General features: G+C 43.1%; 3 protein-coding genes and 2 long non-coding RNA genes across 7 annotated transcripts; 2 read left to right on the forward strand and 3 right to left on the reverse strand.

Annotated features, from left to right (window-relative positions):
• Nucleotides 1-17,408: 17,408 nt before the first annotated feature.
• LOC115079590 (LON peptidase N-terminal domain and RING finger protein 1-like) lies at nt 17,409-55,030 on the reverse strand. 2 transcript variants are annotated; one of them, XM_029583258.1, is made up of 12 exons: nt 53,941-55,030; nt 50,568-50,686; nt 47,804-47,926; nt 44,733-44,855; nt 44,027-44,207; nt 40,804-40,900; nt 31,799-31,913; nt 29,952-30,073; nt 27,424-27,582; nt 25,473-25,635; nt 23,445-23,591; nt 17,409-20,065 (listed from the first exon to the last, which is right to left on the reverse strand). In XM_029583258.1, the coding sequence occupies exons 1-12, from the start codon at nt 54,245-54,247 to the stop codon at nt 19,910-19,912; spliced, it is 1,812 nt and encodes a 603-aa protein (XP_029439118.1). In that variant the 5' UTR covers nt 54,248-55,030; the 3' UTR covers nt 17,409-19,909. The 2 variants fall into 2 exon arrangements, with proteins under 2 accessions (XP_029439118.1, XP_029439119.1); XM_029583259.1 differs by lacking the exon at nt 17,409-20,065 and adding an exon at nt 20,093-21,773.
• A 1,257-nt stretch (nt 55,031-56,287) lies between these two features.
• On the forward strand, nt 56,288-95,452 carry LOC115079857. The gene is made up of 3 exons (XR_003853414.1): nt 56,288-56,839; nt 64,667-64,709; nt 95,192-95,452. It is a non-coding gene; the product is annotated as an uncharacterized LOC115079857 (long non-coding RNA).
• Nucleotides 66,914-73,307, reverse strand: LOC115079856. The gene is made up of 5 exons (XR_003853413.1): nt 73,114-73,307; nt 71,089-71,147; nt 69,547-69,650; nt 68,342-68,386; nt 66,914-67,191 (listed from the first exon to the last, which is right to left on the reverse strand). It is a non-coding gene; the product is annotated as an uncharacterized LOC115079856 (long non-coding RNA).
• Nucleotides 78,625-103,679, reverse strand: FAM114A2 (family with sequence similarity 114 member A2). 2 transcript variants are annotated; one of them, XM_029583788.1, is made up of 14 exons: nt 103,378-103,679; nt 99,516-99,748; nt 97,439-97,538; nt 96,097-96,195; nt 95,477-95,586; nt 94,204-94,338; nt 93,440-93,598; nt 89,374-89,497; nt 86,617-86,696; nt 83,147-83,257; nt 82,537-82,676; nt 81,029-81,101; nt 80,048-80,101; nt 78,625-79,016 (listed from the first exon to the last, which is right to left on the reverse strand). In XM_029583788.1, exons 2-14 carry the CDS (start codon nt 99,732-99,734, stop codon nt 78,915-78,917), a joined length of 1,506 nt encoding a protein of 501 aa, XP_029439648.1. In that variant the 5' UTR covers nt 99,735-99,748; nt 103,378-103,679; the 3' UTR covers nt 78,625-78,914. The 2 variants fall into 2 exon arrangements, with proteins under 2 accessions (XP_029439648.1, XP_029439647.1); XM_029583787.1 differs by having other exon boundaries at nt 80,999-81,101.
• Nucleotides 103,680-103,686: 7 nt separating this feature from the next.
• On the forward strand, nt 103,687-111,271 carry MFAP3 (microfibril associated protein 3). The gene is made up of 3 exons (XM_029583789.1): nt 103,687-103,842; nt 104,435-104,885; nt 105,678-111,271. The coding sequence occupies exons 2-3, from the start codon at nt 104,564-104,566 to the stop codon at nt 106,457-106,459; spliced, it is 1,104 nt and encodes a 367-aa protein (XP_029439649.1). The 5' UTR covers nt 103,687-103,842; nt 104,435-104,563; the 3' UTR covers nt 106,460-111,271.
• The last annotated feature ends 32,908 nt before the right edge of the window (nt 111,272-144,179 follow it).

Consider the following 144,179-nt stretch of genomic DNA (forward strand, 5'->3'; position numbering starts at 1 on the left):
TCCGGACCGCTGCCGTTCCGGACCGCCGCTGGACCCGCAGGTTATTTAAGTTATTTGGGGGGGGGGGGTTCGGGAGGGTGGGGGATTTAATTTAAAGGGTCGGGGGTGGGTTTTAGGGGGTTTTAATGTGCCGGTTTTTCAATTTTTCGATTTTTCGATTTTTAACGATTTTTCACGATATTTTACCCCCCCAAACGGCAACAATACGATTCCCTCCCCCTCCCAGCCGAAATCGATCGTTAAGACGATCGAGGACACGATTCACATCCCTAGCAGTTACTACCCCAAACCAAATATCCAAATTACTACCTCCACCTTCCTCTATTCCTGATGCCTTTCAACTAGCTTGATCACTCCATTCTTATACTTCACTTCAATGCATATCCAGCATAGTTCTCTGCTTCAACAGCAGGGGAAAAGAAAAACTGTTACTTCACACATCCAGCAGAGCTCTCTGCTTAAACGGCAGGGGAGAAGAAAAAAGGATTCACACTCACAAAGCGGGGAGTAGCTGGCTTGTTACGGCGGTTACTACCCCAAACCAAATGTGCCTGATACTTCACTTTCAATGCATATCCAGCATAGCTCTCTGCTTCAACGGCAGGGGAGAAGAAAAAAACTGATACCTCACGCATATCCAGCATAGCTCCCTGCTTCAACGGCAGGGGAGAAGATAAACAACCAATAAGGGCTGTATAACATAATCTGGGTAAAAACAAATAAGCATGGGTGTAGCTTGCTTATTGCGGCGGTTACTACCCCTACTACCTCTAACTACTCAAGCTAGATATTTCACTTGGATGCAGCTCCATCACCGCTCTCTACATTAATGGTGGGGGTGGAAGAGAATTAGAACCAAGAGCTAAGAGAAACAGATAAGTATGAGAGAAGAAATGAGGGAAGCTTGCTGGGCAGACTGGATGGGCCATTTGGTCTTCTTCTGCCGTCATTTCATTTCTATTTCTCATTTCTATTTCTATAAGAACATAAGAACCATATCAATGTGTTGTCTCGCACTCTCTCCTTTTGTATGATACTATAATATTTACTTTTCAAGATTGTTTGAGTCTGAAAAATGAATGGTGTTTGTTGGTAATTTTAAGTTTTGTTGGACCGGCAATGCACGTGCTTTTTTTTTTTTTTTTTAAATATAATTTGTGACATTATTGAGGTCAATAGTGAGCAACTTCGAGAGCAGGAATTGAGCCGGGTAAACTTATCCAGCTAACTTTGTCCAGGATAATTCAGTGGGAAATGTAATTCGTTGAATATGCCTGATTAGATTTAAAGTTAAATAACCAAACACCCAAGGAGATGCACCCTTGCTGCTACATCATAGTCCTCTCCTCATCCAGTTTTACAGAGATCCTTTTGCAAGAGGGTTACGCACTGGTTTCCAAACAAAATGAAATAAAACAAAAACAAAAACAAAGCACGGCCAATATTCTGTTTTGGTTGGGTTTTTTTTTTTGTTTTGTTAACTTCCATTTTTGAAAGTCAGCAACATAAAAAAAAAAAATCCTAAGCCTTCATCATAATTTAATTTAACCCATTCGCTCCCGCCCCCCCCCCCCCCCCAATCCTTCTGCCCTCCCACAAGTAGTAGCTTACCCCATCCATGGGGTCATAAAAGTCCAAATGGGGCAGGTGTTTACCCCATTTGCTCCTGGCCCTCCAGGCCCTGCTTGGCACCATTTTGTTTTATTGCCATGTTTTGCATGGCCGTTCAGCTTATAACCATAAAAGAAAGTGATGCCAGACTCAGGGCTGGCCAGGATCATTTTTAAATTGGATCCTGGTGAGAGAGGAGCTCCTGCTTCATTTGTACTACTAGAACCTCATGGATGGGGTAAGCTACACTTGGGAGTAGTTAGGGATAGGGGAAGATCGGGGGGGGGGGATGTTTTATTTCAGTGGTGCTTTTGGTTGGAGGGAGGGAATACGGCATCTTCTTTCTTTTTTTTTTTCACTTTACTATTTGTTTCAGTTCAAAGTAAACCAAAACAAACAACAAAATGAAAAATGAATTTAAAAAAAAAAAAAGACAAAACAAAAATATTTACATGCACACTCCTATATATTAGGGATTTTTTTTCTCTCATTGCTTTCCCTCTTTCTCCTTCTTGGTCTTGGCATTAGTGCACAATTGTTATGGAGGAGGAGAAGAAAAGGTCCTAAAAGCAGTGCTCCTGCAGCTGTGAATAAAAATGAAGTCTGTAATTAGTATAACATAACGTTCATTAAGCCCAGTTTCCTCTTTTTACCAGTGGCCAAGCCAGGTCACAAGTACCTGACAGGATCCCAAAAGGTTGATAGATTCCATGCTGCTTATCCCAGGGATAAGCAAAGGACTTCCAAGTTCACTTTCATAATGGTTTATGGACTTTTCCTCCAGAAACTTGTTCAAACCTTTTTTAAACCCAGCTTCACTAACAGTTTTTATCACATCCTCTGGCAACAAATTCTAGGAGTTAATTATGCATTGAGTAAAAAAATATTTTCTCCTATTTGTTTTAAATGTATTTCTTACTAACTTCATTGCAGGTCCCCTAGTCTTTGTCCGTTTTGAAACAGTAAATACAGCTTTATGTTTACTCGTTCCATTCTTGGAGGAGAAGTCCATTAACTGCTATTAATGAAGTTGACTTAGGGAATAGCCTCTGCTATTACTGGTATCAGTAGCATGGGATCTTCTTTGTGTTTGGGTACTTGCCAGGTTCTTGTAGCCTGGTTTGGCCTCTGTTGGAAACAGAATGCTGGGCTTGATGGACCCTTGGTCTGACCCAGCATGGCAATTTCTTATGTTCTTGTTATTTTATAGAACTCTATCATATCTCCCCTCAGTTGTCTCTTCTCCAAGCTGAAGAGCCCTAATCTCTTTAACCTTTCTTCATAGGGGAATTATTCCATCCCCTTTATCAATTTGGTCATCCTTCTCTGACATTTTCTAATTCTCCTATATCTTCTTTGAGTTGCAGTAACCAGAATTGGAGACAATACTCAAGGTGTGGTCACACCGTGGAGTGATACAGAGGCATTATGATTTTCTCTGTTTTATTCTCCATTCCACATATGAGCAGAGGATTTAAACATATTATCCATGATGATACCTAGAACCTTATCCTGGGTGATGACTTCTAATATAGAACCTTGCAATGTATAGCTATAATTTGTTGCTCTTCCCTGCATTCATCACATTGCATTTGTCCACATTCAATTTCATCTGCCATTTGGATGCTCATTCTCCCAAGATCCTCTTGAAATTTTTTACAATCCTCTTGTGATTTAACAGTTTTGAATAATTTTGTGTCTTCAGCAAATTTGATCACCTCACTCATTGTTCCCATTTCCAGGTCATTTATAAATAATGTTAAAAATCAGTGGTTTCAGTACTTATCCCTGGGGCACTCCACTATTCATCTTTCTCCATTGAGAAAATTACCTATTTAGCCCTACCATCTGTTCTCTGTTTTTTCACCAGTTCCCAGTCAACACTAGAACATTACCTCCTATCCCATGACTTTTTAACTTTCTCAGGAATCTCTCATGAGGGACTTTGTCACATGCTTTCTCAAAATCCAGATACACTGTATCACCTGGCTTACCTTTATCAAAAAAATGAGGCAGATTGGTGAGGCACGACATCCCTTGGCTAAATTCATGTTGGCTTTGTCCCATTAAACTATGACTATATATTCAGTAATTTTGTTTAAAATTCTTTCTATCATTTTGCCTGCAACTGACATCAGGTTCATTGATCTGTAATTTCCTGTATCATCTTTGGAACCCTTTTTAAAAATCGGTGTTACGTTAGCCACCTTCCAATCTTCAGGTATCATAGCTGATTTTAATGACAGTTTTCAAATTGCTAATAGTAATAGGCTGTAATTTCATTTTCAATTCTTTTAGCACTCTGGGATATATACCATCTAGTCCAGATGATTTGCTACTCTTTTGTTTATCAGTTTCACTTGCCAAGCCTATACTGGTGAACAATAGTGGAGGCCTTAGTCTAGGAATCAAGCTCTCATCTCAGTGTTCCCCCTTTTCTGTGTTCAAGATTCATCAGAGAGGTTGAAGAGTAAACACCTTGCTTGTAGTCAACTAATTCACAGCCTATGGATCTGGAGTCATGTTTCTCTCTTCCGGGCCTTCAATCTGGGATCATGATCAAGAAAACTTTACCTGTCCAGTAACTCCTAGAAAATGGGAGGAGCTTTAGATCACAATTTTCCTTTGTCTAGCTTTAGCTACAGGACCCATCTTTATCTGCAAGTCAAGGCTCAACTGGTTAACATGATTGGTTCACCATTCCTTAACCACACTTACAGGTAGATTTTAAATGCCCAGTGCGCGTAAATTCCGGCCTTTACATGCATGGCCGGGCCTTACACACACCGGGCGAATCTTCCAAGAGGCCTGGCCACGTGCGTAAAGGCCGGTTTGCACTCAAGTGCCGGGCCTCTTGGAAGGGGCGGGCCGGAGGGTGTGTTTGGGTTGGTGCAGGGGGCGAGCCAGGACAGCACCATTGTTCACTGTCCCAGAGCCTCACGTGGCTGCCAGCTCGGGAGCTGAAATAAGTTGAGCAACAAAGGTAAAAAAAAAAAAAAAATTAGATTTAGGGGTTAAGGAGGAAAGGGGAAGGGAGGTTAGGGTAGGAAGTTCCCTCCCACTCTGCTCTTTAATTGGAGCGGTCTGGGAGGGAACTGGGGAAGGTCAAAATTGGTTGCTGTGTGAGGTTTGCAAAAATCCTTCCCCCCCCCCCCCCCACTTGCGCATGCCGATTATAAAATCCAGCGCGCATGTGCACGCGGCCCATCGATTTTATAATATGCACGCGCGCACAGCTATTAAAATGTACCCCTTACAGTTTAAACAAGTCCCAGAAATCTAGTTTTAGGCAGCACTCAAAGACCCAACAAAAGTACTCACTTTATAGACACAAACTTTCTATACAATACTATATTTGACAGTCCTTGACAATTTTTCAGTTAGCTTAAAAACACCTTTAGTGGTCATTTTTGTATATTTTTATTATGTTCTTTCTTTATGAAGCTGGTCTTCTTTCTTGAATTTTTGTCCCTCAGCAACTGCTTATCCAGAAACAGATAGCACATTTATTTATTTTTGCACGATTTATATTCCATCTTTCGGATACTTCAAATAATTTATTTGGCCTGGCTGCTTCCATTCTAATCCTTTAAGCTTCCAACTCACGTGGAATCTGCTGCAACCAAGGATAAAGTGCCAAGAGCCTTCACTGCAGCTACCTTAAGGGATTCTCCCATTTTTAAAATTCATTTTACTCTCTTTCCTCTATAACCCAGCTATTGAAATAGCATCTATTGCAGAACGGGGGGGGGGCTGCAGACCACGGTTCTCTTCAAAACACAGTATGCATGCACCATGAATCCCACCCATAGGTGTCGCTGTTGTGAAATGGTTGGGATTTCTTCCTAACTGGGAGCGGTGAAGGCTGCCTCCACAGAATCCTCAGCTCATTTCGACCCGATAAGCAGATGCCAGTCTTGGAATCACACCTAGGGTCCCCGCATGACCGTCCTATAGGTCGCATAAGTAGCTGCATCGTCACTTCGGACCGTCATTTGTTTCAACGACTGTGATCAAATCGCTGGTTGTTTGCAGTGGCAAAATATTCCTTTCAACAACGACAGTTCCCTAACAAGTAAAAGTTTTTGATTGATTGAATGCTACAGCGCAATCCATTTACATAAACAAAGGGGGCTATTTTTCCAGATGGAAGTGGCAGCTAGCTGGGCAGATTCTATTCAATTACCTGGCACTCCAACAGGGGCTTATATATACTGCCTTGTGGGATTTTTTTCTTTAGTTCTCTAATTTATTCTACGAGTGGGTGTGCTCTGAGTACACAAGTATCTAACCTATTTTTCTATTACCTATTCATTTTAAAGGCACAGGTCTAGATAGGAAACAGAAATATTTATATGTAAAACCATGCTGATGCAGCAATGCTTATGTATTTTTTTTTAGAAAACACTTCAGCTCCTTTAGACCTAAATATAGCATGAAACCTATGGTGCACACACATTAGAGGTGTCTTCCTCCTCTGACCTATGACCCTTGAAACCAGCAAGCCTGCAGCTTGGGGGCTGCTGTGAAAACTAGATCCTGATGGGATGGGGTAGGGAAAAGAGAGAGTGAGACCTGGTACAGGACCAGAGAATGATGGACTCCAGTGTTATCTCTTCCATGACTCGATATTGGTGCTTAAAAGTTTTGAAAGTCCCCATTAACTCCTATCTGTCAGCATCTATGAAAATATCTCTGCTATTCTGCCACTCCTCCTTATCAGAAGCCCATTCCGGTGCTTCACTGATACATGTATTTATTTATTTATTTATAAAATTCTTATATACCGTCGTTCAGACAGGCCATCACAACGGCATATAGAGAATAAATGCATGGCTGCTGGGCTGTAATTCATGGCACACAGCACCAATTGCATAAAAAGCATGAAAATATAATAAAGTATTAATGCATAAAGAAAGGAGACCTGGGAAAACGACCGTCAGTGGAAACAGAGTAATACTGCTACCTTAAGTATTTAGAATTTCTAAAAACTCTAGGATCCTGTTCAAAGCTCAGTGTTTGATCAGCAAAACAGAATGAGCACTTCTTCACGAGGAGCCAGTGAGAATGGTACTTGTTTTGATAAATGGCAAAATGGATCCTTATTTCACATCGAACACAATTAGTCATCTCCAAGTTCCCTTCTGCTCTGCTAATATTCCCTGTTACATGCATTTATATTTCAGCTTCCTCTAAAGTGCCTGTCTCTGCAGTTCAGTTCATTTTTTTTTCTTGCAGAAATAGAAATAGTACTATTAATAATGTTTCATACCTGCTCACTCCCTGCATTTAGCCACTTGCATTCTCCTACTTCAGTGAACAGGTGAACTGGGAGAGGAAGGGAACAACCAAACTACCAGTGATTGGTTCTGAGTCATCGATTCCCAGAAATGTACTGAAAAAAAAGAAGAAGATGGAAGAAAAAAAGCAGATCAGGGGAGATATATTTATTCAGTGTACAAGAGAAATATAATAGAGGATCCATGGAGGGATGTGCGGAGGCTGAGGTGTTGGCCAGTGGAATGCAATAGAGAGTGAAGGTCTAGTGCTAACGATAAAAGAAAAACCCCTTCGCAGGCTATAATTATCTGCTTTCTGGATGGAAATAATAATGTGACTATGCAATCAGACTAAAATTGCTTCATCTGGTTTACAAGGTTTAGGCTGCACTTCAATGCCCAGTCCAAATGACGGACATGGAGGCAGACAGTTCTTTGCTGGTGGCTCATGTTGAGGGGAGGCAAGTTTGCGAGTTTTCCATGCAGGTAAACATGTTTACCCTCCATAAAAAAAAAAACAAAAAAACCCCCCCATACTTTTGAAAAATTTCCCTACAGTATGGGTAGAAGTACACGTAGGAAAATGGCGGCACGGTTAGATCAAGGGATTTGAAGTAACTGCGGTTAAAAAATTAGATTAAATATATAAATAATACATTTACATTTCTAGTCCACTTATCATATAAAAAAAAAAAAAAAAAAATACGATCCAAGCGGAGTACAAACCCAAAATATGAAGTGGCCCATCTTCAGTAAACCACAGATTGCACAAGTTATCTGGCTAAAGTTAAACATCCCGCCGAATATACTCATCTAAAGTTATCTGGCTTTATCTGTGGATATTGCCGTTCGATATGCAGGTATATGTACGTACGTAGGTACTGTGTGCACATAAATGTACCTGGCCTGAGAGGAGGTGCTTCCAGGAGTAGGGCTGGGGAGGGATATGCACTTGCACATGGAGACATTAACTTTCAAACAAATGAGTGCGGTGGCATATACACGTGCATGTGCCCGTGCATAGATTTACGATAGCAATTTATAACCTGAGCAAGTGAGCGTATCACATATTCATGTATTTTGAACGAGACGTATATCTACCCTGCAACATACGCACGCATACATGCTTACCTGCGAAATGCATGCAATGCACTGAAAGCAAGTATTTCATTGCACTGAATGTGTGTACCTTTCTTACCTATTTTAAAAATATACACACAAAAATTAAGTAGATCTTACACACATAAATCCCGATTTACGTGTGTAAGTTGGAATATTTTAAAACATGCACATGATTGGAATTACCAGTTTTACCAATTACGCCACTGCCCAGTCCTTCTCCAGGTCACTGAGACCCTTCTGGTTCTTCAGCCTGAACTCCACCCAGCCAATAGCACACAGTAAAAACGTTTAACATCACTTCTGCAAGATAATTAGGCATAAAATTACACGAGCACATTGGCAAATCTATGCGCGCGCTTTTTTTAAAATAGCAACTTACACTTGTAAACGGTGGCCTTGCCCCAGAACAACCCCCAGACTGCCCCCTTTTTACTCGTGAATATATGTGCACAAACACAAAAATATGCGCACGTTTATAAAATAGCATGCACGCGAGATGCCACTTATGCCTGTATATGCTAATTTTTACGCAACTCTTGGAAAATTCACCCTACGTTTTTCCATGTTTTAAAGCATACATATAAAATTACCCCCCAGCAAAATTCTGCACCTATAACAGCACATATAATTGTATGCAGGTAGTTTTTGTGGAATAATTTTCAAAGTAATCTCACATGTGTAAGTTTACTTTGAAAACTGGTGTAATTCACATATGAATTTGTGATTAGATTTATGCAGACTCTTACAAAATTGCCCCATAAGTTACCTTAACTCCCAGTCCCCTGGTCATTCCCCAAGGAGCTACCAAAAAGACGACCCTTAGTTTTATCCCTTTGGGAGCGACCCGGCCACACAGTGAGACTCAGTTAAATGTGGGCCCCACTGGTAACAACAGTGGGCAGGAAGGCCAGGGCATCTTTTGGCTAGGCAGCCAGCAATCCGGGGACTCTGGTGGAAAGGGCCCCTGTTTAGTCCCTTCTTCCTCCTGGCTCCTGAAGTAAAAAAAAGAAACCTACTTTTTTTCTCAATTTATAATTCTGTAAAAGGTCCATTTATTCAATTGCAGTAATTAAAAGGCTACCATCGTGCTCTCAGTTCAGTGGAAAAATAAAAAGATTTTTTTGGATCTGTAACTTCTGTGTTAGAGGCTGGTAGAATCTCCAATGACGTTCTTCCATCAGTTCTCTCCAGGAAAGCCCTATAAAAAAAATTGTGTTTAATCTTTGTGGAGTGACACAATGAAACGGCTGCTGTGTTTGCATATGTTTACATTTTCCAGAGCATTCTGAGTGCTTGTAGCCTCTTTTTGACATCCATGTTTGTTTTCGCACACCAACAAGGCGAAGGACCAATTGTCAACTGGCCATAGCTTCTTGGTAGGATGCATGGCTTACTGATTCCAGAAAGATGCTTCCTGCTTGAGTATAAAGACAGACCCTTCTGTGTGCCACAAAATGCCACATAATGCTGGTGAAAAGAGGCAGGGGTCTTAATATAATTTTGCTGGGGGGCGACTGTAGGAAAATCTGTAAAAATCTGATATTAGGGATTCTACCAATCACTTACAATCAAATGGAGGTCAAATGATCGTTCTTCTGTTGTGCACAGTACAAGCAGCCATTTCGGCCCTGGAATATTTTTTTTGGGAGGCTGTGATGCTTTGTTTAGGACCAATGTAAAAAACGGTACAACCACGCTGTATCACATGAGCTTTTGCCATCACAAAGGTCAAATCTGAAGGAGGGGCCTACATGGTCTTGAAAACTCATAAATACTGGATTATTCTTACACTGGTCCACTAAAGGGTATCGCCAACTACAGAGAACCACAAAAAAGTAAAGCAAAAATAATAACCAAGGCATATGATTCATTTTTAATTACGTCATTATGTTAATTTTTTCCTCTAGCATAACAAGCTTTCCTACTCAGCCTTACTAATGGCAAAAGGTAATGTGCTGCAATTAAAACCAAATGGTGTTCTTAACTCAGCATGGGGAGATCTTTTTTTCTTGCGACCGTCCATCACTTTTCACTCTCTGTCAAGGAACAGGCAGGCCTAATAAGCTAGACCCAGTACTAGTCATTAACAAAGCATGAGGTAGCGTGGAACACCAGTTCTATTATACTCACCTAATTACTTGTCCAGCATCTTACACAAAGAAATAATGGTAGAGATAATAATTGGAATAGCGCTAGCATTAGCAGTATGCGTAATCTGATGTCTGATTAATGTGCCAGTAATTGAATGGCGGGAACCTACATGACAAGGTGTACAGTTCAGATTTTCTGTTCACTCTCCTCTGTCTTCCCTACTAGTCCCCCCCACCCACATGGAAGCCCTATAAGCAGAGTTTCCCCCAACTCTCCTGGAGGCACACATATCCAATTAGGTTTTCAGGATTTTCACAATGAATGAATGAATGAGATAGATTTGCATACACTGGGTTTCCAGTGTATGCAAATATACCTCCTGAATATTCATTATGGATATCCTGAAAATCCGACTGGTTAGATGTGCTTCCAGGAGAGGGTTGGCAAACATTGCCCCATGGGACACCCATCCCTTGATATGTCTCCATCCTGGTGTTTTGTGGGAAGTAGGGCTGAATTGTCAAGTTTTGTCTTTGGCTGCAATAAGGGAATGGATGGGAGATAAATGTGAGGGAGGGGGTTAGTATATGCTTAGTGATGGGGGGTAACTGAGTGGGGAAAGGTATGGAGAGAGAGGGTTTGGGAGGGAGGCAGACTCTGCTCCTTTTGCACTCGCCACTCCCCAGGGTTATCTCCCCACTTTCAACCCTCTCTTTCCCTCCCCCTTTCCAGCTCCCCTTCCCCTTCCATCTTTCCTTCCCCCCCCCCTTTCCTCCCCAGTCTCTACTTCAGTCCCAGCAGCTCATCCACTTCACTGACTGGCAGGGCCTGGGCTCCCACCAACCATGCCAGTCCTTTCTGCCAGCGCTGCATCCTCCCGTCCTGGTGGTGCCTGGGCTTCAGCAGGCTCCAGGTGCAAAATGATGTCCCTCCCCCCCCCCCCCCCCCAATCCCGCAGCTGTGGCTTGCACTGGTAGCACTGTACATAGCGTCGTGCACAGAGTGACAACGAAATCGACAAACATCAGGCAGGCCAACCAACTGTCTTTACTGTACAGTTGGATGGATTTTCTAATGGCTAAGAACCACCTTGATAAAGCCATCAGGTTAGAACCGCAGGTTTCAAACTAAAACTTATATTCTCATAGTAATACGCCATTTATTTTTTATACATGGTGTTCATAACCTGCCCAGAATTTAAGATGGCGCAAGCAATAAATATTTCTAAACGTAATGTTTTGGCACTCGGTACTGTGATATTTCATGCTATGATAATACCATGGATGGATTTAGCCTAATAAAATGTATTCCCATAATAACTCTATAGAGTGGAATTATAATGTGCTTCTCTGGGAGTGTTTGTGAAGCACAACTAGGCAATGTTACAAACTTTTTGGCTAGAAGTAAACTCTGGTTTCCATTCTGCCTTATAAATGCCAATGTTTTTGCTTTAAGAAGAGATCCATTGTTAACTTTAGCTTGCTGATTTGCTATATTTATCCTGATCTGAAGAACTGTCAGTTCATCTCAGTTGGTAGTCCCATTTGTCAATTGTTTGAGCACCTGCAAGCTAATCATTGTAATAAGTAGGGAAAAAAATAAAGCAGGTTGAAGTAAAAATACATAGGTGGGGGAACACCAAGTCTCTCCTCTTGTGCCCTCCAATGTTTCTTCCCTTTCTTCTTCTCTCACCCGTCGACCCCTACATAGCTTTCTGCCATCTTCAACTCAGCCTATCTGGCCCCCCCCCCCCCCCCCCCCCCATTCCAACCCATCTCTCTGGGTTATCTCTGCAACTCAATATGTCTCTTCCCCATCTGTCTCTACAAACCAACCCATCTCCTCTTTCCCCCAAATAGCCTGTCCTCTGCCCTTCTCTCCTCCCAAATCACTCGCCTCTCATCCTGGCCCAACATAGGCTGCATTAGAGAAAGAGATGGGGGTTCAGTCTCTCCTCCCTGAATCCAGTTTCTCTTCATTCTCCCTTGCCAACCCACTTTGTATCTTCCTCTCTCCCTCCCTGGGCTAGGGTCTCTTCTCCCCAGCTTACCCTCACTTCCCTACTCTCTTCTCCTTCTCCCTCCTCAGCCCAGACTGTCTCTCCTCTTTTCACTTTGTATATTTTCCCCTCTCTCTTCCTTATCCAGGCTCTGTCCACTTCTTCCTCCCCCCATCTCGGATCCCTCCTCAACCCTGCTTGTATCTCCGCCTGTCTCCCTTACCTAAGACTTCTCATTTCCTCATGCCGTGAAGGCTATGACAGTCCTGCAAGTCTGAGGGTGAAATAATACATTGATTATTCAGCTTCGTTCTGCATGCACCACCTTCTGTCTCTGACAGATGTGACTAAGCCTCGAAACCTGCATTCGCACAAAACATTGCCATTACACTAAAACCAGGCATAAAACAAACTTCCTTAGAACATCATAATTCAATTAAGATTATAAATGCTACAATATTAAAAAAAAAAAAAACTTCTGTTATCTAATGCTTGAGAAATTAGCCACTTTGAAGAATTTTTCTTTGTTAATTCTTGAAAACCATTCGTTTTAACCTGGTTTTTGCAAGTGATCTGTCAACCTGAGCTCTGTCAATCATGAGGAGGTAGAATGGAACACAGAATGATTGATTTTACCTCGTAAAACGCATCCCTGGAGAAATTTTTAACTGAAAAATAAAAAAAAATATCCAAGAACAGTGCTGTCGTCTAAAAACCTGTCTGTCAGGAAACCATATTCTTGGAACTGCAGAGATCTACATTTCAGAAGAGAAACCAGCGATGTCTGTCAAAATAAGATTGCTATCACATGACGGCAAACCTTCATAGATAATCCCATTCTGGCTATTTACATTTGCATATGGTGAGGCCATTTATCCATAAAGAACCCGAGCTTGCTTGACATCTCACGGCACTTCTGAAGGGATGAGAGTGCCGCTCCCCCTGAGGTGAATGGTGATGCACATTGGCTAATCCATTGCATGGCAGATGCTGAGTAAAGAAACATTGTTTGCGTTTCTATTGGGTTTTTTTAGCCCCCTCTTCTAGAGTTTCCTTAGAAGGCAAGGGAGACCTGGGGCTAAGCCCTTGTTCAGGCAAAAAAAAAACCAAACCCCAGCATGTGGCGTCTCCAATGGGAGAGGGGAGAATAGACCCACCAGGACCTAAGGTGTGTATGGGGGGTGGGGGGGCTTTTCTCTGGGTGTTCTCTACGGTCTGAATGTAGTTGTAACCCAGACCACTTCTCGGATTACTAATAGGTCCTGTAACAGCCTAATGCAGTTAGATGATTAGGGGGAGTATCCAATCATGGACACGGAGCTGTAATGGATACCCCTGGTCCTGAGGTTTTATAGCCAAGCTCTGACATACGCTCTGGGGGCAGTATTATTTGGAAGTCAGAGAAAGAGGTTGTATTTTTCCTACCTGGAGCCTCAGAAACCCTGTGAGACCCCTCCAGGATGAGCCAAAGGGGCTGTGGCGCTGTGCTCTCCTCGCAAGGTGCAGAGTGGCTGCTCCGGGACTATTTGGGGATTTTGAACATTTATTTAGAAACAGAAACATAAAAACATAGAAATGATGGCAGAAAAAGACCAAATGGTCCATCCAGTCTGCCCAGCAAGCTTATGGTAGCACCAGCCGCACCATACAGGTCTCCCCCCATAATACAAGTTACCCCCCATACCTAGTTTCCCAAACCGTTAAAGTCAGGGCCCTTGTTGCTTCCTGTCTGAGTCCAATTCCACATTTCCTCTTGCCGTTTGAAGCAGAGAGCAATAGTATAAAGGCTTGCGGGTTAAGGGTAGCAACCGCCACAGCAGCGAGTTACCCCCGTGCACTCATTTCTTCATTTCCATTCTCTAACCTTTAGGGATGCACAGTGTTTGTCCCATGCCCTTTGAAATCTTTCACCGTTTTCGTCCTCTCCACCTTCTCTGGAAGGGCATTCCAGGTATCCAACACCCTGCTGGAGGCCTGGGGCCTTTCCGGAGCCAGGAAAGGAGAATCCTTGGCGCTTAAGATGCCGAGTGTTTAGGGAAGACCTGCCCAACAAAGGCGACGACCCGCTGCAGCGGATTCCCGCACTTATCTAAGCTGAGCAAAGAAGATTTGTTTCCCCAACATTTGGGAGGAAGGGGTTTTCAGCCCCTCTTCCTGACCATTAAGGGGGGACGACGACTGGCAAGAAGTGCATTCCACCAGGATTCCTACCAGCTGGGATCGCACTAGAAGATTAACCCGCTAACTGTGAGACAAAGATCCACATTACAGGGAGGACCCCTATCCGGCATCCACAAAGAGCCCTGAGGGATAGAGACATTAACTCTGTGCCAAGATAGATTTTTGTGCCATCAGAAGGGGTTTCCTAGCCCATAGGGAGCACTGCACAAGCTAATCCAGATGTGCGGATGGATTCCTGGCCTAATAAAGACTAACGCACAGATAGAGGAGAAAAGGTCTGTAATTAAAAGATAAACTGCAGAGAGACTGTGGTGTGTGATTTACCATATTTAATTGTCCCATTCAACGAAACTGTATCAGTAAAGCATTATTTTGGATACGGCCTATGTGGTCCGAATGTGGTTTGTTTGGCACACAAGGCACAACTCACAGTACAATGAGGGAAAATCAGCTAAATACTAGTCTGAGAAGTGCTATAAACCTACGCCTACAGCATTGTAGCATCATCGCCACAGGGAAGGAAACGGGATTTGAATAATGGGCACATGGTTCTCCACTAAGGCAGTAGCTAACTAAGCTCTTGCTCAGCCAGTGCATGTCTATTTTCAATTTATAATAATTCTTCTTCATCTTTAACAGTACATTTTGCCCAAAGAAAAACTGAATCAAATCATTGCCTTTTAGTTAGCCTTGGTGATCAGTGTGCCAGTTGAATGAATTACAATAGAATCATGAGTGAGATCATCATCAGGGTGCACTAATTCGTTTCAGAATAAACGAGGAGGCACATTTATTAAATGCTTTAAAGAGCCGATGCTATAATGAAACTGATTAAAAGCAAGCATCATTTTGAGATGGTGGAGCTAAAGAAATTATTGCATGGGCAGTGCCTGTATCAAAACATACACATGTATACATATGGATTCGGAGCCACATATTATGTAGATAGACAGATCTGCCCATAACACCAATTTTGGAAACCCTGAGGCACAAAGAATTGTGACCTAGCAGAGGGTTAGATTGTTGAAGAGGAGGGGATACTGCTTGTTTTCCTCGACCCCCCCATTTGCTTTGTGATGCAGCTGAAAATGAATGCAGGGAGAGAGTGCCAGCTGCCCATTTCAAGGCACTGACTGCGTTGCAGGGACGCGAGAGAGCACAGGGGTATGCATGAAAAGGGCGTGGCCGGCCACAGCCTCGGCTTTAGGGAAAGGAACGTGGCACGCCACTTTCTATGCTAACACATTTGTATGGACTGCACAGGATGCTCACAGCGAAATCGCTCAACTGTTTCCAATGCTTTAACGGGATATTATTTATCAGTGCATGTGTCCCCAGAGCAGTAAGATAGAATAAAACCTGCTATAATGTTCAGGTCGGTCATGCAACAACAACAAAAAAAAAGTGGAACTAAATTTAAAGGGCAGCCTATAACTAATCTGAGCAGCACCATCTGATGTACTGGAGAGCTTTCAGCAATGTACCTTTAGTAATAAGAATCCATTTCTGTTTCGCATTTCTTCAGTCTTTCATTTCTGGTCAGTCTCTTGACGACACCCAGTGGAAGCACCGAAGCATTACTGTATATCACACAACTACTGTATACTGTGCCTGTGTCCTTTAAAATAAGATCTAAAGCCATTGTCAAAAAACGGAAGATGTCTTCTGTAGGTAAGCAGAGGGCAATCCATAAAATTAAGGGACAGAGTCAAAGGATTTGTTAGATCTGTTTAGAACTTGGTATTATCAATGCTACTATTCTGTTGCAATAAGAGCAGTACATTTGTTGACCTGTCAGCGACTTGGATGTTACAGTTCGGTTGCGAGAAATAACCGCGCACTTTTGTGCTATTCATTTATAACCAGAGAAACAATGTGGCCGATAGTAAAAAAAAAAAAAAAAAATGTTGAGCCCCAAATTTAAAGCACCTAAGTTAGGTTCCTATTTTCAACTGAAAGGACCTTAAGTTTTGAGCTGAAAGATAAATGTAAATTTGGGATCCTAAGATTTAGGGACCTAAATTTAGACTCTGCTATTCATTTGCCTAGAGTTAGGTGCCTAGTTCTGAAAATCAGTGCTCAGCTGCTACCTTTGTTTCCCTGCCCTAACTTCGCCCCTGTAGCCATCCACTTTTTGGAATCCTAAATTTGGGCTCCTATTGAAACTAGGAGCTTATATTTAGGATTTCAAAAGGGACAATTTAGGAGCCTAAACCTTTTGAAAACTGGCCTCGGTATTTTGCAGTTTTGCTCTATATCTGCTTTTCTGGCTGTCCCTATTCGAATTTTTCCTCCAGTGGATAAAAAAATACTGAGCCCTCTACGTAACCTGCAGTATATTAAGCAAGGGGGGGGGGGGGACTCTGCAACAGAGGGAGGAAAAAAACAAAAGTTATCACATAAGGGACTTTGCTGTGTCTTTCTAAATGCCAAATGAATTTTTTTTTAATTGCTTTGGTGGTGCTTCTGCTTTAAATGGATCATGTTTACAAGAATTTATAAAAAGAGACTAGGAGTGCAGGTAACAACTGCAAGGCCTCCTCTAGTTTACCAGTTTATTGTCTTTCCATTTCAATACCACTGACTCTATTACTGGATTATCCGGTTTTATCCTCACGTTCCATCACTAAGCATCTTCCCGTGCTTTCTTGAATTCTGCTACTACTATTTTTTTTTTTCCATCTGCACCACCCCCACTGGGAGCGTTGCATACCTCCACCATCCTTTTCTGTGAAGAACTCTCTCCAGATCTCTATTCTTGCCCTGGAGCCTCTTATCCAGACTTCTTGTTCTAGGACTTCCTTACTACTGAAATAATGTTTGCATCTTCGTGCATTATTTATACAGTACATTTGAATTATTTAAAAGTATTTAATCTCCCTTCTCTCTGCTCCTCCTCTCCACTAGGGGATACATATTTGAGGCCCTGTATTATAAATGCATAAAACAAATCAAGTGACTTCTTTGCTTTTTCACTCTGTAAAACTCTGGTACACTCTTTATAACTAGAGTTTTCTGGAAGGATCAATTTATATTATCTAAAAAAAAAAAAAAAAAAGAACAAAGGATTCCAATTCAGACTACAATCCTCAGCTGCACAAGTAAACAGATCGGCAATCTCCAACTACTGTTATACCTTTATTCACATATTTAGAAAACATTGCTAGTGCTAGTGTGAAGTCCAAGGTATTTGGCTTGATTCATTACTAATGTCATTTGTGGCTGTGGTCTTCTGTATTTAATGTCCACTCTTCACGGGATATTTAGTTTTATTTTTATGGTTATAATGTTTTTAAGCCAGTGGTCGATTAAGATTTTTCATTGCTTTGAATGTTTTTCCTGGAAAGTAGTATATAATTTTTTCACTAAATAAATAAATAGCTCCTCCTTTTTTTTTTTTTTTTTTATTAAGCACAGGTGCAGATGACAGCCCTGAAACAATTTTACCCTTAACAGAATGCTTGGGGATAACCTGCATGGAGCAACAGTTACTTGCTGGGCAGCAATGCCTGACTACGACAATTCTAAAATGTTCACACATAACTCCTCCTAGTGCAGAATGCCATGCAAATTATTACAAACTCTGCCAATGTTACTGATTACATAGATAGGGAGAGCAATTTTCAAAGCTATTTTCCCAGGCAAATTGGCCTGACTAAAAATTGCCATCCCCTATATGGTTTAAATTTATGTGCAGGCTTCCACAGTGTGCCTAGTTGTAGCCGTGTTAAAAGAAGCATTCCTGGGTAGTTTCTCTTTGTAAATAAGCTATAAAATTTGGGCAGTAAAAGTATTCCACCTGCTTTACAACTCTGAAGACTATTGAAAATTTCCCCCATTATGCATCAGTTGCTAAACTTCAGCAAAATTCCTAGTGGCATGCAGCGTATAGCGATGAATCTACAGACTGAGGATTCATGTGTAAATTGGTTAAAGACCTGAGAGTACATCTGACATTTTTCTAGAAATCACTTTTTTTTCCAGAGAGATTTTTAGAAGCATGACATCTCTACAAGGTACAATATGAAGGTGACAAATGGCAGCTACTTACATTATTGTCACAAGACATGCCATACTGGGTCAAACCAAAGATCCAGGGAGCCCCCAGTATCCTGTCTCCAACAGTGGCAAGTCCCAAAAAATTAGATTCAATTTCTTGTTGTTTCCTCCCAGGAATATGTGGTGGGGTTTCCTGGAGTCACACTAGTTAACTGTTTGTGGACTATTGCTCCAGGAACGTGTCCAAACGTTTTTTAAATCGGCTATGTTATAGGCCGTGACTACATCTTCCAGCAACAAAGTCCACAGCCTGACTGTTCCCTGACTCGAAAAAAATTACTTCCTCCAATTTATTTTAAATCTGCTTTTCATTTCAAGGAGTGTCCCCTAGTCCTGGCACCATTTGAAAGGATAAATAATTGTTCCCTATTTACCAGTTCCACCCCATTCGTGATTTTGTAAACCTCTGTAATATCCCCTCTCAGTAGTCTCTTCTCCAACCTGAAGAGCCCTAACCTGTTTAGCCTTTCTTCATAAGGGAGCCATTTCATACCCTTTACCATTTTTGTTGCCCTGTTCTGTAGCTTTCCTAATTTTACTATATGTTTTTGGAAATGCTTTATCAGTCTCTTTCTTCAGAAAGTAACTGGACAGTGGGATGTACAGACCGAGGAAAATTGGAGTCCAACTTTAGGTTGGGTTTTAGTTCGGCTAACTGGGAAAAGGCAAGCTAGAGAAAATATCCTGACAGTTACGGACAAGATGGTATCTTGCATCTTTCCCTGTTGGTAGCAACAGCAATTCTTCTTTATAGTTCTCCTTTAGCTTTCGCTCACCTTAGTTTGAAATATAGACATTAAAATTCGGAAAAAAATGAATAAATGTGTTTGAAAATGCAAATTCATTTACAATGCACAGGTGAGTATCTTTCAACGGAAAGGAGGCTCGAGAACAAGGGGGTCATGAGAAGATGGTAAAAGGGGGCTAGACTCAGGAGAAATATTAGGAACGATTTATTTACAGAAAGGGAGGTTGATGCCTGGTACGGCATTCCCAGTGGGAAGTGGTAGAGAGAAAAATGGTTTCTGATGTCAAGAAAGCATGGGATAAATACAGGGGGATCTCTGAGGGTGTGATGGGAATTAGACAGATGGGCAGACTTGATGGGCCACATGGTCTTTTTTTGCCATCATGTTTCTATGTTTAAAAGTCAGTTGTAGGAAAGATAAGTGAAGCCTCTACTGTTTGGGTTTACAATATCTGACAAGACCTCTGGGCTTTGCTCGAGGCAAAACTGTATATTTAGGGTCCCTGGATATAAAAGCTCCCAGAGTTCAGAAGATCACCTGAAAACACACATAAATACCGCTGTGAACAGACCAGCATTCCTAGTGGGGTCAGCTGCTTCCAAGACCCTTTTGGTCATTGTAGAGTTTGCACAGTTTCCACTGTCCCTCAGCCAACAATCAGATAAAAAACAAATACAATCATTTACAATAATAGTGAAAATAAGGTTGAGGCTTTCACTCAAAAATGTCCATGCTGAAAGTGCTAAAGTGATGTGCTTTTGCTTTAATTCCTCCATTCTCTCTTCTTTCCATAGAGAGGCCTGATGGCTTGGTTCCTCTTAGGTATGGCTCTGCCGAAAGACAGCTAGGATATTTTTCATGTGTGTAAGACGGTCCTTGAGAGAAGTCATTGAGAGAATCATCATCTTGTAGGTTGGGTCAAGTGGTAAGATGGCTAGAAGCCACCAACACCAGCCGGGTCCATCTGAGGAAGCCTGGCACAGAGAAGAGAGAGCATATTTTATGTATTGACTGCTTTCAACATTTTCAGATCAGAATCCCAAGTTAAAGAAAACCAACAGACCACAACTAGAATGTTAGAAAACACTGTATGTCAAGACCGGGATCTGACAGGAACTTAATATACATCATTCCTGGAACATAACAACCCAAGTGGTAATGGTGCCCAGAATGAGGGGCAGAGGTAGGATTCTGTGAGACGGAAAGACATGATGAAAAATTAGGGTTGCAGTGCAGCTCATACCCGAAATGTATTGATAGAGTTCAGTGAAGACCCAGCCTAGCAGGGAATAATTTTAAGGCTCCCACTCAACAGCAATTAGATCCATTCCAATTTTAACTTTGAACTAATTAAGGACACCAGAGGGATTTAGTTTTTCTTTTACAGGTGTGGTGCATTAAGCTATGCAAGGGGGCATTACAGAAGGGTGTGCAAAAGCTTTCTATCTCAGCTAAACTTACTCTGATTTCACTCTGTTCTATTCGCACTGTAGAATTACTCCAAAAATATGGAATCATTTCCATATGTTGTCTGGCTTAATCTCAGAGTTGACGCCTAAACTTCATTCATATACATTTAAAATTGATATCAGCTATACCAGAGGTCAAATCACCTCTCTAGGTGGGATTTGTAATTTCACATTTAAGGTAGAATTTGCTTGTCAGTCTCCTCCTAGTGTGGACACAAACAGCAGGAAATCCAGTGTGAAGGAATTCAAGAAGGCATAGGAGAAGTATGGAGGATCTCAGGTTCTGAAGACGTGAAGGAAAAACCAGAGATCGAGCGAGGTCAATGATACTGGACCAGGAAGTGAATCAGACAAATTAGATAGAATCTGATTGTAGATTAGGACTATAAAGCTTATGTTTCTCTGCATATGCACTCACTAGTGAACTTGAAGTATATGAGAAAAACAGTGTCTGACATCTCCCTGCACATCTATTATTTTATACAAGTTCAAAAGCATTCTATAATCTTATTTTCATTAAAGAAAACAGATTCAAAAGCTCAGAGGAGAATGTAACATCTAGGACTGGATGTGGAATATTTCTAATGGAATCATCAGGTTACCTATGACACAGGGAAGAATGCTTTTGGGGCCCTGTACAGAGAGGATCTGGCAACTGAGATTGGGTATGCTAGCAGGGCTACCTGGAGCCACAAGACTGGATTGCCAGAGAGTTGATTAAAGTGAGGTGCACTAACAGAGCTGCATGGTAGAGCCGGCTTTACGCCTTCCCACATTATGCCTGGCTCTCATGACTACTGGCAGTTTCTCACATTTATGAGAATCAAAGGACATAAAAGGAACTGAAGTTAGTTCGGCGCTTGTTATTTAGGGACTATAATATCTCTTAAGAGACCTTGACAAGCTATTTTAGTTCACAAGACAATTGCTAGCAGAAGGCCTGTTAAAATACATGGCTGCGAAAATATGAACAATAAAACCAGCAGCTAGAAAATAGCCTTATCTGAAACGACTATGAGAAAAACATATGTAAGGAAGGGGAAAAGCGACTTTGCTTTTTACCTCTGGGACAGCCACTCGAGCCCTAGGCAGAATCAATCTCAGCTCTGTGCACTTGGAAAACCTAACAGATGCTTCAGAATGTAGCAAGGTCATTTGGTGCATAACCCATCAGGGAGGTTACATCCGATCTTCCTTTGAGAGGTAAGTCCTGCTGAATTAGTGTGCAGGTCATTGGTGAAGAAGAGCAAGCTTGAGCTTCAGCAACCTATAGCCTACATCCATTTATTTATTTAAAATCTTTTCTATACCGTCGTTAAGCTAGGTACCATCAGAACGGTTTACAACAAGGCACAGATATTAATGTTGGTTTATGTCTTGATTTATGTCCACTAAACAGGTGCCATCAAGTTATGGTAACATAGTTTCATCATAAATACTAATTGGTGGGTGTGATACATCATGTCCATTCTTATCTGTGACAGCTTTAAAATAGATTAATCATAATATCTTATCATTTGGTGTTGAATGAAAAAAAAAAAAATACAATACACACATGTATAGATTAGGGTAACGTGCGTGGGTGTTGTACAGACTGCATCCTATACTCCTCGGGTTCTACTCTCCATTCTCTCTGTGATACGCTTGTTTAAACAGCCATGTTTTTAAATTTTTTCTGAAGGTTTTGATGTCTCTTTGTAAATGGATTCCTACCGGCGTGGTGTTCCATAGTATAGGTCCTGCTAATGAAAGTGCCCTTTCCCTCACTTGGGTTAGTCTTGCTGTTTTGACACAATTCAAAATGATAGGGCACCCACAGCTTTTTCTGCTTATCATAATATAAGAGAAATGCTGGAATATTTTTATTTATAGATATATATATATATATATATATATATTTGAAAACATCTATGGTTGATGCAACATTGATGTAAACTTGAAATCTATAAAACCAATGGTGGATCACCTTGCAGAACATTTTATTTTTTTTTGAGCAAGAATAAAAATTACTGATCAACTAGTTCATTAAAACTTGTTAGTTGGAGCTCAACTTTCTGCTCTGCTTTGTTCAGAACGGATCAAGCCAATTACTTAACAGACATTCTAATACACTGAGGAAACAAAAAGCATCTAGGCCAAGGTCAATTATGTACCATAAAAGCATGCAAACACAATAATCCATACAATGCCTATGAATAGCTAGGGACAATTACACAAGTAGATGTGATATCGCGGGTCAGATGACATTAAAAACAATACTCATTCTTATAAAAAAAACAAAACATCAATCTTGTAACAAAATGAAAATTTCAACCATATCCACTGATCAAGGGGAGGGCAGTTTTTCAATCAGCCTGCCTAGACTGAAGTTTGCGGGCACTTTACCGTAGATTTTAGCCAGAATTTACAGATGCCCGCAGAACCAGTGCCGACACGCACGCACAGAGTTAACACCTGCTCACACAGGGTCTGATTTTAAACAAGCATTTACAGGCTTAAAAGTGGGATTACACGTGTCAATGCATGGCGAGAGGCGGTGGATGGATAACATGTTAGCACATAAAATCAAATTCTGATGCTGTGTTTTTAAAATTAAGTAGCGATCTTGAGAGCAATAGGTTTTGATTCGGTTGATGAATTAGAAAAGATATACCTCTTGTTAGTAAAATTAAGGTTATAGGGAGGAGGATTCTGCTGTTATTTTGTCTGCAGATATATTAAAGGCACAGCCCCAGGCAAAATGTTCCTGCCAATTTGAAGAGGAACAAATTTCACCCTTCTTTTCTCTAATGAAAGACAAAAAAACATGCCTATAAATGCCATTAGGTCTAGTTCACAATTTCCATAGAAAAGAATGAGCTCACAGCTTCTTTTATGCAGTTACCTGAATATCATCCTCTTTTGCAGGCAGGGGTCCATAAGACAAGAAAATCTGTTGCGAGACGTCTGCTCTATCAGAAAACCACTTCTCTACCTGCTGGTATGTGTGATCATGTAACCTGCACAACTCAGCAAGTTCATCGCCTTCCACCTGAACCAAGGGGTGAAAGTGAGGTGGAAGAGCCAAGGCAAAGAAAAGGAGATAGGCAGGTCAGGAGGGATTGAGAAGGTAGGCATATACAACAAATATAGGCATGGAGGAATAATAACAAGATGGACGTATAAAGAGGTGAAAGAGAGCAAGGATTAATAAATAGAAGATTGGGAGGATAGGACAAATAGATGAAACATTGAAAAGATGAAGAAAGCAGTAAGCAGAACAAAAGTAGGAGAAAAGTAGTAAAGAATAGAGGAAGTGTGGAGAGAAAAGAAAAACATGGACTTTAGGCACTACAAGTTGAGTTCTGTCACCAACATGTCAATGCTACAGACAGTCATTGATGGGAAATGTGCCTTTAACTGGAGATTCTCCCGGCTACATATGCAATGAATTGGCACCTATCATTCTGCTAACTCAGTTCCAATCAACCTATATCAACTGACTTAGAGAGCGACACCTTAAATGAGCAGATCTTGCAGTCTCCAGGGAACATCAATGTGGCCAAGCAAAATGGACTGGGAATTTGAAAAGGATTAGACTATGTTTCACTAACTCAGTGATCTGAAAGACTGGTGTACTTAAAATCTGGAATACCCAGACACAGTAAGAGGTATTTTGTTTTCAGAGATGGCCTGGCCCCAAATTTTAGGGGCTGGGAAACTCAAGTGAAGAGCTTTCCACACCTACTATAATTCAATTTTGCAGGGGATATTTAGGAAAGCGCTCACAGCACCACTCATTATAGACCTTTTCATATTTTTGAAGTCAAGATAATACTAATACATGTTGGAATTCAGCCTGCACAGCTCATTCTTGCAAGATACACACTGAAAACTTCAAAGCGGCAGCACAATCTACAGTCTCCCTTTCAAGTCGACTATGTTGAAATACTGCTTTTGTATTCATATGATTGACAAGACCTTGCTTTTCACATATCAAAAATGCAAATCGGTAGTAGTGCAATGCATCTCAGCATTCTGGTATCTTACAGCCATTAATACTATCTGCAGTATCATAGAGCAACGTTTCCAAAATCTCTTCTGGAGGCACATCTAACCAGTCAGGTTTTGATGATGTCCACAGAGAATATGCATGAGATACATTTGCATACATTGGAGACCCAGTATATGCAAATTTATCTCATGCATATTCATATTGGTAATCCTGAAAACCTGAATAGATAAGTGTGCCTTCAGGAAAGGGTTGGAATACACTGCCTTAGAGGTCTCTCATTTCAAAACCAAAAACTGATAGGGAATAAAGACTTTTGTTGTGATCTGGATTGGCCACTCTTGGAAACAGGATACTGGCCTTGATGGACCCTTGGCCTGACCCAGTATGGCAAGTCTTATGTAACTTATGTTTATGAAACCAAACTTTCAATTGGAGATTACACAAGTTGTTTGAAACTTACAGCTCAGATTACGCTAGTTCGTAAGTGAGGTTCAGCTTCTTAATCCTTCTGCCCTTAACATTTCTCTTTACCATCCCTTCACAGAGGTGGCTGCACTTTTAATAGGTATGTCTATACAGCACTTTTGGATCCCATTGGGGTGGAAGACCTCTACAAATGCACACTGTAACACAACCAGGGTTGATGCTTCCATTAGGCAAACTAGAGTGCCACACCTTTTGAAGGGTGTCAAAATCATGGGAGGAGGCCCAGAACTGCCAGCTGATCCCATTCCCGTCGGCAGCTGAAGAGCACAGGAACTGCTGCCAGTAGATAGGTCTGCGATTTGAAGGGGGGATGAGTGCAAGACCGATGGTTGTCTAAGGCGCCTAATACCCTTGCAACCATCCTGATCAAAATATTGGCTACTAAAAAGCACCTGAGACACCATTAACAAAGAAGAAAATGCATAGACTGACCTTCTCATCTTCCAAGTATTCTATATCAGCAGTGTGGTAGCCATCTTTCTGTCCCCGCCTCAGTACCCGGAAACGCTGCCTTCCTACTGTCTCAATATGGGAACGCCCATCAGCCAAATATGTCATGGTCTGAATCTCCAACATACAGCCAAAGTCTGCAAAGCTGGTGAATAATAAAGACGATGTCAGTTAGCCAACACTGCATTATAGCAGTACTGCTCAAACTGATCCTGGAGCCAGTCCTTTTATTCAGTATATCCTTAATGAATATGCATATGATATATGTGCATGCCCTGCCTCCAATGTATGCAAACATCTCATGCATATTCATTAGGGATATCCTGAAAATACAATTGGCTGGGGAAAGGGGGAGCCGATGAGCTAGTTTGAGCATAGTACTGGGGCTTATGATCCAGCCATATCTGGGCATTCCCACACCACAATGCCATCCAGATCAAAGACATAAAAGAACTAAAATTGTCATTAAAAAATTATCAAGAAGTTATTGTTCAAACCAGAATCTATACATCCTTTCTGCAAAGTGTCCAGCAGCAATTTCATTTTATTTATTTATTTAACTATTTTCTATATCGACATTCATGATACAATTCATATCATATCGGTTCACAAGGAACAGAGGGGCTGTAACAATAATATTGAAGAGGAAGAAAAGTTACAATAAAACAAGGTTATGTGAACGTGGAAGCAGAAATGTGCCGGAGACAGAGGAATAACGTTTTAACTTAACAAGGCTATACTGGAAGTGCATTGGGTCGGAAATAAGGCACTCTAAATATATATATAGAACTTATATACAATCAAGAAACTGGCTAACAATGCGGGGCTGTGACAGTACTGGGGGAGGATTAGCAGGTACAAATTTTAAGTATCTTCAAGGTGGATATTGAAAAGGGTTTGTCTGGGTAACTTTTCAGTTACCGGGAAAAACTTTTCAGTTACCTGCATAAAGCTTAGCACATAAAAGAGGCAGGGTAGGGCATACTCCAGAGGCATGGCTTAAATGTAACCAGGTAATGCGCATATTCAGCACTATCCAGATAAACTGAGGTGGGTATATCTCGTCAGCAAAATCATGGTCTTAAAGTAACCCAAATAAGTCCCACTGAATATCCTGGCTACAATTAGCCAGATAACATCCCGCCTGCTGCACCACTCAGTATGGACCTCTTCAAAACGCTCACCATTACTTGATCAGCACATTTGCTGAAGGTATTACCTTGAAATGATTTCCTTTCTTAGAATGTAAATCCCCTGATGAAGGCATGCATGGTCCATGTTGGGTGATTTTTGAACGCCTGGGTGGATTATTCTGAATACTTGTGAAGCAAAGTACTTTTTATAATTTTGTGCGGGTTAATGATATTGGGTAGGAGATAAAAGAGAAATTTATAATATAAAATAAAGTTTTTTCTTGATGGATATATTATTTAACAAATTAATAAAAAATATTTTTTGAGAGGGAGATGGTAAATTATTACAACTATAGGGCCGGTTGGGCTGATATTGCCTGGGGCCCATTGCGGGCGAGAGACAGTGGATTAAAACTAAGGCACATTGACCTGATACCGTCTTTTCTCTTAATTTTTTTGGCTAAATTTTTTTTTTTTTTTTAGTTATTGTTATTAAAGTTTTGGGAGATATACTGTTCCCTCTGATTTTTTCATTATTGCTAGAGTTTTGAGAGGAGTTGCTCGTTTCTTTTGATTTTGGATCATTTAAGAACTTACAACATTTGACTCTGGTGAAGTTTGTGTACTGCAAAAAGAGTGAGCTTAAATATTGGATTCTTAAAAATCTGGGAAATGTGGGTTTTTTAATTTGCATGACAGTCTTCACCAAAAAGAAACCCAAACACTGTGTCTTCATTTATTTTAAAAGATCAGCTGAGAAACGAATAAACCTGCCAGCCACTGTATTCCTGCTGACTCACCCTTTAGAGGCCTCATACAGACACATGCCAAACATCTTCAGGCCAGTCTCTTGGCAGCGGCGCATCATGAGGCGATAGCGGGGCTCAAAGATATGCAGAGGGCACATGATTCCGGGGAATGCCATGGTGCAGACAAATATCGGGATGTTTACGGTCAAGCTGAAGGTGGGGAGGAATGGAGATGAAAACAGAGAAGAGATGAAACGGGGCCTTCCATGGAGTGGCTGTTGGGACGTTCAACAAGGCACGGGCTCGGTTCACACCTTACGCGGACTCTTGGTTGAGAATTGGCAACCTAAAGGCCTCGTTCACTAAACGTTTTTCCCCATAGACACAGAATGGGAGAAAAGCTTTAGTGAATCAGGCCCTAAGTTTGTATGATCATCTGATCCCCGGCCACGGTAGTAACATAAGAACATAAGAAATTGCCATGCTGGGTCAGACCAAGGCGCATCAAGCCCAGCATCCTGTTTCCAACAGAAGCCAAACCAGGCCACAAGAACCTGGCAATTACCCAAACACTAAGAAGATCCCATGCTACTGATGCAAATAATAGCAGTGGCTATTCCCTAAGTAAACTTGATTAATAGCCGTTAATGGACTTCTCCTCCAAGAACTTATCCAAACCTTTTTTGAACCCAGCTACACTAACTGCACTAACCACATCCTCTGGCAACAAATTCCAGAGCTTTATTGTGCGTTGAGTGAAAAAGAATTTTCTCCGATTAGTCTTAAATGTGCTACTTGCTAACTTCATGGAATGCCCCCTAGTCCTTCTATTATTCGAAAGTGTAAATAACCGATTCACATCTACTCATTCTGCTGCAGACCCAAGCTTTGAGATCTAAGTTAGTGAATTCCAGTTAATCGCAATTTCTGTTTCACATGTTGCCCAAATCAGGGAAGCTGGTTAGATCTCCGTTATTTTCTCGAGTGCTGCCCCAAGCTGTCTAGAGAGGGTCTAAGGCCTGCCGCCACCCATGAAAAAGAAACGTAGAAAACCCTCCCAGGCCTTCTCCACCCAACCTCAGTCCTTCCAATCTCTTACCCCATCTTCCAAGTCTTATTTATTTACTACAATTTGACTAATCGGCTCTACCTTTAACATTCGGATAATAGAAAGACTAGGGGGCACACCATGAAGTTAGCATGGGGCACATTTAAAATTAATCGGAGAAAGTTCTTTTTTACTCAACGCACAATTAAACTCTGGAATTTGTTGCCAGAGGATGTGGTTAGTGCAGTTAGTATAGCTGTATTTAAAAAAGGATTGGATAAGTTCTTGGAGGAGAAGTCCATTACCTGCTATTAATTAAGTTCACTTAGAGAATAGCCACTGTCATTAGCAATGGTAACATGGAATAGACTTAGTTTTTGGGTACTTGCCAGGTTCTTAAGGCCTGGATTGGCCACTGTTGGAAACAGGATGCTGGGCTTGATGGACCCTTGGTCTGACCCAGTATGGCATGTTCTTATGTTCTTATTTATACCACTAAAGGAGGATCATCTAGTAACTTGAGGTGAGGTGTTGGTGGTGGTCTAGGGTTTTGGGGCCAGTTTTACATGCACAGGCAGACATATGAACAGCACAGTACACATCAGTGAAGATTTGATGTGATTGGAATGAGGAAAGATACACAAAGATGAGATTTCTACAATGTCCTCTGGTGATGTTTTGTCACTAAAGAGGCACTTAAAATGCTGGCACATGCACTTCTTTTACAAGGCATCAAGACATGGCTTGCAAGGTACAAGAGCCAGTGCAAAGGGGAAACGGCAGCAGCAATGCAGTGACTGCAAGTTCCGTAGCTGCTGCAGGGTCCGTGCACCAATTCTGCTGGCAGCCTGCGTGTTCCCCAGAGCTCTCCATGGAAAAAAATCTGTGTTTCATTTCATTTCATTTTCCTTTTTTTGTTTTTTTGGCTGTTTTTTTTTTTGGGGGGGGGGGAGTCATTTGTTTTCATTTCATTTTGCATTTCAGTGCAAGCCAAATGGTTTTCATGTTCAGTAAAACCATTCAGCTTGCACTAAAAACACAGAAATGAAACAAAATCACATTTCATTTCTTTTTGTGTCGTTTTGGATACAAAAATGATGCAAACCAAACCAAAGGTTATTTCCCTGTCATTTTAAATGACAGCACATCCCTACTGTTCACAGACAGATTGATAATGATACCCCAGCCCAGTTGCAGTAGTCCAATAAAAGCATTGATGAAAATTAAATCTTGAAAATAAAGATAATTCTAAAATCGTCCTGATTATCATTATTCTAACAGATTACACCACCATGTACTGGTCTATCCCCCCCTTTTTTTAGAGCCTGTTTTGAAATTTTCATCCCTTACTTCTTAAATGCCGATCTATGCTTAAGACAAGACCTTATCCCCCACCGGCAACAATCAGGCCAGCTTTTTTCAATTATGGTGGGCATGACCCACTGCTTGGTTGTGGTTACAGTCAGAAATTCGGCCAGTGGATCACAGTTCCGGTCAGATCCACACTGATGGATGAGAAAAGCTTACTCACTTTGAAAGTTCGGCCATTTCTGTCTCATGAACTTGTCTTCTGTCTGCAAGCTCCAACGGGAAGATCGCAGACATGATGTTCTCCAGTACCATGGTGGCATGGTACTTTCCCACCTTCAGATACTGGTGGAGATAAGAGAAGATAAGCATATTTTTCCAGCCCCCGAATGCTGAAGGCTGCTCCCTTGAAATCAGTCAGTTGCCAAGCCATAGCTACCGACATGATGCTACAGATTGTCAGCTGGTTAAAACGACCATGGCAATACTAGACAGTGGAGTCAGTGGCTAATCCTGGGGGTGGTGTATAATGCTGATTGCTGAACTGTGTCCTGCTAAGCTTGTGTGCCAATATGTGTCAGTACATGTGAGCAGTAAGGACAGCTGCAGGATGCTGGCTGGTCAGCGAAAAGTGAAGGACATGGGATTGGCCCACATGGGATATATGTGTGGCCATTCCCATGCACTACAAAGGAAAGTGCAGATGGTGATAAGAGATGATCAATGTCTTCCTACAAGCCATGGGGAGATAATACAGAAGAAGAACAAACATTTAAACATGAAAGATAGAGAATAAATGTTTGGGTGCAGGTAGTCTAGGGAAAGGAAGCCAGGCCAGAATGACACATTTAGAAAAGATCAATGCTTGGTAAAGGAAAACGTGTATATAAGCCTTGTAAGATTGTGACATAGGCAAGGACTAGCTTAAGCAATTTAGCGACTTGCTGAGCCTGTGCTTCTCCTTCCCAGATACTTATATTGTGATTGGCAATCATTTATTTATCATAATAAACATTTTACTAAATTTCTGAGTTTCATGTCTGGTATATTGGGGATAAAACCATACAATGGGGGAGAGGGTTGAAAGTTGTGTGTTTTAAGTCTCATACCAGATATTTACATCTTAGTCCCTGAAAATGTTCTAAGTTTTAGATTGTGTGTTTATATATGTTCCCACACATGGTTGCTATAGCTACCACTTTTCATAATGAAAGTCAGCATTTTGTAGCAGGTAAAATGTCTTATTTCATAAGCAGCTTAGTAAACAGTAAAGTAATCTAAAGAGATAATTAGGTGATATAGTCCACATCTTAGGAGACAGTGCAAGATGGATAGACCATGCAAGATGGAGAAATAGAAATGACACAAGACAACTTCCCTGGTGAGAGAAGATCCTGGTTAGCAGTAAGACAAATTTGTATTACATTAAGCAATTAAAGAGCAGATTATCTGTTTGTATCTTATCTACTACAGTGGAGCTTGTTCTTGGCTACACCAGCAGACTGCAAAATATATTCTAAAAAGAGAAGAGTAACATAACATTCATTACTTGCTAGGAAAGGTTTGGGATAAGAGTATGGTCAAAGTGAACAGAGGTGTGTGTGTTTATACATAAAGATATATGTATGTATATAAGTATATAAATGCAAACACACCACAGATTAACCTTCTTAGCCTCAACATGTATTTCAAAAGGTTTTTAGACAATACTTTGAATTTGAGGGTATAAAGAGAGGAAGAACAGAGAACCACAGAAAGCGCACAAATAAAACACCATAATAACAAACATGACTTTGGAAGCAAATGTAATCTAGTTACCAGAATCTGAAAACTAGATTTTAGTTAGAATATTTTGACTCTTTATGACCTTGTAGAAGGTCACTTTATTCCCCATTCACCTGTTCACCTAACTCTAACAGTCCAATAATAGTAACATTAATAATTACTTAGATTACAAGATCCTCTAAGTGGTAATTTTAATGCGTTGCTACTGTGCATAGGTCATGTGCGCAGATGGTGCTCATTTATTTTAGCAGCGTTATAATTACTACAAGTCAAGGAGACACTTACTTCCCGCAGACTCTGCTTGCAAAGGGGGCAGCTGGGCTTGTGGTCCAAGCAGCGCTCCAGACACTCCTTGCAGAAGGTATGGCCACAGGGCGTGGTCACAGGCTTGTAGAACATTCTGCAAAATGTTAGGAGGTCAGGAACGGGGAAAGGGAAGCAGATCAATTTGGGAGTGCTCTATATCTCCCCATCCTCTCTGTCCTCACCTTCCATGATGTCTTGACGAGAAAGCATAAGAAAATCAGTAGCATTTGCCATGCTGAGAAAAATAAAGTGTGTGATTGAAACAATAAAGATGTACAGTATATGTAACTAAGAACATAAGAACATAAGAAATTGCCATGCTGGGTCAGACCAAGGGTCCATCAAGCTCAGCATCCTGTTTCCAACAGAGGCCAAACCAGGCCACAAGAACCTGGCAATTATCCAAACACTAAGAAGATCCCATGCTACTGATGCAATTAATAGCAGTGGCTATTCCCCAAGTAAATTTATTAATAGCTGTTAATGGACTTCTCCTCCTCCTGCTCCACAAACCAACAGTAAATAATCAACACAGAGTAAAGTATTTCTGACTGACTCACTAAATCGGGGAGAATGGCAACTCTGGTCCTCGAGTCCCGCTAGTCAGTCGGGTTTTCAGGATATCCCCAATGAATATGCATCTGCATGTAGTGGGGACAGTGCATGCACCTTCAGTGTGAAAACCTGACCGACGTGGCACTCAAGGATCAGAGCTGCCTGCCCTGAACAATATCGTCTATGTGACCGAGACAATCCTAGAAGCCGATTTAACCAGGTTAACTGGCTATCTGAAAATGGCCCAGCCCTTAACCGGCTAAAAGCGTGCGCAAGAATCAACAATGCGCAAACTTCTTCGCCGGAGCAGGAGCCCTGTTTAGGTCGGGCGAGGGGAAAAAACAAAAAAAAAAACAAAAAACTTGCATAGATTTCATTTTCAAACCCACACCCATTACTTTCAAGACAGAAAAAAAAAAATCCACGGAATAAACTGGGTGAAAATCTCCGCGGGTATTTTTTTCACCAGGGCAGTCTTTGAAGGAAAAGTCTGCTCACACTTTCCCATGGAGACCTGGGGCAAAGCCCACAGCTAATAGCACTCCAGGTACAGCAAACCACAACTTTCGTTATGGATTCTCACCCAACTGCGTGCAACTCACTCTCCAAAATTATTTTAGTTTAGTCTTTTACCTATTGGGGGACATTTTGTAATAGCCCACATACGGTTTTAAATCAAATAAGCGCCCAAGTTGCACCAATTTTCAAAGGGAAAGTAGACACGGATGTTCCCTTTGATAATTACCCCCCCCCCCCAAAACTACCCTCACACAATTACACTTGCTACTTTCTATGAACAGGTTTTTTCTTTTTTTCAGGAAATGCAAAAGTATGCACGAAGGTTCAAACCCCTCCCCGACTCTGCGCGTTTTGTCACTGCAGATACATTTCTGCACATACAGGCAATACCCACCAACGTTACCACACACTTTCTCCCGCAGCGTCCTCTGTCGGGGAGCAAACGGGGTGGAGGGGTAAGAAAGATGCGGAGAATGACCAACAGCCCAGGGACCTGCACCAGAAAGTTAAAAGCCCTTCAAATGACAAAATATTACCAAAAAAAATAAAAATAAAAATGCACCTGTGGGAGAGGGAGCAATGATCAAACTGCCTGCACTGGTACAAACTCCACGGGTACTTTATACCCACCGGATTCGTACCAGTAACCAAAGCAAACCTACGCAGTCAGTTTTGCTACGGTTACTGCTGCTGGGAAAAGGTCCCCCGCACCTGCTTATCTGCAGGTACTCTTTCCAGCCAGAACAATACATGCAGTTTTGAAAATTGCCCCTCACAATACCTGCTTCCATTAATTTTTAAGTCATTAAATTTCAAGCCCCATTTTTGGATGAAACGGACGAAAGATGGCAAAAATTTCAGCCTTTTCCCTGCATTTGTAACCGCAAAAAAAATCAAAACTGACAAAAGTTTCACACATATCCTCCCATTAAAGTTTAAGGACAATAGTTTCATGAATCCACAATGTTTGCTGATCAGGCTGAAAATGAATGTGTTTATTTTTCTCAGTACTTGAGAATGAGATCTCTCCAGCAAATTCACATAAACCGGATACATGCGGAAACTAACACACACTACTATACATTAATGAACCAAGATCCAGCTATGCAACGATATACCCCATCTCTCTTCTGTCCCAGATATCTGAATATAGCAATTGCACAGCAACCCATAAATTCTCATCAATAAAAAAAAAGCTTTGCTCGCCATACTATAGAGACTCCCTGACCTATGCAGTTACTACCATCATCTCATTAGGTACATGTTGGCCTGTGAATGTACAAGTTATTATAATTATAAATCAACATAAAAGCTAGATAATCTGCAATATTCCCTGCCTTCTATAGCACTAAAATCTAGTGCTGTATATCCTTGGGAGAATCTAGTTCCTTAGCAGAAAGGGATGTTTTCCCATCTAAAAGTCTACAGAACCTTCAAGAAAGAGTTTAGTCTAGTGCCCCCCTCAGGCTAGAATGAAGAGCTGCACTGAAAAGAAAGGCTCAAGAAATCTCTGCACCATGCTAGTTCATCTGGAGGTTACTTTTCCAGGAGCTGGGTGCCCTTACCTCCTGATTTACAGGATGTACTGCTATTGTAAACGCTGGAGGATAGCAGAAAAACAAAAGGGGAACGAAATTCATCATAACAAGTGTCTGAAGTTAGTGGACAGAATGTCCCCAAGGAGAAGCTTGATGCTAAATAACTTTGCCCTTTTGGGTTCTTGCTAAGAATCTGGTCCGGGCCAAAAATATCCCAAATGTATATCAAAAAGGGGAAATCGCACCTCCACCACAAACGTCCTGTCAAACAAAAAGTAGTGGCTTAAACACTTTCATGTCTTGTTGTAACCCAATCCTTTTACATCTTATTTCAGCGTGTAACAATTGCCTAACACAACGATGTTTCGAAAAACACTTCACAAATGAATTTTTAATTACAAATTTTTGTATAGAAAAAGGCAACAAATGGATCAGTCAAAAATATATTTTAAAGCCTTTGATTGCTTGTCCTGACCACCATCATATGCCCATAGTGTCAATTTATTGTTTCAATTTTTTGTATTTCTAAGTGTTCAAGCTTCTGTGACGACCTTCCAAAAATCACGTATCCAATGTCCCAAAACAACTGAATGAAAAATGCAAAAGCACAATTTGTACTTATCATGCGCTACAGCGCAGCAGAAGGAAGAACTCATCTGAACTTTTCGGCAGCCGCGTCCCCAGAGGGGGTGACCGGGAGCAAGTTGGTCCAGTAAGAGGCCCAGTGGAACGACTCGGTGGATCTGAGGGTCTGGTTCCCAAGTGCATAGATGTCTGCATATTTCATTGCCAGTACAGTTGGCAGTCTCAGGACAGACACCAGGGACTGAATGGATGTGGAGGCTGCATGACTGTATCCTTTCACACTCGGTACGCTTTCCCTGCAGAGAAGCTTTGATTCAGGCTGGCAGAACGGCAGCCAAAGATAACAGCATTCTGCCGATAACCGGACAACAACACTTTCAGCGATGTTAATTCAGACATTTTTCCAAGAGCATGTTAACCTCTAACAGGTAATAGAAATGTTAAAATACTTGCCCTGGATGTAAATGATTTGCCAAATTGCTACAATTTATGCAGACTTTCTCTTTTCTTCTAATGATCATCAGCCTCATTCTCTTTTTTTTTTTTTCTGGTGCCTAAGATTTATAGGAGAGCTGGCCAGCTCTTTCCCTGTTCATTATTCCCTCTCCAGAATTACTCGGTGTGGCCTGGCTGGCTCTTACACGGTGCCATTCCCAGAATGGTCTTCCCCCCTTGCACTGTCCAAACCACAGAACAATTCTTCAGAATCCCATGAGGCGGACCAGGCTCGTCTCCCGAGATCCACACACACACCTTGTGTGTGTGTGTGTGTGGATCTCGTCGTGTATTGTGTCATGACGGCGCTCTGGTGTGTGTCACAGCGCACGTACTGGAGCAAAGCCATTGCCTTGCCCACTAAAAGTACAAATCTCAGAGCAACGCTTATTACCTGCTGGTCAGAAGCCAAAGATGGGTCACAAGATAAAATCCTATTACAAATATCAAGGCTTCCTTGTAAAGCTGGGATACGCCTTCTTGAAGGATGTCAAAGGACTCTGCAACATTAGGAAAACCAAGAGCGATAATGGAAGTCTCCTTAAACAGATTCCAGAACCAACAGAGTTATAAAAATATTTCTTCATTGATCACTTCACTGCCATTTTTCCTGTCATTCGGGACGATGTAAACCATTTCAGGGCTCATTCTCTTCCTCCTTGTGATTTTTACCTTCTTTTCGCAGGAACGGCCTGACCTGTGCGTGCAGAGCCCAGTGATCGGATCCAGAAATGGTCCAGAGAGATGTGTTTTTTTTTTTTAACATGGCTGCGTGCAGGCCACCTGTGACACCGAGTGTACAAAGCAACACCAACAGCAGCTGCTAATTTCCTGCTGCGGAGGGTGTGCATCTGCTTCTGCCGATCGGAACTGTTAAAGCAATTAAGCTAAATGCCGCTAAGTGTTTTTCATGATGGGCAAGTGGCAGCGCTTCAGCTAAGCAGAAGAGCAGGACCTATCCCCAACAACTCCTGCACTAATGGAAAAGAAGTTATCTGGCAAAAAAGTAATTAGAGCAAAAAGACACAGCAGGCCATGGACAGCTGCCGGGGGAGGGTTCCAAGGCACAACAGAACATAAAAAAAACATGCCGGACTGGGTCAGAACAATGATCCATTGAGCCTCTCTCAGCCTGTGGTCAATCCAGATCGCTTGAAAGAAGTACCCAACAGAGCCTAACTGCGAGATCCATGTTATGTTGTTCATTTCCAGCAGTAAGAAATGGTATTGGCCAAGAAGAAGTAGGCACCTTGTCTGTGGGCACCGACCTACTTGGGTTTTCAATACGAGATTGCTTAACTTGCATGAAAATCTATGTCATGCATCTACTCTGTGCATATTCATTGGGGATATCCTGGACATCCAAGTGGATTGATGCACAGGGAAACTGGAGATTGCCTATCCCGGCTGTCCCCAAACCCACCTGGCAAATATTCATTAATGGGCTGTCCCCCTAAAACTCCTTTTCAGCATTTCATTAGATTTCTTATTTTTGATTATCTGCCGTTCATTCATGCACAATATCTTAGCAAATTAAATTTTAAATAAATAAATAAATAAATTTCAAAGCAATATAATACAACAAAGAAGCATAATTAACAACCCAAAATATAGACAATCATGAAAGATACCCATATATAAATAAGACATATCATAGGCAATCTACTGAACACGCACATAAACCAGTTAGCAAAATAATGCTTCTTGAACTATCCTAGATTGCCACACTACTCACAGTAGACTAGCAACCCTTATCTAGCCCTCTCGGAAGGACTCAATGAAGAACCATTCTTTCACTTTTTTCTGAAGCATAAGTAATTTAATTCTTCCCAAATATCTAATGGGTATGCATTCCACAGCTTGGGAGGAAATAAAAACTGAAAGCAGAATACCTAAGTGGACAATATACAATAAGGGGACTTTCAGAAGAGCCTATTGCGAAGACAGTGTCTTAATGTTATGTTCGGCAGTTTACAAGCTGCCCCCATGAACTGTCATGTTCACCTCATTTTTCGGGCCCGCTGTGCCATGTCCTAGTGTGGGGAAACTCCCCTAGCACTCCATTCTGGCTCTCAACACAAGATGCCACCAGCAATGCACTGTGCTTCTCCCTAGGCGCGCACGCATGCTTCTCTTCAGTATTTAAAGGGCCCATGGCAGGTAATCCCCTCATGGCCCCGACTGATGACATCTGCTCAAGGCCCTATAAAAGGGCAACTCTCAAGCCTTAACATGCCTCAGCTACAGGTCCCACTACTGAGTGTAGAGCATGTTGCCACAGCATCTTATCTTCAGCCAGCCTTGTATTCAGCATCTATTCTCACCCCAGCCTGGTTCTCAATGTCTCATTCTCAGGTTCATTGTTGTCTTCCATGTTCCTTGCCTCTGTACTACTTCTCGTCTGTCCTCCTTGCCTATCTGTCCCTTCTTCCCTTCGGATGGATACCGGGATTGACCTAGGCCTGACCTCAGATTACGACTGACGCCTGCCACTGACCACTGCCTGTACCTGGGTACACTAGACCGCTGCCTGTCTCTGACTCCTGCCTGCTACTTGATACATCTGACCTTCACCTACTTCAACCCAGTCATCTCAATGAACCTCTCCACCAACAGCAGAGGCCACCTAAGACCTGCCAGCTCCAGGACCCAAAGGCTCAACCTGAGGGGAACGTGGGCTGGTAAAGACAAAGCTCCAGCTGGGCCTCTGCCTCATCCGGGTCTGCCTGCTGAGGTTGGGGACCTACAGGGCTCCTCTCTGCAGGCTGAGTCAACGCCACCTCAATCTAAGGGTCCATGAAAGCAACACTTAAACTGCAATCTTGCTACTATAGGCAACCAATGTAAGTTATTGAGAGTTGGAGTGATATGATCATATGTTTTGGTATAAGTAAGCAATCTCACAGCTGTAGATGATTAATCTCTCTATTGGGTTCATCCCGATACATGGAGCTGCAGTAATCAAGTTTAGATGTGACCAAAAAGTGAGATAACCAGAACCAAGTCTGATTAATTGAAGTATGAATGCAGCCAATGAATTAACTGCACATGGAAAACTACTGAACGCACCACAATAGAAATTTGAGAATTTAGAGAAAGATGAGCATCTAACTTGACTCCTAGGTTGGTCATTATTGCAGAGGTCTGCAACCTAAAACTTGCAATTTGTGGATAGATTGAGAGAGGATATTCTTCCTAGATATCTACAACATTGTGATTTATCAAGATTTAATTTCAGTTTACATCTTGTTAACCAATTAAAGACTGCATTAAAGCAGTGGTTCAGCTTATTAATAACTGTCTGTTGATCCTTGTCAACACAAGTCAACAGCTAGAAGTCATCTACAAATATAAAAACAGGCGATATTGTGACCTTCAAATTCTCTTGCCAGTGGAGCTAGGTATACATTAGATAAGGTTGAAGAGAAAACTGAGCCTTGAGGAATGCTACACGACAAAGGTAAATTATTTGAGTAGTGACCATCCCAAAAAGTATAATGTATGCGATCAGTTTAAAAGAATATAATCCAAGCCAGCTCAAAAGACAATTCAATAATTTATTATCAGTTGTATCAAAAGCGGCAGATACAGAGAGCGACACAGAGGAAGTGTGTGTCTCACACACATATGCTTCCTCTATCTCTCTTTCTCACACAAACACATACACTCCCTCCATCTCTCATCAAGAAAGTGTGTGTGTGTGTGTGAGAGAGAGAGAGAGGGCACATATTGTGTAGTGTGTGTGCATGCGAGCCCCCAGACTACGACAATCTTAGGATGACAGATATGGAAAGTGGGAGATTTTTAAAAGCCTTATTTTAATTATTGGGTATTATTTGATGTCTGCTGTTTTGAAATATGTTATCAGTTTAGGAAATTTTAAAATTATATATGGCGGGGGGTGGGGGGTGCCAATGGAAGTATCTGCCCTGGGTGGCAAATACTTTAGGTACGCCTCTGCTGGGTTCTAAAGTTTGGTCATGCAGATGGAGAAATGGACCTTAAAACAGCAATGGGATTAGTGGACAACTCCATTCTCCTCTTGTACTGACCGGACAGGGAGGATAACCATCATCTCCCCACCATGAACTCTGAGCCCATGCTTCACCCCAGTGCTGGCTAAACTTTACTTTTCTGGATGAACAAACCAGCAACTATATACAAGGATGTGAAGCAGGTTGCACTGTAAAGAACTGGATTCATCAGAAATGCATGGGCTTCCAGTCAGAATCACATAAAATCCCAATTTACTTCGGAATATAATGGCACATTCCTCCTCTTCAGTACCTTTTCTCACACAACTTTTTTCCATGGACCAAACCAAATGGACGGTCTCCCCTTTCATAGTCTTCTTAAATACTATCAAACCTGTTAGGGACAGGTGTTCACCTTTAGCATGCCCATATCAAATTTCACATCCAATGGAGACCAAATGCAGCTCCCAGTTCCATGAATTACTCACACTTCTTTGGCCTTCGACCTCCCTTGTGATTTTTCACTCCACCTCTCTCCCAGTGCAGATTCCCTGGAGCACTCTGGGGAACTCCTCGTCTCAGACTCAGCCCACTCCTGAACTCCTGGCACACTTCCTCAGAGAGAGGAATGACCTCTTTTTTTTCATTCGCCTCCTCATTATGTCTCTTCTTCATCTCCGAGTTAATTCCTCGGGAGATGGAAGAAACTACTCCACACCACTCCATGGCCACGAGTCTCCCTCCTTGAGGGAAAGAGCCCCCCACAGGATTCTACTCCCACATGGAAGAGTCCCTGCATCCTGCCAGCCCATGGGATGGCTACTCCAGCCAGTCACATACTGGAGATCCCTATTATCTGCCCTTCCTCAATAAGTGCAAGAACCAAAAGGTCACATTCCCACCACGGGACTGCTAAACCGTGATTATCCAATCTTAACAGCACAAAGTCTTTAACGTGTCCCAAATAACTCATCATCCACTAAATAGAATGCTCACACCTCTAAGGTGCCATCTAGTGGTCTTTTAGTAGTACTACACAACAGATCTGTAAAACATTTTTTCAAACACGGTTAACATGATAACCCATGGGTCTTCCCCACCCAGAGCCTCTTGTGCGACTACAAACAAAAAGTGTGCACCATATTTGGGGTCACCCTACAACAGTAAGAGCTACCTAGCATATTAACTTGCAGCCAAAGCAGACCAGCTGACACTTATGTCATTACAAGTAGAAAACCAGCCTTACAAAAAGCAAATGACATAAAGAAATATTGCTCCACACACAACACTTAGTTATCTTCCTCAGTGGTTGACTTACCTTATACAGAGGGAACACTCAAAATCAGATATGCTCAGCAGGTCCTGAAGAGCAGGAGCATAATGGGTGCTGCATGTTTCATCCATTTCTACCGCAACTAACCGCAAAATGATAGAAGGACAGAATCAGGCATAGCTCATACCACCAACTGGGGGCACCCATTCATCCTAAGCCACTGCAAGCATAAAAGCCATCAGAGAAATGAGCTTTATCCTACCCTCAACCATTAGTGCAATCATGGCTCACTGCAGAGTCAAACAGAAGATATCTTAGCTGACCTTCCAGCATTATTGTAGATTCCTATTAATTCATTATCTGGAGCTTTCTTTTTAAAATTTCCTGGTTAGTCGATAAAGAGACATGCCATATTCACAAACACGTTTTATTTAATATTTTACCCCTGATTTTTTTTCTAATGGATGTGCCTGTGATACACAGCCTGCATGAGCTTGGCTCGCTGTCCATCAGCCACTCTCTCAGTCCTGCCTACATCGATGAAATGCTTGAAGCATCAAAGCTGGAAAACTTCAGCAGAAGGAAATATGAAACTGGATCACAAGATGAACGCGACTTATAAACAAACTGTGTGCCATAGGAATAACACTACAGTGGCTGACTGGGTTAGAAACTGGTTGAGTGGGAGGTGACAAAAAATAGTGGTAAATGGAGTTCACTCTGAGAAAAAGGGAGTTACCAGTGGTGTGCCACAGGGATCAGTCCATGGTCCAATTCTGTTCAATATTTTTTTGTAAGCAATACTGTGGAAGGGCTATAGGGTAAGATTTGCCTTTTTGTGGATAATACCAAAAATCTCCAACAGGCTAGACAATCTAGAACAGGGGTGGTTGATTCTAAGGTTGCCAACTGCCTGGTTTTAGACGGACAGCCAGGTTTTTAGCTATGCTGTACAGTGTCCGGTCAGAAGTACTGACCGGACACTGAAAATACGTTTTTGGCAAGAGGCTGCTCCTCTTTCCCACAGCTTCCTTACAAGGAAAGACAAGGCCAAGAGCTGTGCTGTGTCCCTGCCCTCTTGTTGTGATTGGATGGAATGGAGAGAGGAGGCGGGGCATAGCACAGCTCTCAGTTCCCAGTGGCTCCATGATCTCTGCAGCAATGCCCTCTGGGTCTCCCCCCCCCTCCCTCACTGAGTGCTGGGCCAAGACCCGAGAGAGGGGCTGCAGCGAGCCAGGCAAGGGATACAGGAACAGAGGAGGGGAAGGTGGAGAAAGAGACAATCAAGAGTCACAGAGTGAGGAAAGAGGAAAGACAGAGGGGGACACAGAGAAAAGGAGAGGGAAAGGAAGAAAGTCACATGGGGTGCAAGGAAGGAAAGAGACACAAAGAGGGTATGGATGGAAGAAAGGAAGGTCAGAGGGAAGGGGAGAGGTATATTGGGAGCATGAAGGAGGGCAGATAGATGGGGGAAGGGAAGGAAGAGAGAAGAGGCACAAAGGAGACAAACACAGGAGGAAAGGAGATAAAGAGGAAGGCACTGGGGAGAAGGGAGAAAAAGACAAGCGCATGGGGAAGGAGGGGACTAGAGACAGGAAGGTAGCACAGAGGAGGGGGAGGGAGCACAGAGAGGGAGGGAGCATATTAAGAGGCAGGTAGCACAAGGGACACAGATGAAAGGCTGGGAAGGTTTTAAAGAAAAAGAGAGCAAACCACCTGTGTTTGAGACAGGAGGCTGCGTGTTTGGGAGTGTGTGTGTGTGTTTGAGACAGCAGGCTGCGTGTTTGGGAGTGTGTGTGTGTGTCTGAGACAGGAGGCTGCGTGTTTGGGAGTATGTGTGTATGAAAGAGGAGGCTGCGTGTTTGGGAGTGTGTGTGTCTGAGACAGGAGGCTGCGTGTTTGGGAGTGTGTGTGTATGAGAGAGGAGGCTGCGTGTTTGGGAGTGTGTGTGTGTGTATGAGAGAGGAGGCTGCATGCTTATGGGGAAGTTTGGAGGTGAATATGTATTAGAAAGGTTTTAGTTGTGGACAGACTGTGGTTCATTTCTTTGAGGATAGTTGAAATAACTTTTTATAAAATAAAGTATACTGAGGGGGTGCTTGAAACCTAAGTAATGGCTTCCGCATGTTCCACCAGCCAGAGTGAGGGGGTTAAAGAAACTACAGGCGCCCATTCGATTTTCACATTGACGAACAGTTGCTTTCCAACTAAGCTTTGCCTGCCCAAATTGCAGATGCACAGCCCCCGCAGGTATTTTAGCCCAGGTAAGCAGTTTTCAAAGGGGAAGTTACGGTTTCCCCCCTTTGAAAATTCACTACAACCTGTGGGGGCTTTGCAGTTAGGTGGGCTATTTGAAAACCACCCCCAACAAGCCTCGAGGTGTACATTACTGTAGCCACTCGGGATGGCGTGCCTGCACCAGCAAACAGGAACCGCTCAGGCTCAGGTGCACTGGGTGAGGGGAGGAAGGTATCACTGAGGAGGAAGCTACAAGAGGCGAGCATTTTTCCGGTGGCGAATACATCTGAAAACAGGCTGGGGTGGGAATAACACGCTGAAAAGGTAAGGGAAGCTGCACACAGCAGCCTCCCAGGGAAGACGCCAGGGAGGCAAAAACAGCCTCAAAATTCAAAAAGACATTCGACAGGTTGATGCGTGAATCAGTGGCTTGATGTTTTCCCAGGCTGGCACTGTTAAAACATTTTTGCCTTTATTATTATATTTTACTGCTTTTAGAATTAATTTTAAAAAATACCTGGCCTATAAAAAAAAAAAAAAAAAAAAGGCATTGGAGGAATTTTAAGCGCGAGAAAACAATTGTAAAGACAGAGATCAGATAAAATATGCGGTACTGCAGTATGCAGGACATTTATTGCTCCCTGCTCCAATATTACGCTTTCCTTTAATGGTAGGGGGGGAAGGGGGGGGGGAATTGGACTTAGACAGCAAGCAACGAGGATACTAAATTTTAAGGTCTGGGGAAAACAAGTAGGAGTGGGGGTATCTTGCTGATGCAGCTGTTACTACCCTTAGCCAATAAGCCTGATACTTTTGATGCTACTACGAGCTTGCTGGGCAGACTGGATGGACCGTTTGGTCCTTTTCTGCCGTCGTTTCTATGTTTCTATATAAACATGCAAGTTTAAAATAGCTGTTTTGTTTTTTGGTTTTTTTTAATACGGCCAATACAAGAGGGATTCTGTGTGGGTAAGTCCTATTTAAATACAGATGTTTATTATGCACACTTAAGTCCCTACTCACCACTAACCTTTGGGCTTAAAGTGCTGAGCTAACGTCTTCTCCCCTGGCTCCGCAGCATCTTCCGAAACTTTCCACGTCCTCTCTTCACCATCTGAAGGGACGCGAGGTGCAGTGGATAATGATGCGGGCTGGCGCCTTTGCATGGAAAGGGTCTGGCTCTCCCTAGCGTGTACCTCATCCTTCAAATCCTGGGTCATTTTTCAAACATAAAAAAAAAAAAAACCCAACAAAAAAAACCCCATAAAACCACCACAAGCCTCACAATAACCACCTTACTTTGAGTTTCACAGTAATCATCCGTCCCCTAGGTGTAGGAGGCTGATGAAGTGTGGTAGCTGCCCTAAGAGTCTAGGTCAACGGTCAGTCCGTGTACAAAGCAGGCAGTACCAACCTGAATATTCCCCCATTTAAAGCAACAGATGCTGGGCTAAAAAGATCTCATCACCCCCCCGGAGCCCCCAGAGGTTAAATCAAGCTTGTGTTAAGAGAAGGATGGTGGAGCTCAAGGGCCCGGGCTGCTGTTTGTCCTGTTGCTGGAGTCAGCATAGGATGCAGATGTTTTTTTCCCCCATGCCTTCAGTGAAGTAGTAAAGTGTAGAGGTCGGAGTTCCTTCTGCAGTCATACCATGCCATTCTCGTTGTACACAAACCTACACCAATCTCTGCTGCATACGCAAGCACTCTCGGGCGCATACACCGCGTGCTGCGCTTACCTGTCTGTCTGGTTTTCTCCCGGACTCCTCTGACCTTGTGCTGGCATCTTTCAAGTACAGGCTGGTCACTCCCAGGAGCCTGGTTACAATGGCGGGCTGAGGAATGAGGTCCTTACTAAGGATCTGAAAGCAAAGGGCACGTGTAAAGCCGTCATTTATAAATAGCTAACAGGAGTGCTGAAGCAGCTTGCTCTGCTCGGAAGCCTTTGTGTTGTCAGGTTTTCCCTCCCCAGAATGCCGGCTCAGCAAGGACAGAGCTTGGTTGTTCCGACTGTGTATGTGTGTGGGGGGGGGAGACGGATCAGCATTACGTAGAAGAGGTTAGCCGCAGGAATGCTAATACACAGTGACACAGCAGTATAATCCATCTCGGTGATGTAATTATTGGATATACTGGACATCCAAGAGTGACAACAGCCATTCTGGGAGGAAAATTTCTTGCTGTGTTTGCGTAGCAACGTCTGTTAAACCTTCCGTACCTTTTACCAGGGGCGGTTCTATAATGAGGCAGGGCGAGGCAGCTGCTTCAGGCGGCAGAATTTTGAGGCGGCAAAAAAAAAAAAAAAATGCCCCTCTCGGAGCGCCGCTGTGGCGTCTGCCTCACGCCGCCTGCCCCTGCCGCGGCTGCCTCACAACTCCATACCCGGGAGCTCTCCGGATTTGGCCCGGAGACTCTGGAATGCTGAACGAATTGCCGGGTCTCCAGGCCAACACCCGAAAAACTCCGGGTGCCCTGCTGTGCAGAAGGCCGGAAGAGAAAGGGCCTGGAGCAGCGCACGCTTGAAGGAGGAGGAGTTATCAGCACCCGTGCCCCCCCCGGAAGAAAACGTGAAGCCCGATGCTGCACGGCAAGAAAGACGAGCTGGAGCGTCACCCTCCTCCGCGGGAAACTGAAGACGCAGGCGGAGAAGCAACAGTGTTGGGCCGTGCGCCGAAAATAAAAGAAGGGCAGAGTGGGCCGAAGCTACTGGAGGAGGAGGAAGTGGAGCGCACGTCCTGTGGCTGAGAATCGAGGTGAGAAGAGACAATGAGAGTGCATGAGAGTATGGATGAGGGGGAGCGAAGTGAATGAGTGTCTATGGGTGTATGGAAAAGGCGGAGAGGGGGGGGAACGCCATCTCATTCCTCACCCTCAGGCAGCAGATTGCCTTGAGCCACCCCTGCCTTTCACCGCTTGCTGGGCTCTCACAAAGCAATCAGCCTCCAAGCCGCAATTAAGGTATTTTTTTAAAACTCCTTATGAAATCATAAAACAAGTTTGTAAACGGAAAACCTTAACAGAGTTTGCCATGTCCCTACAGTATGGGGCACATACACTTTCCGAGCTCCCCAACCTCCTCCTCCTCCTCACATTTCCACCGAGGTTCCCAATCTGCCTATCCCAGAGGCCAAAAATGGTCAGGGAATTCAAAACGGCAGGGGATAAGCACTAATGTCATTTGCTGCATTTCTGCGTGAGGGTAATTGGGGAGTAGCAATTACAGCTCTAAACAGCAGGCAGTCACAACCCTAACCAGCCAGCAGGGCAGACTGGATGGCTCATTTTGGTATTTTATCTGCCATCATTTCCTATGTTATTGTGAGGGTCACATGAGAAAGCCCAATCATACTCCACGACAAAAGTACGGAGAGGAAAAAAATTCAGATTGATGGTTAAGCTTAAAATGAGTTGCCAATTTTAGATGAATCTCCTAAACATTTGAAGAGTTTCAATATTACATACGTCCCAGCATTCTCACTGTTTAGAAAAATGATCGAGGCCTTGATGGTTTCTTGGATCACATGCAATGCAAATGTTTTTCGTAAATAGTTATTGCAGATGTCCTCAAAAATTAGGCCTGTTTTTGCCCCCCACCCAGTCAATCTTACATAACATTTTCCAATTCCTTTCCTTTTCAACTCACGAGGACAGAGTATAATCTTAATGTGGTTTCTACAGAAGTGATTTTAGGATAATGGGGGGAGGGTTAATCACATTTTTAAATTCTATGTGGTTATTGCAAGGGTGGACCCTTGGACCGAGGCGAGGTTGTTGCTACCTGCAGGTCCTTGCCGTCGGCTGGCGGAACTGACCGGTGCGGAGAGCCAACGGGACCTTCACCGATACCAGCCCTCTTTCCCCGCAGGGTGAGCCCCCAGGTGCCGGGGCCGGCTGTACTTAGGTCAATGCGGATCCCATGACGACAGCAAGCGAAAACAGGAGTCAAGACGTACCAAGGGTCAGGGCAGACGGTGATCAAGAGAAGTCCAGGAAGCGAGCGAATGATCAAGACGGGCGGCAATCAAGGCAGAATCCAGGAGACGTGCAAGTGGTCAAGAGTCAGAGAAGCAGTCCAGGAGGGAGGCAAGACGAAGGTCCGGAGTCAGGAACACGGAGAGAAGCAACCAGCTACTCCTAGGAGCTCGACCTGATGCTGAGGCGTCTACTGCAGGCCAGGTCGGGCTTTAAATAGGGAGGCTGCAGTGATGTCATTAGTGGGCACCGCGGGAAGTTTCACGCCGCAAGCCCTTTAAATTGAAGAGAGACGCATACGCGCGCGATCACCTAGGGACACTCGCACAGAGCAGCGGCGGCCCCGGTGCGGCGGCCTGCCGCGTCTGAGTTCGGGGAAATCGTGGCGGCGTCGGGATTCCGGCCGCTGCCCCGGGTTTTGGGTGAGTGCGGCCAGAAATCACAACTGCATGCATTTCATTTTGTGTCCTTTCTCATCCAACAAGAAACAAAAAAGCATTTTAAAAATGTCTCTCTCATTTCTGCATTTTAGTGCATGCCAAAAAATGGAGAAAAAAAATCGTAAATAAAAACAAAATGAAATGAACATTTATCCCATGCACATTCCTAAAATATATGGATTGTGACCCTGTCGTGAGGCAGCTATGTATCCTACAGGTAACTCTGCAGAAGAAGCCTTAATCTGCCCTATTTAAACAAACCAAAACAGAATGCTTTCTACTCAAAGCTCTAGTTTAGACTTTGTGTTGTAAAAGTGTATTTGATTTATTTTTGGCTCTCTAATTTCTTCTGAATCAGTCGCCTTTTTCTAGAATTGCACCATGAGGCAAGTAGACACCTTTTCAATCTCCTTCTGAGCCGCAGGGAAATGAGGGTTCAAGGTTAGGCAGTGATGGAACTGGTGAAGAGCTTCCGCCTTCTCACCCATCTCCAGGAGCACCTTCCCCTTCCGATAGAAGCCCTGAAAAGCAAGACAAGGCATGAGAAGATTCCCTACCACGTCCCAGCACGCCACCATTCCTCCTGGAAACAAATACTCCACTACTCCCATCTCCTTCTTCTTCCTCACCCACCAACATCACATCCCCTAAGCGCCATGCTGGGTGAAGAGAGGCCTGCTAGAAGATGGTTCATAGCTGAATCCTAATTACCCTCTTTCAGCCCATGGAATTCATCCCTGTCGCATATAACCATTCTCCCAAACCCAACTGCAGTACAGCTGCCGAGCAGCTGAAGCAGCCCTGACAGTGAAAAAAGTGCCGTATGTTGTTACTGTTATTAGAGTGTAAGTCAGTTTAGGGGTGCAGGGACCTGTCTGCTACAGGACACTTCCAGGTCCCCTCCCCACTTCATGATCCTAAGATAAGGAACAGACAACGTGTTCTCCTCAGAATTGGACTTTTCTTTGGGGGGGAGGGGTCCTGCCACATCTGTATGCCAGAATCAGCATTTTCTACATTTCAGAATGTTCCCCCTTTATCCAAGGGTGGGGGTCCTTCTGACCTCTGGACTTCCCTTGGACAGTCTGTGACTTCTGCTTATGAGCTTATGTTGCTGTATTGTCCCTCTGCCTTGGTTTTATTTACACAGGAGCTTATAAACAAACAGATCTTGATATTATCCTTCAATTCTGGTTTAAAGTTCTCATCTGAGCAAAGTTTCTTTTCTTTAGCTGTGACAGTGTTTTGGCCTGTCAATGTATTTGTCTGCATCCCTCTGTGGCTATGATGATTCATTTTTGGTGCTTTCAGTGGTTAAACATGGGATATCTCCCTACATGTCCCCTTCTTAAGTGGGATGAGCCAGCAATAGAGCTTATCACTGCTTAGCCTCAGCTGAATGACATGTATGACCACCAATGATGACATCAACATGTCGTAGAAATAATGCAACAATAATAATAGTCATGGTACTTATAAAGATTCATAATAATAACAACAGACTGGGAATAATATAATGAGGAAAGGCAAAAAAGTATAATGAAGGATAATAAGTGGGGAATAGTAACAGGAAATATATATAAAAATATATATATATTTCCTGTTATCATCCTTATATATTACAGAAATAATATAGTTCTCACATGGTGCATGTTGTAGAAACATGAGGTAGGAACATCATCTCAGATGGAGAAAATGCTGACTCTGACATACAGCTTGGCATACAGAAGTGAGAGGATTTTCCCCCTCCCCCCGAAGAAAAGGGGAGGGGGAAAAAGACCTGCAATGCGGCAAAGACCCTCCACCCACTATATGATTATGCATGACCTTTTGCATATTTATCAGCTGGAAAGTATAAAATGGGGGGCAAATGAGAAAGAAAGCAAATCCAAAGCGAACCTGTTCAGTTCCACAGAAGCCTGCCTCATTATTAACTATATTATAGTCAGAAAGTGTGTCTAGCTTGGATGGAAAATGTAGTAGGCCAGATTGACAAACTAAAGAGTAGCAAATCACCTGGACCGGATGGTATGCACCCCAGGGTTCTGAAGGAACTTAAGGATGAAATTTCAGATTTATTAGTTAAAATTTCTAAGCTATCATTAAAATCATCCTTTGCACTTGAAGACTGGAGGGTGGCTAATATAACCCCAATATTTAGAAAGGGCTCCAGGGGCAATCCAAGAAACTACAGGCCAGTGAGCCTGATTTCAGTGCCGGGAAAAATAGTGGAAACGATTCTAAAGATCAAAATCACAGAGCATATAGAAAGACATGGTTTAATGGAACACAGTCAGCATGGATTTACCCAAGGGAAGTCTTGCCTCACAAATCTTAATTGTTTTGAAGGAGTTAACAAAACATGTGGCTAAAGGTGAACCGGTAGATATAGTGTATTTGGATTTTCAGGCATTTGACAAAGTCCCTCATGAGAGGCTTCTAAGAAAACTAAAAAGTCATGGGATAGGAAGCGATGTCTTTTCATGGATTACAAAACTGATTTAAAGACAGGAAACAGAGAGTAGGATTAAATGGTCAATTTTCTCAGTGGAATAAGGTAAACAGTGGAGTGCCTCAGGGATCTGTACTTGGACCAGTGCTTTCCAATATAGTTAAAAATGATCTAGAAAGGAATACGATGAGTTGAGGTAATGAAATTTGAAGATGATACAAAATTATTCAGAGTAGTTAAATCACAAATGGACTGTGATAAATTGCAGGGCATTGGATCGATCAGGGGTTTAGTTTATCCCTGCCCAATCCGCTCAGTGGCAACACATGTCCCTAACCCCAGGCAGCAGCAGTTGCGTTTATCCTGACATCATCTCCTGCTGCCGGAGGCCAGTCTCACGGTAAAAGCTGCGAAACTGGTCCCGCAGCAGTAAGAAAGTAATCTCATGCATATTCAGAGTGGATATCCTGAAATCCTGACTGCTTGTGGGTTCACCAAGACAGGTTTGGAAAGCCCTGGAACAGGGTGACGATATCCAACCATGTCAAAGGGGATAGACTGAGCCAGTTCTGGTATTACGCCATTCTGTGCACGGACAGGCAGCCCTGGTTTCAGATCCATGCACCAGAATGAGGTAAAGCCCTTTTTTTTTTGACATGGAGCTATATGGTGACTAATGAGAGATTATACGAGCCAGCAGCCAGACTCACCTCAAAGCCTTCAGGTTCCCTCCTACAAACGACCTCCAGATCTTCAAGGGCCTCTGGGAATTTTTTCAAGGCTACGTGCACCTCGGAGCGCCAGATCCTGAGCTGCACATCCTCGGGGTCTGTGATGAGACGAAATTCCTTTCAGCAAAACAGCCGGCACCAGAAAGAAGTAAATGCCAACCCTTCTGATCATTAAAAGGGATAGGCAGGCTCCCGCCTTGGAAAAATCAAAACAATGGAGCAGCTCCTGATAAACAAGGACATTATTAACCAGGACTGTTATTACCATCATTATCATGCTATGGTTACCGCACTGATAGTGGAGTTGGTAAACAAAACAATTTAGGATAAAGTTGAAAAACAATTAAGTCTAAAGAGTTATTTATATTTTGAAATATGCATGTACTGCTGTCCCTCGCCTAGAACTTTGCATAGTTGTAGGCTATGATTTAAAATAAGTATATAAAAAAATAAATAAAAGGGAGAAAATGGACAATTCCGAACTCTGGGAACAGATGCATGTTAATGCAGCATAAAATTCTAAACAGGCTGGAACGGCCCATCACAGCATCTGGGTATGTATGGGGACCCCCAACAGGAGGCTCCAGATGTTGCTGTTCCCCCTTGTTTTATCTCCTCTGGAGCCCGTGTTTCCCAGTAAACTGCATCAGTGCCTCTGCCACTGGAGCTCCAGCTCCACTGTCTCTTTCACTGCTGCTGCTGTCTGCAGGGGCCCTCCAGATAGAGGGCGAGTGCCATGGACTTAAGTGAAACAGACACACAAGACCCACACAGAGATCCGCTGCTGGTGTAGCTGTTCTTACTACCCTTAACCAACAAGCCTTCATACTGTTGATGCAACTCCATCTTTGCTCTCTGCTTTAATGGCAGGGGGAAAAGGGGAATTAGATTCAGACAGCAACCAATAAGAACAGGAATTTTACAGTCTGGGAAAACAAATAAGCATGGGAGTAACTTGCTGATGTGGCAGTTACTACTCTTAACTAATAACCCTGATACTATTGATGCAACTGCACCATTGCTCTCTATTTCAACGGCAAGAGGTACCAGGGAATTGGACTCAGACAGCAACCAACAAGGGTCCTGACTTTGACAGTCCTGGAAACTGATAAGTATGGGGGAGACCTGTATGGTGCAGCAGATGCTACCATAAGCTTGCTGGACTGGACCGTTTGGTCCTTTTCTGCAGTCATTTCTATGTTCCTATATATCAACTTATAGCAGAAAAAGTGTTTCGAAACACCTTTCTAGTAACATTCCCAGACTCTCTAGATCCGCAAATCTCAGGCGATTACAAGCAATACTCAGAAACCATACAAGCTTCAATGGTAACTTTAAGACGGCTTGGCAATGGTGTTTAAACTGAAGCCGAAGCTTTTCAGACTAATTTCATCCCGTTGAGTTTCACTCTCAACTTGTTTCATTTGTACAGTGCATAAATCCCCCGAGTGGTACAGGCAGATGTGGAAAGAAGGCACTCCTGGGTGTAAATAAAGGCCCTCACTCTCCTCCTCTCTCCCTGCAGCACCTTCAAGCCAGGCGGCTTTAGCTCTCAGAGTCCTTCCTCCCCAGCTGATGTGTTCAGGATGCAGGAAGTGAAACCAGGGCTCGCTCAGCTTGTCCGTCTCCCCCCCCCCCCCCCCCGGACATGGTCACCCTAGCCAGGGCACATCTTTCAGGCCGATACAGTAAAGTGCGCACCGAAGGAGCGCACTGGTAGCCCGCGTTTCGCTGCGCGTTTGACGCGCTATTTTTACCCCTTATACAGTAAGGAGTAATAGCGCGTCGAAAATATGCGGCCAAACCCCCCCCCCCCCTGAAACTAATAGCACCCGCAACATGCAAATGTATGTTGATGGCCCTATTAGTTATTCCCGCGCGATTCAGAAAGTAAAATGTGCAGCCAAGCCGCACATTTTAATTTCGGCCGGCACCGGGAAAGTGCACAGAAAAGCAGAAAAAAGCTGCTTTTCTGTACACCCTCCGACTTAATATCATAGCGATATTAAGTCGGAGGCCCCAAAATTTAAGAAAAATTAAAAATCTGCCCGCGGCCCGCGAGTTGGAAGACAGACGCTCAATTTAGTCGGCGTCCACTTTCCGAACCTGTGGCTGTCAGCGGGTTCGAGAACTGACGCCGGTAAAATTGAGCGTTGGCTGTCAAACCCGCTGACAGCCGCCGCTCCTGTCAAAAAGGAGGCGCTAGGGACGCGCTAGTGTCCCTAGCGCCTCCTTTTACCGCGAGCCCTAATTTACATACCTGGGCTTTCCGTATCACGCGCCCAGAAGAGTGGCCTGTGCGCGCGTCAGGAGAGCGGGCGCTCACCGGCTCTCCCGCGCATTCTTGTGTATCAGCCTGTTTGAGAGGGAAATAGTCTGAGCTGTCAGGGATGGTATGTCGCTGGCAGAAAGGATACTGCTGCCCATTTGCAAAAAGCGGCACTCTGTTTCAGCACAGGGCATTGAATTCTCCAGCTACGGTACTGCTCCCTGACACGGGGGAGAGTATCACACGACAGGCTTTAGATAAACCTATTTTAATCCAGCTAATGATCGCATTAAGATTGCTTACGGAACGCACTTTGTTTTATATAATAAAAATGATGCCATCACTGGGCACAATTCAGTAGCAGGCAGGTTGGGTGTCACAGTTCTTGGAGCATAAGCAACGTAGATTTTATTTTCACAGGCTGGAGCCGTTTCATAACTTACTCCTGCTGCTCCCTCCTCGTTGTTATACAATGCATGGTGTCTGCAGTGCACGCAGAGGTTACACAACATGGAATCGGCTCCCATTATGCAACCTTGTCACCCCTTCACCACAGCAGAAAACCTTCGCACTGGCCTCCCAAGTTAGGTTCAGAGCTGGGAGGGTAATTAGGGTACGGTTCAGTGCCTATAGCAAAACGGAGAAGGCTGAATGTATTCACTTTTAAACATATGAATTTTCTAAAAAAAAAAAAAAAAAAAAAAAAGTTATTTAAAACCCTCATAATCATATAGCTATTTATATTGCAGGAGTTTCTGTTGTAAATGCTAGACTTCCTGAGCATGTGAATGGAAAAAGAAGGCGATGGATAGTGATCAATCTCGCACAGAACCAGTAACCTCTATACATTGCTGTCTTGCACGATTTGGAAGGATCTATTTTCTGGAGCGAAAAATGTCTATCTTATTTTTATTATTTCAAATAATTGCAGTCATCTGTCCAGATCGGAAAGCATTCTCCTATGTTTAGAAAACCACAATTATAATATTTTTAAAACAATTTTCTGTAAGTTAGAGACATCTAAGCTTCTGTTTTTGGAAGTAAAAGAACTTTGTTACTCCGTTGTCTGCCCTCCTGCCTTACCCATGTCAACACCTTTTTGGACCACCTTCAACGCCTGCTGGTAGTCTTCCCCGTCCAGCAGGTCCCGCAGGTTGCTCTTCAGCCGGCTCACCTTGGTGTCTCGGTCCAGGCACTTGTCCAGCAGACTGGCCAGCACCACATTGCTCCTCAAGCCCTTCATTCCCATGTAGCTGAGCCGCTGCCTGCAGGCCTGGCACCTGGAGGGCAAGGAGCTCCCCAGGCACCTCTTACAGAAGGAATGCCCGCAGGAAACCGTGACAGGGTCCCAGAGAAAGCCACGGCAAGCTGGACAGTGGAAGAGGTCCATTCTTCAGCCAGAATCCTGAAGAAAAAAAAAAAACACAGAAAATGCTATTTCCCTATTGACAGGCACGGGGTCAAGTCCAAAACAAAAAGAATGAGGGATGGGGAAAAGGCAATCGTAGGTCCAGATTCTTCTAACGAAGCCGAAATAAAGTCAGGCAATGCATGGAGCGACATTGGAAAATATTTCTGCATGGAAAGGGTGGTGGATGCTGGGAATGGCTTCCCAGAGGAGGTGGTGATGACAAAAACCAAAAACCAAAACAGTAACAGAATTCAAGAAAGCCCAGAACAGGCACAAGGGATAGGAAAAGCAGAGATCAGCTTGGATCCACGGCAGTGCAGCAGAAGTTGAAACTGGGCAGACTGAAGTAGTCTCAGGGTCGTATTCTAGGTTTCTAATGTTTCATTTCAAATATCCTCTCTCCAGGGGCAGCCCTACCACCCTGGTCAACAAACTTTCCGATGAAGTCCAGTTAGCCCTGGCCACTGTCCTGGGAAATTCTTCGCAGTGCAAATCAAGGAGACGGAGGTCCGAGAGGCATCATTGCGGCTCTCGGTCCTGGCTTGCGCGCCCCCCTGCGAGTCGCGATAAGAAGAGAGCGCGGAAAGCAAACCCGCCGCGTCCCCGCTTTTCCTTCTTTGCGCTTTGCTGTTGGAGGGGGGGGGGGCGGTTTCCCCCGATTTGGCAGAGCCGGAGATTCCGCTAGGGGGGGGGGGGGAACCGGTCCCCGCCGAGTCCGCTTCCCTTCCCCCCCAACCTGTGCCCGCTAGGCAGTAAGGGCGCAACCCCCCGCCCCTGGCAATCCCCGCCCTAAGTACCTCGCATGTTACATAAAGGGGGCGGATCCGGGAGGCGGGGACAGATCCCAGCCCCGCCCCCCCGTTGTGAAACAGGCGCCGCCGGCGGGGTTTCATAAGCTCCCGGAGCGGGAGGGGGGGGCCCGATTTACCCTGCGCGTCGCTGCCGGCTCCCTGGAACCGGGGGCGGCGGGGCCGTTTCGCCGTGCGCTTGTTTGCGGGTTTCCTCACCGACAATTGACATGAAATGACTTTGCCTTCATTTTAAGGAACGGGGGGGGGACGGGGACTGGATCCAGGAAAGGCAGAGGCACAACATAGAGGGAGGGGGGTGGAATGCGCGTGTAAATAAGAGGAGAAAAGCTAAAACAGAAACTAAGGACCAGGGACCTAATACGAAAATGATTTTGTTTTCTAAAACACGAACGAATTCAATTTTTAAAAGCTGTGCCGGCCAGCTTGGGAAGTTAACCAGACAAACCTGCAGGGTGAAATGCCCTCGCATTTAACAGGTACATGTTGCCGGGGCAAACCATGGACCGCAGAAAATGTACCCCCAGCGCACGATTACACTTAGGTGGGACAGCGCTGAGTATCAAACTACAGTTGGCAGGATAACTTTATCCGGGTATCTTCAACAGTGCACTTATCCAGATAAATGCTGCTACTTATAAAACTGTCCTGGGAATTTCCCTGTTCCGTGCTTGCTGAATAATGTGAGCACCAGAAGAATTTCTTATCCAGAACCAGGGGCAGTTCTATAATGAGGCAGGGCGAGGCAGCCGCTTCAGGCGGCAGAATTTTGAGGTGGCAAAAAAATGCCTCTTTCAGAATTCCACTGTGGCATCTGCCTCACGGTGCCTGCCTTGCCCTAGGGTTGCCAACTGTCCGGAATTCCTGCTGAAAAACTGGAAATTGTCTGGATTTTCTACTCCTGCTCTGCCTGCAAACTGTGGTCATGTGAGCAGGGGCGGGCTAATCGGGTAATCGCCCGGGGTGCCAGCCCACAGGGCACTAATTGCCTAACTCCAGATCCGATGGCAAAAGAGGGAGCAGGCTGTGGGGCCATCTAGCGGAGTCCAAGCTGCTGGTGGCTAAAGATAGCAGGAGGCCAAACCGCCAGCGGCTGAAGATGACCGTGTGTGTGGGAGAGCATGTGAGAGCTTGTGTGTTGGGAGGAGAGCATGTGAGAACATGTGTGTGTGTTGGGGGGGGGAGAACATTGGGAGCTTGTGTGTGGGAAAGCATGTGAGAGTGAGAGCTTGCTTGTGCATATGGGGGAACGTGAGAGTACAAGCATATGTGTGTAGGAGAGCATGAGAGAGTGAGCTTGCGTGTGTGTAAGGGAAAGCATGTCAAAATGAGAGCTTGCATGTGTATGGGAAAGCATGTGAGATTCAGAACTTGCGTGTGTGTATGGGAGAGTATGTGAGAGTGAGAGCTTGTATGTATGTATAGGAGAGCATGTGAACTTTTGTGTTTGTGCCGGAGATCATGTGAGAACTTGTGTGTGTAAGAGAGCTTATGAGTGAGAGCTTGCTTATGTGGAGAACTTGTGAGAGTGCAAGCTTATGTGTGTGGGAGAGCTTGTGTGTGTGTGTGTGTGTGTGTGTATGAGACAGCTTGTAAGAGGGAGGTAGTGTGTACGGGAGGGACGGAGGAAGGGAAGAAAAATAGAGTGAAGAATCAGAAAGAGAAGAGAGACCCTGATAAAGGAATTATAAGACCGACAAGGAGAAAGTATAAAAAAGAGACCGGGAGCAACTGATTGGAAAAATAAGATCAGACAACAAAGGTAAAAGAAAAGGTTGAGTTTTTAGCAATTGTGACATGCCATCTTTGGGAATGTGAGTTATTATATTTTTTGTATTTGGCTCTTTCTTTAAAGTTCCACTGTTCATTTTGGTTTTGTCTACACATTTCTGTTTCTGATTTGTAGTCCCTTATTTCTGTATTAGGTGAGGGTTGGTCTGTGTTCTGCCTGTGTGTAACTGAGGTGTAGTTTCTCTACAGAAATGCATTACAGGTTGTTCTGTTTGGCCAATAGCTGGTATATTAGTGTTCCAGGCCTGGTATAATATGTGTACTGCCGCCTTTTCCTAGATAAGGTTGCTGCTCTTTGAATCCTGAGAATTATTGCTGTGACCGGATGGTATGGCAAGGTTCTAGATATCTTTTTTTTGCAGGGGTTTGTGTTACTTCACAAAATATTTGGCAGTGGAGGGAATTTGTTTTGCTGAGATGACACCAGAATTTTTTTTTTGCATGTTTGTTTGTAATGTGAACAGTGCTGATTCTGCTCTCCACCTATTCTTATGATTATGATTGCTTATGTTTTATTGTAGTTTATTATTATCTCTGCCTTTCTGGAGAGGGAATTCATGAAAGAATACATGGATATGTGTTTTATTAAATGATTGGATCAGATGTTTCTGCTATATGTTTTTTCTTTGCTTTTAATATGATATTCTGCTTGTGTATGTATAAACTGCAATAAATGTAAAATAAGTTAATATACATTAATAAGGATATTTTACTGTTGGTAAGTACTTGAAATAAGTGAATTAAAAAATTAAGTTCACTCATGATGCATAACAGCTGTTATACTTAGAAGTCTAAGACATTATTTATCGATAAGAGTACAACTTGTACTGCCCACCCATGTTAATCTTGAGCCCACAAAAAAAAAAAAATCTGTTCTGGTTTCTTTACTGGTAAGAAAAGAGAGAGAGAGCCTGCATATGTGTATGAGAGAGAGAGTGAGGCCTGCATGTTTGTGTGTGTGTGAGAGAGAGCCTGCGTGTGTATGAGAGAGAGAGGAAGCGAGCTTGTAGTGTGAAAGCCTGCATGTGTATGAGACAGAATTAATGTGTGTGAGAACATTTGTGAGAGAGAGAGTGGGTGTGTGTGAGAGCATGTGAGGGAGTATATGAAAGAATGAATATGTGTAAGTGTGAGAGAGAATGAAATGTGTGTGGCTCCCCCCAATCCACAAAAATCTCAAGGTGACTGGAAATCAAGAGTTCCCAGGTATGGACAGCAGGGACTCTTTAAAATCCTTATTAATTTTTATTATTGGGTGTTATTTGATATCTGTGCTGTTTTGAAATATTTTAATGGTGCTTGGGAAATTTTTAAAAAATGTATATGATTTTAATTAATAGAAGTTATTCTATTTATCAGGAGTTTTAAAATATTCTTTTATTAGTATGGTTTTACTATTATAATTGACACTTTATGTTTCTTGATTTTATTTGTTTATGAGGAATGGTGGTTCTGTTTTTCCATTGTTACACACAGATTCTGGCTCCTTGGGGTTTCCATTTCAGTTTTTGTCTAATTTGTGATTCTTTATTCTGTATCTGGTGAGGGTCTGTCTCTGCTCTGTGAGAGATTCTGCTAGCTTGTAGTGTTGTGTAGGGATCTAGAGCAATTGGGGTTGTTTGTTTCCTCAATAGGTGATGTATTGGTATTCTGGGACCCAGTGTAATATTTATACTGGGTAGGCGGAGGCACCATCTCATCCCTCGCCTCAGGCAGCAGATTGCCTTGAGCTGCCCTTGCCCAAAACCTCACACATTTTTGGAAACAGTCTCTCCAATCATTCTTGTTGAGAAGGGACAGACTCTCTCTCTCTCTCTCTCTCTCTCTCTCTTGATATATATATATAATAAACACAATTTTTTGATTCCTCAAGTTAAAAAAAAATGCAAAAATGTTCAACTTATGTTATCAATCTCAGGTACCAATACATTGTGGATGCAATATTTAAAGATATCCGGATATAACTTATCCAGATAACTTAGAAGAGATATTTAGTGGCATGGCTCTGCTGCTGAATATATCAGGATAACTTTAGACCTTAACTTATTTGGTTAACTTAACTTCATAATTGCCCACCCCCAAGATATCTGACTACTTAGCCAGCTAAGATAAATACTTATCCAGCTTAGTGGCGGCCAGTGAACATAGCTGGTTATTCAGCTGCTGCCACTTAGCCGGATAAGTCCCTGTTTATCAGGCTATGTAGCGCTAAATATCAGCCTCACAGTGTGATATGACAGATAAAGTTTATCTGTTTGCATAGTCTTTTGTACAGATATAATACAAGATTGAAAATAAAGGCACAAAAAAGTAATAAATGCTATTCCTGCAGTAGCCTCCCAACTATCAGGATTATCCCATTAAAACACTGACATTTCATCTTTTTCTTTCACGAAAGAAAAGAAAATCTCCTTCATTTAGAGTTCAGTACATTAGAAAGTCTGTGGAAAATCTGGGCAATTTGAGACTCTGCTTCAAGTGGTCCATGATCAGTTTAGGTTTCTGCTGTCCCTAAGTACTGTTGGTGCTATTTTCTGACACACACACCCCCATCCACCTTTCGCCCCCCACCTACAGCGGGTGCGGAACAGAACTGGGAAATTTACCCATTACAAAAAATATTCACATTGTAATGTCATCTCCAGTTATAGCAGCACACATTCCACTACTAGGAACATAAGTAATAGAAAAAAGACATTTACAATCTGTACAGCAAACTATTACAGCATTAACTGCCAGGACTCAAGTAGCAACAGCCCTACATATGAAAAAGCAGCGCAGCAACATTACACTGTGCGCTAGAACACCAATACACCTTTAATGGGGGAAAAAAAACCCCCAGAATGAGCTGGGCTACTATAAATCTCTACACAGAACTTACATGCTAGCAGAATCCCTCGCTACCATCACACACACACACACTCACACACACACACACACAAACAACAAAGACAGACCCTCACCAAATACAGAATAAGTGACTACAAATCAGAAACATTTAAACAAAAACTGAAAGAGAAACTCCAAGAAGTCAAACACGGACTGCAAAACAACTCTGGAGAAAGAGAAATGCATTTCCTCCTGTACTGTGCAAAATACAAATATAAAGGAGATGCACATTCCCAAAGGTGAGAGATTCCAGTCATTCAATAGAAAATATTTTTTTCTATCTTTTTATTGCCAGATATTTTATTTTTCTAAGTGTGTTGGTCCTTGTCTCTCTCTCTCTTTTTTTTTCATGTTGGTTTTCTTCTTAAGTCCTTTTCTAGGGTCTCCTTTCCATTTTCTGTTTCTTCTCTCTAGTTCCTTCCCTACATCTGTCTCCAGCATTTACTTTTCCCTCGTTTTTTTTATCTCCATTTCTCTCTTCTCTACCTCATAGCTAGATTTCATCCATCCTCTTCCACCTCGCTCACCCTCCAGTTCTCCCTTTCCAATCTTTTTGTTCCCCAGCTTTGACCCCTCTCATCCTCACTGGATCGCTCCTCTTACCAGTCTCCTGCTATCTTGTTTTCTTGTCTTGGCCCCAGGGGTTACAGCTCTGCCCGGAAGCAGTCACCTCTTTTCATACCACAGGAGTCTTCCATCAGGTCCAATCGAAATGTTCATTGATTAAACTGATCCCAGACATGGAAAACTATTGTAGAATGACCACATGAGGCACCCTTTTGTTCCCAGCCTTTGACTCTATGCTGCTTTGCTTTAATTTAATTTAAGTATAGTTCTATATATATATATTTATTTATTTTTATTTTTTTATGCTGAGGTAATGTTCTATACAAAATTAATTCTACCTGCCACAGCTTTCAAGGTTAAGTTGCTGGTGACCTGCACTTTGTTCTAAAACATACTTGTTAACTCAGTTTTTCACCTGGCTGAGTAGTCGGTCGCCTTTATTCCGCCATAACTACCTTTCCCTAGCCCCCTGCAGAGGCACAAAAACCAGGCACGGCCGTGCAGTGGAGGCATTCTGGACCCTGATAAATAGATTAAAAAAAAAAAGAGTTCAGTGCTAGACAAACAAAATGATTTTGTTTCATAAGATTCTGGCACACGCAGCACCGCACAGCTGGAAGCTAAACACATGAATGTTGATGATTCAAGGTGATGTTGGAGGGTGGTAGTGATGGAACCAGTCACTCCCAGGCAGTGTCCTGAATGGTCTGAGGGTTGTTTTAAATTGTGGTCAGACAGCTGGCGCAGTAGCCTGGGGGTGAAAGCACTCAAAAGCAAGGGGGATCACATCCTCGCTGTGGCAGCACTGATTTGTGCCTCAGGACCTGAGATGGCTGCTGGCAACCCCAAAAGCTGCGATGCCAAAACTGGTCTGCCTTTTTATTTACAGGAGATAATATTTCCATGCTGCTCTGCAGGCACAGTCTGAGTGTACACAGCTTCTGTTTGTCTACGCTCATTTAGGTTTGAGTTCAAAGTTTCCAATACAGAGATCAAGTATTCTATCTCGCAGGCAATTCTAGACCATTTTAACTTGAAGCTTTGGGAATATGGTTCTCAGTTCAACAGAAAAATCAGTGGTACATCTTATTCATACCTCAGATATGCTACTCCAGAGAAAAACGCCAAGATTTTAAAGTGTGTGGCTTTTCCCCAGCTTTCCCATGGAAGGATCTTCCTGCCTATTCTTTACTGAACGTATCCACTCTAGATAGGTGCTACCCAATAAATCCTTTCTGTCCTAGTTGTACCATTTAGCAAAGTGTGTGTGTGTGTGTCGCGGGGGACCCACTCACTTAACTATAACCGCTCACAGCTGGGGCAGCATAATATGCCCAGGAAATCAGGACTTGACCAGGAGCTTGGCACATTGTCTCTAGTAATTCTTCATGCAGATTTTCTGTTTCTCGGCTCCCTTCACTGCTACTACACTCACACACACTACTTCATATACCAAAGTCCAACTCCAATCTACCACGCTCCCTCCGGGGGCAGTGTTTCTCAAAAGGTGTGCCGCAAAATCTTCCCCCAGCTAGCCAGAGATGAGTGGAGGCAGGTCTGAGTTGCTGCTGCTGCCCCTACTAGCTGTGGCAAAGTCTTAATGTTATCCTTCCCGCCACACGGCCAGCAGGATTTCCTCCTGAGGGTGGGGGAGTCAATAAACAGCGCTTATCTGCTGCTACTGCCGTCCTCTGCTGGCTTTCCTTTACAATCAAAACTGAATGGGGTGGGGGGGGGGGCCTGCAATCTTGTGAGACCCACTGACCCTGCGCAGTATGAACTACAGAGGGAAGTCGGCGGAGAAGAAAGAAGCAGCAGCAAGCAAGCGCTGTTCGCTAACGTCTGCTGTTGCAGGATATTGGGAGCAGAGGAGCAGATGGAGGGAGAGAAGAAACATGAATATGCCAAGGGACATGAGGAAGGGTCAGATGAATGGCTTGGAGAGGAGGAAGGGTCAGATGAATGGCTTGGAGAGGAAGAAGGGACAGATGAGTGCCTTGGGGGGGGGGGGAACAGTAAATTACTGGTTCCAGGGAGTTGGGAAGGAAAGGTGATGGTGCCAGGGGGTGCGTTGAGAGGGAAGAGTAGGTGATGATGGTATTGGGGGGGGGCGGGGAGAGAGAAGGGTAGGTGATGATGTCATAGAGTGGAGAACAATGGAAGGGAAAGTGATGATACCAGGGTGTGGGAGGAGAGGGAAGAGAAGGAAGGGTGATGATGTCAGGGGATGAGGGAGAGGGAAAGGAAGAGAAGTTGATGATGCCAGGGCGTGAGGGGCGAGACAAGGTGATGTTGTGCCATGATATGCAGTGACCCAAAAAGGCTGGGAACCATTGAGCTAGATCCACATCTCTCTGGGATATTACTAGGGTGTGCAGTGGCGGGAGGGCAGTTCATTCTGATTCACATCATTGATGGGGGTTCATTTTGCTTTGTTTGGGGCTTTTTTAGTTTCTTCGCATTATTTTCATCTTTTGAAAGCATCAAAAACAAAAATAGACGGTCAAAGTTCCTCCCCACCCCCACTGCCCCTCCCTCCCCACCTCGTGTCTCACTCCACCTGTGGTCCAAAAAGGGAGTGGGAGCAATTCCCAGTCACTTCTCCCCCACCAGTGTTGTGATCCAAAATAGTGTCAACTGTCTCTTGCAGGCAGAAGTGAAATTCTGAAAGAACAATGGAAGAAGAAGCCTTTAAGTCAAGCTGAGGGGCTCCCATTCCAATGCATGAGATCGTCAGATTGACCATTGCTGTGTGGATTACCTGTATCTTCTTAGAGGCTAAGAGCTTGCTTCAGGCTGTTTTTAGTCATGTGATCTTCATTTGAACCAACCAGAAGTCCTGTTAGAAATGTAATGTATCGCATATCCAAATATGCATGTATGTGTTATAACACGGCTGTATCCGTGTTTACTTCATACAAAGTATCCAGAAGTTCAGATCACATTCGCTCTCTGAGTCATTGACTTGGGTCATCCCTCTCTTGAATAACCTTGTGATCCGTACCCAGTTTCCTCCTTTACATTTTGAATGTGTGTTGCTTTCATGGCTCATCCCAGTAACTCTAAGACAAGAGAACATTTATTTTCAGGAACATTTTGAGTCTTTCAGTCTCGGGGTCCTCTGAGGAGCAACTTAGTATGCGATTCTAGTATTAGTAATATTAACGTAAATAAATCCTATGCTTTTTCTGTTCTTTGGAAGACAACGCTCAGTGTCAGCTCTATGCTGAATGTCATTGGCTGATATTTTTTGGCAAGTCAGAGAAAGACAATGATAAATCTCATGTGGCCCCTGTTTAGCCACTAGAGTTTACAGAATGTGGTTTATGTCTTAAAATGCAGAATGTGTCGGGATGGATGGTTCACTGGAAGTTCAGAGGTTTTATGGAAGCATGTGCTATCTTTTACATTGGGGAATCTTCTGGTAAAGGAGTTTTGGAGGGGAAGTATGTGACTTGAGGTTTTTAAAGTCTTTACAGTCAACCCCCATATCATTCAGCCAGAGAGACTCAGTTGCCCACTCAGCATATTTTGGAAGAAGAATGGATACCTATCCGGTACCTTGCTGGGGTGAAGAATTGAGAAAGAAGAGTATCTGCTGCTTACCTAACAGAGACAGAAAAAAGAGAAGAAGACAAATTAAGATCATGCAGAGGATCCCAGGGACGGAAGGGGAATCCTTAGAGGACTAGGGGGAACCTATTCAAAGTAGCCAGGGGAAGCCCTGAAGGTCCAGAAGAGAACAGCAGGGACCCCAGGGAAGAAATCAAGGGACCCCAGACACAGATACAAAAAAATATATTTCAGTAAAATGAATGTCACAAGAAGGAAATTACACTGTGCCAAATAGTTATCATTGTCCTTCTCTTTCTCTCTATCCGCCCCAAACAGAGGTCCTCCATTCTGGGGAAGGATAAACCTCCAAAGGCCAAGGCATATCTTTACTTGTGTCTTCTATGCCAGGATGGGGTGCCAACATAAACTTTACTAGCTCACTTGTTAATGTTGGATCACCATCCTGGCACTTAGAAGACGAAAATATACAAAATGCCATTGGCCTTGGAGGTTTATCCTTCCCCAGAATGGAGGATCTCTGTTTGGGGCAGATAGAGAGACAACCCTGGCACCCAGTGTGAGCCTCATTCACCTACAGTACAGCCCGGATCAGGGTTACACATATTTATGTAAGAGAGCACTCACTGAGGGTAGGGAGGAGGGATATGTTGCAGCCAGGAAGAACAAGGCTGCTGGATGACACAGGAAATGCGTGACAGATAACAATGAGAAAGACCTTTATAGCTAATAAGTGAAACAGTCAGACTTATCTGCTTTTTCTTTTCAGGCAATATGAGGAGCAAAGTTTGCAAATACCGAGTGGCAGGAAGGTAAGGAGCAGTTACAAAGTGAGATGATACGATAAAATATTATATAACAATAGTAATAATGTGCATTTGTGTATTTCTATTAATCCTTTCACCCAGCCAAAAACTGAAATGTCTTTTAAAATTGCTCCTCTAAAACAAATATGTATGCCGCCACCGCTGGGGTGGATGGCCTAGCATGCCAACTTTTGCTGCATGCACTGCATACACCATCTCAAGGGTTTAATGCCACTCAGTCAGCTGCAGTACTGGGATCAGCGCCCATGGAATATTCCTGCCTTGCCTGCTATGTCTTTCTGTCCCCTGCATTATTCTACCTGTTGGAAGTGGGATAGCATACAGAATGATAAGCCTTAGAGAGACACACTTTGTGTTTTTAGTGGCTTTTCATTCACCTTTTTCACCTTCAATAGTCTAACCTCACCTGGAGTCTTAGGATGGTTACTACCAGAAATAATTGACTAAGCCGCACTCATTCCAGCTGGCCAGTAGATGGCGCTCCAGCCACGTCTTTCATGCTGAAGGCTATACTGATGCTATACAGGTACACTTGATGTATGAAATTCCTCTAGTCTGAACCAAGACTTTTATATCTAGTAATATTTTTTTCTGTACTATTTTCAGTGGTCCCTCTTTCCTCCAAAAGCCCCCTTCCTCTCCTATTACTTCAGGCTGTACAATTAATCCAACCTTATGAACAGTTAAGTGCATACATATGTCTTCTATACGCACATATAACTGGTAATGAACTTATAAGGAAAGGTGCAAAGCGGGCTGAATTGTGTATGAATAGAATATGGATCAGGTACTACCCTAATAACACGGCACTCTGCCCACCTCAAAGAGATGGTGGCACATTTGGGTGATCACCTAAGCCCAGATCATAAGGAAATAGTTTATTTTAAATACCCGGGGGATCTTCCCAAATAAAAAAGACTGAAAGTGGAACTTAAAATTCAGGCCTGACAGTTTGGAGTCAGACAAACAGCTTACTGTTGTTTTTAAAGGAATAAGTTATAAAGAGTCAGTATTGTGTTCTTCTGTGTGATAATTTAGCAGTTTCTTGATTGTGTCCGAGTCTGGTTTTATCAGCCTGACAGGCTGCGTTAGAAAGGATTGAGGCAGTTCAGAGAAGGGTTACTAAAATGATACAGGGCCTGCAATGCAAGTCTTGCACAGAGAGGCCTAAGACATTCAAACTGTGCTTGCAGAAGGAAAGAGCAGACAGTGGCATTTGGCCCACCAGGTCTGCCCAGTTCTCCCTGCCTACTGTGGGCATTTCCAGATGCTCCAGGCTGCAGGAAACATCATCTTGTTGTACCTTTTAATGAAATGTTTTATATGTAGACTGGCAAAACAGGAGTGGGCATGGACATCGGAACCAAATACTGTAGAACTGGTTATCTTCAGTGTGTTTGTTCTTTTCACCGATACCTCTGTCTCAGTATATATTTTTTTCCTCGGACATAAATTGGACTTAAAATGCATTAGCAAATCAGCAGCAAGCCTTAAAATGGGGTTCTCATTTTACTTTGAAAGAAATGGGAACGGAAGCCCCTCAGGGTGACTTAAACTTCTCTTTTTTTGTTTATTTAAAGTTAAAAAAATGTATATTATTTCCGTCTGCTGTAAACCCCATAACTGCTGCAGAGGGGTGAGTTGGCAGAGCAGAGGCTGTCCCAGTGCACAGTGGGGTAACCGTCCCTAAGGAAAAGTGGAACTCGCTCCCATCCCAGGAGCAGAACACCTTTTTGTGTGGGAGGGGGCTAGTAAACCAAACTCTGCCCCCACCCCCGGTTGCTGATGTTGTGTGGGACAAAGAGTTGGTTGGGCCATGGCCCCAGTGACCCCTAATTCTGCTGCCTACAGTGAGCTCACATTCCCTGGGTCAGGCATCGGCCTCCTGCCAGTGGGTTGTAGAAGGGTTTCTGACGGGTGCCACGGCAAACTTAAAATTGTCTTTTATTCGAAACAAGACTTTCAGATCCATTCCCGGCACTTCCTTAGTCCATTTCCTCCAAGGGGAAAAGGTTGTGGCAAATCACCCTTTCCTTTTTTTACGTTGTACCTTCATCGCTGATGCACAAAGTCGTATGACAAGATCAACCCTGTGAAATACTTTACAAGAGCAGAAATATGTAAAAGAAAGTTAAATGAAATAGAAATCAATGAAAATAATACAATAACACCTAGAGACTCTGTGGGTTTTTGGGTTTTTGTATTTATTTTTTTTTAATTTTTATTCCAACCAAAGAAATTACCGCATTCTAAACACACACACACACACACACACACACACACACACACTTTAGACGTGTTTCCTGATGGGACAAGCTTCGACCTCTGAAACCGAGGCCTGGCAGTGAGGCGGCAGCAGGCCGGATCTCTCCTGCACCTGTACAGATACAATACAGAGATTGCCCATGGGGTTATCCCGGGTTTCAAGATGCCCTTAATCTTTACTTTTCTTTTTCTTCTTTTCCCCCTGTGTGATAAGAGAAGAAAAATGGTGACAGAGTGTCGTTTTAGGCCCTTGCTACACCCTGACTTGACGAGCTGGTTTTGCCTCCCCCCCCCCCCCCCCCCCACCAGCACCCACACAAGCTGTGCATTGGCATAATTAGTTTGCTATATATGGTTGCGGTACTCTTAGAAGAATGACCTCGCATGGCTTCCTTTTGATTCGTGAATCCACAATGTCAGCCAGAGCAGGGCTTCTGTTGCTAACTGGAAAGGCAAATGAGGGCACTTTTACAATAATAAGGGAGCAGAGTTGTTAGGAAAGTGGCTCCTCACTGGAGGGAAGTGTTTGAACGGGCGGTCTGATCAAGTGATCGCATTGCTTTTAGTTGGAAGGCAGCACCATCACCTGTCTTCTTTGGCAGACAGAACTTAGTCGCAGAGATCAGAACTAATAGTTCTGTCCGGAGCACTCCCTGCCAGTGCGGACATCCATTACATACAGGTCAAAAACGGTTTTCTGCACCCCCCACTCTAAAAATTATGTCAGCTTCCCTGAACTTAATACAGGTGACTGTGCAAAGGGGTGTTTTTGGGTTTTTTTCCATGATGTTTTGTGCGAAAGTCCAGGCAGGTGTTACTCTCAGACCCTGGGAAACGGTTAAAAGCTGCTTTCCGTGAGGACCGCTGACCAGAGCAGTGCTGGGAGACTTGAGAGAACTCTGTCCTTTCAAAAAATGTGTAGCTTCTCCCTACTATGTCTCGTCTTCCCTTTCATCTCTAGTACCAGGGGTGTTGAAGTCTTACTATTGGACTGGGAATCAGAACTTAAGAGGAAGCCGTTTAAGAGAGCTGTTGGTTTCAGCCCGATGCAGATTTCTGTATGGGGTATGTTTACTGCAGCAGCATGCGACTTTGGTGATCTGAACAGGAGCAGACTGGTAGTGGCTGGAATGAATCTGTGTTCATTGGCAGGAGCAGAAGAGGGAAACGTGGCATGGAATGAACAGGCAGTGCCAAACAGGAACTGCATGATTTGTCTCAGCCTGAGCAGAGGCTAGAAAGAATCACAGCCCACTCAGCCCTGTTGCTTCTCAAACAGTTGCATTTTGCTGTAATTCTGCCCCAGATCGGAGTGTGTCTGAAAATATTCTGCAGGGTGCCCGTTGCCTTACCTCAGAATCACTGTCAGAGCTGCTACTGTCACTTCCATCATTTTCCTGAAAGACAAACCAGATCACAGAGTGTAGAACAGGCAGTATGATCAAGTGATCGCATTGCTTTTAGTTGGAAGGCAGCACCATCACCTGCCCTCTTTGGCAGACAGTACTTAGTCATAGATGTCAGAACTAATAGTTCTGTCTGGAGCACTCCCTGCCAACCTGAGCTGCTTTCAAATCTGTAGCTCCCCAACTTCTGAGAGGCCTGCTAAGGCTCATTCTCCTTCTCCACAGACATATTAGTAATGTCTTAAATACTGCGTCCTATGAAATTCATTGGGCCAAATTAACTTTTTAGCTGTCAGAGTGCAATAAGTGAGGGCAAACCATATACATATGCATGGATTTGGAGCGCTTTTCCGCTCTGACCTTATTAAAAATGATCTTACCTTTATCAGCTTGAGAATATTTTTAATAGGGTAGAGCCCCGGACCACAATCAACCTTCCCTCTGAATTGCAGCCTGATCAGTCCATCGGACGGGGGAGGAAAAATCATCATGCCTACAGCCAACCAGATGGCATTAACCATCCCATTACCACTTTTTTTCCTAGCCTCAGTTGGATAGTGCACTTTCCTGATGCATATTTGGGTTTCCAGCTCAATTGGAAGAGGTCTCTGTTGGGCCACGGCACCATGAGCCTTCATTCCCAACTCCCCTGGGATTGTTATACTATTTTTGCATCCCCCCCCTGCCCCCCCAGCCACTGTGGTGACAATCCTCAGCTACGGTCCACAAACCATGGCTCCCTCCAGAACCAGGCAAACATGGACCTTAAGTCTGAACAAGAGTTGTCACCGTTGGGCGATAGCTGGGACTTCCCCAGAGCACTGTCTCTGCATCAGCTCCTGCCCCCGATGGCCTGGGGAGTAGACTTCCAGCCATTGAATCCAGGTCTACTGCATCCCCCCCCCCCCCCCCAATCTCTTTCTATAGCCGACAGGAAACATTTCACCAGTGAAACGTGGCTAATAATTATGTCCAAAATGCATCTGAACCAAAGAGAGAGGGACTAGAAGGCATCACACCCTTGGCTTGTGAAAGGACAGAGCCTGTGCGTTACTGGAGATCCCAGAAAGAAAAACGACTGAGAAAAAGAGCAGCTCTGACTCGGCTTTGAACCTAACAGAGCAGAGATCAGCGGGTGGCGGTTTCCTCACTTTCTTCTCCTTCTTTTTCTTTTTCTCTTTCTTGTGTTTGTCTTCATCTTTCTTCTTCTCCTTGTCCTTCTGTTTGTCCTTGTCATCGTCGTCTTTTCCAAAGACTAGGAAATGAAGGACAGGTTTAGTCACGATGAAAAAAATGGGTCCTGCAATTTCTTGTGCTCTTGTTCTTCCCCATGGAAGCCCCCAACACTTGGGAAGTCAAAGCAGCAGAACGTCCTCAGGGTGCCCCTGTTTTTGATCTTTTTATTATTTTATTCCTTGGGATAACTCAGCTGTAAAAGTTCTGAAAACTCCCACCAATATAAATCTACCAGTAGCATGAAGCCCGCCAAGGATGGAGAAATACTGTGAAGTGTAAAGTGCGTAATTGACATGTGTGGTAGTAGAATCACAACCCCCATCTGCTCGTTCACTTATCCCCCTTCTAAAGCCCCTTTGATCCCCTCACTCATCTTAGTTCTCTTCTCCTCTCTCAAATCTTTACTCACCCTGGTTCCCCCATGAACCTCTTATTCACCCAGGTTTACTCATCCTGGTTCACTCCACCCCCCCCCCCCCCCCCCCATCTCCAGTTCACTCACTCACTCATCCCCCAGTTGATCCCCTCACACACCCTAGCTCCCCCCATGAACACCTCAGGCACTCTGCTTTACTCCCCTCCCCATACTTCTCATTCATCCTGGTTCACACCCCCCCCCCCCAATTCACTCTTGCCCATCCCACTCCACAAACCCCTCAACCCAGTCAGGTCATTTTCTTCACCCCCTCACTCACCAGCTCCTATCAGCCAAACAAAGAGGACAGTGTGTCTCTGGCACATCCTTCCTTCCTCACCAGAACCCAAGTATCATGCTTTGAACCCCCATGATTCAAAGCGTGCCATTCAGGATTTGGCAGGGGAGGGAGGATGCACCAAAGGCACTGCAAGGCCACCATCCCTTTTTTAAAGAGAGAGAGAGAGAGAGAGAGAAAGTATATGTCTCTTAAATTTTCTTCTTATTGAATTTCTCTGGAACAGGAGATAGTGGGAAAATTCTTTTCTAAAGCTTTTGCAATTATTTTTCAAAGCATAAGAACAAGTATGCCAGTCTTTCTCTAAGATAAGATTTTCACTAGTCAGATTTACAAAAAATATCTAAAATAGGTATATATTATGGTATATTGATTTATGATGATTATAGCAACAGACAACAGCAAAGAGAAATAGTGCCCTTTTCAGTATGCTAGTCTTCTCCTGTTGAGTAATAGGAGCCTTTAGAATAAAGGTACAGGCTATAGGCTGAATGTATACAAAGGCCCCCTCGAGTCCTTGCGTAGAATGAGCAGTGGATTTGATGTAGAGCTTAAATGACCTCTAGCACATCTGGCCTGCTGTTTAAAGAACTTAGTACCAGTGGATACTAGATACCAGTGCTAGTCCTCAGACGCAGAAGGAAGCATTTGCTTTACTAGTGCTGCAACCTTGGCTGCTAATATCGGCTCAGAATTTAACATAAATGTTCACGCAGAGTAAAAACGAGAAAACAGATGGCTTACATTTCTTAATAGCAGACATCTTTCACTTCTACAGGGGTCTCTTTTTCAGTTGAATTAATCTATTAAAGAAAAATATTGAACAGGGAAAAATACGATCAAAGGGGATTCCACAGGCCGTTTTATCAGTCCAGGGATTGAGGGTCACTCAAACATTGCCATAAACCCCATGCACACAATTTAAATATAAAAAAAACTTAGGAATTTTCATAAAGTGAAGCAAATACTGTATGAATGCTAAATAAGCAAACCCTTACCCTTTGATTGGCTGTTTTCATTTGCAATATAATTATTTTTTATGCCCTTAAATTTTGTGGTATTACATTATCTATGCTGTGTTTATGAAGACTTTGTGTTTTCACAGTGTTAATCCCTGGCACGCTGCAGACTGTTTATTAATGGCTGAATTGAAAAGTTATGAATATACCCATCACTGGGAAATGAGGGTTGTTTGTTTTTTTTTCTTAACAGAAAGTTGAACCCTCCTGCTTTGCTAATGGGTCTTTATATCAGCAAGTCCCCAACTGAGTGAGGGAGCAGGACATTAACCCCCGCCCCCATATTTAACACCATTTCCAACCTCAGCCAAAAGATTAACTGAAAAGAGACCGTCCTCCACTCATAGCTCAAAAGCCTGCACTTGATCATAGCCAAACGGCCGGTGATCCTTTTATCAATAAATTATCCATGAACCAGGCTATGTGAAACAAAGAAGAACTGAACACTATAAAAAGAGCTTCAGTTAACATCAGGTGGATACTGTTTTTGCTTTATTTCCACAACCCTCTGAAACCAAAATGGTAAAAATACTTTCAAAATCTGTTCTTTTTTTGATGTTTATATTTATCTTCTTATTTTGACTTGCAAAAAGCACAATATTCCCAGAATTTCTTGGGTTTCAGCAGTTCATATAATCCCCCAGCCTTGCAGAACAACAAGTGCAGCCATTTCCTGGGTGTAGTCTGAGGAGACTGAGCGCACCCGGTTTTCTGCACAGGCTCAGTCCTGTTAAACCACTCATCTGCTTTCTGCAGACTTCTTGAATTTCCATACTGGATATTTCTGAAACAAAAGCACCAATTTAAACCAACAGCAGATGTACAGTGGTTTTCCAATCAGACATTGACTAAATTGTATAACCAGCACAACCACAACACTAAATACCTGGATTACTTGCTACTTTATTTGGATTAAACCTCAGTGTGAGCTGCTTTTTTTTGCAGATTTTCTAGTTGTACTTCTGGTGATAAAACTCGCTGTAAAGTAAGATTTGGGGTTTACATTGGACCTCCAGCACTTGCTTCTCACGCTGGTTACAATCCCTTTTATTTATTTTTTTTGTTTTAAATGTGCTCATTTACTGCCTAAAGGAAGCAGAACACATAGTAACAGTGATGACAGCAGTTAAAGATCAAATGGTCCTTCCAGTCTGCCCAGCAGGTTGCTCATAGTAGCAATTTCACAAAGCACAGAATGTTTGGGGGTTTTTTGTAGCCAATCTCATCACTTAATTAACATCATTAACCAATGATTATTCTGTTTTCTGATGAGATCAACCACTGACCAGGCTCATTCTGGATTGCCTATTCCAGTTTCTTCAAAGGATATAAAAGGATTTAAACCAATCATCTGAACTGCGTTATTGGAAACCAGACATCATGAAATCATTTCTTTAAGGAGCTTTATAATAAAAGAATTCAAATCTATACATTTCTACTGCATGCTGAGCCTGAGGATTATCGAAATGCACTTAACCCCAATTTAGGATTTTGCACAGCCTAAAATGTAAAAAAAACCTTAAAAATATAAGAGGGTGGAAGTACCTCACCTGCAAAAAAAAAAAAAGTTCCTTTGAAAATCAGAATACTATTTCCTCCAAAAAATACTTCCAAAGTTGAATATATCAAAATAAAATGGCATCCATAAATGTATATGCAAATACAGTGAACCATATATCCTTGAGCCTAAACAGTAGCATAAAACAAATCTATTTTACTGTACTGAATGAAAAGAATGAATGTTAGGTACCTGGAAGATGGCAAGAAGCTTTGATGTAGTTTGAGATTCCCAGAAATGGGTGTAACAGCCTCAGTAGCTCCAAGTACTTTTATAGTCTCCTCCCTGGTCTTGCAGCGCTAAAGCAGAAAAACTGGTTCCATGAAGAACCTCAGACTCCAGCTCAAGGCAGAAAACAAACTCGCTGCTGTCCGCTCCCCTAGCCATTCATTTCAAAACAAGCTAGGGGGGGTTTGACTTCAAAAGCAGCTAGGGATGCCTGCATTCAGATAGTAGCACCGTTATGCCTTGTTCCTTAACCAGTAAAGACCTGATAAACATTTGCATTCAATATTACTATTGCAACAGTGCTTCTAATAAATGCAGAATTTCTAGTTAGACTTTAGCAGAATCAAAACGTAAGGGGAGGCTCCCGCTTGGGAGGAGAAAGATGTTCCTTCCTTGACTTGTCCAGCTCCTCCTTGCATCCTCTTTCCCCAGACCTTGTTCTCTCCCTCCCAACCCACACATTTAGTTCTTATTCATGCAGCCAATGCATGAGTCAGCAGCCAAAATCACAAGGACTCGCATGTGCGTACAGATTCACCCCGCCAGGGCAGTAGAGATCAGAGGTCGTTGCCATCCACCCACCAACGGGTTCAATATGGGAAAAAAGCTGATGGTGGCCTCACTCCTGTTCCTAATGGCTGGGGGTCAGTGTTTGAATGCTAACAGAAAGCCATCGCAGCTGCTGGGACCCTACCCTCGAGCTGCAATCACAGCAGAAGCCAGAGACTGACTCAGCAATGAAATAAATTGTCCTTGTGTCCACCCCCCTGCCCCCCCGACAAGGTCTACCCACAACCAGAACTCCATAAATTGCCCTTGTGATGGTAATACCCAGCTCTCCATTTTAATGTTTTTTAGTGGTTAAAACGCAAGCTGAGGGGCTCATGTGTGAACAGTTTAGATGTCCTACTGGCCTCCAAAAGGAAGGTAACCAAACCTCTCCCACCTCCAGCCCTCTAATTTAAGCATCTCTAGCCAGAATGCATTTGAAATTCACCTCTACTCACTTTACTAATAATAATCTGATGTTCCAGATGCTCAGGATGATCTTTATCAGGAATATTTATCATTAGGACATGGCAGAAGATGTTGGTTCTGGGCAGAATCCCAATGGGTAAATGGAAGGCACAAGTATTTTAGGCAAACAAAATCTCTTGCAAAGATGAGAAAACAAGTTTATTTCTGTTTTTTTCATATGGCAGACATACAATTGGGAAAAATGTAAATTATAATCACATTTTTATAGTATGGATGCAAACAATTCCATAGACAACATACCACAAAAATATTGCTAACAGCTTTCACCCATCCAACGGCCAATCACGTGAAATCAACTGCACATGAACTGTAAACCAGAAGCCTGGAAATCATATTTATATCAGTCCAAGAATGCATCTAAGTTACAAAGTGGAAGAGCTGGCCTGGGGCTTTGGTAGTAGTGCTGATGGAAATTCAGGTTCCTGGTCTTCAGATGTAAGACGGTATCCTAATCACATCGCCCTTGCCGCCATCGGTGGGATCAGAATGAATCATTAAGGGATGGCAAGGCTTCTAGCTCTCCTGGAAGTACATCTACAGTACTTAAGCTAACACATACAGATATCGGCTAACTTAAAAACTGCAGTAGGGTCTACGATGGCCTGCTGCGGCAAACCACCACGGTAACTCCTGCCAGGAAGAGAAGTGCAAAAAAAAACCAAAACATACCATGGATCCTCACAAGATATTCATGAGGCTTGTGTCAATACCCAACAAACTGTATTGCTGAAATAAGTGAGCCACAAGGTGATAAGATCACACAGTTTTAAAAGTTCCCCTTTGCACTGGCACAAGGTAAGGCTGTTGTATGTTTTCTTTATTGCTTCTACTTATAAACAGAATACACTGAAGGTGCTGACTGCTAGCAATAAGTATCACTAGAAAACAGGTATGCAGCATGCTATAAGCAAAGCTTCAAAGAGGCAAGCTTAAGCCATTTACATCCTTTGTGATTTTTGAAAACAATACTACAACAGTTTGGCATCGGGTCTTGGATGGCAAAAGTGAATCACTTTCTTTTCATGATCCGTTTACAGGTTGCTTGCAGTAAATGATATCTTCATGTTCTGAAAGCTAATTTATGCATTCCTGCATGACCATCTCTTCTTCAAATTGTTTCACCTTCTCTTTACTTTGAAAATTATATAAACATAAAGAAATGCTGTATTAGCAGGTGATCAGTCTTCTGACTTGGTTCTCATCTCGGCTCTCTCCTGAGTTGGCGCTATGCACAAGAAGGCCCTGGTTCTCATCAGGGTGCCCTTTATTACCAAATCTGAGACTGGTCAAGTATATATCTAATTCTCATTGGTTGCTGCCAGGGATTCAGTCTTCCCCTCCCTCCCTTTGCCATCACAGACACTGCACATTTTCATTCATGTCAGTATGTGTTGTGAACAATTCTATCCATACTAACCATGTACTGTACAACAACACTGGTTGGAAGGCAAATGTGTGTGTGTGATTGCATTTCATGATTGCAAAACACTTTGTACATGCTAATCAGAAGGAATCTTCTTCTGCAGCACACCTTCATTATTTGGGAATAATTCTCTAAACAAAGCTAGCCAAGACAGCAAGTGAGAGCAAACACGGAGGAGAGATCCATAATATCAGGCCAATTCAATAAAAGGTGCGGGAGAGCCGGCGCGCCAAGCTGTCCCGACGCGCACCCAGCCACCTCTCCTGGGCATGCAACTCTGTATTTAAATGAGGCCGGGCAGTAATAAGGAGGCGCTAGGAACAATAGCACAGCCCTAGTGCTTCCTTATTAGTGGAAGAGGCAGCTGGCAACGGGTCCGACAACCGAAGCTTAATTTTACCAGCGTTGCTTTTTGAACCCGCTGACAGCAGCAAAATTGAGTGTCTTTTTCGAACCTGTCAACTGGGGAGGGCAGATATATTTTTATTTTTTTTTGGTGCCTCCGACTTAATATCGCTACGATATTAAGTTGGAGGGTGCAGAAAAGCAGTTTTTTTCTGTTTTTCTGTACACTTTTCCTGATGCTTTCAAAGTTAAGGCCTGCCCTGAATTTCTGAGAGTAAAATGTGTGGCTTGGCCGCATATTTTACTTTCAGTATTCTGGGCGAATAACTAAAATAGGCTCATCAACATGCATTTGCATGTGATGAGCGCTATTAGTTTTGGGGGTGGGAAGGGGTTGGCCGGGCGTTTTTCACGCACTATTACCCCTTACAGCATAAGGGGTAATAATAGCACGTTTAAAATGCGCAGCCAAACGAGGGCTAAACGGTGCGCTCGGCTGAGCGCACCGTTCTGTGTCGGCCTGTATGAGAGCTGCTTTCCAGGAGAAAATATGCAGGCACTGATGCTAGGCAGGGGAGCCTGGCTTTGCCTCTTGTCTTGTGCTTAAACACCCTCCTGCAGCAGGCATTCTTAACTGCAAAACTCAAGGAGGGGAGTTTATTTGTTTGGTTGGTTGTTTTTAATACCCTCCGCAATTCCAATTTAAAAACCATGGTTACAGAAGCAATCTATTGTGGAGAGGAGGGAGTAGCTGCTTCATTCTGTTTTGGGGGAGTCCAGAAAAAAAAATCCCGGTCTGAAAGCATTTTTATTTTCAGGAAGCAAAGAGAAACAACGGAGTAAAGTTTTGGAAAATAGATGCTTCCATCCTCTTTACATTGTAAGTTATATTTTTTCATTCAATTCATGGAAGGAAAGTGCTTCCAAAAGTAGGTCAGCTAAGGTCATACGGTTTAATTCTACCTAATAATAATAATACAAAACTCTTCCGTGCCATGGTTCAGTACTACACAACCATTCCACTTTGTCTAGTGACCCACAGAAGGCTTAGAACATCTCTGGCCAAGTAAAGAGCCATATCAAACCCATCATCATTTTCAGAAATCTGCCTCTCTTTCTCTTGTGGAACTGGGGAAGGAGGAGGATATTTGGCAAGATGTATTTCTCTGGACCAAAAAGGTCTGTAAGGCAGCAAGCTCTGGGTCACCTTGTCAGGTATTACAATTGGATAGCTCCCAAGAAGGTGCAAACTCTAATTAGAGAGACAGGGAGAACGAGGGCTGCCGTTCCCAGCCCATTACTAGCCCAGGTTGAACAGTGGCATGGAGTAGCTGGGCAGCCATTATTTTCAAGATAAACGTGGCTCTCTCTTCCCTTAAAGGAAGGCAGCTTTTTCTGACAAACTGAACGACTCATTCCTATAGCAACAACTCTCAGCCATGAAAATATAAAGACAAAGGTTTATAAGTAGGCTGCATTTCAAACCTCTGGACAACGTTTTAGTCTTTATTCTTGCTCGCTGATAAATTTTAAAGAGATCATCTTTGGAAGAGCCCAAAACGGCCTCCAATTTTTAATTTGCTATTTCACCTTGAGTTAACTAAGGCTGCCTCTTCACCCCAGGCCAACCCAGTCCTGGTTTTGCAAAATTGAAAGCAATGGGTAAAAGCAAAGCTGGATGAGCCTGTTCAGTTGACCTAGGGTGAGGTGGCAATCTTAGATTGAACAGAAATTGCAGCATTTAGCTCTGGCACGTCGTATGCCTGCCACGTCTGGCTACACACGGAGACTAGACAGCCTAAGATCTGGGAATTGCTATAAGCGAGCAGGAGGCGGCTAGTATGGGACTCGCGTGGAGATAATTGTTCTGTTTTTTTCAACTTAAGTATTTTACCAGCGGCTCCCCCCTCAGGAATCTGAAGAGCTTCCGTGACGATAAATGCACTTTGCTATCATGGGGGGGTTGCTTCTCTCGCTCTGCTCCAAGTGCTTTCGGTTCAGAATTGCATCCTTTCATATTTTTCTTTGTTATTATCTAAGACGTCCATTCTTTCAAAGCCAGGGGGGTACGCAGAATACTTATGCACGCCAGAAAACCTCCGTGGGGATAGGTCTATCTCCCAAACCCAACCCCAGTCGAGTCACTCCAGCTGTGCTGAAATTAACATGGCTTGGGAATTATACTGTATAAGCCACTTCCCAAAGACACAGCCGAAGCCTCACGAGGCCGTCAGCAAGGGATGTTCAGTGATGATACAATGGGCAGGAACATATTCAGCTCATAAACCACTTTCACACTGAAGGGAATGTCGGCATTTAAAGTGAGCAAATATAGTCTGGAAGGCTGAAAGCAGAGATGAATAACATCTCTTTTACAAATGCATATTCTATCCATCAAGGAGCCCTTCAAAAATGCTATTATTTTAGAGTCTTCAGTTCAGCAATACATGTGAAGAAAAAAAAAAAATCACACACAAATCACCACCGAAGTCTAAGAATACCAAGACATTTTGTAAAAGAAATCTCTGGCAGAGCAAACAGGATCCAGAAAACCCGATCTTCCCTTGAAAGACTCTGCTCAGAGGTTCTTCTCCTTCCCCTTGAAAAGAACCAGATTCTGCCTGAGAAAGAAATGTGATGATAAAAGAAACATTAGCCAACTTCTTAGAAAAGGAACAGTTTTGCCATTTTATTAGCAGCTTCCCTCCCCGGTGGGTAGGCTCTGGGGGAGCAGCCGAGGACGCCCCTCTTTTTTTTTTTTTTTCCATTCATGTGCAGCCCGCTGTAGGGCCCACCCGAGCGGACAATCTCTTCTTTGCCCGCCGCGTAGCATGTCACAGGCACACGCCCCGCCCGGGCCAGCATGTCCTCCTCCACGTCGCTCCCACCTGCGGTGCCACCCGCGCCTTCCTTGGTTTACCGAAGGGCAAACCCTGGGCAATGCTGGAGAAGGGATGGCTCACTGCTGTGCTGGTTCAGTCCGTGTCTGGATATGAGACACTTCCAGCGCCGGTAGGAGCAGCTGGAAGGCATCCTGGATATAGGAAGCACTGTTGGAGGCCTACGAGAAGGGAAAGGATAGGTCAAAGACAGCATAAATCCCTTTTTCACCAGTGCAGGCTTCATTCAACGTGCAGAGCTGTCAGATGTAAATTAGAAAGCTAAAGGGAGCTCTATGGATTGGTATTGTACTCAGTGTGATTCCAGTGGAGAAAAAGGTAACTCAGATGTGGAGTGAGAAATGACTCAGAAGCAAACAATCAGGTTCAGCGACACAAAGTCACTTCCATGAGTTAGGGCTTCTGTTACCTGACTTTTTAAGAATTAAAATAAAGAACATTGTTCAATGCTGTATTTTCTGTACTCCAACAGTTGGAACAGCTCCCTTGAGGAAAGGCTAAAGTGGTTAGGGCTATTCAGCTTGGAGAAGAGATGGCTGAGGACTATAAAATTATGCGTAGAGTAGAATGGGTACATGCAGGGAAAATGCTATGAAGTTAGTAGCTAGCAGATTTAAAACAAATCGTAGAAAATACATTTTCACTCAATGCACAATTAAGGTCTGGAACTCACTGCCAGAGGTTATAGTAAAGGCAATTAGCATAGCTGGGTTTATAAAAGGTTTGGACACGTTCTTGGCAGAAAAGTCCATAAACTGTTATTAACCAGATAGACTTGGGGCAAACTACTACTTATCCCTTGGTGTTAGCAGCATGGAATCTATCTACTATTTGGGATCCTACCAAGTATTTGTGACCTAGATTGGAAACAGGATACTGGACTTGATGTACCCTCGGTCTGACCCAGTATGGCAATTCTTTTGTTCTGAACCAGGCTTCTTTTTCAATGTATGAGACAACTATCTTATGGCACAGGAGAAAAAAATAAAATAAACTGTCTCCACCATCTAATATTTTTTCATTTAAACAATCGCTATTAATCTCCTGTTCACATTCTGACTATCGCTAGGGTAGGGGGACAGTGGATGGGGTTGCATCTCTAAGGATACAGAGCGGAAGAAAGTTTCCAAACTATTGCCCCTTCCTTTAGTACTGTAAGCTTAAAAACAAGAACACAACAATGAAAACTTACCTCTAAAAACACCCCCGTGATTAATGGGTTAAGGACATCTCCTTTTTCTTTAACCTAAAACAAGAGTCCTTTTTTAATTGCATCTAAAATCCCAAAATGCATTACATCCGTATCTAGTACACAGGCGTCCAATATTGCTTCTTGGAGATATCAGGATGAAATGATAGGAGCCAGGAAAAAACATATTTTAATGGGGAGCTTAAATTAATCCACTGATTTTTATTTACCTGGAATTTGAAAATTCTATGTATAACATTTTTTTGAACAAAATGAATCCATGGAACTATTTGGTTTCTCGTGTTTCTTAGGAAGGAGCAGATTGCTTTCCACACACAGCTGCTTTTACATTTGAAATAGCAGGGGGGTGACCCACGTACACCATCATTCCCCGTGCATCCCTGGAGATGTCCGTACCTATTCGGGCAGGTAGTGGTGGTGATGCATGCAAGTTTACAGGGTGGAGGAAGTTACGGGGGTGAAAGGACACAGCAAGTCTTTTGTGCACATACTGCCTCGTGCGCTGATGGGATCTTTAGTATATGTCGTAAGGGAAGAGTGGGCTGCAAGAGGCATCAGCAAATCCAGTTATTAAGCAGTCCAAATCTATTCAGAGCAATATCAGCAGGGGCTCAGACCTCAGCTTGGAGGATGCGATTCTGAACCGCTTCCTACGTGGGATCGGTGGCTCACCTCGCATTTTTGTTCGCAGGAAGGCAAGTGGTCTGGGAATAATAACAGAAGCTTAGTTGAAGACCAAGTACTGTGCCTCAATAGGGGAGGGTGGCTAAAATTATCCATTCCATCACCTCCATCCAAAAAGTGAAATTCTAAAAGCCTTGCGCACCTCAATTCCAGGCTTACCCACCTCCAATGTATCAGCTAAAACTGCAAGTCTGATTCGTCCATCCAACGCCAAGCCCAATAAAAGAGCAAGCAAACAACTGCATTTACCTGAGGGGGATAGATAAGGCCGTTTCTTACCCCAGCTGCTGTTAGATGTGTTGTGATCTGTTTAGACAGGGCGGACAGCTCTTTGCACAACAGGATGGTCATTCTGCCACAAAACACAATAATAGAGGGTGCGGGGTAAGCCAAAGCCATTTCCTCTCTGTGAAGCTCATCACCTAGCACAGAACTGTACACCACACTTGTTGACAGCTACCCCAGAGTGGGAATGGTGTTCCACCCTTCTGACACTCTGAATAGCTCTCAATGCTTATTTTTAGAGACGGGAATAATTCCAGGGGACTGCAGACGGGCAGATATGGTTCCAATTCACAAAAGCGGAAGTAAGGAGGAAACTGGGAACCACAAGCCCGTTAGTCTGACCTCTTTGGTGGGCAAAATAAAGGGATCGCTGCTAAAACAGAGAATGGTGCACTTTCTGGAATCCAGGGGCTCGCAAGATGCAAGGCAGCATGGTTTTACCAGAGGTAGATCTCGTCAGAGGAACATGGTCAATTTCTCTGATTGGGTCACCAGACAGTTGGATTAAGGGAGAGCACAACATTAATCCATGCTTGACAGGTATGACATTGCAACCATACACACTGCAGAGAGCCCTAAGATAAAAAAACAGAGGACCTCTAAATGTACCTACAACACAGAACACACACCTGACACAAACAAGAGACTGAATGTTTTCCATAGTTATGGAACTCTCTTCCAGAGTCATTACGTCAGATAATAGAAAGAAAGAGTTTCAGACATGAACTGAAAACATGGCTCTTTAGAAATGCATATGATTTCATGTAAATTACGAATATGCCGATAACTTCACTGTCAGGACCAGAGACAGTAGAGCGAGCAATAAGTACTGAACGATGTAAAGTGTAATGAGAGTAGAATTAGAATTTAGAGTAGTCCTAGAAAATGTATGAATATGATCTAGATTATTATATTTGCTGTGATGTTGACCTAAAATGTGAATGTTGACCAAGAATAGGAATGCTGATTTTGTAAACCGTTGGGATCTTCTTTTGTAATAATGGTATAGAAAATTCCTAAATAAATAAATATATACATACATACATATTCATTATGTCTGCTCCAAAAACCCAATTCTACCAGATTTTGTAAAATACAATAATATAAGGTCCTCAACTCCCCTCCTCATTAATTGTTCTCGGGTTTTGCTTCTTCTCCATCTTTTTTTGCTTTTTGCGGTTCACAGTGTAAAAAAAAAAGCCTATAGTTTTATTCCCTCTGCCATCACAGGTCCTTTCCACAGACGTGATTTATCATATTATAGACACTAAAAATTCTCTTCCACGTGTATTCTGCTAGCTTTGTTCATATAAAAAGGTGGACAAAAAAACAATTTTCCTAACAAGCTGGCAAATGCAAGTCAGTTTTCTTCTCTCATCACAGTAATTGCACCCACAGGCAATTTCCAAGATGACGATGCCTTTCAGACAGACAATGTGACTTCCTCTGCTATTGCTGCACTTTAGTTCTTAAATCGAGGGCCGTCGGGGAATCATACTCACAGGGACAAGGCTCTGGCTCTTGCTAGGGCCGTTACGTTCTCCTGCTGACCATGGAGAATCAACGCGGCCGTTTTATGGAACAACTCGATGGAGTAGGCAGTCACCTGCGCCAGGCTCCTTATTGCGAGCGAATGGATATCCTGCCAGAGAAAAACACGGCCCTTATTTTCCCAGCATGTTCAGCAAAATTAACCAACTAGAAAACGACCGGAAGTGTAAAGTAACACCGCACCTTGGAGCAGGCTGCATTTCATGGTCTGTAACCCTCATTCTTCTAGTACTGTAGATTTTTTTTTTTCTCAAGTGAAATGAGAAATATGAGGGCACCTGAACATTTGGTAACACCTTCCACACACTAAAACGACTTTACAAATACCATGTGCATTTTCTATTATATCAACAAGCTCCAGTGTCTCTCCGTTGAAATGACACTCTACAGTGGTAAGCCAAAGAGCGTTAATAAGGGGCATAAGGCAGGGAGAGAGAAGGGAGGCACCTAGCTGAATGCCTTCTTCAGATATACAAGAAACGCTCTGGCCAGGGGATGGAGGGATCTGGGATTCTTTCTTGCAAAGCAATCATTAGTGTCCCTATTTGTTTTCTTTATTACCTCCACAGATGTTTTAGAATCACTTAGAGATTTCACGGATTCTGCTGGCTTCTCCTCTTGGTGTGACTCCGGGTTAAGCCCGGCCATCCACTCATAGGCAGCTTTCCTTGCCTGTAACACAAACACCTGAGGTTCAGAAAGCTTCTGCATCCCTAGCCCGTGCAGGCTGGCCCATGTGTGCGAGTAAACAAGCGCCCCAGCACCTCTCCAACTTCTCTCCTATTACACCCCCACAAGAGATCGCCGATCCTCCCATACGGCTCCTCTCCTCCTCTGACAGATTGTCCTGCCCTAGGCTTTGTGCTTTCAGCTATTCTGCCCCTCAAATTTGGTCCAAGGTACCACTTACCCCTATGACTCGAGCCTCGCCACCTATTCAGGAAGAGCTAAGGCACGGCTTTTCAGCCCCCATTCCCCCATGATCTGACTCCCTGAACTTCTCAGTAGAGACCTGAAGTTATATATCCTGGATTTCCAATGCTATTCCAACTGTAGATTTGATCACCACCGTAAGTTATTTCAATTTCAAGTTTGCTAGATTTAAATGGATTGTAATTCACCTCGAGGCCATCTTTGGTAAAAGGCAGAATATCCTAAAAAAAATAATTTCCAGAGCAATATTCCCTCTAAACTTTTGTGGGCACTGTACACCAACAAATAGTGCAACAGTGTACAAATTTGTACTCTGTGTTCCATAAGCACCATTTTATTTTCCCTTTCTTCTGCATATCTTTCCCTGTGTGAGCTTGTTTTGTGGGCACTGTGCACGAGCTCTGGGTGCGAGGGGATACTTAGCTAACACGTAAATCAATTAAGCAACTTCAAGAGACTCTCAGAAAGGATGAGCGTGAATTCACAAGCCACTTTGCCACTGTCACACCGATGCCACTCAGTGGATTAAGTGAGCTACTGCACACAAAGTGCAGCACACGAAGGTGTACACACAGACATGAGGCCACATGTAGCATGCACAAAACAGGAAGCATCCAGTAATAAATCCTAACCTCGTATCTGAAAATGTTAAAGGCAAATCATGGACTCCAAATCTAGCTACTAGGTGTCACTCTTAAGCAATGACCATGACGCCTTTCCCCTGGGGGCTTGTGAATGATGCTTCCCCAGCAAAAGACATGAACTGAGGACCTTCTGCATGGCAGTGCAGGCCCTAAGCCTCCAGGCCAACCTGAATGATAATGAGATTTTGAATTTTTATTTTTTAAACATTGTAGCTCAGCTATTCATATTTTATGTAATCTGCAACAAGGATGTAATTGATCTTTTTAAGTTAAATATATGTGTGAAACTACAGCTATTTTATGATTGCTATTATAAAATTCTATTTATCAATAAAGCTTATTTTGATTTAAAATATCTACAACAATGTAGCTTTATATCCCATTATTTACAAGGATGGATTTTTATGTTTTAATATTTTTATTGATTTTAATTTCTCACAAGGCACTGTATGAACGAAGTAATAAACGCACTGACCTCTTCCAATGTGCCATGCAGAATTAATCTTTACAGATCTAGATGTACAAATTGATTTGATGCATCTCTCCTCATGGATGTTTAAAATGGACAATCAATCGATGACCAGGAATAAGAGTTGTTTGGTTTTTTTTTTTTGAGAGTCAAATTACAATAGTGCAAGAATAAAAAAAAAAAAATCTTGTTCAAAAAGCACTACAGAATATTCCTAACAATTAGCACTTTCAAAATAAAAGACCCACCAGTTTTGCCTTCCTTTCCAGAAGCTGCAGAATAAACTCTCTGCACAACCTGCACCGTTTAAAAGCCATGCAAGCAAACTGAGTCTCAGGGCTTTTTTGAAAGCTTTTTTTTTTTTTTTGGTCCTGTTTTAGTCTCAGTTGAAATTTGGCCCTACCTCTTAACTTTTTGCTGCAGTGAAAAATTAAGGAGCCCAATGAATCAAAGACTGACTCCCCAATTTGCATCTATGGGGGGGGGAAAAAAAATAACCAAAACAGCCTTAGTGATTCACGTCTAATACCCACTCAAAGGGGTGAGGGATTTGCAAAGGTAAAATGGACCGTGGTGAACATTGACAAGACAAAGAAGAAGGTTGCTGTAAACGTCTTGGACATGAGACACAGTCGTGCTTCCTCTGTGGAGATAAATCATTTTCCCGGCTGATCGGGCACTCAGATAAGTGCATCTCTTTAACGTAATCTTGATGAGAGGTTTGAGTTTTAAATGCAGCAAACATTCAATAAAATATGAATGTATACACTGCCAATTATGAATGACTGAGGATTATAAAAAACCTTAGCACAATGATGGGATTTGTAAGCACGAATTCATTGTGCCCACCCAGTGCTATATGTGATGGTCCTTCACACGCTTAATATAGGCATGATAGTCCCACAATCTATTGTTTGTTTAAGTGAGATTATATTTTTCTCCCTTTGAGATTATTCTTACACTTTTGGGTTCAATTCTATTTGAAAATTGACCTCAACATCTATTAAGCACTCGTGGGATCCCCAATGGGCGCAGCTTTAAGCTGCACTGAGGGCCCCCCTCACCCTGAGGGTCCCACGGGAGTAAAGCAGAAGTGCAGAATGGCATTTTCAAATCTGAACACTTTTACCCCCTTTCCTTCGTCTGCAGAAAAAAATGAAAAACAAAAACTAGGATGTGCAAAATCTGCAGGTCCTTTAGTAAGCAAATTTTCAAACGGGAAAAAAAACTTGCGTGCATGGTTATATTGGAAGATTGTGTTGCACGTCAGTGGCTATAGAAATACTCACACGGGCTTACAAGTCTTTAGTCATTTCGGGGGTAATTTTCAAAGCCGGTTACAAATATAAAGCCTGCTTTGTTCTACGGTTGACCCAGGCCAGTGTAAAACTAGCATATATCGTACCCATTTTCAACTTACCCACCTTCTGAAAATTCAGCCCTATGGAGTAAATTTTCAAAAAGAGTTACGCGCTAAAAGTAGCAATTTTATGCATGGAGATGGGCTTCCGAAGATTGCTACTTTTACGTGTCTAACTCCTTTTGAAAATTCATTGAATTCTCAAAAGGTTTTGCGTGTACAAATAGACTTTACGTACGAAAATAGGCTTTTGAAAATTGCTACGATATATGCCACCTTTACACATGTAAATCCTTTTGAAAATTAACTCCAGGGCAAACAAATGTACACACTTAAGTCACTCTCTGAAGCAGAGCTGCTACTTCACACAAGTGTATGTGTGCATTTACTCTGCCAATTACCCAATTATTTTCAAAAAGAACTTGCAAGCATGTTTTGAAAATAATTAGTAAAGTCTGTGTGTAAAACATATGCATGGACTTTACTGCTATTAAGGCTGTTTGAAAATGACCCTCTTCATGTCCAATGAGGTCCCGTCCCAGCTCAACGGGAAGAGTTGTTTTGGGTTTGGTTTTTTTTTTAAGTTAAGTTACACAAAAACAGCAATAATGAAAGCATCACTCACTTTGGCCACTTTCTCTGGCTTTGTGGAGACATGCACTTCTGCAAACAGTGTGGCTAGCTCCTGTGCAAACTCTTCATCTCCTGCAAGCACAAAGAACCGGATCCTGGTTAAACACAGCAGCACTAATACATTAGTGCTGCTCCTTCTAATCTGCCAGAAGATATTACCAGCATCAACTCTGCGCAAAAAAAAAAAAGGAAAATTGGTTCTTACCTGTAGTACCACAGATCAGTCCAGACTCCTGGGTTTTGCCTCCCTGCCAGCAGATGGAGACAGAGAAAGTTTTACTGACATTGCCACTTAATATGAGGTGCCACCTGCAATCCCTCAGTATTGATCCGTAGCAGGTAAGAACCAATTCCCCTTTCCCTCTACGTACCCAGATCAGTCCAGTCTCCTGGGATGTACCAAAGCTTCCCTAACTAGGATGGGACTGCGAGAGTCCCACTCAAAGCACACTCTCACCGAAGTCCGTGGCTTCTGGAGCCTGGCCATCCAAAGGGTAGTGCCTGGCAAAAGTGTGCAGTGATTTCCAAGTAGCCGACCTGCAGATCTCTTGCGGCGAAACTTGCTGACACTCGGCCCAGGAGGGCACCTGGGAATGGGCAGAATGTGTCTTTAGCCCTTCCGGGACAGGAGCAACCTTCACAGATGTAGGCAGAGCTAATAGCCTCTTTCAACCAGCTCGTAATTGTGGCTCTTGACGCTTTATGCCCCTTTTTTGTACCACTCCAAACCACAAAAAGATGATCTGTCAAGGGGAAGTCGCTCGTAATCTTCAGGTACTGTAGCAAATCTCGCTTCACGTCCAAACCATGCAACTCTCTTGCCTGAGGGGCCAAAGGATCCAAAGTTGGGAAGGACAGGAGCTTCATTGACTGATTTAAGTGGAACGACGACACCATCTTCGGCAGAAAGGAAGTGTCTTCAAGGAAACTCCCGAATCCAATAATCTCAAAAAAGGGCTCCCTACAAGACTAGGCCTGAAGCTCCGAGATCCGTCGAGCTGACCAAATCCCCACTAAGAAAGCCACCTTCAAAGTGAGATCCTTCATGGTCGCTCTTCTCAGAGGTTTGAACGGGGCCACACACATGCTCTTAAGGACTACGTTAAGGCTCCAGGAGGGACAAGGCTTCCGAACCGGAGAAAGCAAATGTTTTACTCCCCGGAGAAAATGCACCACATCCGGATGGGTAGCTAAGGAAGACCCTCGAACTTTACCTCGAAGACTTCCTAGGGCCGCCACCTTAACCTGGAGGGAATTAAAGGATAAATCCTTTACCAAACCGATTTGAAGAAAAGCGAGAATATGGACCACCAAGACTCGCAGAGGATCTACTCCTTGCTCCGTGCACCAAGTCTCAAAAAATCTCCACATCCTCAAATATGTCAAGGAGGTGGAAGTCTTCCTAGACTGTAAGAAAGTAGTGAAGACCCCTTCCAAGTAACCTGATCTGAAAATATGGAACATTGATGCAGGAGATTTGGCAGAGCACCCACTGCTAGGTTGATTAAGTCTGCAAACCACGGACGCCTCGGCCGCTCTGGAGCCACGAGGATCATATTGCAGATGGACCTCTATGCGTCGCAAGACCTTGCCCACCAGCAGCCAAGGTGGAAACACATACAGCAGGTCATCCGTCAGACAAGGCTGACAACTAAGGCATCTACTCCCTCTGCTCCTCGATCTCTTCAACTGAAGAACTGCGGGGCCTTGGCATTTTAGTAAGTCACCATTAGACCCATGCATGGCATGCCCCATCTGTGTCTGATAAGGGACATCACTTCCTCTGACAGCTCCCACTCTCTAGGATCCAGCTGTCCTTCAGCCTCCTGACCTCCCCTGGAGGCCCTAACAACAGGGGACAATGGAAGAGTGAAATCTCCCTCCCCCTCCGTGGCTCGTGAGGCAGCTGAGAACGTGGACAAAATGGCTGCCATTCCCATGCTCAATGGAAAGGGGTTGTCCACCGACTGCCTCGCAGAACAGAGCCTCCCAGGCTCGTTGTGCCTGGCTGAAGTAACTTTCACCCTCCCCAAAGTATCCTCTCCTCCGGAAAGACACTGGGAGCATTGGCGCATGCGTATCTCCACAAACAGAGCAGCACAAACCGCGTGGCATGAAAATGTGGCGCCAAGCCATGGCCAAGTAAAACACCTCCGGAGGAACGGGAAACTAAGAGTAGAGTCGCCCAATCACCTGTGAGGAAGAACTGGGGCAAAGTTTGCCATCCTACAGCAACCCCTTCCTTTCCTTATGTCTTTTCTTTGTTTTTTAAACAAACTTTAAACAGGGCATCAAAGAAAAATTAACATTTCCCTTGAAAGAAGACCGGCAGCAGACTCTGTTCCTCCTTCAGGGTGAGGGAACTGGAACCTCCAGCTTTCTTCCCTGTCCAGCGACAAAGGACCGAGAAACAAAGGGTCTCCAACCCCCTGCTCGTCCACCTCACAAACCAGGGGGTATGGCCCTATTAGGATCTAATGACCCCCTGGAAGGCAAGCAAACCTGGATGTCTGAGATTTAAAAACAAAATCTCAGACTGCAGGTTTTGCACCTCCATCATCCGCTGGAGACTGAGAAATACTGAGGGACTGCAGGTGGCACCTCGTGTTAAGTGGCAGTGTCAATAAAACTTTCTCTGTCTCCATCTGCTGGAGGGAAGGCAAAACGCAGGAGTCTGGACTGATCTGGGAACCCACAGAGAACAAAAGCTGTCCAGAGCCTCCGAGACATCATTATAAATAAAACTTACCCTTTCTCTCGTCGTCCTCATCATCATCAAACTCCACCAGTGAAAATGCTTCTTTTAGCTCTTCCAGTTCAAGTTTTAAAGACTCCAATTCTTCTCCGGACAAGGCGTTCACCACACACTTCACCTGGTTGCACGTGGCACAGTTGGAAAGGAATGAGAAATGCAACCTCACAAAGGTAGATGCAAACAAATGAACACTAGCTCAGAGGTCCTACTCAGCCAGGCAGGGGGAGAAGACTAGTATGTATGAGCAAGTACATATTACTGCTATTATAAACCACCTAGTTCCAAAAAGGTTATTTTAGGATTCGAGTCAACATAATGGAACAAACTGTCACTTGACTGATTACACCATGTTTGCTTTTCTGTACTGGTTTTCATACATTAAATATGTCAACAGTAATGGGACACAGTGCTCCTTCCTGAAAGGATGGGGTATGACGTGTAAGTTTATAAATTAATTTTGAAAATGTAATAAAATGCATACATTATTAAAGGAAGAGAGCACTACCCATCACAGCAGCTTCTAACCATTATTTTTACGTATTCTTTATGAAAAAGGATGCTTTATGGGCATATTGTGTCCATTTGTCTGGGACCTAGTATCAGTGGAGAGAAAGTGCGGGGGGAAAGGGGCAATACCGGGAGCAGGGTTAAGGTGGGCTTTGCTTTCATAAATAGGAAAATTGGTTCTTACCTGCTGATTTTTGATCCTGTAGTACCACAGATCAGTCCAGACTCCTGGGTTTTGCCTCCCTGCCAGCAGATGGAGACAGAGAAGGTTTCACTGACACTGTACATAACCCAGGGTGCCACCTGATGCCCTCAGTATTGACCTGTACCCCAGCCAAGATGACAGCAACAACTTTAAATTTCTAAGCAAACTCGCTCCCCTCCAATGAGCTGAAAGAAGGTGAAGTTGCCCAAAAAGACAATGGAAAACTCATTTCCCAAATTTAACATAAGCGATCAGCATTGAAAAACCTCCAACAACCCTGAACTATAACAAAGCAACAGTACGAGCGGTGGACTCGCCCCCCCCCAGTAAATGGGCAGGTCTCTGGACTGATCCGTGGTACTACAGGAATGAAAATCAGCAGGTAAGAACCAATTTTCCTTTCCCTATATGTACCCAGATCAGTCCAGACTCCTGGGATGTACCTAAGCTCCCTTCAACTCAGGTGGGACCTGGAGAGTTTCGCTTGTAGAACACTAACTGACGTACATGGAAGCCGAATCCCCCCACATCCAAGCGATAATGCCTGGCAAAAGTGTGCAAAGACTTCTCAGTAGCTGCCCAGCAAATTTCATGCGGAGACGCTTGTTGTGACTCAGACCAGGAAGTCGCCTGAGAACTTGTCAAGTGCATCACTAACCCCCCCCCGTGCAGCGGGTGCCCTTTAGAGAGGACTCCAAATCCATAAAAGCTGGAAGCTCCACTGTCTAACTAAGATGGAACGCCGAGGCTACCTCAGGCAGAAAGGAAGGCACCAGGCGTAAAGATATCCCCGAATCAGACACCTGTAGGAAGGGATCTCGACACGACAGTGCCTGCAGCTCCGAAATTCAGGAGAACAAATAGCCACCAAGAAAACCACGTTAAAAGTCAAGTCCTCAACCGTAGCTCTCTTTAGTGGTTCAAACCGAGCCTCACACAATCCTCTTAAGGACTAGATTCAGATTGCAAGATGGACAAATTTTCCACACCTGAGGACGCAAGTTTTTGCTCTCTGAAGGAACCGTATAACATTCGGAAATGTGGACAGAGGATACCCCTGTACCTTACCTGGAGACAACCCAGTGTCGCCACCTGGGCTCTCAGAGTTAAAGGCCAGTCTCTTGACCAGAACCTTTCCGTAGAAAAGCCAAAATATGTGACACCATAGCCTGAACAGACTGAGGCTGCATTCCATCAACAGCAGACCAGGATTCGAAGATCCTCCAAATTTGCACATACGCCTATCCTGCAATAAGGTGGAAATAACCGCTTCGGATTATCCCCTCCATCTCAGACATCTCCTCTCAGAAGCGAAGCCACGAGACAGAAGTGAGTCACCTGACCCACGCGGAAAAAGAACTGCTGCCAAGGACTACCTCATGGCTAAGCCAAGCCTGCCTGCACTTTCAGCTTGCTCAGGCCCAGATCCGTTTAACATCCAGCACCAAAAATCATCGGCCTGAAGAGCTTAACAGCTCAGGCCTCCTGAACTGCCGGGAATCTATGGAGACTGGGGCCGAGAACCAGCATCCCACTAATCACGCTTCACACATAAGCAAATTAAAACCGGCAGACGACCTCTAGCAGAAGCAGAGCCTCCTCCCCGGTGCACGTGCCTCTCTGTACCTCTGCGGGACAAGGAGGGGGATTCCCCTGCATCTCCCTTTGACGCTGCTAGGGAATCGAAAATGGCCACTGTTTCTGCGCTGATGGGGAAAGCCTCAACGCGAGATCCCCGTTCCTCGCGAGGCTTGTTCTACCGGTGTGATCATGCTCGACGCAGACCTGAAACGCCATTGCGCTTTTGCTGCACGCACATTCTATTCCTCCCCGCATCTGCGGCACCAGCAGCACCTCAAAGGCAAGCAGGGGAACAGTCCCTCAGCGCTAAGGAGCCAACACCCGGTCTCCTCCGCAGGCAGAGAAGCTGCTGAGAAACCCCATCGCTGAGCTCCCCGAGCTGCTGAGGTAGCTGCCCCCGGAACCCCAATGCTGCAAACAGATTCCCCTAACTAGTTCTCTTTTTTTTTTTTACTGTGAGAATAAAGATCCATAGAAACCAATACTTTCCTTTAGTGCAGAGGTTCAGGTTTCAGGAGTGCAGGCCGCGTGGCAGAGCAGAAAAGAGCCAGACCACTGGCTGTATCTGTCTCCTTTCGCCACACTTTAGCGAGCCATCCTAGGACAAACTGTACAAAAGGGACACTTCCCTGCTCCTCTGGGCCTGCAGTGCAGAACTGCCAGCAGGTTCCACCGCTGTCTCATGGGGGATGAGGGATCCAGACCACCAGATGTCCACCTCACGGACCTCCAGACCGAGCTGCCAGAAGGAGGGGTCACCAATCCCCTGCTCGTCCAACTCAAACCAGGGGAGATGGCCCCACCAGGACCTCAAACCCCCTGGGAAGATCCAGAAATTGTCTTTTAATCTTTTTTTTTTTTCCTTTCTTTCTCTCCAGACCCCATCTGCGGGAGATGGAGAAATACTGAGGGACTGGGTTATGTACAGTGTCGGTGAAACTTTCTCTGTCTCCATCTGCTGGCAGGGAGGCAAACCTCAGGAGTCTGGACTGATCTGCATATGTACAGGGAAAAGGCAGTTGGTATTTCTGAGGTCCATATTCATGTCTGGACAGCAGAGTTACCAGGCTAAACTTATATGGCTAACTCTGGAGGTATCTTCAATAGTGAGGCTGCACTAATGAATATAACGGGCTATCTTAAAGAGAGCCGGCTAACTAAGTCAGCTCTTTGCCCTGGCCAGACTTAGCTGGATTAAGTTATCTGGCTGAATATCGCAGTTAGCCAAATAATTTAGCCGGCCCATGTAACTCCTCCCCGGAATGCCCGTAAGTTATCCGGCGAAAATATAGCCAGCTAAGTGCCCAAATATTCATTTCAACAAATAATTTTGGGGTTATCTGTCTAAATGCTTCTGAATAGGGACCTCTGTATGTCCAACCAGCAAGTGTACGCACTGCTTATTTATATACATTTTTTAATTACATGCTGAATGCCTCTGGGCCATGCATATAATTTGCCACATGCATCACATGAGCTGAAAAGTTTCATAAATGCTAAACCTCCTGCAGATACAACTGAATGAATGTTTCATGCCAGTCGAGGATCAGGTGTTTGACTCGTTGCTCCGGAAGAGCTGAACGAGATGTAGGAGTCACCATGGCGCAGGGCGATGCAGACGACCTACGTGCTCCTCTTCTAAAGGGCCTGGACACTTTGTTGGCCTGGATCCGAAAGGGAATTTTGTAGATTCTCTGGATATGAACCCAACGAGAGGCTCGTGACTTCCAGCAAATGGCGGCTGAGAAACTTTTTTTTTTTTTTTACCTTTGCCTCACTCTCCCGCGAGAGCAGCTCCAAGGCTTCCAGGTGGGACAGACCCTGGAACTCATCGAAAAGCAAGCTGTAATGCGCTTTCTTCTCCGCATCCGTGGAAACCTTGCTGGCTGTTTGCTGCTCTTCCTTTTCCTTTGCCTCTCGCAAAATCTTTAAAGGAAGGGATCGGTTTAAAGAGAGGAATAAATGCTGCGCACAGAGGGAGACAGATACCCCAATCAGTAAGTCATACGCCAGGGAGATCAGTTAAAAATCTGCCCAGTTCCTCAAGTAACTGCACCATCGCTGGTCTTCCCATTATAACGGACTCCGGTATTTACAGAAAATGATTCTGATCCAGACAGGATCCAGGCAAGGGAGCTTTTATAAGAGAGGTAGCATAAAGCAGTGGTCCCCCAACCCTGTCCTGGGGGCCCACCAGCCAGTCAGGTTTTCAGGATATCCACAATGAATATGCATGAGAGAAAATCTGCATGTTATGGAGGCAGCGCATGCAAAGTTTCTCTCATGCATATTCATTGTGGATATCCTGAAAATCCGACTGGCTGGGGGGCCCCCAGGACAGGGTTGGGGACCACTGGCGGAAAGAATACAGGCGAGTAAAGGGGGGGATGTGGCTAAACTTCAGCACTACAGCCTGTGAAATCCGTTCGAGACAGAAGTGGCTTCTTTAGCAGATGGAGTTAAGAACATGGGCCAAGCCAGAAAAATCTTGCAAGTAGGGGAAAAAGCTCTCATTTGTGTCCCATCCTTACCTGAGATAAGGTGGAATTCCTGTTCATGAGTCCCTTGGTTTTCTTGAAGCCAGGGTCTCCTTCAGCAATTACATCCATGGTTTTCTTCCCAATGAACTCCAGAGCATCCAAGCCTCCACTGATAACACTTTTGCCCTGGGGTGGAGACACGAAAAGCAGGCCTGGCTTAACCCTGTACCATTCAGTGCCAGGTCCCCTCTCAGTCAAGTTGCTATTTTTTTTATATTTTTTTTAATTTGTTCCAATGAAAGTTATAACCATTGTGACATGCCAGAGTTCACGTTCTCCGTACAGACTGAAATAGGCAAGTGTATCTCTCTCCCTCCCCCTCGTGGTGAAATGAGCACTTTGCAGTGAGGAAAATGCAAGTATGTAGGTATTACCGCGAAGTGCGAAACGCTAATGCACTCTGCGCTGATACATACGCGAAGCGCTAACATCTCCTAATTATCACAATGTTGGCTATTACCATAAAACCCGTCCCTGCGTATTGCAGGTAAAAAGTAAGGAGGTAATTTAAAAAAATTATTTACGCATGGAAATAGGCTTTTGAAAATTGCTATGACCCATCCTACTTTTATGCGCCTAAGTTCTTTGAAATCTCCCTCCTAAGGGCATATTTCACTAGTGACGGATTTGTACCTGCATTAAAGAGAGGCATTCCTGAGACATGGTGAGCTCAGGAAGGGGAAGGAGGGGGTGTGCATTAAAGTTTCAGATACACATGCATATTTTCCAGCATGCAACTCAAACTGCAGATACAGCAATTACAAGTATCCACAGCTACTTTTGTACATACTTTTTTTTTTTGTGAATTTTCAAAGAAAAATTCAGATGCTTTCTCTTTGAAAATTGACTTAAAAAAAAAAAAATAGGTACAGAAGTAACTAAGTATCTCGCTGCTAGCCAGCTCCACCAGGACCTCAAACCCCCTGGGAGGATCCAGAAATTGTCTTTTTTAATCTCTTTTTTCTTTCTTTCTCTCCAGACTGCAGGTTTTACACCATCTACCATCTGAGGTTCCATCAGGGGTGGACGAAAGTTTTGTTTTCAATCACGACTTTGGCCCAAACTGAAAAACTTAAGAACATGATATGGGTGCTTGTTTGAAAAAGCCAAACAACATCTACACTCCTGTATTTTTTTTTTGTCTTTCTATCTGCTGTTGACATTTTGTTCTATTATTGTTGTCTACTTATTGGTATGTACTGTTTATATTTGAGGTCTTTGGAATAAAAATATTTAAAAACAAAACAAAACTGCATCCACCCACTGTGCTTTGGACAGCTGTTGTGATGGAGGAGAAGACACCAAAGGCTCCACTGATGGGAGAAGCGCTTTCGTTCCCTTTGCCTGCACCGCTGGTCTCAGCCACCAAGTCTCCTGCAGGGAAGGGTAGAAACGGAAGCAGTTTTACTATTCACAACCTGGACCGGGAGCGTAGCAGAGCAGGAAGGAGTGGTGCTGAGAAGGAGAGTGCAGTCTGCACCACAAGAGACTCTCAGGCTTAAGCTCTAGCAGGACATCGTCTCTGCGCCCTGGTTTTACCCAGCAGCAGTCCAGAATCCCTGAGGAGCACACGTGCCACAATCAGCCGTAATGCCAAGGGCAACAAAATCGACAGCAGGCAGGTTTCCTAGGTTCCAAGATTGTAAAGCGCAGAACATCCAGATTGAGTTTACATAACTAACAGTGCTGCTATTTATCTGAAGGGAGTAATCATCTAACTGTTTGCACTAGTGTAAGGACCGCAGGTAGGTTTTACCTGCAGACTGCACACTAATTTTCAAAGTAGGCATGTACCTTCCCTTCTCTCTGGTTTTTTTGTTGTTGTTGTTCATTTCACACGTCAGTCCTTACAGCTGAAGACAACATGTATTCAGTTTCACTGACCTGCCTCGGACTCGCTTTTTCTATCCAATGAAAGATCGCTGGGGCTTGGGATGCCTAGAGACGTCTCGGCTTTTTCAATGGCACTAGAAATACCCTGTCCTGATGAAGAAAGAGAAGATCACCAGGTTGTACAACCATGGCCACAGATGGCAGAGAGATGGGAAGACGGCAAGCAGGTTATCAAAAGGGAAGCTTTAAGGTGGGGAGCAGAAAAGAAAAGAAAACTGAGCTAAAGTTGATTACCACTAGATTCCTAGGACAATTAGAAAGGAAAGAATTATCTAAAAGGGTAAATATCTTCCTGGCATGACACTAGTACTTTACAGGCAGTTTGTGAGTAAACCATCTTAAAACAACTCCTCCCCGGCTGCTGGATTTCCAAAGCTGTTTGGCAAAAATCACTACAATTCAGCCAACAAGATACCCACATGCTGGGAATATACTTTAAGCAGCTTCAACGCTGCCTTGTAAAAGAAACCTAAACCTCTCTTTCGAATTTCGTAGTTAGGGACCAACATACTAAAATACATTAACATTAAGGCAACATTAATGCCCATTTAACCCAGGAGAGCAAAAGGGCACTTCTGCCTCCTATCCTACCAGCTCCACCATGCAAAACGGCGCCTCTCAAGGGGCATGGGGTCTCAGCCCGGAGGGCTTGGATAGACCTGGGTGGAGGCTGCTTCTGCATCAGGAGTAGGGGGGTTTCGGTTTGAAGAGGGGAGCGGTGCTTTTGGTTCAAAAGTGGGTGGAAGGTGACTGGTTCTGCTTCTGGCTGGCTCGGGAGGGAGCAAGGGGCAGGAGGCAGTGCAGGGAACACTGCAGCCTACCTGCACCGTTACTACACCGGCAATATCTGCCATAAGGCACTGGCTTTAACACTCATTAGTGCACTGGATGTGTAACCCGGGGTTTTGTGGGAGCTCACACCTGTACTAAAACAGGCCATTAAGAAGCATTAATGGAGAGTTTTAAGGTGGCTTAGTACACTGGCCCTGACTCCCTTTCTGGCTGTCACTGTGCTTTAATCCCTCCCCTTTGAAGTTTATTTTTTAATGCTTATAGGTTTTAAGCAAGGCTGGGCAGGACTATCTTAGCTCTCAAGCTTGTAATCTATACGTTAAAGTATATTTTGTCATGGACTTTATTACCGGGATTCCCTGCTGCGCAAAGGTTCTAGGAAACAAAAGAAACATAAAACAGATTTACACAGGTTCTAACCACTATAGGCTTCTATAAAAAAGTACCATAAACCGTGCAACGATCAAGCGGTTTATAATAATAAAGGCACATTGATTCATTCACAGATTAGGAGACCTCGTGAAATAAGAGGAACTCTCACCTACAGTTGCCACCGTGGCCGTGGCAGTGGACATGAAAGACTTGCCCCAGCTTCCCAAGTATCCCCATCCCGTCGGAGATTTGCCTGAGGAATCTGAATCCTGCAAAGACAGAAAGTAATTTGTGCCTTTTAAAATGAGAGAGCTGCAGAGACTATAACAGTCATCCTCAATGACAGCGAACAAAGCTGCCATGTTTGCATCTCACACAATCAGAAATGGGAGACCAGAACAGCTAAATCCAAAGGCAAGGCCAAGGAAATGTAAGGGGAAGTAAACATCCATTGGTCTCACATCAAAGCCAGAATGATACTAGACAAGAATGAAGTAGAAAAATTATTTCTCTATCATGTCTTCATGTGCATGAATGAAAACCTCGGTGCACTCACGGATCACATGCAAACTAATTCCATCTATAAACAATGTTCCTTATTATATCCAATCTACAGTAGTCGCCCTAACTTAGGGGGTCATTTTCTTATCGTATCGCACGCGAAAAATCCCTTTTCGCGTGCGATAGCTAAAAAGGGGCGGGGTCGGGCCAGCGTTAGCACTGGAAGAGGAGGCGTCGGGGCGGCGTGGGGGTGGACGCTGCGAAGACATCGCTGGCGGCGATAAGGTAAGCCACGTTATCGCCGCCAGTAGCGCGCCCAATAGCGCCACCTTTCACGGTGGCGCTATTGGGTGCGAAAGCCGGCGGTGATAACACCACGGTGGTGCGATGGGTGCCAGCTATCGCAGGCCCACCCCCTGCTTCACCACACACACACCCCCCCCCCCGCCCCCCGTTACCGCGGAATTCAGGGAGCTCCGCGAAGTTAGAAATTCCAGGCCTAAGACGGAAGTCTTCAAGTTCTGTTGCCCTTTAATAGGCAGAAAGCATCATCACAAATCAGCCATGAGGGTAAGAGGGGGGTTTGAAGAAATAGAAAACATTGCCATGTTTATGGCACTTCCATGCCAAAAGACTAGGCAAGGATTCTTTCTCTCCGTCTCCTCACACCTATAGCGTGAGAACAGTTATTAGAAAATCATTTTTCCCATGGCCAGAAGGGTCTGAGCTGGAGTGAGGCCCAGCTTCATTTTGTCATTCTTTCTCCCATAAAAAATGCCTCTCCAATCAAGTTGAAAGTGCTCTTTACCCCAGAGGATCGGTGCTCTCCCTGGGTGTGGAGAGAAGGATCTTTAAAACAACCAGCCTGACAAAACTAGAGTTGAACTGCTGGAAAAAAAAAAATAAAATCCACACCACCATATAACAGAGTGCTTTAAAGCGTACCCTCGGCTCCTCACCTGTTCTTTTTGATACGTTTGGGAAGTGTGGCAATTCACATTCATGAAATGGATCTCTCACTTGTAAATCGTTTTTAAAACAATTAAAAAAAAAAAAGGAATAAAATAAAAAGTTTGCTCCAATTTAGTACAGCTAAGACGACGTCCAGTATTGAAAGCAACAACTCTGTATTAATTGGAAGAGGTTGGTGACAGGCGATTACATGTCTCTGGTTTATCTTCATTCATGGGTTGATGCTGTTCTGTCATCAAACGATATAGCTAGGAACTCAATTATCAAGTTTCCAAAAATCCACAATAAAAATGAAAAGTCAAGGCCTCTCTTCCCCACCCCATTTCTTCCCAAAAATCCCCAGATCTGATTTCCTTGGCACTTGGTCCCAAGACCTACCATGACCCTTCTCCACTCCAGGGAAAAATAAAAACAGAGGGAGAGCAGAGCTTTACCTGCATCTGCCTCCTCTACCAGTCAGCTTCAGTCTAACGCTCTGAAATGTGCACCAGACTAAGGTGCACCACGCGACTTAGACTGCCAGGCTGAAATCGGCAGGTGGAGGGGACAGATGCAGCTAAGTAACGCACTCTGTGGTGAGGGGGTGGGGTGGGGGGAGGGGCCCGGGAATTATTCACAGAAGGAAAGAAAGTGAGGCCTCTATTGGGAGAAACATCAAATCTAAAAAAAACAACATGAAAAATTGCCTCCCCCACAACAAAACCTCCAAAACCATCCTTCTTAACCTTGTGCCATCCCTTGCCCTAAAAGCAGAGGTGAATTCTGAAACCTGCCTTGCCCGCATCTGTTGAGCCTTGTTGCTCAGCTGCGGCCACTTCACAGGGAGGTTTGGCTTCAGGTCTTTTGCGCGTCACGGTTGCGGGCTCCTCCTCCTCATCCTGGCCGCCGTTACCACCAGGGCCAGGCCCCTGTGCCTCTGGCACATCTTCCTCCTCCTGGCTTGCTGCCTCATGTGGGCTTTTCAGATTTTGGATTCTAGTTTCTCCGGACATTTCGCAAACATTTCCTGGATCAGTTAAGAAAAACAGAAATAGATATATGATATATCTAATATATATGTAATATATGAAAAATGATATGCATATATTTTGGACAGACCTTCAAATGACTGGGATTTCTACGTTCCTTCTATCCAAAATGGTAGAGAAAAAGAAAGGAAAAATCTCGTCTGGGCAGACAGACTAGATGGGCCAATTGACCTGCTGTTATTTACAATGGGGACAATTTTTGAATAGCTCTTGTTTTGTTTCAGCAATGAATGTAGACACTTATCCCACCACAAATGTCCGTGTACTTTGCACCTGTTATTTGTGCAGGTAGCCAAGAGGTGGAAAAATAACATATGCACATTTGAAAAATCCCAGGTGAGTGTGTCATCTTCCTCCTCCAGCCTAAAACAACACCAAGAATCCCAGTTTTTTACCCTGCTAAAAGTGCGCACACTATGAAAGCTAATGCATTACTTTTAATTGGGAAAAGGGTAGCAATTTCAGCCACACCATTCTGCCCAGGTCAATAATTTTGAAATGTGTCCTCTATGTTACTATGAGACATTAGAGGTGTGCAGGGCAGAAATTTAGTGTTGTTTTGTTTTTTTGTGGGCCAATTTATGTGTCATTCGGGGGGGGGGGGGGGGGGGTTGGACTCCTGGCAAGGATCTAAAGAACAAGTAACATTTTCTTATGGAAAAACCACAAGACATATAGAAAATCACAATGATATAAAAACTGCCATTACAGTGGGCACAATAGCAGCATAACATATATTGAAAATGATGTATTTTTTCCAGTATCTTCATTGTTTCCCCGTTAAGGATATATATATATAGAGAGAGTAAGTGCTTGCGTCATCTTGCAGAGATGAGCTAATCCTCTGTCATTGTGAGGGCCTTGAGATCAGCAGTGTAACTTATCCTGCTGAAACGAAATTATCTTTGATAATTAGAAAATGTGACAGAGCAAAACATGCCAAGCTCATAAAAGGCACAATAAAACCATATTCTTTCATTCCAGCCCCTACATATTGTAGCATCTCATTTTTAATGTTTAAAAAAAAAAACAAAAAAGTCACTTATGTATTCACTTTGTTCTTCTGTGAATTCTTCAGATTTCTCCAGAACCATTCAACCTACAGCAAAGCAACCAAGCTTTCAGACTAGCTATACCTATATAAAAACTAGAAAACCTTTCCCAGAAAAATGATGGCTCTAACCTCAAATTGGAAAAAAAAAAAAAGCCTTTTTCCATTAAACAACAATCTAGTTTTAGGGGAAGAGTGCTCATACGCACCTCTCTGCAATTCTTTTCTTACTTGTCCAATGATATTGGGGAACCCAAAACTTTACTGGATCAGATACCTACATGAGCTGGATGTGCCAAAAAGTGGACAGCAAAAGTTCAACAGTAATACCCAAAAACATGGGAGCTCTTTCGTAAAAAAAACTGGCAAGGCCTGAGAGAGACCATCAAGGCTGCATCCCATTCCGACTATTCCTGGCTGATGTGTTAATGGTGTTTTGCTAGGAGGGAAATTTTCAAATCGGCTCATCTTGGTGCAAAGTCCATGGCTACTTTTCGTCTGCAGATTCCACAGCAAATGTTAAAGGGCACGCATTTATTTATTTATTTGGATTCCTTTCACCCATTTTTCCCTTTTGAAAGCTGCCAAGGCTACAAAGTGCCTTCCCCCAATTCAGCTAACAATACACACACACTGTGGAACCTGGCAACACTTTTAGCCAAATCGATGAAGGAGAATTTTCAGACAGACAATTTATTGTCATTTGTACACTACTTATCATAATTTGATTTGGTTAGATTGCTTTTGCTTTTTAAAGTTACATGACATTTTTGGATAATTGCACATATTTTCAAGAGCAAAGGAAAATAAAAATAATCTTGAAATATGAAAGAGAATATTTTGGATAATTTCATTTGAGTGGTAACGTATTTAATGCTTGCTTATGTCTATAGCATATTATGGGCAAGAGACAGCAGATTCATTTAAGAGCATTTGATACAGTCCCTATACCCTGGCACTTATAGAGAGAAGAGACACATAAAAAAAAGAAAACATAAGAGGCTTTGAACTAAAACAGTGAAGCCACGATTAATAACAACAAAACCACATAGGAATAAGTGGGATCAACTGAGGAATGGGCAAGGAATTAGGCCTCTTAAGAGCACCCGTGTAAATGGCTTTGAAAATTGTCCTACTCTTATTACGTCTAATAAATGAATAACACACCTCTAAAAACAAACAGGGAAAGAAAAACCTCAAAAAGCTTCCTCCTTTAGAAACCAAGGGGCTGCCTTACAAAATGTTGGCTCTAGTGGAAAACTGGCCACTGCGAAAGTAGCTCAACATTTGCAACAAGAAAACCACAACCTGCTGCATCACTTCTGCACTGGAATACGAGTATCAACACTGACTTACACTTCTGCACTGGAATTTGACTGTCAACACTGTGACTTACACTTCTGCACTGGAATACGACTGTCAGCACTGACTTTTACATTTTTGCACTGGAATACGAGTGTCAACACTGACTTTTACACTTCTGCACTGGAATGCAACTGTCAACACTGACTTTTACACTTCTGCACTGGAATGCGACTGTCAACACTCTGACTTACACTTTTCCACTGGAATATGAGTGTCAAGACTCTGACTTACACTTCTGCACTGAAATACGAGTGTCAACACTCTGACTTACACTTTTGCACTGGAATACGAGTGTCAACACTGACTTTTACACTTCTGCACTGAAATATGAGTGTCAACACTCTGACTTACACTTCTGCACTGGAATACGAGTGTCAACACTCTGACTTACACTTCTGCACTGGAATACCAATGTCAACACTCTGACTTACACTCCTGCACTGCAATACGAGTGTCAACACTCTGACTTACACTTCTGCACTGGAATACGAGTGTCAACACTGACTTTTACACTTCTGTACTGGAATACCAATGTCAACACTCTGATTTACACTCCTGCACTGGAATACAAGTGTCAACACTCTGACTTACACTTCTGCACTGGAATACCAATGTCAACACTCTGACTTACACTCCTGCACTGGAATACCAATGTCAACACTCTGACTTACACTCCTGCACTGGAATACGAGTGTCAACACTCTGACTTACACTTCTGCACTGGAATACGAGTGTCAACACTCTGACTTACACTTCTGCACTGGAATACCAATGTCAACACTCTGATTTACACTCCTGCACTGGAATACAAGTGTCAACACTCTGACTTACACTTCTGCACTGGAATACGAGTGTCAACACTCTGACTTACACTTCTGCACTGGAATACCAATGTCAACACTCTGACTTACACTCCTGCTCTGGAATACGAGTGTCAACACTGACTTTTACACTTCTGCACTGGAATACGACTGTCAAAACTCTGACTTACACTCCTGCACTGGAATACGAGTGTCGACACTCTGACTTACACTTCTGCACTGGAATACGAGTGTCAACACTGACTTTTACACTTCTGCACTGGAATACGACTGTCGACACTCTGACTTACACTTCTGCACTGGAATACGAGTGTCAACACTGACTTTTACACTTCTGCACTGGAATACGAGTGTCAACACTCTGACTTACGTTGCTCGGCCACGTCCTGAGGCGCAGCCCCGAGTCTGGAGAGCCTCAGCTCCGTCCCTCCCCGCCGGGCTTGAAACCTGCTCACAAACCCGCAGCCCCGCGCTAAGTCGCGGCGGAAAAAAAAAACAAAACACAAACAGCGCGGTGTCAAGCTCAGGGAATCAAAGTAAACCTCCTTCCGCCCCTTCCCCTCCCCAAACCACGTCACAGGGAAGGCCGGGCGCCACGTCGCAGTCAGAGTACACCACCGCCGCGGCAATACGTCACTCTCGGGGGCGGGGCGCACGGGCTCGCACAAAACCCGCGCGGTCGCACAGCCTCTGGCGTCACGCAGAGCGCGTGCCACATTCATTCCTTGAAATGCTGCGTCAGAAAGGGGAGGTTTCGCGCTAACCTCTGACTCAGGAAGTGAACTGTCACTTGCAACGTACTTACGGCTGGACGGAAGCTCGGTAAAGGGACAAGGTCGGCTTTAATTGTTATTATTTATTTGACTAAAAAAGAAACATGAAATGCAGCGAGTCAAAGAAGCACGGCTTCGAAACAGAAACGTAAATGGGCTGGTGAAAGAGGGCAGGGAGGGCCTCGGGCCGAGCAGGTAACTCCCGGTGTGAGAGAGGGGAAGAGAACGCGGTCTGAATCCAGCGGCCCCCGGCTCCTCTGAGACGCCCAGTATTGCAGATACCGCCTTTTCTGTTATTTATTACTGTAGTAACTGGTCTGTAGGATTTCATTTTAGCTTTTTATCGCTGCCTTTCACAGTCGCGGTTTATTGTTATTTTGTGAGTGTGTGGGTAACAGATCAGATGCCTACTGCTACCACTTAAGATTTCTGTAGCGCTCCTCGACCTGCTGACTGGGTCCAAATGTGAACTGATATTAATCATAATCTGGATTTTCTCCCATGGACGGGGGTGTATTTGTTCGCAAACATAAGCTGTAAAAATAAAAACAAGCCGTTAAGAAACAAACAAACAAAAAAAAATCCCAGCAGTCTAAGGTGGTGTATTTCCTCACATCAATTAGTTAATCTAGCACTCCTTTTCTGTTTTTGCAGAGCTCGGGTACATCGTTTACCTTTAAAAAAAAAAAAATTAAAGTATGCCTGGATGCAGGAAAATCTGTCTTCTGCACCAGTGAAGGTCATCAGCTGCATAATGCTTGCTGCTCTACATCATTGGATTAAATGAAAAGATCGTCTCCTCGTCTGTCTTCCATGAATCCCTATTGTTTCTTCATTACTTTCATAGTCCACACTCTCGTCTCTGCTGAATTTTTTCTGGGAGATGTAGTCCATAACAGAACTAATTTAACTGATCAAGGATCTTTTCCTCACAATGTGTCACTTTATTCAGACTTACACGGGTCTTCAAATTCCCCCACACACCATGACATTACAGCAAAGGAGGGAACCAGCACTTTAATTGAATGTAATTTAAATTCCAGCCAATATGGGCAAATTCTTTGGTACAATTCTAAAGGACACCTGCTTGCTGAAGAGGAAGGAGGTAAGGTTAAAACTTGATAACATAACTACCTGCCACTGACATGAGTTGTATGCTGCATTTTTTATTGCAAATGGAATGTTTCTGGTTGACTTTCTCTCTTGCTCACAGGTATTAGTGATATCTACATAGACTTCTGGTCGTCTTTCCCATGCTCTAACACCAGTCTAACACTGTACAGAAGTGTCTTTTATTACTTTATGTAGGAACCTTTTTATTTTCAGCTTTTATTTTATTTTTACATTAGTTTTCAATAGCTAATACTCTCTTTCTCAGGTCAGCATAGAATGAGCTAAAAAATGCCATTACTAGAAAAAATAAACGACTCATAAAAGGCATTCCAGTGATATGGGGAAGGGGGTGAGGAGTGTTTGATGGATTAGTTCCCTTTTTCTCAATTACATTTTTTCCTAATCTGGGGAAAATTATTATTTACTTAAGTTAAAATAACTAGCACACACAGAATATCCCTTTCTTCTTCATGGTGAGGACTAGGTCACAGTTTTAGAGCAAACAAAACATAGTATGACTGCATTTTCTCAGGTCTTGTTAAAAAATGTTACTGGAAACTTAACTCAGTAACCCAATTGGTAAAAACTTTGGAATAATATAAATGTATAAATTTTTTTAAATAACTTGTTTAATTTTATTGGAATATGCATAGCATGCTATAAGAACAGTAATAGAAGAGAGAAATTACATTAAGTTTATTTCAAAACTATGTAAAGTTTATATATACTCACTATATGTTCTGTGTTTTTGTTTTTTGTTGTTTTTTTTTGCTTGGGGCATCAGGTGGAAAATGGTTTATCTCTGACAGTGGATCCCTTAATATAACCAATGTAAGTTTTGCTGACCGAGGAAGGTACATCTGTGTAGCCATCAGCCCAAATGGCACCTTTGTTCACACAATCACCCTGCGGGTTGCCTTTATGTCAGGAGATATGGGTATCTACTATATGATTGTCTGCTTGATCACCTTCACTATCACCTTAATCCTTAATATTACCCGCCTGTGTATGATAAGCAGTCATCTCCGCAAGACTGAGAAGGCCATCAATGAGTTCTTCAGAATGGAAGGTGCTGAGAAACTGCAAAAGGCCTTTGAGATTGCTAAGCGTATCCCCATCATCACCTCAGCCAAGACCCTAGAGCTAGCCAAGGTCACACAGTTCAAGACCATGGAATTTGCCCGTTATATTGAAGAACTGGCTAGAAGTATTCCTCTTCCCCCTCTCATTCTTAACTGCAGGGCGTTTGTGGAGGAAATGTTTGAGGCAGTGCGGGTAGATGACCCTGATCAGATTGGGGAACGAATGAAAGAGAGCCAAGCCATTGGTGGCCAAGGAGCGATCTACACCATTAACTCAGAAATTCAGCGTAGTGGCTCTCCTGTTGCAGACTCAGATGATGGGTCAGTCCATGAGCAAGGACAGTCAATAGCAGTCCAGGTTTCTGTCCATCCACAGTTTGAAACCCAAAGCATTGACACTGTTTCCCGCGATAGCTGCCATTCTGCCCCCTCTGATGAAGCTGTTTGTATGATGAACCCAACTAAATCGTCTATTTATGTATGATTTTGACTGGAGTTTACAGAGGACATGGGAGGAAGGAAGAGCCCCCAAGATGACAAGCTGGACTAGTCACTTGGCTATCACTTTTATGGATTTCTCATTTGGTGAATCATCAAAATATAACAATGCATGAAAATCTTTTATTTCAGAATTTAAATCCATAAGTGTATATTTTGCAATAAAACTCATATTAGCCTGATGAACACCTGCCTGACTAAAAATCCTACTGTTGGAACTATTGAATTAATTTCTTTAAACAAAACTTTACAACATAAACACAGGACCCATTTCACAAAAGGAACTATATTCAGCAATTAGCCTAGCTATTTTTTTTTTCTACTAGGTAAAGGTGTTTTGCTCTTGTTTTACCCCATTGTGTTTGTTCTGAAGCCAGGGCTTTCTCCTTACTCTTCTTCACTTGACTCCTGACATCAGTATTTTCCCTCTGTCCCCAAAGTGTCCTTCATAATGCAACAACAGTCTGCTATAGCCAAGCAAGCAGAATCTATCCTCATCAGTTATTTGTATTTTTTCATTTGTCAGCCACTAGGTGTCACCATGAAAGCAATGTTTTGGCTTTCCTTCTCTTTCTCCATCTCTCCAGCAAGGAGTCAGAACTGGGAATAAAATCCAGGTCACCTGCTTAACAGCACTACCTAGTTAGCTGTGCTAACCTATAGAAGCTTATAAGCACAAGAAATCCTTTCTCATTTTCACCACGCTAGGCTAGATGTGCTAAGTGATTTTTTTTTTTTCCATAGATATAAAATGTGAATACTGTCATTGCAGCTGGCCTTCTATTTTGATTTCTTTAGGTGGCAATTTGTGAGGTGCTGTACAGTTGGGCAGTGATAGATGCAGTGCATTAGGGAGAAAAGATGAAGAAAAAAATCTGTGCTGACTTTTATATTAGGAAACTAAGTTCTGCTGTATCTTTAGGTTCAGCTATAGAAAGAACCTCTTAAAAAAGTGTGTAAAGCAACCGTCTTAAATAGCCTCAGTGTATTTGTGGCTTGTTTCTTATTTTCAAGCTGCAATTTTGGGTTATAATTAATTTGCTATTGTTAGTATCTTTAGGTTCAGCAGCAGCTTTAATAAGTTAATTTTGTGTTTAATTTTACTGAAAACCTGGCACAAGCTCTTTGTACTACTTGTCGCCATCTATAAGCCAGCGTCGGTTCTTGTCCATCCAGGAAAGATCCATGTTAAAAGTTCTGAGGGTGTTCCTGCAACTCACATAGAGGGTAACTTTTTTCAAAGGAACCTCTTTTTAGGTAAAAGCGTTTGACACACAGAAATGTCCTTTTACAAAATTATCCGATCAAAATGTTGGTAAACGTATGCACACAAATTTACCTGGATTGAGCGGAGGCATTTCTGGGGGCAGAGTTGAGAAGAGGTTTAGGGTTTACACTTGTGCCTTTGCACGTAAACTTTTCAGGGAAAATGCGTGTGCACATTTTAGCAGGAGGAATTTGTATGGGTAGATTTGGTGAGATAAATTTCCAAGCAGACAGCTGCATTTTTACTGACTTTCTTGTGCAGGCTGTTTTTGAAAATTACCGCCAATATCACTACTTTGTTTCTGTGCCACATTTAGCTAAAGGGTGTTGTTAATGCCACTCAATGGGGGTGCATTTGCTATAATTGTCTTCATAACCAAAGCATGGCATGGAGAAATTGTATCTCACAATAAGACAAACCATCTTGGTATGTACTACTTGAATATTGACTGTAGTGTTGCTCTGTAGCCATGAGGCCGTGAAATAAGTTCTTTCTGGCCTGGCACACCGTTTTAGCTAGAGCACCAGTTAGTTACTCAGATGGGAATATTTGCAACAGTGAGAGATGAGTGATGTGCTCTTACCACTGTTGGTATGGAACACCAGCTATTGCTTCTTTGTGCTGTCTGTTTCACTACTGCTCTGGCTGTGTTAGACTGTATTGCCCTCTGTGTTCATCTGTTCATGAATAATCCCAGATATGAAACTGGTACCTCGAGCATTTCTTGCTTCCCTTGAGAGAGATCTTGTATGGGAGATGATAGCTGAGTGTATTTTTCATTAGAATGATTGTTTCCTATTCTGGAGCTGAATTTGTTTCATATATGTGAAAGAAAGTGTCTTTCAATAACAAAGTTATGAAGGCCTAAGTGAACCATCTAAATATTAATGTTAGTTGTTACATTTCTAGACACATCCATAGCTCTTTAATTGGCCTAATCAAGCTTTTTTTTATTCACAAGTAATTTTTAATGCATTGTGTTAAAATTGTCTTGTGTGTTTCCCACGATGAGAGAAACCTCATAATAGAATGATAGAAAGTTTTACTATGGATGAAAGTGTGCTGGCATGCTTCTAACAGTATAAAACATTCTTTCAATTCTCATGAAAAAATTTAATTTGAGGAAGAAACAGCCAATAAAGACCGAGTCCATCTCAGCAGGGAGATGGAGCAAGATGACCCTGAGCCCTAACTGTTTTTTGCGTTTATATAATTACTTGATTTATGGCTCCAAGACAGAAAGAGAGTTAGTTTTTCCCTCTGATCCCCCTCCCATGGTTCAGACAATGCTAACTTCTTTCTTTTAGGACAAAGTGTGGTATGGAGGAGAAGTCCCTGTTGGCTGCTTCTCGCAGGGAAGAACTGGGGCAGTCTGGGTCACTGAGAACCGCCATGCCCAGAGGAGAGCACCAGCTGGTGCTGGTAGCAAACATGAACAAAAAACCCAAATACATTCTAAGTGATAGTAATCCACCACTGTTGACATAGGATGATGTCTGCATGAGGTTAGGCCAGTTGGTGTTGCTGGAGGTTCCATGAGAACCTCCTTGGGGGTGAACACTTTGGGCCTGATTCACTATGTCTATGGGGAAAGTGCCTTAATGAATCAGGCCCTTAGGTGGTTGTTGTAGTGGAGCAAGCTTTTGAGGCTGGGGTGTCTCCCTCCTTTAGGTCCCCCCTGTGGTTACATTGTGAATTCATTTGGACTGTTTGAGCATGAATAATTCTATTTTCTCATGCCACCGATATTCCGGCTTGCCTGAAAAGACAGGATACTGAATTACAGCAGGTTAAGAACAGCTGTGATAAATTTCTCTCAAGATGTCTCCAAAGTTAGAGACTAATGTTGCTCTTATTAAGGACAATTCTTTACTACATTTATTTTAAAAATTTCTAGCCCGGTAACAGAACATGCACAGTGGAAGCAGTATAATAAAACCAAACAGACAAAATTAATAAATTAGTATGTCTCTGCAGTATAAACCTGACAACCTAAAGTGAAGACAACAGCTGGTCCCAACCAGCAGAGAACACCTGGCCTAAGGCCAAAGTTTTGCATTCTGACTTTAGATTAAAGGCACAAGTGAACAGAAAGGCCTTCAGCATTTTTCAGAAATGCAAATAATCGTGTTCTTGTCTTAAGTTTTCTGGAAGCTTTTTCCATAAGGAAGGACCCACAAACTTGAACATACGATCGCGGGAAGTTTGTAGGTGAATGGCTTTGAGATGGTGTTACCAATAACTTAGTAAAGGACAGTAAGAAGGTAACTCGGAGTCATTGTGGAATTAAACCGTAGGTAGATGTGAAAACCAGAGTAAGATTTTTGAATTGAAGCCTCTCCTGAATGAGGAGCCAGTGGAGCTGGTACAAAGCAGGGGTCATGTGATCATGAAGGGAGTAACCTGTGATGAGGCGAGTTGTGTAAACTGCAAGGCCTTTAAAGAGCACATGGGTTAAACCCATGTAAAGAGAATTACAATAATCAAGAGGTGAGAATGAGAGCCTGCGTAACCACGTGAAAGTCCAGAGGATTTAGGAAAGGTTTTATAGACCGAAGGAGTCACAATTTAGAAGAAAAGAAATGAGAACTAAAGACTGGATTTGTGGGCGAAAGGAAAGTAATGAGCGCTAGAAGAAATAGGAATAGAGCTATCATCAAGCAGCCAACTTGCTGCTACAGTCGGAAGATCAGTGCTAGAGAGCAGCCCAATCTCGCTGCAGTCAGGATTTTATTTTAGATGAACAAGAAGCCAACTTGGAGAACATTGCGTCAGTTGTACATAGGAAAGTAGAAGCCTTGGAGAATTATTTTCGGTGTTAGGAGTTTTTTAAATTTTCTTTCCTCTTCTGGTGAGAAATATACTCGTTATTTGCTCAAATATTTTTCCCAAGTATTATTATTATCGATATCTGAAGTTTTTCTTTCAGTCAATAAGCTATGTTTACCTTTTTTGGAGGAAAATAAGTATTGTTTCTATGGAGACACAGGAGGTCGTACGTTCACCTGGTTTGGAAGCTTATGTGCAAAGGGTGATTTTGTTAAACTCCATTGACTTAAAACAAGATGTGAATTTAGTGACGTTCCGTTTTTTTTTGTTTTTCCCCTGCAAGTGAAAAGTTATTTATGGGACGACAAAGTGTAGGTTTTTCTCATATTATTCGACTGCCGGAAAATTTCCTTGCTTTACGTCAGGATGTTTTTGCTATAGGTGTAGGTTTTTGGGTTTTTACCCTCAGATATCCTTGTCAGTAGGTTAGGCAATGTGTAAAGTGTTAGTTTGAGCCTGAGCAATTGAGTCTTCGTAGAAGGCAAGAGGATTTCTTCTGTTTCATAATCCTGGAGACAGGTCTCCGGCTGATTATTTAGAAGTAGGCCAGGACATTTTGCTTCCTTAAGTATGTTTCATTATTTCTTCCCTTCCCCCACCCCCCACCCTGTTTTTCTTTAAGTATTATCTTATAGTAATGTTATAAATGTATATAAAAATCTTAATTTGAGCAATATTTAAAAGACATACTAAACAGTTTCTTGTATCTTGACGTTTACTAATAAGGCATGTACTTAAAAGGTTTTCTACCCCTTTAGAATGTATGGTTTTTCTCTTCATGTTTGCTACTGGCACCAGTGTTGGGGGGTGTCCTAGCTTTTATCCATAGCAATGATTTATGACTTTAGAGGAGAAAAGGTCTTGGTTCTGTGTCTGTTCTTACAAAGCACAGTAGAATTTGTTTGGTCCAGATTTAGTATATCATTGTGGCCTAGGTAATACCTTCTTCTAGAACAGAATGGTTAAGTTCATCATTGTTTTGTTTATTACACGCTCTTCCAGTAAGTGAGCTCAAGCCGGTTACAAAACAGGATCCGGAGGCCAGCTTATCAACTTACCTAGAACCAAAGCAGGAAATGTCAAGGTTGTTAGCTCTCCGTGAAGTGGAAGACTTGCCCTTAGTTGGCCAAAAAATAGCATCTTTCTAAGAAGGTACTGTGAACTGGCTTTTAGTACCACAGCACTGTTCATATCTTCATGTGCATTTGTATTATGGAATTAAGCTAACCAGGAGTTTGTACAAAGATGGAGAGGTCAGAAATAGAGCACATATTTATAAGAAGTTTTCATTTTGATGGTGGCTTTTTCAGAAATAGTATACAAACAACTCAAAGGTGACTGCAGTCAAACATTTTAATTTGCTCATTCATTCTTGGTACTGTAAGCTTCTGCCAAATTAGTGTTTTGATTTCCCTTTTGCACTGTTAGTAGATATGATGGATGTTGCTGGCCATCATGAACAAAATTTACTGTTAATTGTGTTTTTAGCTTTATTGTTTAGGGTGTGCACTATATGACGAGGCCATAGTCTGAGGCTCTAAGGATTAGACTTGAGAGCAACATTTAGAAAATCTTCTTGGAAAGGGTGATTGATGCATGGAATGACCTTCTGGTGATAAGGGCGGGGAGACAACTGGTAGTGGAATTCAAGAAAACCTGGATGAAGCACAGAGGAGCATTTAGTTGTCACGGGAAAACTAGAGACCTGCTGGGGGCTATGGCTCTGCACCAGGAATGACGTTGAGCAAACTAGAAGGGCCTTATTGTCCTCATGTACCATCGTATTTTAGATTTCAGTGTTTCTATAAATATCAGGGCCAGAGCCTCCCTGCTCAGGGCATTTTGGATCAGATGTAACAGATGTAAACCAAATACAAGTTTCTGGCAAAATAAGGCCAAGGAGAGCAACAATGCCTGAAAGACAGTTTGCTTGCACAGTGTTGAAATAGCTCATCTTGGGTCCAAGAATTAAATTTTCTCTAACTTCACGAAGGAGACTAAATCCACAGAAAACAAAATTGTGCAAAAAAGCAAAGAGTGCTCTGGGACTTTTAACCAAAGGTGCTAAATTTAACAATCAGGGAAAGGTTTCATTGTGTACTTTGCACAAAATGTTGCTATGCTGTTACAAAATTGGACAAGCCCACCTGTTTTGCAAGGTTTTTTGCATATTTCAAGAACTTTAAAAGAACTACTAGCTGTGATGTGGGCCGCTGTCCAGGTCCTGGTGCTGAACAGTAGTGATACGCACTTTAACAAACCCCAGGATGTTCTTGGCATTCCTATTTTGCCGAACCTTTGCCCAAATGTTTAAATCTGGTCTTAGTATCTATGGGAAGAATTGCTTAGAATATGTGACCATTCTATGTTTGCCACTCATTTTACAAGACCTGCTTATGCACATGTCCAGTCTGAATTGACAGCCCCTTTTTTTTTTTTTTTTTTTTTTTTTAAATTGCCAGCAAAAATCTCTCTGGGAATTAATAGAAACTTTAAAACAGAAGTGTGCGTGATTCTTTTTTTCATAAGACATTTGTGAAATCTGTGATGGCTTTGAGTGGATTGGTGAGGTTTTTTTTTTTTTTTTTGCAAAGTCTCCTGTCTTCTTGCCAGGAAGTACAGTACCCTCTTGTGCTTCCACTCCTCAGTATGGATTTGAGGCTCTGCATCACGGGCTGGATTCCAAGGCCATGCATATAAAATCAAAATGTCAGAGCAAGGAACGGTTCTGTAATTCGGGGAGCACCACCAAAGAAACAGGATTTTTTTTAATTATTATTTTTCTCAAACTCTTGTTCCCTGTGTAGCAACAGTATTAGAACTTTTTTTTTGTTTAGTGCCGTTTAATTTTAGAATGGAATATTGTATGAAGAAAAATGTGTTCCCTGAATGTCTTACACTAATTCTAGAGCTGTTGGCCTCTGTATAGTATAGACATGGCATCATGTTGCTTTGCTCTCTTTTTAGTCTTGAATATGAGAAATGTTCCTGTACGAACCTAAGTGTAGGAAACGGGCAAAGGCATTTCTCCAAGATCTTGGCATGTGTGTAGTGTCTTGGCTCCAAAATTGAGAGGAGGGTTTTGGGGTTTTTCCCTGCTGGATGGAATATGATCTGCCTAGCTGTAGGCATTCTATAACTTTGTCTTCATTGGTTTGGACTGTCATTAGTTTTGTGACTGCTTGTCCTGTTTTCTAAGCTACCAAATTAGATGACATATTTTTATCAAGGAGGTCTAAAATGCCTGGAAGGAATATAGCATGATCGTTCTCCTTCTTAAAATAACTTCCTGGGAAAAAGGCAATAGGCACATATTACAATTATTTTTTGCTTATGGCACATGTTACAATTTCCTGGTACATCTTCAGAATAAAGCTGATGCTAGATTACCATAATGTTTGGTATACATAGAGATTACAGTTCTCATTTGCTGCTAAGTACTGGGGAAAGAAAAAAAAAAAGCAGATGAGGCTCTGGAGAAGCTGCTCCTTGCACACACTGGCTGTTTGTAGTGGTTACTGCAGGAGCCGGAGCAAGTTGCAGCAGTGAGCAAGGGTAGCAAACTCTACCTCCAGCTGTTTCCCCCCTCTTACCCACTATTCAGAGTATTTTGCCAGCTGTTTGCACACTAGTGTTTCAGTCTGGCTTGTCACGTGTATGCTGGTGATGCATAGTTTTGCACATGACTGTACACGGAGGGACCTGCTTGCTTCTATTGTTCAGTACATGCCCCCTTCTTTTACTTAACACCAGAGTTTTGCATTTAGCAGTTTACCGCTGCTCTGTTTACTTCAATTCTTTTTTTTTTTTCTTCTTCTTTCTGGATCTTATTTGGCACTGATGTTAGTTTAAGGCAGAAAAAGGTATGTTACAGTTGCTCACTGCTCTTAATATCTCTCTCTGCTTTAGGATGGCCCCTTTCTTTTCAAAAGAAAATAGGTAGCCCTAGAAACACTTTTTTTTTTTTTGTAAATATATATATAGGTTTCCATTGACAGTTTTAGCTGACTTCCTACAGCGAATTTAAAAAAATAAATAAATAAAACAGAACAATGCTCTTTGGCATTCTGAGGTCGTCTTCTTTTTTTTTTTTTTGTTTTTTTTTTTTAGAAGGCTTCAGTGGGCAAAAAATTGTTCCAGAAATCCAAGCCGATGATCCTCCTCGGTGCAGCTTGTAAACCAATAGCAACAGTGGCAAGATGGTGCCCAGATCTTTGCTAGTCCAGATCCTAATACAACTTCGTTCTTTAATCAGTGAGTAGATGTCCCTGCTGACTGATGGCTTAGACTCCTCCATGCCCCTGCACCCTCTTGGCAGAAATCAGGTTCTGCACCCCCTACTGCCACTGGGCCATCGTTCTGGCTATTGTCGTCTCTCTTTTATAAAGCAGAACTGTAGGAATATGGCATAGCTGATATCCTAATTTATTTTTCTGCATTCATTTCACATTGGCGGACAATTATACCAGCTATGCAGCAGCTCTTTTCTGGTTTGGAGATGCTATGTCCTGAAAATAGAGCCCATTATTCCCCTGTATGTTTCAGAGCTTCACACGTAATGAGTGTTGGAGATGGACTGTGGCCTAGTGAGGAGCAAGGACTACCCAGCAGCAGTGCTGGCCCTGAGCTGTGATATCCCAGATGGGACAAGAAATGTGTGTTTCTAAACTCCGTTTTCATGGCTCGATGCCAGCCTTCCCCCCCCCCCCCCAGGTGGAGAACTCTGCTGTGTTCGAAAGTGTTGTAAGTTTGCATCAACAATAAGAGACCCAATACATCTTACAAAGGTGCTTGTAAACTGAGCAATTTGGCAAGGGATAGGGAGCCAAGGTACTATGTGTTTGAACATAGCAGCATACTTCTTAAAATGAAGAGTTACTAGGGGAAGGTCACGTCATGCTGAACTGAAAGTTTGGAAACAAAGGTTTGTAGGAGGCAAGCATAAAGGTCCACCGAAACCATGGAAACTGTTCGTGTTGGCTGTGAAGGTTTTCTAGCCACCATGCTTTTTGTGCAGTGCTAGCACCGTGAGTATTGTGTACCGCAGGGCTGGCAGCGCACAAGTTGGAATCACAGAACAAACTCCCGTTTTTTTTCTGATGCTGCCAATGACTGCATGGGCCTCTGCATTTTTCTGCCACGGATGGGATCCAGCAGCGGCTACATAGACCTCTCGCTGCTACATGTCCTGGGCCCCCTTCCATCACAGCCGCTGCCTTCCTGAGTACACTGCCCCTAGAATGTAGTTGCACCTCCCTAAGGGTACGAGGAAGCGAAAAAAAATTTTTTTTAACCGAAAATACAGATTCAGAAATTTCATCCTGGGTGAACATACGTGCATTGGGCACACGCGCTATGTCCATAGTTGTGCGCGCGTATTTTGTGCATGTTCGCTGTGGCCGCCAGTGTTCTGCACATACTTGGACGGCGCTACACTACTATCAAGCGAAAGAGTAGATACTGACTTTTCAACACATATGACTAAAATCAATTTTCAGACATTCAGTGGTTTTATTCCTTTAACATTTTAGTAACTATTGGTTGATTTATCTTCATGATAAAAGGTGGTCAGCTAAAACAATTTATGTATATATGATCCTGTTACACATTTCCCTTTTCTCTGTATCCCCTCCAATATGTTGTTTTCAAAAGCTGTTGTGAATCATGCCAAGGAATAACAAGAATTCATTTCAGAATTATTGTAGTATGGATTTTTTGTTCACAGGAGGCTGGTTTTGAGTGGAGTGCAGTTGTTTTCTATTTTGTTCAGTAGTTTTATACACACTACAGATTAATACAGTTTAGCCAAAAGAGAAAGCTGTTCCTATTAAGATCTGCAGATATGAGATTTTTTTTTTTTACAGTTTCCTTCCTTTCTTTTGTACACCCTCTTTCTGTAGCCAGTGCCCCAGATATTTGTTGTCTAGTGTGTCTCGTACTTCTAATGATGCCACCTCTGTTGTAGCCATATATAGTCTGTGTATAGTTATCTGCTTTTATGTAACTTTTTTAGATTTCTTAATTTCATAAAGTCAGCTACTCTTTTCACAGAATAAAATTATGAATGAAAAGTGAGAAGTGGTTTGTTTTTTCTTTTTTCTTTTAGTTAACCATTTCCTTTTCAGTCTTACTTTTGGCCTAGGTTCGATATGAATTAGAGATGGAAGAGTAGCCTAGTGGTTAGAGCAGTGGGCAATGAACCAGGGTTCAAATCCTACTGCCACTCCTGGTGACTTTGGCCAAGTTACTTTACCCTTCATTGCCTCAGCTACCGACTTTTAAAAGCCTGGCGCACGCCAAAAAATAAGCATGTGCCCGCTGTATTTTAAAAGCCACCTGCTTCTTCCACTGGGCGCACATCTCGCTCGGAATCAAAAGGGGTGTGGGCAGGGCTTGGGCATTTCAGGGTGGGGTCAAGAGATGTGCCAGGATGGCTGGAGCTAAGTCATAGGAGGATAGTTAACTTCTTGTGCATGATTCATAAAATAAGAAACACGTTTTCCACAGGAAAGAAGGCAGTAGAACAAGAGTTCAGTCTGAGGCTGGGGGGGGGGGAGAGACTCAGCAGCAAAATCCACAATTGCCTAGCGTGTAGCAGATGGACTCAGGACCAATGGGTACAGTGTACTCCTGCTAGCAGTTGGAGATGAATCAGCTTTCAATCTGACGTCAGCCCTAGTACATACACCCCTGCAGGAAGTGCAGCTCTTCAGTATTTTCCGTCTCCATAGCAGTTAGGGACTATCTGCACGCTCTCGCAGCATTAGAACTAAATCAACGAAGAAAACCCAAAGTCAGAAGAAAACTTACCTGAAGACGAGCCCTGCTCTCCTGTGGTGATATCCTCTGGTCCCTCCCCCAGTTGAGATTCCCAAGGTGATTTCCGTGGTCCCTCGGAGGTAAGCCTCGGTCTGGCGGCCGAATCGCGGCGAGGACCTCCACCTCAGTTACCTCCCTGCCACAGCTTAAACAAGAGAGGCCACAAAGGGAGAGGTGAAAGGGAGGTGCTGGCTGCACAGCACTATGTTATTAGAAATATGTATTCATTTGGAAATGGCATGAAAAATGCAACAAAACAGGCTGTTTTGTGTCATTCCAAAATAAAACAAAAGGTTAAGTCACTTTAATTTTTCTAGGCATGCTGTTTGCAAATTGCATGCACAAAAACTGAAAACAAAATTAAATGAAATTAAAAAAGTGTGCACACCCCTGCCTATGCTAAGCAACACGGAGCAGTCTGGCCCAATGCTTCAGATATTTGTCGGCTATAACTTGTTTCTATTCAGCACTAGAGGCTGCTGCTGGGATGATGATGATGGAACGCCAAATTTTCCCAGCGCGTAGCTGCTTGCTTACCAGCAAAGAAGTGGCAAGCACCTGTTAGCTTGTGGGGCCTGCTCCATGTAAAACAAGACTAGACTGGCCCTGAAATTCAATTGCACTCATATTTAATGAGTTTTGTATTAAATGGTAAAACACTCCCAAGGGATTACGTCTTGCAGGCACACCGCCCAGAGACCATCCGCAAGCAGCTTGTTCAAAGAGAAAAGCGAATGAAGTGAGCTTCTCTGCTTAGTTTACAGAAACGTTTATCATGGAGCATTAAAGCTTTTTCTGTTTTAAACTCAGAGAAAGCACACTGCCAGTTCCTTACATGACCTTCTCCATCTCAGACTCTTACAGTTGCCAAGAAAAACTTTTTCCCTGCTGAAATTAAAATGATTAGGATTGTGGCACAACATGTACTCAAGCCTATGAATTAATTAACCCACAAAAATGGGGCGGAAATGCATCACACACACGCAAAGAGAGCAAATAATTCTGTATGCACACTTTTCCAGCTGCTATTTGCCATTTTTCCCAAGTATAATGTTGCCTTTGCAAAGCCATTCAACAATTATACAGAATTGTGAATGAGCCAAAGAATCATGCATTCAAGTCATTACAATTTTTGGTGCAAAATTATTGCAGAAAATCGCATGGTCAATTTTTCACCTCACCTAATGACACCTTAAGGTAGCATCTTTATCTTTTAAAAAAAAAAAAAAATTCAGCGTGAACATGTGGAATTTATTACAAAGTCCCTGCAAAACAATTGCCATATTATGTAAATGATCTGGTACATTTTGTGCCACACTGGCTCGTTTCTGTGACCCCACTCGCAGGTTAGCACATCAGGCTCCTTTGTCTGTTAAAGAGTTGCAAATAATAGCAAGGAATCAAATAAGGAAATCTGAAAAAATATATATTCGCCCACAGGCCGATACAGTACAGTGCGCTCCGCGATTGGCCACGTGTTTGACGTGCTATTCTTACCCCTTATACAGAAAGGGGTAATAGTGCGTCGAAAACATGCGGCCAACCCCCCCCCAAACTAATAGCGCCCGCAACATGCAAATACACGTTGATGGCCCTATTAGGTATTCCCGCGCCATACAGAAAGGAAAATGTGCAGCCAAGCCGCACATTTTACTTTCAGAAATTAACGCCTCAGACTTAATATCATAATGATATTAAGTCTGAGGCCCCAAAACTAAAAAAAAAAATAAAATTAAAAATCGGCTCGCGGGTTGGAAGACGGACGCTCAATTATGCCGGCGTCCGGTTTCTGAATCCGTGGCTGTCAGTGGGCTCGAGAACCGACGCCGGCAAAATTGAGCGTCGGCTGTCAAACCCGCTGACAGCCACCGCTCCTGTCAAAAAGGAGGCTCTAGGGACGCGCTAGTGTCCCTAGCGCCTCTTTTTACCGCGGGCCCTCATTTAAATACTGGATCGCATGCCCAGAAGAGTGGCCTGGGCGCGCGTTGGGAGAGCAGGCGCTCGCCTCAGAACGCCGGCTCTCCCGCCGATTTTACTGTATTGGCCTGTAAGTTAGGCATGAATGGTTGATGAGAGACTTTGAAGTTAAATTGTTTTGTCCTTGGTGGAATGGAAAAGAAAAACTCACAATTTTTTTAATTATTTATTTTCCGTTCTACCAAGGACAAAACAAACCTTAGGCTGTTGTGAATTTATGAGCAGCAAGTTAGGTGCAGCTATTGCTAGCCTTTTCATTGATGCTAGGTGAGAACAGACAATTATACTGTTAATTACTCATTAGGGGTCAGTAACAAAATTCAAAGCCCTACCCAAATTGTAGTCCAAAATTATTTAAAAAAGAAATTCAGGGAAGCCATGGGTGTACTTACAAAATCCTTGTTCATGCTTCATTAACCAGAAGTTACAGCTGTGCTATAGAATGGCTTTTGAATTTGAGGATTAAGCTTGGATGCCAGTTGGCTCCATGCCATCTGTATACTGCAGTTTGAAAACATGTCACCTAACATAGATATAAAACATGCAATGATCAGGTATCACTATGTATCTATTGGTCTAATTATACATATTAGGTAAACACAAAGGAATAGATGCCTTGATCTTTTTCAATACTTTTATTGAAGCAAGAGACGTGTTCATAAAAATGCCCGACTCAGGCCGAGTTTCGCAGCTCAACAGCTGCTGCCTCAGGGGCTCAAACACTCTGAAATCATGAATAAAATACAGTAGTGTAGTATCATCCAATGAGCAATGATTGTGTATCAGCAATGTAAGACAACTTGCAAACCAGCAGTGGTTTGCAAGTTGTCTTATCTGCTTGGGCCCGGAAAACTCACCCGGTTTTGAGACTGAAAAGGGGACCATGGCAAGCAGGTATTTGGGAAGGCCAGACAGCCACTATCCTGAGATGGAAAAATTAGGCCTCAGGACCCCAAATGTGTCATTAATGAACATGTAATGAAGCAATGAAATGTGTTGTCATTCTTATTAAGATGTGTATAAATCTCATTATCCCTTTTTGCACATGCAAACTATCTCCAGTCATGTTGGTCCCATCTAGAAATGGTGTAGGAAGTGCCTTTGGCTTATATTGACCTCATCTGCAAGCATGCTAAAGTCAAGAAGCCAAAAAATACTTTGCCCCCCTGGTTCAGTACGCATACCACCTCATTTATACACTGTCTGGAACACTTATTTGTCCCACCTCCATAGGATAAAATGTGGAAAATTAACTTCCATGGAAACTCCATACATATTATGAATGCCCTCTAACTGAGAAGTTATTTTGCTAAATTGTCTGCACTGGCTTTTAGATTTTTCAGATCTGAAAATAGTAGTGCATACCTTGGTATTAAATTGATTTAGATTATTGCAATGCCTTACTTCATAGTCTTCCAACATATTCTATTCACTGGTTACAATTGATTCAAAATATGGCTGCTAAAGTAATATTTGGGAAGAGAAAATTTGACCATTGGTTGCCTGTTACTTTATTCATCCAATTAAGAATCTCCGTTTCACATGTAAGGCTTTACGCAGAGGCATATACCCTCTTACCTTAGTATCTTGATTGGACCCTTCGCTCATCAAGCCAAAATCTTCTCAACGTTGCCCGTCTTGCAGAAACATGTGAGCATGCTTTCTTGATCCCAAAGTGTTAAAGCGAGTCTTGCAGGGCTTTGATATTCCTGATTTAAAACCTTTAGTACTTTCAGCCTTATTGCTCCTGGATGCCACCTAACAGCACAGAGAAATTAGTTTGGCGTTTTTATTATGCTCTGTTTTTATTATGTAAGTGACTTGTGACCTGCCCCAAACTGTTCAGAAGGTACGGGTTATAAATAATTTTTAAACTAATTAATTAATGAAACCCGACCGTGTATTACAATCCTCACAACAAGAGTTTTCGATACTCCCATCACCTAGAGAGAGTGTTTGTGAAAAGATCCATAGTACAAGCTTTTCTTTCTTTGCACTGGCTCTTTGGAATTCTTTACCACTTACATTACGACTGGAAAAAGGTTACCTGAAGTTTTTTTTTCTAAAGCATTCCTTTGGAACTTATTAGAACTCCTATAGATATTGCCATTCCAATCAGATCTGTTTAGGTTATTGCTTTTATACTTTCACGTGAAGTGTATATGACTTTTGTATTATAGTTTATATATGCTGCTGTTTTATATGACTTTGTTCTTATTAATTTTTTTTATGAACTGTAATTTTGCTATTTTGATTTTAACTATGCACTTTCATTTAATTTTCACATTTCAATCTTTATTTTATGTTGACATTATGACTTACAATTAAAATTAAAAAATACAATATAAAACAATCATTTTGATTACTTATTTAGAAAGGTGATTTAAAAAATTCTAAAACTAAATTAAGGTCAGTGGCTTGGGTGTTTCAGGCAATTATGTTCCTTCATGCTGAAGTTTAGAGTCATTGCTTGATTTGCACCAAGATTCACTTCCTCTTCCTCCTTCCTCTTTTTTTTCTCTTTTATAGGCTTGACTTTCCTTAAACCAGCGTAATATATTTGCCCCATACCTGTCTCCAGGGCAGACTTTAAAAGCAGCCCATTTAATCATACTTGCACGAATGACAAATATAGATGAAGTTGGCTTCATTTGTTTTCCTCCACTTTAGATTAATAGACAGAGCCTGACAGAGGTATTTAGTGATTAAAGCAACTTAATTACAAGAAAAACACTGTCTTATATCCTTAGCCAGCAGATTTAATCTTGATTAAATTCATTTTCCTTTCTCTTGCTACCATTGCCATATTTCTGATTACTGTAGTGTTGTCATTTTCAACACATAACAGATGTGTACAGAAGAGTGATATAACTTGATCCAGGGACCTCAAAGAACATAGCAAAGGATTTCAAATTATAAGGTGGCTTAATTCATTTAGCCTCTTCCTGGCCTCCTATTATCTTTGTACTGAGAGAATTAATCTGATGTAATTTTTATATTTTGATATAACCCCTCTAAAATTTCTCACACTGGAACGCTTAAAGTTAATTAGAAGGGCCATGCACAGGCCCAAGTGAAGTTGCATCGGCAGAGCTGTGTGAAATGTTAGGACTGGAACAATAGAGGAGGTTGAAAAGATGAAAATGTCCAGGTAGACTTGCAGAATTGGGGGCATGGGAGGTCAGAAGTCACGGTCAGGTTCATTGACAGAAGCGTGTGTGACACGTGTCCTGAAGAGTAGGAGATATTGCAGATTAGGGCCACTGTGTTCAGAAGAATTGTGGGGAGGTACAAGGATGAAGGTTAGACTTTAAAATGCATTAACTGAATTGTTGAGAGAGGGCATTATGAAATGGAGAAGGGATTAAGAGAGAGCAAGCAGGGAGCAGAGGAAAATCATGGGAGAATCATGGCAGTTATTACAATTTTTGTTTTTACCTGATCAAATAAACTATTTAAGCAGTTTGTATTCTTTTTTTTTTTTGATAGCTGGAGTTTATTGATATCAAAACCCTCTCTCCCTCTTCTTGTTTCCATCACATGATATGCTGCGGTATGCTCGGAAGGATTTAGTTTTCTGCCAGCCACACAGTATGGAAATATCATTTACCTTTCGAGAAGTGCTGAGCTGCAGAATGGTGACTTGGACTAGTGATGCACAGCAGCTGGATGGTGGATAGAGGAAGACGGGCAACTAAGCTCTGCCCTGTACCCCCACATGGGGAAAGAGAGAGGGGGTAGCACAATTTCCGTGTGAATTGGTAGAAACGTAGGGACGCGTGGCTGGCATAGTCGGAGCTGTTGCAGGTTACGATTAAGGTGTATTGGCAGAATTGTAGGGAGGGAATGATACAGGATTTAATAGGGGGCCTCATCTTAGGGTTGAACTACAATTTGCACCTATATTTGCTCCTAGCACTCGCACGCACACGTTTATTCTCAGCTGTCAAGTTTCCTGTTTCTTTCTCCTCTCCTTATTTCTCTCTCGCTCTCTGGGCTTTCGGTGCAATCAACTCATTATAATGTCCTAAATCAAAGGAGAATGTTTTTACAATGGTTCTGTCTTTGAAGAAAATCGCTCTTGTAAAGATTATACCCAGGCTGTGAATCACCGAGGAGCTTCAATAACTTACTTGGCTGCCTCTCACAACCCCCTCCCTGCTGCTCCTGTTGGGTATTATATCGTTTTATGCCACACCGAGCCTGCTGCTCTTCATTACTCTCATCAGAAGGGTTGATGTGACTCAAATAAATGCTCTGCTGTTGTGATCTCATCTTTCCTGTTATCTAAACTCAATTCATGTCTTAGAATTCACTAGATCTCTTCTCTCTCAATCTCATTCTTATTTTGTACATATTAATGTATAGCTATATACACATACATATAATGTGTACCCAGTTTCTTTCTGAAAGATCAAAGCATTTCTCCCACTCTGTACCTATAGGAAAACCCTTTCACATATCAGGCCCAAGGCCTGCTTAACATTGGATAACAGGCTGGCTAGCTTCAGGTCATCTGAAAAATCTAGGATAATCATCTTAGTTGACCTGAAAGGATCTTTATCAATGTAATAAAGCAGCTGGAAAAGTAAACACTATGGTCAGTTGCATAAGCAGAGGTATCATCGCAAGGAAAAAGGAGGTAATATTGCCCTAGTGAGAATCCACTTTGAGTACTATGTTCATTTGTAAAGACATTGAGGATGGAAGTAGCTCAAATGGGCTACTGAAATGCCCCGCAGTACAAAGAGTGAAGACCGGCTCAACATCATATTATAGGGGCTGGCAGGCATCAATTTGAAAAATGTCTGTCACAAGCCCAGAACTTAAGAGGCGCCCTGGGACCACCAGAGCATAATTTGTAAATACTCTGAGGTTCTGGAAGGTAGGCAGGGTCAGGCCTCTGGAGGCCTTAATTTTTACTGAGAGGAGTTGGGAGTGGGGCCTGACACTGACTTAAAAATTTTTTTATTTTTTTTTTTTAAACAGCCACCTCCAGGGGTGACTGCAGGAAAATAGGATTTATGAAGACCCCTGTGGATTTTTGCTACGGAGGGGGGGCGTTATGACTCGGAGCAATTGACCCTTTTAAGGCAGGGCCCCAGGAGCATGCTAATCAGTTCATTTTAATAATGCACGGTGCCAGGAGCTAGATTACGCATTGTGGCTATACTGAAATCCAGGCCTGTTTGTGGCTCTCAGGGATTGAAGTTGGCCACCCCAATTTAGAGTCTGGCACCTAAGATTTAATGCTAAAACATGCAGGGCCATGCATTTGGGTTGTAAAAACCCAACAGGTAGATTTTAAAAGTGTTGCTTGTGCAAAAATGGCCCCATGCACGTGTATGTGGGTCTCGCACGAGCAACACGAATTTTAAGAAGCCGGGAAGTGCTTGTGTGCATGTTAAGAATGAGGCAGAAAAGGGGTGAGGTCAAGATGTACATGTGACATGGGTAACCCCTGAATTTTGCAAGGCTGACCATAGCAATGTGTGCCAAGTTACGCAGGTAACTTTTACTACTGGTCCTGATGAGGCACAGGTCGGAGGGGGGGGAGGGCATGGGGGAGGGAGAGAGATAGATGGAGCCTCTTTTTAAAGAGCCAATCTGATACTCTATATATCTCATTGTAAGGGGGCACTTTTAACTCAGGAAAGATTTTGGGGGGGGGAAGCAGTGTTACATTGGTCTGCCCCCCCCCCCCCCAGTCACTCACTTGTGAGTACGCGTGTAAGATTCCAATTTTAAATGGTACACGCGTACTTGCACGTACAATATAAAATTGAGCATATTTTTGCTCGCGTGCCCAAGACGTGCACCTTTTAAAATGTTCTTGCAAGGGAGCAGTAGAGTAAGGGGGGAGGTGAAGATCTGTACACAAAACAAGAGTGGCATTTGGAAGTGATCGTATCTGATCTTAAGGGGACAAACATGTAGATGAGATGGATGGCAAAAGCCGGAAGTATGTTTGGGTGCCTAGGGAATGGAATGGCCAGCAGTAAGAAAGGTGACGTCGCCTCTGTGCAAGTCTCTGGTGAGACCTCGTTTGAATTACTGCGTGCGGTGCTGGAGACCCCACTTTCAATAGGATGTCAAGCAAATAGAATCGGGCCGGAGGGCGGCTACTGCAATGGTCGGCGGTCTTCGTCATAAAGCATAGGGGTGACAGACCTAAAGATCTCGACCTGTATACCCCGGAGGAAAGGGGAAATAGGATAGAAACCCTGAAATAGCTGCAAGGAATATAAATAGGCAGGCTTCTTTTCACGGAAAGGAGGGTGTCATGGGATGGCAGTGAAAGAGAAGTAATCTAAGGAAATCTTTCTCTGGAGAAAGGGTGGTAGAGATAGGGGGGGGCACTGTCGGAATACAAGAAACAAGCACAGAGGATCTCTGGGGAAGGGGCTAGAAAGATGAGCAGGAGATGTGGATGGGCCGTATGGCCTATATCTGCTTGCATGTTCTCAGTTTACTTTCTGAAGGAAAATACAACATGAAATTGCTCTCTTCATGTATCTATCTGTCTGGTTGTGCGTCTGTCTGTCTGTCCCAAATTTAGTTTTAGGGATGTGCTTTCATCATAAACAAATTAAAAAAAAAACAAAAGGAAACATCAGTCATTACCTTTTGAAACAAAACAAAATTTATTTTTGTTTTTGTTTTAAACTGTCAGTTTGGTTCCTGCCATGAGAAACAAAAGCGCCCCCCCCCCCCCCCTCTCCCCAGCTACTTACCCCACCCATGGGTCAAACACTGACAGAAGCGAGTCACAGTCCTACATTTCGAAACGGGGCTGGCCTCGGGCCTCCTGATGCATGTGCGGGGGGGAATAGGTGAACTGAGAGGAAATAAGAGGTTATTCCTAATTTCTCCAATCCTGTACTCTTAAGCTACAGGGAAAACGACTAAGACAAAAGAAATTACTGCTAATGGATTTTAGAACAAAGCTTGTAGAAAACGCATACCAGAAATTTAATTTCTGGCTGCTTCAGAATACTCTCCTATGTTAAATCACCTGCGAATATCTCCTGGAGCCTCATCCACCTGCCGGGAGTTTTAAATGGGAAAATAAATTGTGCTGTAATTACCTTTCTGATAATATTATGCATTTGTCATCCTAGAGGATAAGTAAAGACGTGGAACTCCGCGTCTCCAAATGGTAACTGGGTGTGGGGTATTTTCCTTTTGCATGCAATTTGTCCTGCTGGGTGGGCTGGCCAGAAACAATCCTCTCGTGATGCGGCAATCCCAATTCCCAAACAGGGCTTGAACTCTTAAAATACACTGCTAACAGATGAGCATATGCCAAGCTTGGAGAGATCAGAGAAGGCAACGTAAAGTCTGAAGCACCCTCTTTTACCTCCCCCCTGCTTCCAGCTGTTCTGAAACCTTGCTTAGTATGAGTCAGATTAAATTGATGTGTAATGGAGAGCTCATTTAATGAACTCTCACAAATTTTAACGTCCTTGTTTTAATCTGTGCATTACAAAATTATATTTGTATTCAAATTGTTTCATCGGCTTGCATCTGTGGGAGGTTAGTAGATAGGCTATGTGTCACCACAGAGATTTGATTCAGTTTTGTCTTTTTTTTTTTCTTTTTTTTTTTTTTTTAACGGCCCTTCATTATACTGTTCTTTTTAAGGGAGTCTGAGGGCCTTGGAATGTGACAAAGAACCAAAGAATGCCTCGGCCTGTCTCTCCTGGAGCTAGCTAGTGACTCCATACCTGTGTATAATCCTTTCATAGATTTTGTACACCGTCCCTCAGGTTGGCTGAAATACGCTGCCGAAGAGCATACCAGCGTGCAACAGGAGGCTGCAAGTATTTTTATTCACCAGAGCTGCCAAACGTGCTTTGCTAAGAAGTATTTCCAAATATGGGAAAATCAAGGCCCATTATAATATCGCTCCACAAAAGGTACTGAAAGTTAACTTTTAATATCTGTGTGAAGTGTGGCTTTTCAGGGTGTAAAGTATTGAAATGTTTGGCAGGAATCCACATCTCTGTCCTCATGAACTATAATGCAAGGGTATGGTCACAGCATTACAGACCCTGTCAACTTTTAAGACACCTGTTCAAACCTCAGCTGAGATGATTTACCTGAAATGAGATGGGGGGGAAATCTCATTCCAGTTCCAGGGGGCCATAGCAGAAGTGTTCACATCATGGAGTCTGTCAGATTCCTGTGAATCTGCTGTACCCTGTTCCCTAACGTGTGACAAGGACTGGATGAGAGTGAACCCAAATATTCCTTCTCCACACTAGACATATTCACTGCTGAATGTGATTACAAATTCAGGATGAATCTCACGAAAGCTAGAGAAAACTGCTAATGATATTTGACAGCTCTAAAATGGTTACTTTTTTTTTCTACTGTAAAATGGAAACATTGTCACTACCAACAGAATCCTTCTTTTTAGTTTAGACTGGTTTCCTCTGACTATTACGATAAGACACTAACATTTGCCAGTTGGGGGGGGGGGGGGGGTAAACCTGAAACGGGCAGCACTCACCCCAGGACACCTCCGAAGAGGCAGGAATGCCACCATGACTTTTGCCAGTAATCATTCTTAACCAATAACCTGTGTCACCATGAGTTGCAAGTTGGGTTGGTCATTCATAGGCAATCCAAAGTGTCATTTTTACAGTAATGTCTATGGCCAAGACACTTTAGATCCCATCTGCCCTTGCCATCCGTCTCTCAGCAACAAGGTCCCGCGCCCATTGCCATCCGTCTCTCAGCAACAAGGTCCCGCACCTTTTCCGTTGTGGGCCCCTCCCTCTGGAATTCTCTTCCTCATGAACTACGCCTAGAGCAATGCCCTGTCAAATTCCGCAAACTTTTAAAAACCTGGATTTTTCACCAAGCCTTTCCAGATTAACTCCCAGACCCTCGCCAACCCCCCTCAGACCAGGCCCGCCCGTCTGTCTCTACAATACCCAGCGTATTCTGTTTATCTGGTTACCCTGTAATTTATTGTAATCTGTAAATTATCACCATGTAATTTTATTACCCTGTAAGCTTTCATAACCTGTATATTCTACTATAATCTACAAGTTAACTGTAACCTGTTATTCCTGTTATTCTCCTTACTGCTTTCTTGTTCTCCCCTCCCCTGTTATTTGTAATTTCCATCTTTTGTTACTATGTAAACCGATATGTGTACACTTTAATGTCGGTATAGAAAAATTAATAAATAAATAAATAAATCCCCTTCCCTTCCTGGCCTTCACTTAGAAATCTTCTGCATATAGGAGGTAGACAAGTGGCCTTATTGTTATCAGAGCATTCACTAAACTGATAAAGCTACTACAAGAAATTAACTGCCCAAACTAAAGTCACAAAAATATGCCAAACTGATTTATCTTGGCTACATATTAGGTCTTAATGGTCATCCTTAGAGCTTACAAGAGATCGAGAAGCAATCATTAATTTTAGGAGCCTTCAGCAACCATTAACATGATAAAAAAAAAAAAAATAAATCTATTTGTTAATGGGTTGAAATCCATTGCATTTTTATGTCATGAAAAATATAATTAGAATACCACAGTAATCGTGGTTAGATGAGAACCATTTGACCAATACAAAGAGAATAACAAATGAGACACTGGTACCAGAGAACATAAAACATGCCATACTGTGCTAAACCAATGGTCCATTGAACCCAGAATCCTACATCTGACAAATCCAGGTCACTCCGACAGGTCCAAAAGGAAAGATCCCTTTCTTGATGCTCATTCCCAAAAGTTAGAGCTGGCAATACCCATATCCACCCTGTATTAATGGAACTGTCTCTCAGAAACGTGTCCATACCATTGTTTTAAACCCTGCTGTATCAATCTTGAAGATGTACTCATGGCTTAATTGCACATTGAAAAAATACCTTCTGAAAGTTACATTGAATCTGGTACTAGTTAGTTTAATGGAATGTTTAGTCCTAGGACTATTTGAAAGGATAAAGGAAAACTGGTTCTTACCTGTTAATTTTTGTTCCTGTAGTACCAAGTATCAATCCAGACTGCTGGTTATGGCTCCCTTCCAGCAGATGGAGTCAGAGAAAAGCTGAAAAGCACCCCCTAGATATACCGGTGTGCCACCTGCGATCCTTCAGTATAATTAATATCAAAGCAGAATGAAGTAAATTTAATAACCAATGACTAGATCAAGCAAAGAACCTTCCCTATTTTTTTTTTAAAAACAATAAGCGAAAACCATGTATAATTGCGCATACAGTACTTCAAAGGCGCCAAGATCTGTAAACCGAAAACAACAAACAGCTGAGTGGACTCTCCTGGACAAGATATCTCTGGGCAGGCGTCTGGACTGATCCTTGGTACTATAGGAACGAAGATTTGCAGGTAAGAACCAATTTTCCTTTCCCTGTATGTACCAGGATCAGTCCAGACTGCTGGGATGTACCCAAGCTGCCCTAAATGGGGTGGGACCCCGAGAGTCCCGCTCTAAGCACACTGCTACCAAAGGAATCCACATCCGGAGCTCGGTCGTCCAAATGGTAATGCTTAGCAAACGTGTGCAACGATTTCCAAGTAGCTGCCCTGCAGATTTCTTGAGGTGATGCGCATTGGCTCTTAGCCCATGACACCGCTTGCGATCTGATAGAATGAGCCTCAAGACCATCTGGCACTTGTCGCCCGTGACACATGTATGTTGAAGCAATAGCGTCCTTTAGCCATCAGGCAATGGTAGTGTTAGAAGCCTTACACCCTTTCTTTGGACCACTCCATAAGACAAAAAGATGAGCAGACAGTCGAAAAGAATTAGTCACCTCCAAATACCGGAGAAGAATCCGTCATATGTCCAACCTCCTCATATCCTGGCCCTGAGGAGAACTCTTATCCACCTCTGGAAAGGCAGGTAACTCAACAGACTGGTTGACGTGGAACGCCGAGACCACCTTTGGCAGAAAGGAAGGCACAGTCCGAAGTGAGACTCCAGAGTCCGATATTCGTAAGAAAGGTTCTCTACATGACTACGCCTGAAGTTCGGAGACACGTCGAGCCGAACAGATAGCCATGAGAAAAAACGTTTTAAGAGTTAAATCCTTCAACATGGCCCGCTTGATAGGCTCAAAAGGAGAACCGCAAAGTCCACGAGTACCAAATTCAAACTCCATGAAGGACAAACTGCTCGCACCGGCAGATGTAAATGTTTAGCTCCCCTCAAAACGAGCAACATCTGGATGTCCCGCGATGGAGGTACCCACAATCTTACCTCATAAGCAGCCTAACGCTGCTACCTGGACCCGGAGCGAACTATACGCCAAACCTTTCTTCAAGCTGTCCTGTAAGAAGGCAAGAATGTGTACTATCATGGCCTGTCGCGGGGACACCTTCAACCCACTGCACCAGGATCAAACACCTGCCACACCCAAACATAGGTAAGAGAAGTAGATGTCTTACGTGCCCGCAGAAGGGTGGTCAGCACCGCCTCTGGATAGCCTTTCTTTCTCAATTGCCTCATAAGCCAAGCCGCTAAACAAAAGCGATCCGTCTGATCGAAATATACTGGACCCTGGTGCAGCAGATTCGGTAGATGGCTCAGATGCAAAGGCCCCTCTACCTTTAGGTTGATCAGATCTGCAAACCACGGCCTTCTAGGCCACTCTGGAGCTACAAGAATAACCGGCCCCCAGTGGGCTTCTATGCGTCGTAAAACCTTTCTCACCAAAGGCCAAGGAGGAAACACGTATAGGAAAATGTCGAGGCCACGGTAGAACCAGAGCATCCACTCCTTCCGACCCATGTTCTCTTCTGCGACTGAAGAAACAAGCCGCTTTGGCGTTCAGTCGAGTCTCCAAGTCCAGCCGGGGGATCCCCCACCAGCATGTTACGAGCCGCATCGCTTCCTCGGACAATTCCCATTCGCCGGGGTCTAGCCTCTGCCAGCTAAGAGTCTGCCTGAACATTGTCCACTCTGGTTATATGAGACGCCGCTATGCGGGACAGATTGCGTTCCGCCCAGGCCATCAACTGGTCCGCTTTGGAGGCTACCAGTCAACTCCTGGTACCGCCCTGACGGTTTATGTAAGCCACTGTGGTTGCATTGTTGGACAGGATCCGCACCACCCGGTGTTGGACCTGTGGCAGAAATTGGCGCAGTGCTAGGCAAATTGTCCTGTTTTCCAAGTGATTTATGGACCACTTGGCTTGTAGAGGGGACCATTGGCCCTGCGTTGACTGTGATTGACAGATTGCTCCCCAACCGGTCAGGCTGGCATCCGTCATGACAATTATCCATTGGGGATTTTCCAGGTCCACACCCCGAAGCAAGTGATTTGGGACCAACCACCAATCCAGGCTGGTCCTTGCCGGTTCCAGCAATGGCAAGGGGAGATGGAACTCCTCCGACATGGTCCCAACGGGAAAGTAGTGCCCTCTGCAAAGGTCGCATATGAGCAAAGGCCCACGGGACCAACTCCAGGGTAGATGCCATAGAACCAAGAACCTGTAAATAATCCCACACTGTGGGCAAAGAAAGGGCCAGCAGGTGCCGAACCTGAGTCATCAACTTCTCCATCCTCACCTGAGGTAGGGAAACATTGCTCACAGTGGTGTCGAAGCGCGCTCCTAGAAATTCCAGCACCTGGGATGGAACCAGTTGACTCTTGGCATAATTGATGACCCAGCTTAGTGAATGCAGGCAGTTCAAAACAGACTGTACCGCCAGCTTGCAGAGATCCTCTGATTTCGCTCAAATGAGCCAGACATCTAGGTAGGGATGAGCTAATATCCCTTCCTGCCGATGGCACACCGCCACTACCACCATCACCTTGGTAAAGACTCGTGGAGCCTTCGCCAGTCCAAAAGGTAGGGTGTGAAACTGGTAATGCTCTCCCATCACCATGAACCGCAGGAACTTTTGGTGTTCTTGTATACCTATATGAAGGTAAGCTTCCGTTAGATCCCAAAGAAGCCAAAAACTCGCCCTTGTGGACGGCCGCAATGACTGATCTCAACATCTCCATCCGAAACTGCAGGACCCACAATGCTCGGTTGACCTTCTTCAAATCCAATATCAGCCGGAACAAGCCCTCCTTCTTGGGTACCACGAAGTAAATGGAGTAACGACCGGTCCAATGCTTGGCTGATGGGACCGGAACAATCATTCCCAATGCCTTCAACCGAGACAGCGTTTGAAGAATCACTTGTTTCTGTTCCTGAGACACCAGATTAGTAATGTAATGTGCTCCTTTTTCCCACAATTCAGTTCTTGAATGTACCTGTGTTGCTCTTTAAAAGTGATTTTGACAAAAAAAAAAAGAAATAGATCTAAGCTGGTGAGCAAAATCCAAAGCGTAACCATTATTTATAATATCTAGAACCCACTGGTCCGAGGTTACCTTGACCATTCCTCGTGAAACAGGGAGAGCCGCCCCCCGATTTCCGGAACGGAGGCATGGGCTGGTGCCCCTTCATTGTCCTCCATACAACCAAAAAAGTTATTCAGTCAGGTAGTTATTATCATTTTTTTTTTTTTTTTTTTTTATCTGAAGGTTGATCTAGTCAAAAGACTTATCAGAAACCAAACCTGTCAGAAGGAAATATAAATCTGTAAAATTTTGACAAGGATCAGGACCGCAGGTTATGCTCTCTTGCATCTGCTGGAGTCAGAGATATACTGGAGGATCACACGTGGCACACCGGTATATCTAGGGGGTGCTTTTCAGCTTTTCTCTGACTCCATCTGCTGGAAGGGAGGCATAATCAGCAGTCTGGACCGATCCTGGTATGTACAGGGAAACTGTATTGTTGCTCGCCTATCATATCTGTTCTCCAAGCTGAAGATCCCTAGCTTGTTTAGCCTTTCTTCATAAGGGAGCCGTTCCATCCCCTTTATGATATTTGTTGCCCTGCTCTGTACTTTTTTCTAATTCTGCTGCATCTTTTTTGAGATTTGGGGGGGGGGGGGGAAACGGAGCTGCAAACAATCACAAGGTGTGACCATACATAATTTAAATAAAAACAGGGGAAAATCTGAGTAGTTGCAAATGATGGCCCATAGCATCAGGTTCCCGACCTTGGTTCTGACTGAGTTGGAGGCCCAAAAGAGCAGGAAGAAACTGCCAAGTCAAAAATAAAATTCTGGGGTGATCCAGGAAACTATAGACCAGTGAACCTGCCATTGAGGTCAGGCAAAGTGGTGGACACTATTGTTAAAAATGGAGCTACTGAGCCTTGAATTAATGGGGAAAAGTCATCATGGATTTAACAAAGAGATCAGTAAGGCATAGCTTCCATTATGGCTCTTTGAAGGTGTAAATAAACATGTGAATAAGACCAGTCAGCTGATTATAGCAGAGCTGGATTTTCAGAAAACATTTGATAACGTCCCATGTGCAAGATTACTCAGGAAGTTAAAACGTCATGGGATAGGCAACATCTTATTGTGGATTGGCATCTAGTTACAGAAAATGATAGGAAACAGAATCAGACTAAATGATCTGCTTTTCCCAGGGAGAAAGATGGAATGGCCCTGGGGTCTCTACTGAGAACTGTTAAACTTATTCCTTAATGATTTGGAAAAGGGAGCAATTAGTCAGGTGATCAAACAAGCTTGCTGGGCACACTGGAAGGATCCTATTGAGGTATCTTTCTGCCATCATTTACTATATGTGCCTTTAAATCTACAGATGATACCAAATTGTTCAAAGCAGTTAAAACATGAGAAAACTGAGAAATTGCAGGAGGGTCTTGCAAGACTGGGGAACTGAGCAGCTAAATGGCAGATGAAATAGAAGTCATCCTGACTATGGGGCCTATTTACTAAGCTGAGGTAAAATGGCAGTGGAAGTGCAGTTTTACTGCAGGTAAAAATATTGTGGGTTTTACTGTGATGCCCAGTGGTGCCACCCCTCCCCATCTCGGAGGGGGCACCATCTTTTAAAAGGAAGTAAAGACCTATAAAAGGTGGTCTGAGGCACATCCCCAACCTCTCCCCAGCCCCACACAGCCCGTGAGTGTGTGAAAATGTACTTGTTTGAAACCCCACATCCTGCCTGTAAGCCCTGTCCCTTTTGAAACATGTAACCCGCTCCCTCGAATGGATTCTTCCCTGGAATCCCAAACTTACCCTAAAAGTATTGGGGGGGTCTTCAGGCAGCAGGAGTGATCCCCCATTTGCTCCTGCCCCATCGGCACCAATCTGCAAAATGGCGTCTGTTGACCCCCAGATGCTTCCCTCCCGGAGACCACCAGGAATTTTGCACACAAGGAAAGGGAGCTAACACGGGGCCTTGCAGCCCATTTATATGGCAACTCTGGGAGCATCATCGGGCACTTTAGCTTGGTGATGCTCCCGGAAAAAAGTTAGCTACACCTCGTGAAGATTTTTCATAAGTTGAACTACTCATTGCCATTTCACTGAGCTGGTTTTGCATGCATTTGCGTGTGACTCAGCTTATTAGCATGACTTTGTTACGCTTGATTTACAGCCAAGGAAATGGTGCGCAGAAGTTTGCGATAATTACAAATTCCACGTGTTTCCATTTAGCTCATGATCACCCTGTTTACTATGCAGCAAACATTCACATTTGAGTAAATAGGCCCCTGTCTGTCCACAATGTGGGGTTCCATGTTAGGAGATACCACTCTGGAAAAGGATCACTGTGGACAGTATATTGAAATCTTCAGCTCAGTGTACAGCAGCAGTTAAAAAAAAAAGCAAATAGAACGTGGGGAATTTATTCAGCAAAGAATCACGCCACACTCATTGGATGAATGTCACAATGCCCCTAGATATATCCATGTTGCACAAGCACCTTAAATATTATGTGCAGTTCTGGTTGACCCCCCACCTCCAGCAAGATATAGCAGAACTAGAATAGGTACAGAGAAGGGCCACAAAACTGATAAGGGAACTAACAGGTTAGGGCTCTTCAACCTGGAGAAGAGAAAACTGAGAATGGACTCTGGTGATATCATAGAGGTTAATCAAATTTACAAGTGATGGGATCAAGTTAATAGGAAATAATTATTCATCCTTCCAAATAGTACTACAGCATACTCCATGAAATTAACTGGTAGCAAGTTTAAGAAAGTATTTGTTCAGTCAACATAGTCAAGCTGTGTAAGGTTGGTTTGTTTTTTTTTGTTTTGTTTTTTTTTTGGGGGGGGGAGGGTATTTTTTTTGCCAGAGGATATGGTTAAGGCTTGTAGTATACATGGGTTTAAAAAAGATTTAGACAAGCTTCTAGAGGATAGGGCCATTAGTAATTATTAGCCAGGTAGAGCTGGGGCTCACCACTTCAGGGAATGAACAACATGGAATGGATCTCCCTGATAGGATCAGCAGGGTATCTCTAAGTGACCTGGCTTGACCACTGTCGGAGACGAGTTGCTGAGTTTGGGCATTGCTTTGATCCAGCACAGCAGTAAACATGTACATATTGATTTCTGGACACAGGGTATCTGTTTTTGCTACACATAGGACTACCATAGCAATTATATAGTTTAGAAATGTTGTTAAGGGTTTATAAATCCTGGTATCTACTGAGCAGAAGCAATAAGGAGTTCAAATATAGAGGGTGTATGTGTGTGTTTAAAAAAAAAAAGAAAATTATATATAAACTTCTTGAAACAAACTCTTGTAGCTTCAAACCCTATAACGTCTAGTCTTAAAGACAATTGGCATTCTACTGATGTCATATTCAGTACCTGAGGCACAGATATATATTACTTAGCAGGACACTAGATGTGCACAGCAAGTATCTTAAAACAGAACTCCAAGACTGACAGCTGTGCTAATAGGAACATGAGCCTCTTAGAGATGTTTGCGTTCTGTTTATATCTGAAAATCTCCCGCTGGGTTGGGCATCAGCACTGGCCAATTAGATGCAGCATCCTGAAAGTAGGTCTTAGAAGGATTATTCAAAAATAATTCTATTGTGTGGTGCAAGTACTGGAGGGATTCTTCCCAGGAATCAACATTGTGCTAGGATCTGACTGATCTTCTGCTTCACCTGACAGTCCTCTGGGGAGACAACACCATGATTTCAGCATCATTTCCCACCATCAATTATTTTCTTCTTTATGCTGTAATATTATGGGGAAAGGATGCTGTGAAAGTAGCGTGGGCCTGTTACGAAATGCAACTGAGATGGGTACAGAAGGGCAAAAAATACAGCAGCGAGAGCTGAGAACATTATAACACCGTGCTAGGATCCTACATACCACACACCGCGATCCCTGCTTATATTGATGATTCATTGTGGCGTGCGCACACACTATTTATTGCATAGTTTTATTATTGTCTTTGTTCCATGTGGTTTTATGCTGTCGTGCACCACCTTGGTCAGGGCTGCTGCAAAGATGTTTTTAATAAATGCGGGTGTTTCTTTTCCAGCTAATTTGGGGCTACCAAAACTCGGTGTGTGCTTGGTGCTTTCTGCTGCATGGGTACCTTTTTCCGGTTGAATCAAATGCATACATTTTTGTGCAGCTGAGGAGCTGTTAGCTTGGAAGAGGCACAAAGCAAGTCGGAGGGTAGGCAAAGGAGGGGTGGGAGAGAGCACTAGGGGAAGTGGGGAGGGTTTCCAGAGTTTATCTGATTAAACCCCTGTATTTATTTATTTATTTTGCATCGGTTGGTTTTTAATCAGGGTTTCGGGAATACTTTTTAATAAAGATTTGCAGAAGGAGTATGTATGGGTGTGGCTGTGTGTGTGTGTGTGTGTGTGTAAATGAGTTTATATGTTACCACAGACAAACACATACATTCATTTTCACACACACACACACATACACTAATTCACACAAATGCTTACTCTCCTCTCCTCTCCTTCCCGAACAAGTGCCAGTAGCCTCCTCCTCCTCCTCCTCCTCCGCCATTGGGACACTTCTCTTGCAGGGACAACATAGCTCCTGCCTTCAGCTGCCTGGACGGCTGACTCCGTATCTACTTCCTAATATTTCAGGCCGCACAGCCCGGCCGTCCTGCCTCCTATTTTCTTCACACCGTGCAAGCTCCACAGACGCTGCCGTTTGCTTCTTCAGTGCGGGCCACGCCAGGCCCCAGCTGACACTGGTCCGCTGTAACTGCCCCCTCTTTCCAGCCCCACGAGCCCAGCCAACGTTCCTGCTGCTTCTCAGGACTGTGTGGCCATCATCAGTGATGCTCCGCTTCCATTTTTTTTTTTTTCTGCAGGCCCAGCCGAGGCTTCCGCTCAGCCGCCTTTCTTCCAGCCTTGCAGGTTCAGCCTTTGGCACTTGGTATGCACCCGCTGCTCTTGCTGCTTCGGGCCTTTTTCTTTCTTTGGAGTCTGAGCAGCAGCCCGAAGGAGCGGAAGCTATAGGGACTGATCAGGACTGGTGGTGGAAGCACCAGGCGGCCGCCCCAATACCTCTGGCACTCTATCTAGGTGGCCGCCTAGTGCTCCCACTGGCCATGGGGAGACTTTGGGGCGCGTGTGTGTGTGTATATGGAGGGGTGTGTTTGGAGAAGGGATGAATCGAAAGGCTGGGTCATAAATCTTTCCCTTCTCTGTGGGGGAGATGTAGGTATGGGTGAGCTGGGAACAGATGTCAGTGAGTGTGTGGTGGAGGGGGCAAGGGTAAGCTTTGTGTGTGATGTGGGGGGGGGGGGGGTGGCTGCATGTGAGGGTTTGCATAGTGTGTGTGTTGGGGGGGGGGGGGGGAAGAGTACTCTGGCAGCGCCATTTTCTGCCATTATTTGCCAATTGCTCCCATTATTTTCCCTGATCATTTTTCTCCTTTTCCCCCGTTTTTTGCTTTATGGCAAAGTCCTGATAGGGTGAATGGGGGTGTGGGGCATTTGCAATGGAGCGCTGTTTTAGCATTTTAACAGTCCGGCATTGACAGCAATGATGATTTTATTTGAGGGGTGTAGTTCTCTGAAATTACTGACCTGACGTTTCTGGTTTTCAAATTTTGGTCTGAGATGTATTTGGCGGATTTCCATTGCTTTTTATGGAGAGTTATTGTGCCTGTGGCTGGACGGACAGAATGACCCCGATCCCTTTTTATATAATTCTTTCCGGCATTCCGTAAGTTGGAAAGCATAAAAACGTGTTGAGGATTGAGATGCAGTGGCACAAGTGTGTGAGGACTGTATCCAGTGCCTAAAATCTCTGCTACTTACAAACACTCAAAAAAAAACAAAACAAAAAAACCCAACAAACCAGTAATGCCTGAGCCATATCTCTGCCTGCAGGATGCTTCCTCTGGGACAAGATAGGGAAGTTTCTTGTCTCTCTCCTCTAAGGCATGTCTGTCATATATATATATGAGAGATTCTCCTTCACTATCGGGCTTCAGTGCTCAGCTGACATTCTGTGTAATGAATCCTTCCTTAACTTATTAATTAGCTCTTGGATTCCGCAGCGCTGAAATATTTCACTGTCATTCCCTCCCCCCCCCCCCCCCAAACTGTCTGCCTCAAGGTTTGCCATCTAAAAGCTGCACATTTTTTTGTAAATGTCAGTTTTTAATGATGCCTGAATATGAATCTCTTTTTAATCAATAGCCAAGCAAATGCCCAGTCTGACACTTCAGTGTCTGTGGAAAAGAAACGAATGCCAGGGGAGGAGCGGCTACAACCTGCTGCTTCCATTTGGATGTTTCTTTGGAGATTAGCAGAATGACGTAACGCTTGATTACAGGTTTGGAGGGACTTATTTCCCTCCTGTGTGTGAAGCCCAGACTCAGGATTTTCTCTCCTCTTACCCAGGAAAAAAAAAGTTTAATTATGTTTATCATGGAAATGGCTGTTCCCAAGGGGGTCTGGGAGTGGGTACCCCTGAAATGGTTGCAGCCTGGCCGAGATTGGAAGTGACACCTGTGGGGGTCCCATTTCTGTCAGCCTTAAGAGAATGCACAACTGTTCCATATGCACAGGGATTCCTGTGCAACCAGCACAAAGACATTAATACATCTGACCCCTATGCACACCAATAACACTTACCATGCACACCACACAGCTGCTCCCACGTAGGATCTCTCTGTGCAGCCAGCATAATCACGCCACACTCATTGGAGATCCGTACCCATGCAAAGTGCAGAAAAATGAATTCCTAGGCAAGATCTTCCCAGGCAACCAGCACGGAGACATTAACACCTCATACCCTGTACATTCTCACTGTGCACTGTCTGCACAACCAACACAAAAACACAGTACGCACAATAATACATACAGATAGATGTAGAAGTGGCCTTTTAAGAGACTTGCATGCCCTATCTGTAGATAAACTTGCATGTGTAGGGCCTGTATATGCATATATTTACCCACAGTGAGCAGAATTGTGGGGTTGGGCAGGGATTTGAAAAAGAATGCATGTTATTCTCTTAAATAAAAATACCTTTCTGAATAAATTAGCAGATGTGTAAATGGTTTGCCTGCCGTAATTTTTAAAGCAAACTTAAGTGCATAAGACCACTTTGAAAACTGCTGTAAATTTTATTGGTAATTGACTTCACAGTAATGCAGGCAGTTAAAAATAGTGACACCCCCCCCCCCCCCCCCCACACACACACACACACACACACACACAGTGCGCAAAGAGTTGTCCCCATGCACAATTTGTGCAAGGAATGAGAATGCAGTAACACACCACACACTCTACATGTCATGCAAAGTGTTGTCTTGAAAGGAGGGAACATGAGGACTTGGTTTCTAAAACGATGCAAACAGCAGTTGCTATTGCTTTAGAGGGAGTTTTGTCAGTGCTATGGAAACATTAAAAACTGCCAAACTCTTCAGCACTATTCTGCAACAGATGGCTAAAAACACAAGACCTAAACAAAATTAAACTGGGTGTCTGAAGCACACAGTTCAAGCTGTGGAAGCAAATGTTGATAAGAAGCAAACTGAATATTTGAGATGCTTTCTGAGAAATAGATTTTACCTGGTCAGCTGGATGCAATTAAACTATAGTAGGGATGTGCAGGACAAAAATGTTCATTTTTTTCTTTTTTTTTTTTTTTTTTCCGTTTCATTTCGTCAGATTTGTTTTAGCATGTGATAGTTTGAAATAGCATGCGCTAAAACAAAGTAGCACGCGTTATAAAACAACATGGCATGTGTTAAATTTACTGCTTGCTATTTCATTTTGGCATGCACTATTTAACTTTGTAACATAGCATTGTCAGCGGAAAAAGACTAAATGGTCCACCCAGCCTGCCCAGCAAGCCTTCCACGGCAGCGACCACTGCACCGTGCAGGTTACCCCCCCCCCCCCCTCCAAGTGTCCTCCAAGGGCAGTAACTGCCGCTACATGCAGGTTACCACCATGCCTTATGTTAGAATAGTAATATTTACAAGCAAGACCAAAAAGGAAGTGGTGTGCACTACATTTTAAAATGTCATTTCTTAGCATGCTATTTCCAATGGCCACATGCTAGAATGAAACAAAACTTCCCAAAATGAAAATACCCATCCCTGAGCCACAGTAATCAGCGTGATAGCAATAGAGGCTAGCACACTTACCTCTAGATTTATCATTTTACTTTCAAATTTATCATCCATAGGATTTGTGCAATGTACATTCAGCCTAGCTTGATAGCAGCTAGGTGGAGTGTATCAAGCTAGGTCGAGAGTACATTGTACAAATCTCATCTTTTTATACCTTTCATCACTCCAAATCACACACAATCTTCACTGATGGCTACTGTGCTGTTAGTATCTTTGGCTGTGCATGTAAAACTGCCCCCCCAAAACCTAGCTCACCACCAAAACCTCACCCCGAGTTCAGCATGGCCCCTCTTACAGTGGTTTAAAAAGTTGACTAATATGTGTGGCCTCCATCTCTCTCTCATACACAACAGGATTTGTGATATTTATTGCAAATTCTGTTTTGGCCATAACGCACAGCATAATACCAGGGAAAAAAGGTGTAGTTATTGCGTTACACTATCGCAAGCAACGTAAAGCACCCCTCATTTTCTTTTGCTCCTCCCACTCGACTAAATTCTTAAAAATGTGCATACACATCTTGCGATGGGGTATCGCATGCGTTCTGATATCGTGGTTGTTAGGGCCCGCGATAAGCCCCCCACTCGATTTGAAAAATGACCATTTTTATTTCTCTAAAGCCTCTCCCATTTGTGGGAACTGCAGTAGCATCAGCATTTCTTGGTATCCCCAAACTCTGAGGAGACTATTTCATCACCTTCTTTCTTCAGGTTCAAAAACTGACATTTGTTAAGATTTTATTTAGTAGTGAGATTTGTTTTTATACTTAAAAATATTAGGATATATGTGAATTTGTTGTATTTGAGGGCAATTTTCAAAACCATTTACACAGTTAGAAATGTACACATAAATCAACTGCCTAAAAATTGTCCTCCCACAATTTGGCTAAAAGCATGCACATTGTTCTACAATGTATATATTTTTTACTGCATTAAGTGGTATTGGGACAGGGGCCCCAGACTCACCAATTTATTTTCAAATAGTGATTGGGAGGGCAACCCCCCCCCCGATCAACACTAATTTTTAAAAAACAGAACAACATAAACCAAAAATAAAAACACATAGCTCAACTTGACACATGCACATCACAAAACAGCATCACGACATGAACCAAAACTGTTTTCTGTGCGCATCCCTTGAATTAATGTTATGTAAATGTTTTGATTAGTGATATATGTAATTGATATGATGCAAGAATTCTAATCTAGATATGTTGCACATGCCCTGCTAGGCTCCCCCTCTCCCCTCCCCTTTTTGTCTTAATCTGGCTTCCTCGCTCAACAAATTTAAAATGTGATATAAAACACAGACACATCCCCTTGCTCACTCCACAACCATCAGGTCCCCTCTTTCTCCCTCCTTCCAGCCTAGAGCACTGTGAAGGGAACGACGCAGCTCTCACTCTGTGACCTGATTCTGTCCGTTATGGTAGTGCCGTTTTTCATCTCCTTTTGAATACAGCTTTTCAGTGCATTACTAGACTAGCAGTGCTTTTCAAAAGGGATCAGTTAGAAATACAGTCTCATTGATTTCCCTGTCACGAAGGAAGTGTCCGTCCCCTTCCATGTCTTGCTTAAACCCCATCCAACCATCATTTTCTCACTGAAAGTTTTTAAAATCCAGCTTTGAAAAATGATCGGGCCCTGCTTGTGGCAGTGATGGGAGCAGATACAAGGAGAAGTTGCTAAGGTAGTGATAGGAGTTACAAGAGATGGCAAAATAAGTTCCTTACAATTCCCTTTTAGCATACATTCTTATCAGCTTTTTTCCTTAAGTCACATGAAACTTGATGATCTTTTAAAAGAAATTCAGAAGACTAGACAGGAAGGTTTAAAGGATTTCTCTTTCTTTTAAGAACATAAGAAAATGCCATACTGGGTCAGACCAAGGGTCCATCAAGCCCAGCATCCTGTTTCCAACAGTGGCCAATCCAGGCCATAAGAACCTGGCAAGTACCCAAAAACTAAGTCTATTCCATGTAACCATTGCTAATGACAGTGGCTATTCTCTAAGTGAACTTAATAGCAGGTAATGGACTTCTCCTCCAAGAACTTATCCAATCCTTTTTTAAACACAGCTATACTAACTGCACGAACCACATTCTCTGGCAACAAATTCCAGAGTTTAATTGTGCGTTGAGTAAAAAAGAACTTTCTCCGATTAGTTTTAAATGTGCCCCATGCTAACTTCATGGAGTGCCCCCTAGTCTTTCTACTATCCGAAAGAGTAAATAACCGATTCACATCTACCCGTTCTAGACCTCTCATGATTTTAAACACCTCTATCATATTCCCCCCTCAGTCGTCTCTTCAAGCTGAAAAGTCCTAACCTCTTTAGTCTTTCCTCATAGGGGAGTTGTTCCATTCCCTTTATCATTTTGGTAGCCCTTCTCTGTACCTTTTCCATCGCAATTATATCTTTTTTGAGATGCGGTGACCAGAATTGTACACAGTATTCAAGGTGCGGTCTCACCATGGAGCGAAACAGAGACATTATGACATTATCCGTTTTATTCATCATTTATTCATCTTTTCTGTTTTTTTTGGGGTTTTTTTTCTCTATGTTGGAAAGCAGTGTCAACGTAAAGGCCCCACTAGTTTTCATCCTAGTCATTCAACATGTGGCTGACAGAAGAGGGTCTTCTGCATTAGACCATTGGGAAGGTCCCGTCTGCTCTGACTTAAAAGAATAAGTCAAGTCTCTCAGGGTCAGTTGACTGAAATTCTGATTCTGTCTAGTCAAGTCATTTACAAATCAAAGGCCTTCCCTTCCATTTATGGGAACTGAGTTCAAATGCAGCATTAACCCTCAGTGATATGAATTTGATAGGTCTCAGCTCAGTCACTGAGGCATGTATCTATATAAAAATATTACACAAGTCAATTCAACTGCTAAAGTGTAGTCAACTTCTTAGCAATCGTAATTATGAGATAATAGTGTTCAGTACTTAAGTACATAAAATTACACTGTGATTGCCCTGTCCATTATGTAATACAGTAATTGTTGTTCAATAAATATTCATAATTTATACATTAACAGATTGTACACTATTTAATTCTTAATTATAAACATGTGATAAGACCCTAAACTAGACATTTCACTAGTGTATTGCTCCTGACAAAATTCTGAGTTGAGGGAGACCCTTGACCTCTACTTGGAGGGTTTGGATAATAGACATCTTGGTGGTACTGTAAGAGTACATCAGGATGGCCTTGTGGAAATATAGAACAATCGCTGTAATATCATGTGGTAATGGGGAAAAGTATTTGGAGTATCACTTAACCTTAGTTAACAAATGGGAAGGTAATGTGTGAAGTCTTTGGTGCTGTACATTGTGTCTGGTTTAAATGGTAAGAAGTGGAGTGTG

This window comes from Rhinatrema bivittatum, chromosome 18 (assembly GCF_901001135.1).
Source record: "Rhinatrema bivittatum chromosome 18, aRhiBiv1.1, whole genome shotgun sequence".
Lineage (NCBI taxonomy): Eukaryota > Metazoa > Chordata > Amphibia > Gymnophiona > Rhinatrematidae > Rhinatrema > Rhinatrema bivittatum.

Excerpts from the sequence above, each read along its gene's own strand:
- FAM114A2 (XM_029583787.1), bottom strand. The coding sequence starts at position 99,734 with ATGTCCGGAGAAACTAGAATCCAAAATCTGAAAAGCCCACATGAGGCA. Across the intron at positions 83,258-86,616 it reads AGCCAGAGAAAGTGGCCAAA|GCAAGGAAAGCTGCCTATGA; the intron begins GTGAGTGATGCT and ends TTTGTGTTACAG. Across the intron at positions 82,677-83,146 it reads ATTCTAAAACATCTGTGGAG|GATATCCATTCGCTCGCAAT; the intron begins GTAATAAAGAAA and ends TTTCTCTGGCAG.
- LOC115079590 (XM_029583258.1), bottom strand. The coding sequence starts at position 54,247 with ATGGACCTCTTCCACTGTCCAGCTTGCCGTGGCTTTCTCTGGGACCCT. Across the intron at positions 47,927-50,567 it reads GGGAACCTGAAGGCTTTGAG|GGCTTCTATCGGAAGGGGAA; the intron begins GTGAGTCTGGCT and ends CTTGCTTTTCAG. Across the intron at positions 31,914-40,803 it reads GAGTGTTCCCTCTGTATAAG|AATGTTCTACAAGCCTGTGA; the intron begins GTAAGTCAACCA and ends AACATTTTGCAG.
- MFAP3 (XM_029583789.1), top strand. The coding sequence starts at position 104,564 with ATGAAAAGATCGTCTCCTCGTCTGTCTTCCATGAATCCCTATTGTTTC. Across the intron at positions 104,886-105,677 it reads GCTTGCTGAAGAGGAAGGAG|GTGGAAAATGGTTTATCTCT; the intron begins GTAAGGTTAAAA and ends TTGGGGCATCAG.